A 144,179-nucleotide genomic window follows, 5' to 3' on the forward strand; every position below is an offset into this window, starting at 1 on the left:
AGGACCCCCGTGGTTATCTCCAGTGAGATTCTCATCTCCTCTTCTGCCCCCCGCCTCTGTCACTGGGGGTTTTCAGGGCCCTGGACTTGGCCGGCGGAACTTGTGATGACACTAGAATCCAAGCTGCCCACGTGCCAACTCGCCCCTACTTAAAAACAAACCAACAAGCCACAGCCGTGCGAATCTCCCGAGGAGAGATCGGGATGAGCAGGGGCCTGGAGACTTGAGAAGAAATTTGATTGAACCCCCCCCGCCCCCCCATAAAATCTTTCTCCATCCTGGCTGTGAATTTCCTAGAATGACTTTTGGGATCCAAAAACCGGAGAGAGAGGCTTTTGTAATAAATTTTGCAAACACCCAGAAAGTGTGGTGGAAAGAGCACAGGCCTGGGAGTCAGGAGGTTGTGGGTTCTAATCCCACTTCTGCCACTTATCTAATGATAATGATAATAATAATGGTATTTGTTAAGCGTTTACTATATGCCAAGCACTGTTCTAAGTGCTGGGGGAGATACAGGGTAATCAGGTTGTCCCACGTGGGGCTCACACTTTTAATTCCCATTTTATAGATGAGGGAACTGAGGCACAGAGAACCTATTTAACTTGCCCAAGGTCCCACAGTGGACAAGTGGCAGAGCCGGGATTAGAACCCACATCCTCTGACTCCGAAGCCCGTGTTCTTTCCTCTAAGCCATGCTGCTTCTCTCCTGTGTGACCTTGGGCAAGTCATTTCACCGTGCCTCCCTTCTCTCATCTTTAAAATGGGGATTGAGACTGTGAGCCTCTTGGGAGACAGGAGCTGTGTCCAACCTGATTAGCTTCTATCTAGCCCAGCACTTAGTAATAATAATAATGATAATAATAATGTTGGCATTTGTTAAGCACTTACTATGTGCAAAGCATTGTTCTAAGTGCTGGGGAGGATACAAGGTGATCAGGTTGGGCTCACAGTCTTCAACCCCATTTTACAGGTGAGTTAACTGTGGCACAGAGAAGTGACGTGACTTGCCCAAAATCACAGAGCTGACAAGCAGCGGAGCGGAGATTCGAACCCATGATCTCTGGCTCCCCAGCCCGGGCTCCTTCCACTGAGCCACACTGCTTCTCTAGTAGAATGCCTGGCACAGAGTAGGTGCTGAACCAATACCTGAATTATTATTATTTCCAGTTGGTAGGAGCTCCCGCTGCCTGTTTTTAAAAATCTGACCCTCGGGCCCCAGAAAATGAAGGGGGACGAACAGAGAAGCAAATCAAGCATCGTTGCTCAGCGGAAAGAGCCCGGGCTTGGGAGTCAGAGGTGATGGGTTCGAATTCCACCTCTGCCACTTCTCAACTGTGTGACTTTGGGCAAGTCACTTCACTTCTCTGTGCCCCAGTGACCTCATCTGTAAAATGGGGATTAATACTGTGAGTCCCACGTGGGACAACCTGATTACCCTGTATCTCCCCCAGCGCTTAGAACAGTGCTCGGCACCTAGTAAGCGCTTAACAAATACCAACATTATTATTATTATTAAATCGACTTTCACCACATCAGCCCTGGAATGAGACTGGCTGTCCGGTTGCTTTGCGTAAACCCTTTAATCCTTGAACTCTCCGGGAAGTAGGTTAGTGGAATTTGCCATTTAATTCTTTGACCAGAAAGTCCCGGTCCCTTCAAAATAGATGAGGCAAAAAGCAGAAATATCCAGTAAGTTTCAAGACTGTACATCCCCTTGATTCTATTTATTGCTGTTGTTTTTGTCCATCCGTCTCCCCCGATTAGACTGCGAGCCCGTCAATGGGCAGCGATGGTCTCTATCTGTAGCCAAATTGTCCATTCCAAGCGCTTAGTACAGTGCTCTGCACATAGTAAGCGCTCAATAAATACTACTAGAGAATACTAATAAAGAAGCAGCGTGGCTCAGTGGAAAGAGCATGGGCTTGAGAGTCAGAGGTCATGGGTTCGAATCCCGACTCTGCCACTTGTCAGCTGTGTGACTGTGGGCAAGTCACTTCACTTCTCTGCGCCTCAGTTCCCTCATCTGTAAAATGGGGATTAACTGTGAGCCTCACATGGGGCAACCTGATGACCCTGTATCTCCCCCAGAGCTTAGAACAGTGCTCTGCACATAGTAAGCGCTTAACAAATACCAACTACCGAATGAATGAAAGACTGGATCGCCCCCAATGCAACAATACAAAGAAGCAAACGGGACACAAACGGTAACACAATAAAACTGTATTACATTTGTGCTTCAGATATTACAATACATCATATGTACAATAGTCCAAAATAAACATCTCATGCTAGTGACACACCAACAAAACCAAAACAAAGGGCAAGCAAAAAAATACAGCGATATGTACATCCCCTTTTCGGGTTTTTTGTTGTTTTGTTTTTCATAATAAACATTCAAGTCGGAAGTGGATGGAACTGATTACATATTGACGCCCTTCGCCTCTCATTTCCTTTGACCATCCGGCCTTCTAGAGCTATGCTATGTGGTGGTTACCAGGGTCAATTCCTATGTACATGGAGAGCGAAGAGAGATAAAAAGATGGAGCGTTTCGTCTTCCGGGAGTCTTCGGGATTCAACGCACTTGAGGCCCGTATCCTTCTTTCATTAATCCTTCCTCATAGTCTGTCTGGCAAAGGATCATGTTGTTTTTGAGGAAAAATTTGTCTCCCACACAAAATCTGTAAATACAAAAGGAAAAACCAAAAGTCAAGGTGACATTCCGGCACAGGAAGCGGGTGGCTGATCGCAACGGCCCGAGGTTGCGTCCGAGATGTTTCTCCTTTCGGTCAATCGAGAGCCTGCTGGGTGCCGAACACTGTACTGAGCGCTTTCCACCTCAGAATCCTGCCAGAGTGGAGAAAACCTGTATCCGACCCCTCTTCTTCATCCGCCTACCAAGGCGGCCGGTGAGCGGTTTGGGAGAAGGGCTAGAGGGGTCCTGAGCCTAATAATAATTATGGTATTTGTTAAGTGCTTACTATTCATTCATTCAATAGTATTTATTGAGCGCTTACTATGTGCAGAGCACTGTACTAAGCACCCGGAATGGACAAATCGGTAACAGATAGAGACAGTCCCTGCCCTTTGACGGGCGCACGGTCTAATCGGGGGAGACGGACAGACAAGAACAATGGCAATAAATAGAATCAGTACTATGTACCGAGCTCTGTCCTGAGCGCTGGGGTAGATACAGGGAAATCAGATTGTCCCGTGTGGGGGCTCATGTTTTTTAATCCCCTTTTTTACAGATGAGGGAACTGAAGGCCAGAGAAGTTAAGTGACTTGCTCAAGGTCACACAGCAGACAAGTGGGGGAACCGGGATTAGAACCCATGACCTTTGACTCCCAAGCCCGGGCTCTTGCCACTAAGCCACGCTGCTTCTCTGGACTGTGAGCTCCTTGTGGGCAGGAGCGTATCTGTGAAATTGTTGTGTTGTGCTGTCCTAAGCGCTTAGTACCGTGTCCTGCATACAGTAAACACTCAATAAATACGATAGATTGATTCCTATCCCCCAGGGACTCAGATAATAATAATAATAATAATAATAATGATAAAATGATTATGCTACTTGTTAAGTGCTTACCATGTGCCACGCACTGTTCTAAGCGCTGAGGTAGATGCAAGTGAATCAAGTTGGACACAGTCCCTGTCCCCCTTGGGGCTCACAGTCTTCATCCCCACTGTACAGATGAGGCCCAGAGAAATATTAAAGATGGTATTGGTTAAGCATTTACTATTCATTCATTCAATAGTATTTATTGAGCGCTTACTATGTGCAGAGCACTGTACTAAGCACTTGGAACGAACAAGTCGGCAACAGATAGAGACGGTCCCTGCCGTTTGACGGGCTCACGGTCCAATCGGGGGAGACGGGCGGACGAGAACGACGGCGATGGATAGAGTCGAGGGGAAGGACGTCTCGTAAAAACGATGGCGACTGAATAGAATCGAGGCGATGTACATTTCATTAACAAAATAAATAGGGTGATGAAAATATATCGGTCGAGCGGACGGGTACGGTGCCGAGGGGATGGGAAGGGAGAGAGGGGGAAGAGCGGAGGGAGACGGGGGAAAAGAGGGTTAAACCGCGGAGAGGTGAAGGGGGGGCGGTGGAGGGAGTAGAGGGAGAAGGGGAGCTCAGTGTGGGAAGGCCTCTCGGAGGAGGTGAGTTTTAAGGAGGGTTTTGAAGAGGGGAAGAGAATCAGTTTGGCGGAGGTGAGGAGGGAGGGCGTTCCGGGACCGCGGGAGGACGTGGCCCGGGGGTTGACGGCGGCCCGAGGGACGATAATAATAATAATAATGTTGGCATTTGTTAAGCGCTTACTATGTGCCGAGCACTGTTCTAAGCGCTGGGGTAGACATAGGGGAATGAGGTTGCCCCACGTGGGGCTCACAGTCTTAATCCCCATTTTACAGATGAGGGAACTGAGGCCCAGAGAAGTGAAGTGACTCGCCCACAGTCACACAGCCGACAAGTGGCAGAGCTGGGATTCAAACTCATGAGCCCCGACTCCAAAGACCGTGCTCTTTCCACTGAGCCACGCTGCTCGAGCGGCGGAGTGGAGCGTGCGGGGTGGGCAGTTTACTATGTACCAAGCACTGTTCTAAGCGCCGGATGAAGTGGCTTGCCTAGGGTCACATGCCCCGGGACATCTGGCGGCGTCATCCGGGCCCTTCCCACAGAACCAAGCTGCTTCAATCCACCAATCAGTTGTATTTAATTGAGCGCTTACTGTGGGCCGAGCAGTGAGGCAGCTTGGAGAAGCGGCGTGGCTCAGTGGAAAGAGGCCGGGCTTGGGAGTCAGAGGTCGTGGGTTCTAATCCCGCCTCCGTCACTTGTCAGCTGGGTGACTTTGGGCAAGTCACTTCACTTCTCCGGGCCTCAGTTCCCTCATCTGTCAAGTGGGGATGAAGACTGGGAGCCTCATGTAGGACAACCTGATGACCTTGTATCCACCCAGCATTTGGAACAGTGCTTTGCACATAGTAAGCGCTAAACAGATATCATCATCAGTATACTAAGATCTTGGGAGCATTTACTCCAGCGCTTAGAACAGTGCCTTAACTTAAGCACTTAAAGACTGTGCGCCCGTCAAAGGGCAGGGACTGTCTCTATCTGTCACCGATTTGTACATTCCAAGCGCTTAGTACAGTGCTCTGCACGTAGTAGGCGCTCAATAAATACTATTGAATGAATGAATGAATGAATGAAATACCATCCTTATTATTGATGAATTTAGTTGAGTCACACCTGACAGAACTTTCCTTAGAAGCCAGTTAGAAAAGCATCTTTGGCGAGCTCTTTCTGTGCTAATGGCAAAACTTTTAAACCAAGTGGAGTCTTGATCTAGGGTGGGGAATGATGAGGTGTTAAACTCCTTCAGTGGTATTTATTGAGCGCTCTCTATGTGCAGAGCACCGTACTAAGCGCTTGGAATGGACAATTCGGCAACAGATAGAGACCATCCCTGCCCAATAATGGGCTCACTGATAACAGTCATAATAGTAATTTAAATTATAATAACAGCATTGTTATTAACGCTGGTATTTGTTAAGCACTTACTATGGGCCAGGAACCATACTAAATGCCGGGGTGGATACTAGCAGCGTGGCTCAGTGGAAAGAGCCCGGGCTTGGGAGTGAGAGGTCATGGGTTCTAATCCCGCCTCCACCACTTATCTGCTTTGTGACCTTGGGCAAGCCACTTCACTTCTCTGTTTCTCAGTTACTTCATCTGTAAAATGGGGACTAAAAGTGTGAGCCCCACGTGGGACAAACCTGATTACCTTTTATCTACTCCAGCGCTTAGAACAGTGCTTGGCACATAGTAAACACTTAACTAATACCATTCTTAGAAGCGGCCTGGCTCAATGGAACGAGCCCGGGCTTGGGAGTCAGAGGTGATGGGTTCGAATCCTGACTCTGCCACTTGTCAGCTGTGTGACTTCGGGCAAGTCACTTCACTTCTTTGGGCTTCAGTTCCCTCATCTGTAAAATGGGGATGAAGACTGCGAGCCCCGCGTGGGACAATCTGATCACCCTGTATTCCCCAGCGCTTAGAACAGTGTTTTGCACATAGTAAGCGCTTAACAAATACCAGCATTATCATCATTATTATTACTATTAATAAGAAGAAATAAATCAGCAGGCTTCAGATTTACCTGTAAGCACACGCCTTTCTTTTTGGCCCCAAGTATAAAAACGTGGGACAAAGCGCGGCCTTGGGGAAAGAGCGCGGGGCTGGGGTCGGGCGACTTGGGTTCTAATCCCGGCTCCTCCACGTGCCCGCCGTGTGACCTTGGGTGAGTCACTTAGCTTCGTGCCTCAATTCCTTATCTACCAAATGAGGATCCTTTCTACTTAGTCTTGTGAGCCCCATTAGGATTTGACTAGAAGCGTGCTTGGCAGTAAGTGCTTACCAAATACCATCTTTAATATTGCATTTACCTCAATGCTTAGTCCAGTGCTTGGCCCATAGTAGGCCCTTAACAAATTCCATTGTTATTATTTTCCCGTCTCGGAATATTTCCAATTAAACCGACTAGAGGGGCCTCAGTGATCGCCTTTGCACGGGGGAGATAAATATGACAAAGGGAGAGTCACACGGCTAATTAGGCTTGTTATTTTTACCAAGTTCTGTTTAACGTGGAATGGATTATAGCATCCTTCTGGGGGGTAATTTCCAAACGGTGACAGGAGGGACAAAATTAAGGTCAGAAGCAAACTCTTGTAACGTTTACGGAAGATTTCACCACAGAGTAGCTGTTGGGAAACCTGGGGAAGAATGTAACTGTTACAACTTAAATCGCAAACACCAAAGTGGGCTGTTGGCTTTGGAAAACTCCACGTAATTATACAATCTCACCCACTGACCTATGATTGCCTTCTCTCTTTATCAAGGAGTCAATTTCTCATGATGTCCAAGCTGCTTTTTGGGGGACTGTCACGTAGATTAAATTGTGTCTTGGAAAACCTCCTTTTTATGTTTTGTGAAGTTGGAGATCTCACCGAATGACAGTAGGGCTGATTTACATTTCCAAAGGTTGGAATGCAAGACAGTGATCCCATTTATTTTCCAGATGGGTAGCTTTGGAAATTTATCCTTCTGCTAACTAAGTAGATGGTGGGGGAAGAAGGGGGAATAGTGTAATAAAAAAAGTGGATTGAAAAGAATTATCTTCTCTCTTCAAGGAAAAGTGGTCTGTTTATTTGTGGATTTTTTTTTCTCCCCTTCCAGATTACTTCTGGCGGCGGCTGTTTGAAAATGTCCATAGTACAATGATCCTGAAATCCTGAAGTTCGTTTCGATCCAGTTGAATTTGAAAGCTTTCTCTCTCTCCATAGAGGAACACACCCTCATATGTTTAATAATAATGTTGGTATTTGTTAAGCGTCTACTATGTGCAAAGCACTGTTCTAAGCGCTGGGGGGATACAAGGTGATCAGGTTGTCCCACGTGGGGCTCACAGTCTTCATCCCCATTTTACAGATGAGGTAGCTGAGGCCCAGAGAAGTCAAGTGACTTGCCCAAAGGCACAAAGCTGACATGTAGCGGAGCCAGGATTAGAACCCATGACCTCTGACTCCCAGGCCGGGGCTCTTTCCACTGAGCCACGCTGCTTCTCTATATTTATAATTATATAAATATATGTATTTATATAATATATAATATATATATAATTATATAAATAATTATATAATTATAGTACTTGTTAAGCACTTACTATGTGCCAAGCGCAGTTCTAAACGCTGGGGTAGATTTGAGTTAATCAGTTCAGACACAGTCCCTATCCCATTTTAGAGATGAGGGAACTGAAGCACTGACATACATCTAATAATGACAATTAATAATCATGGTATTTGGTAAGCACTTACTATGTGCCAGGCACTGTTCTAAGCTCTGCGTTGGGTACAAACAAATGGGGTTGGACCCAGTCCCTGTCCCTCCTGGGAAGTCATAATCCCCACATAATCCACAGTCATAATCCCCATTTTACAGATGAGGCACAGAGAAGTGAAGTGACTCGTCCGAGGTCACCCAGCAGACAAGCGGCGGAGCCGGGATTACAATCCACGAGTTTCAGTAACCATTTAATTGATCTGGGATTCCATAGTTGAGGAAGAAATCTCGGCGGGAAAATTCACGTAAGGGTGCATATGTGTGGCTGAAAAGGACAATATGAGAAATTAAAGCCCGGGCGACGCTGATCACACAAAAAAAGTTGTCCCTTGTTGCGTTGTCAGAAAACTTTCTGAGGTTTTTAGTCCCAGGGAAAGATTTCAAAAGACTCTGAAGGGTGGGGTTGAAAGAAACGGGTTTTGATGTTCATGTCCAAAGTTGATTTTTTTTTTTTTTTATGGTGTTTGTTAAACTCTTCCCGTCAGCTGTGTGACTGTGGGCAAGTCACTTAACTTCTCTGTGCCTCAGTGACCTCATCTGGAAAATGGGGATGAAGACTGTGAGCCTCATGTGGGACAACCTGATTCCCCTGAGTCTATCCCAGGGCTTAGAACAGTGCTCTGCACAAAGTAAGCGCCTAACAAATACCAACATTATTATTATAAAAGCAATTAAAAATAATTAATAATAGTTGTGGTATTTGTTAAGTGCTTCCTATCCAGGAGGCACTGGACTAAGCGGTGGGGTGGGGACAAGCAGATTGGGTTGGACGTCGTCCCTGTCCCATCTGGGGCTCACAGACTCAGTCCCCATTTTACAGATGAGATAACTGAGGCACAGAGAAGTGAAGTGACTTGCCCAAGGCCACACAGCAGACAAGTGGCAGAGGCGGGATTAGAACCCATGGCCTTCTGACTCCCAGGCTCGGGCTCTATCCATTACCCCAAGCTGTTTCCCATGCTGCTTCCATGCTGATCAGGTTGGACACGGTTCCTGGCCCACGTAGGGCTCGCGGTCTTAATCTCCATTTTACAAATGAGGGAACTGAGGCAAAGAGAAGTTAAAAGACTCATCCAAGGTCACACAGCAGACCGTTCATTCCTTCAGTCGTATTTATTGAACACTTTCTATGTGCGGAGCACTGTTCTAAGTGCTTGGAATGTACAATTGGGCAACAGATAGAGACAATCCCTGCCCAACGACGGGCTCACAGTCTAAAAAGGGGGGACAGACAACGACACAAAACAAGTGGACAGGCATCGATACCGTCAGAATAGATAAGAGACCACTGATGGGGTCAGGATTAGAACCCAGGTCCTCTGACTCACAGGCCCACGCTCTTTCCATTAGATCCCGCTGCTAAATGTTTATGAAGACTAACTTGGAAAAACTCTGGACTATAAATTCCTCTCCAAGACTGTAAGCTCCGTGTGGGCAAGGAACCTCCCTACCAACTCTGTTAGATCGTACTCTCCCAAGCGCTTAGTACAGTGCTCTGCACACGGTAAGCGCTCAATAAATATGATTGAATTGGATGAATAAATACTACTGATTGATTGAATGATTGACTTGGTCTGAGAGGTGAATCTTCCACTGTTGTCTAGCTTTGTACTGGGATTTTTCTACCCAAATTCATCTCCCCCAACCTCCAAATCTCCAGAATGGGAAGAGGTGGGGTGGGGGGGAAGGGCGGGATTAGGAGGGGAGTAGGAATGTGTGTGCGAGTGCGTTCATCCATTCATTCATTCAGTGGTATTTACTGAGCGCTTACTGTGTGCAGAGCACTGTACTAAGCGCTTGGAAAGTACAATTCGGCAACAGAAGAGACAATCCCTGCCCACACCGGGCTCACAGTCTAGAAGGGGGGAGGCAGACATCAAAATGAGTAAACAGGCATCAATAGCATCGATATCAATAAACAGAATTAGAAATCTAAGCACATCGTTGATATGAATAAATAGACTGAGCCCCAGGTGGGACAACATGAGTACCTTGTATCTACCCCAGCGCTTAGTACAGTGCTTGACACATAGTAAGCGCTTAACAAATACCATCATCATTCTTCTTCTTCTTCTTAATAATTCTTGTGGTTAGGGTTGAGACTTTCTTAGAATCTCTCTTTTATTAAAAAACCCCAGTAATTTTATCTTCTCAACTGGGAGCCCGTTGTTGGGTAGGGATTGTCTCAGATCGTCTCTATCTGTGGCCGAATTGTACTTTCCAAGCACTTAGTACAGTGCTCTGTACACAATAAGCGCTCAATAAATACTATTGAATAAATGTAATATCCATTTGATTTGAAAAGCAAAGTACTCACCAGAAGACTTTGGTTTAAATGTAGCCATTCCCCAGTATCATTTCCTTTTCTGGATTCTCCTTCCTTGTGGCACTAGGGGATTTTCATGCTAAATATTCTTTCCTTCATGGTCTCACTTCAAGGAATTGCTGAAATTCTTACCTGAGCTTCGACACTTCCAATTTTCCCCTCCAGACTGTAAGCTTTCCGTGGGCACGGATCATGTCTACCAACTTTCCCAAAGGTTGGCTCGGTGTTCTGAACACAGTGAGTGCTCAAAAAATGCCATTAATTGATTTATCCTCCTCTCCTGTATTTTGACTGACTTGAATAGAGTGATTAAAACTCACAGTAATTTAGCATTAGATAGTGACGGCTTTCTTTTCAGTCGAGAATGGCAAAACTTTAATCTGGATACCTTCCCTACTGAACAGAACGTGGCCTAGTGGAAAGAGCACTGGCTTAGGAGTCGTACATCCCCTCGATTCTATTTATCGTGATTATGTTGTCTTGTTTTTGTCCGTCCGTCTCCCCCGATTAGACTGTGAGCCCGTGGGCAGGGATGGTCTCTATCTGTGGCCGAATTGTTCATTCCAGGTGCTTAGTACAGTGCTCTGCCCATGGTAAGCGCTCAATAAATACTATTGAACGAATGAATGAATGAGCCAGGGGACATAGATTCTAATCCTGACTTTGCCACCTGTCTGTTGAGAGCTTGGACAATCCTCATCACTTCTCTGGGCCCCAGTTCCCTCATCTGTAAAATGGGGATTAAGACCGTGAACCCCACGTAGGACAACCTGTTTATCTTGTATTTCCCCGAGCCCTTAGAACAGTGTTAGGCACATAGTAAGCACTTAATAAATCCCAACATTATTATTATTGATATTATAAACAGAAGCAGCATGGCCTAGTGGATTGAGCACGGGCCTGGGGGTCAGTAGGACCTGGTTTCTAATTCTGGCCCTGCCACTTGTCGTCTGTGTGACCTTAGGCAAGTCACTTCACTTCTCTGGCCTCGGTTCCTTCATCTAGAAAATGAGGATTAAAACTGTGAGGCCCATTTGGGACAGGGACTAGGTCCAACCTGACTAACTTGTATCTACCCCAGTGCTTAGTACAATGCCTGGAACATTGTAAGAAAACAAAACAAAATAAAACAGCAAACAGGATATCAGGAAGTATGTATTTGGCATATAATAGGTGCTTAACAAATATCATAAAAAGCAAACAACTCCCCAAAATACTTTAAAGCTGAGCAGTAAATTGAAAACCGAACAGAAAAACATGTAATTCAAAATTGCTCAATCCTGGTTCATATTTAGAAGGTGCTTTATCGTAGATAGAAACATAATGATACTTGTTAAGCACTTACTCTGCACCAAACACTGTTCTAAGCACTGGAGTACCTTCACGATAACTAGGTCGGACACAATCCCTATCCCACATGAGGCTCAAAGTCTAAGTGCTTTCCCAAGTGCTTAATACAGTGCTCTGCACACAGTAAGCACTTAATAAATATGATTTAATAAGTAACTATGTTCTGATAGGTCAGATTTTCAATATATTTCTATCAGTTTAGTCAATTTGGGGGACCTTTAATTAGACTATTACTAATGATAACAATGATCATAGTAATAATTGTGATATTTGTTAAGCACTTACTACGTGCCGAGCACCGTACTAAGCACTGGGTCGGATACGAGCCATTTGGGTGGGACACAGACCCTGTCCCAGGTGGAGCTCACAGTCTCAATCTCCATTTTCCAGATGAGGGAAATGAGGCCCAGAGAAGTGAAGAGACTTGCCCAGGGCCACACAGAAGATGAGTAGCGGAGCCGGAATTAGAACTCGTGACCCTCTGACTCCCAGTTCCAGGCTCTCTCCACTGCATCACGCTGCTTCCTTTAATACAAGGGCATTTATTAAACCCTTTGTGCTAAGCAACAGGGTTTTCAGATGGGACACAATCCCTGCCCCTTGGGTCTCACAACTGATCTTATCCCCCCATTTTACAGAAAAGGAAACTGAGGCCCAGAGAGGTTAAATGACTTGTCCGCGGTCTCAAAGCGAGGCATGGAAGAGTTGAAACTAGAACCCATGTTATCTGAGTCCCAGGACTTTTTTCACTTAACTTCACTTGATTTCCAGTGACTCTATTAGACAGTCTTTCCCTTAATACTCTATTTTCAAGGGACCTGGTTAAGAATGCTAAGCAAGGTAGAGGAATCCATAAAAATACACCACCAAAGTCTGGCCTAGTGGATAGAGCCCGGGCCTGGGAGTCAGAAGGTCATGGGTTCTAATTCCGGTTCCAGCACTTGCCTGCTCCGTGACCTTGAATAAGTCACTTCACTTCTCTGTGCCTCAGTGACCTCATCGGTAAAATGGGGATTGAGACTGTGAGGAGCACAAGACCAGGGATCCAATCTGATTTGCTGTATCCACCCCAAGTGGCTTAGTACAGTACCTGGTGCATAGTAAGTGCTTAACAAATATGACAATTATTATTATCATTATTACTTGGAAGTCCCACTGACACCCCAAATTTAACATGCCCCAAAGAGAGCTCCTTATCTTCCCACCAAATTCGTCCTCCCCCTGACTTTCCCATCACTGTGGACGGCACCACCATCCTTCCCGTCTCACAAGCCCGCAACCATGGCGTTATCCTCGACTCCTCTCCCTCATTCAACCCACATCTTCAATCAGTCACCAAATCCCCGTCCATCTCACCTTCACAACATGGCTAAAATCCGCCCTTTCCTCTCCATTCCAACTGTTACCACGTCAGTACAGTCACTCATCCTCTCCTGCCTTGATTACCGTATCAGCCTCCTCGCTGACCTCCCCGCCTCCCGTCTCTCCCCACTCCAGTCCAGACTTCACTCTGCTGCCCGCATCATTCTTCTACAAAAACATTCAGGCCAGGTTTCCCCAGTCCTCGAGAAACTCCATCGGTTGCCCACAGAAATTCCTCACTATTGGCTTCAAAAAAGTCCCCCACCTTGCCCCCTCCTCCCCACCTCCATATCAAACAGAAATTCCTCACTATTGTCTTCAAAAAAGCCCCCCACCCTGCCCCCTCCTCCCCCACCTTGCTTCTCTCCTTCCACAACCCAGCCCAAACTCTTCACAACTCTAATATCAACCTTCTCACTGCTCTTCTTTCTCTTCCATCTCATCGCCGGCCCCTCGCACACATCCTGCCTCTGGCTTGGAAACCCTTCTTCCTCATATCCGACAGACAATTATTTTCCCTTCCTTCAAAGCCATACTGAAGGGCCGTCTGTTCCCAAATTCTTTGAGGTGCTCGTCTACACTGACGTTGCAAGTTCCTCTCCTCCGATTCTCTCCTTGACCCCCTCAATCTGGCTCTCATCCTCTTCACTCCACAGAAACTCCTCTCGCCCACATCCTCGCTGTGGCCTGGAATGGCCCCCCCATTTTCTTATCCAACAGAAAATTATGCTCCCCCTTTCAAAGCCTTATGGAAGGCCTATCTTCCCCCCAAAACCTTCCCTGACTAAGCCCCCCTTTCCTCTTCTCCTACTCTCTTCTGCGTCGCTCTGACTTGCTCCCCTTTTTATCCCCTTCCCAGCCCCACACCGCTTATGTCCATATCTGTTATTTATTCATTTATATTAATGTCTGTGTCCCCTCTCGACTGTAACCTTGTTGCGGGCAGGGAATGTATCTGTTACATTGTTATATTTTATATTTTATTTGTTCAGAACAAAGCACGTTCATTCAATCGTGTTTATTGAGCGCTTACTGTGTGCAGAGCACTGTATTAAGGTTTGGGAGAGGACAGTACAATATTAAACAGACACATTCCCTGCACCCTTATCCTGGATCTGCCACTTGTCAGCTGTGGGACTGTGGGCAAGTCAACTTCACTTCTCTGGGCCTCAGTTCCCTCATCTGGAAAATGGGGATTAACTGTGAGCCTCACGTGGGACAACCTGATTCCCCTGTGTCTACCCCAGCGCTTAGAACAGTGCACTGCACATAGTAAGTGCTTAACAAATACCAACATTATTATTATATGCCAATATTTTCCCTAGGGTATCGTTTTCTCTCAACTCAATAAATTTAAAAGACACAAAGCGGCAAGCCTCAGTGGAAAGAACATGGGAATTAAGAGTCACGGTTCTAGTCTGAACTTTACTCTGGGCCCGATGGTTGACCTGGGGCAAGTCACTTGACCTCTCTGAGCTTTCAGATTCCTCCTCTGCCAAATGGGGATAAGATCCCTTGTTCTCCCTCCCTCTTAGACTTCAAGGCCCTTGTGGGACAAGGACCACGTCCCACGGGTTCTAATCCCAGCTTCGCCACCTGCCTGCTGTGTGACCTTGGGCAAGTCCCTTCACTTCTCGGAGCCTCAGTTCCCTCATCTGTAGAATGGGGTTGAGACTGTGAGCCCCGGGCGGGACAGGAGCTGTGTTCAACCCGATCAGCTTGTATCCAGACCAGCTCTTAGTACAGTGTCTGGCACACTATAAGTGCTGAACAAATACCACAATTATTATTATTACTATCAGCATCCTTATCTCAGATCCTTGAGTGTACCCCACTGCTCAAAACATCGTGAACATCGAATGCTGCCCATTCGTTTCCGATTCAGAGTGACATTATGAATTATCCATAAATTTTTCTAGGAAGTGGTTTACCGATGCCTTCTTCCGCACAGTAAAAACTTAAGTCTCCGCCGTTGTCTTTGATCGACATTTTGATCACCTGATCATCGGCCTTTGACTCCTTCCCACGCCGCTACTGACCAGCTTAGATCTAAGCTTCGGCTTAGATCTCGTCTGACGAGAGAATATCTCTCGATGGCAGAGCCCGTTGTTTGGGCAGGGATTGTCTCTATCTGTTGCCGAATTGTACATTCCAAGCTCTTAGCACAGTGCTCTGCACACAGTAAGTGCTCAATAAATATGACCGATTGAATGAATGAATGATAAAGACCCTTGTAAGGATGATGATGATTTCTCTTCGCCTAAGATGAATCGGAATCTTGGTTTTTGGATCTCTCGATTCCGTGGGCGACTGGAAGCAGCGTGACATAATGGATAGAGCCCGGGCCTGGGAGTCAGAAGGTCATGGGATCTAATCTCGACTCCGATACTTGTCTGCTGGGCAAGTCACTTCACTTCTTTGGGCCTCAGTGACCTCATCTGGAAAATGGGCATGAAGACTGTGAGCCTCACGTGGGACGACCTGATTACCCTGTATCTATCCCAGTGCTTAGAACAGTGCTCTGCACATAGTAAGCGCTTCACAAATACCAACGTTATTATCTATAAAATGGGGATTAAGACTCTACGAGGTTTGTGTGGGACAGGGACTGCATCCAACCTGATTAGCTTGGATCTGCCCATGGTACACAGTAAGAGTTTAACAGCATAAACAAAAAAACCCGTTACTGAGATAATCCCCAGCCAAGTACCCCAGAATCATCATGCCCTAGTGGAAGGAGTCCAAGTTTTGAATGAAAGTCAAGTTTTGAATGAAAGTCCAAGTATTGAATGAAAGTTCGGGACTTGGGTTCTAATCCCGGCTCTGCCACTTGTCCGCTGCGTGACTTTGGAAAAGTCACTTCACTTCTCCGGGCCTCGGTTACCTCATCTGGAAAATGGGGATTCAACATTCCTCCTATGTAGACTGCGAGCCCCACGTGCAACAGGGAGTGTGGCCAACGTGATTTGCTTGTATTCACCCCAGCGCTTAGAACAGGGCTTGACACAGAGTAAGTGCTTAACGATTACCGTTATTGTAATTATTGTTGTTGTTATTATTATAAAGCAATACTGCACATTCAAAGAAGACACCATTGACAGTTAAATCACCAACGTGTGTGTGTCTCTGAGCGGGTCAATGCAGGCCCCACAGTTCCAGCCACATCGGACACACAAACAGGCTGTCCTTTGTTGTTTTGTATTTGATACGTGTAGTGCTATCGGGCACACAAACAGGCTTCTCCTTGTTGTGCTGTTGCATCTGGTGTTTTTAGCGCCTGCCTGTCTTTTCTGCCTCCTACTCTCTATTTCCCTGAGAGAAGCAGCGTGGCTCAGTGGAAAGAACCCGGGCTCGGGAGTCAGAGGCCGTTGGGTTTTAATCCCGGCTCTGCCGCCCATCAGCTGTGTGACTGTGCGCAAGTCACTTAATAATAATAATAATAATAATGTTGGTATTTGTTAAGCACTTACTACGTGCAGAGCACTGTTCTAAGCGCTGGGGCAGATACAGGGTAATCAGTTTGTCCCACGTGAGGCTTACAGATAATCCCCATTTTACAGATGAGGTAACTGAGGCACAGAGAAGTTAAGTGACTCGCCCACAGTCACACAGCTGACAAGTGGCAGAGCCGGGAGTCGAACCCATGACCTCTGATTCCGAAGCCCACGCTCTTTTCACCGAGCCACACTGCTTCTCCTTCTCTGTGCCTCAGTGACCTCATCTGTAAAATGGGAATTAAGATTGTGAGCCCCACCCTGTATCGACCCAGGCGCTTAGAACAGTGCTTGGAACATAGTAAGCACTTAACAAATGGCTTCATTCTTAATATTATTGCTATGGAGGAGGTTTTGGTCAGAAAGAGCGGCTTCCTCCTTGACGGCAGCGGGCCAGGCTTGGCCACCCGCAGTCAGTGGCTCCCGGCATTCAGCTGGGATATGTTTTAGGCTTTGTCTTACCACGTCCTCAGAGGGCTCTTCCTCTGCCCTCCCGGCTTTCGGTTTCTCATTTCGACCGGTCGGGTTACCCACGATCCTTCCCCGCTCCTCAAGAACCTCCATTGGTTGCCCATCCACCTCCACGTCAAATAAAAACTCACCATTGATTTTAAATCCCCTCGCCCCCTCCTACCTCACCTCGCTACTCTCCTACTCTAATCCAGCCCCCACGCTCCGCTCTAATGCCAACCTTCTCACCGTGTCTCGATCGCGTCTATCTCGCCGCCTGCCCACGTCCTGCTGCTGGACACCCTCCCTCCTCAAATCCCACAGACGGTTACTCTACCCGCCTTGAAGGTTTGTATACATTATTTATTACCCTATTTATTTTGCTAATAAGGTGCATAGCTCCTTGATTCGATTTATCTCGATTGATGTTGTAAGCCCGTCAATGGGCAGGGATTGTCCCTATCTGTTGCCGAATTGTACATTCCCAGCGCTTAGTACGGTGCTCTGCACATAGTAAGCACTCAATAAATACTATTGAACGAATGAATGAATGTTGTCTTGTTTTCGTTTTGCTTTGCTGCCTCCCCCATTTAGACTGTGAGCCCGTCATTGGGCAGGGATGGCCTCTCTCTGTTGTCGAAATGTACATTCCAAGCGCTCAGGACAGCGCTCTGCACATAGTAAACGCTCAATAAATGCTACCGAATGAATGAATTGATGGCATATCTCCTCCTCGAGGCCTTCTCTGACTCGGCCATCCTTTACTCTTCCAATTATAATTATAATTGTGGTGTTTGTTAAGCACTTACTATGTGCCGGGCACTGTACTAAACTCTGGGGTGGACACAAATCGTGTTGGACACGATCCCTGTCCCAGATGGGGCTCGCAGTTGTCATCCCAACTGTACAGATGAGGGAACTGATACACAGAGAAGTGAAGTGACTTGCCCAAGGTCACAGAGCAGACAAGTGGCAGAGCTGGGATTAGAACCCAGGTCCTTCTGACTCCCAGGCCCGTGTCTCACCCTGGCTTGCTCCCTTTATTTATCCTTCCTCCCAGCCCCACAGCACTCAAGTCCATATATATCATTTATTCATCTTAACGTCCGTCTCCCCCTCTGGAGTGTAAGCTTGTTGTGGGCAAGGAATACGTCTGTTGTCAGATTGTACTCTCCCAAGCGCTTAGTACAGAGCTCCGCACACAGTACGCGCTCGATTACTAGGATTGAATGAAAGGGGGACAGGAAGTCATCTGAAAAAGCAAAAATCGGGGCTTTTTATCGTTATCGTTGGCGGGTGAAAGAGCATAGGTTGGTCAGGTGAAGCAGATTTTTTCGATCCAACCACAGGTACAAAGGAGTCACCCACCATGAAAACCTTTCGTTTTAGGGTAACAAAAATCATCCGCTGTGCTCGGCTGAGGAAGATTAGCTGGCTTCTTGCATTAAGGAAGTTTATCTTGTACGGGCTCGAGTGACAGGACAATAACGAAGTGCTAATTGTGCATAGCCAACACTAAAGCTCTGCAGTGCCATTTTGGTATGTAATAAATGAAGCGGACAGCAGGAATGTATTAGGTATTTAATAAGAGTGCTTCACGAGCGCTTTTGCAAAAAACTAGGCACGGGTCCGATTTCTGGGTCCGAATTTAGGAGAGCTCGTCTCACTTGACCGAGTTCCAGGGGAAGGGATACAATTAGGAGGACGTCTTTTTATTCCGAGGGCGATGGAAAATCGTGTGCTTCGTAAATAACCTGCACAGTCTGTAATTCCTTTGCATCATAATCTAGCGGAAGCTGGGTTTCACACTTTGCACGGTGTTTTCATTTTCTAGTCAACTATGGACTACTCACCTCCAACTTCACGACCAAAATTACCAAGCCATAAAAGAACGAGAAGTTTAGGGATAAGACCTTCGCCTTTTAGAAGCAAAAAGCGTTCGGCGTTGCCCACGGGGAGGATGGAAAATCAACCAAAATGGTATTTATTGTGGGCTTACTGTGTACAGGGAAGAGTGGTAAGGGCTCAGAGAGAACAAAAGAGTAGCTAGATCCCTGTCCTGAAGGAGCTTACAGTCTGTGCAGAGCGCTGTACTGAGTGTTTGGAAGAGCACGAGAGAATTGGTAAATAGGATCTCTGTCCTCAAGAAGCAGCGGAGCCTAGTGGGTAGAGCATGGGCCTGAGAATCTATTTATTGCTATTGTTCTCGTCCGTCCGTCTCCCCCGATCAGACCGTAAGCCCGTCAAAGGGCGGGGACCGTCTCTATGTGTTACCGATTTGTCCATTCCAAGCGCTTAGTACGGTGCTCTGCACATAGTCGGCGCTCAATAAATACTATTGAATGAAGGAATGAATTAGAAGGACCCGAGTCGAAGCCCTTGTGGACTATGGCTGGTGTCGGCTGTGTGATCTCGGTCAAGGCACTTCACTTCTCTGTGGCTCAGTTTCCTCATCCGTAAAATGGGGATTCATTGCCTGTACTCTCTCCCTCAGACTACGAGCCCCATGTGGGGCAAGGACAGGGTCTGATTATCTTGTATTTATACCTTTGTCAGGGCGGCGGGAGTTGGTGTGGGGGGGTGATGAGTGAAGAGAGCAAGTCAGGGCGACGCAGAAGGGAGTGGGAAAAGAAGGAGTGAGGACTTGGGCGGGGAAGGCTTTTTGGAGGCTTTGAAGGGGGGAGCGTAATTTTTCTGTTGGATAAGAGGTCGGCGACGAGACAGACGAGGTGGAGGCCCAGTGAGTAGTTTGGCATTAGAGGAGCCGCGTGTGCGGGCCGGGTTGGAGAAGGAGAGCAGCGAGGTGAGGTAGGAGGGGGCGAGGGGATGGACGGCTTTAAAGCCGACGGTGACGAGTTTCTGTGCGATGCGAAGATGGATGGGCAACCGCTGGAGGTTGGAGGAAACATGGACTGAATGTTTTTGTAGAAAAATGATCCGGGCAGCGGAGTGAAGTATGGACTGGAGTGGGGAGAGGAGGGAGGTAGGGAGCTCAGCAAAGAGACTGATGCGGTAATCAAGGCGGGAAAGGATAAACGCTTGGATTAACACGGGAGCAGTTTGGACGCAGAGGAAGGGTGGATTTTAGTGATGTTGTGAAGGTGGGGCTGACGGGATTTGGTGACGGATTGAATATGGGGGTCGAATGAGAGAGAGGAGTCAAGGATAACATCGAGGTTATGGGTTTGTGAGACAGGAAGGATGGTGGTGGCGTCTACAGTGAAGGCAGGAAATCTCCTGAGGTACCGCTGGGAAGGACTGTGACTTGTGACTTGAAGCGGCGTGGCTCAGTGGAAAGAGCCCGGGCTTGGGAGTCAGAGGTCATGGGTTCGAATTTTGGCTCTGCCACTTGTCAGCTGTGTGACTGGGCAAGTCACTTCACTTCTCCGTGCCTCAGTTACCTCATCTGGAAAATGGGGATGAAGACTGGGAGCCCCACGTGGGCCAACCCGATGACCCTGTATCTCCCCCAGCGCTTAGAACAGTGCTCTGTACATAGTAAGCGCTTAACAAACACTAACATTATTATGATTATTTGGTCAGCAAGGGAAGGTAGTTAGGGACGCCGGGGTGTCCATAGAGAAGCAGCGTGGCTCAGTGGAAAGAGGCTGGGCTTCGGAGTCAGAGGGCATGAGTTCGACTCCCGGCTCTGCCAACTTGTCAGCTGTGTGACTGTGGGCGAGTCACTTCACTTCTCTGGGCCTCAGTTCCCTCATCTGGAAAATGGGGACTAAGACTGTGAACCCCACGTGGGACAACCCGATTCCCCTGTGTCTACTCCAGCGCTTAGAACAGTGCTCTGCACATAGTAAGCGCTTAACAAATACCAACATTATTATCATTATTAAAATGGGGATTAACTGTGAGCCTCACGTGGGATGACCTGATTACCCTGTATCTCCCCCAGTGCTTAGAACAGTGCTCCGCCCATAGTAAGCGCTTAACAAATACCAACATTATTAAATGCGGCTTGGCGACTTGAGAAAATTGGACGGGGTCAAGAGATCGGAGGGGAGAGGACGGGCAGGCGGGGAGGAGGGGTGTGGGAGAGAAGCAGATGAGGAGGTTGGGGTCGGATAGAGGGATTTCTGAGTCGGTGAGGGGAGAGATTGTGCGGTGGCTAGAGACGGTGAGATGGAGTGGGTGTCCCAGTGGGTGAGTGGGCCAAGTGGGGTGGAGCAGGAGGTCGGCCGAGTCGAAGAGAGATAGAAAGCGGGCGGCGGAAGGATAGTCAGGAACATCTACGTGGGTACCTCATCTGTAAAATGAGGATTAAAACTCTGAGCCCTACGTGGCACGGGGCCTTTGTCCAACCCGATTTGCCTCCTTCCACCCCTGTGCTTAGTATAGTGCCTGGCGCGTAGTAAGCGCTTAACAAATGCCATAATTATCATTATTATTTTTCAAGTCCCCAAGGACCAAATGTAGGGATGGAGAAAGGAAGAAGGAATGTGGGAGAGGGATCAAAATGGTTGGGAAAGTTGGGCGTGGGGCCTGAGAGGGTGGTAGATGGGGTTGACTAGTATCCGGAGGGGGTGGTGGGTGAGGCAGCGTGGCTCAGTGGAAAGAACTCGGGCTTGGGAGGCAGAAGTCACGGGTTCGAGTCCCTGCTATGCCACTTGTCAGCTGTGTGACTGAGGGCAAGTCACTTAACTTCTCTGTGCCTCAGTTACCTCACCTGGAAAATGACGATTAGACCGTGAGCCCGTCACTGGGCAGGGATTGGCTCTATCTGTTCCCAAACTGTACATTCCAAGCGCTTAGTACAGTGCTCTGCACATAGTAAGTGCTCAATAAAGACTATTGAGTGAATGAACTGTGAGCCTCACATGGGACAACCTGATTCCCCTGTATCTCCCCCAGCACTTAGAACAGTGCTCTGCACGTAGTAGGCGCTTAACAAATACCAACATTGTTATTATTATTATTATTATTATTATTATTGTTATTATATGGGCTTCAGTGGAGGGGAAAGAGAGGGGACGGGGGAGGTGGAATGATGTGAAAGCGACATCGGGGAGCGAGAAGGAAGCCGACACCTCCTCCTTTCCCGGTGAGTCTCGGAGAGTGGGAGGAGGAGTCCCCCCGCTGGGGACGGCAGCAGGAGAGACCCTGTCAAGTGCTCTGCACGCGGTAAGCGCTCAACAGATACGATGGAATGAATAATAATGATGACGATGGTGGCATTTGTTAAGTGCTTCTTATGTGCCAAGCACTGTTCTAAGCACTGGGGGAGATACAAGGTAATCAGGGTGTCCCACAAAGGGGCTCACAGACTTCATCCCCCTTTTACAGAGGAGGGAGCTGAGGCCCAGAGAAGTGAAGTGACTTGCCCAAAGCCACACAGCTGACGTGTGCAGAAGCGGGATTAGAACCCACGACCTCTGACTCCCAAGCCCAGGCTCTTTCCACTGAGCCACGCTGCTTCCAGTGAATGAATGAATGAATCTGGGGACAGCCAGGGTTCACAGTGACGAGGAGGAGAAGCGGCAACTTTGTCGGGAAGAGGTCAAGGATGAAGGGCAGCTTTCCCATGATGGAGTAGGGGGAGGGGTTCCACGGGCCATAAATCATCATTATTATTAAAATTATTATTAATAATAATCCCTGAGGGCAGGGATTCTGTTTTCCAACTCTATTCTATTGTATTTTTCCAAGCACTTAGGACAATGCCCAGAATAAGTGCTCAATAAATACCATTACTCGATTGACTGATCATTATTATTCACCGTTCGCCACAAAGGGTGGGGTGGGCTGTGTGGGTGGCCTGTTGTGTGTCCTTGGGCAAGTCACTTCACTTCTCTGCGCCTCAGTTTCCTCACCTGTGAAATGGGGATTCAAACCCCGTTCTCCCTCCTAGAGAAGCAGCGTGGCGCAGTGGAAAGAGCACGGGCTTTGGAGTCAGGGCTCATGAGTTCGAATCCCAGCTCTGCCACCTGTCGGCTGTGTGACTGTGGGCGAGTCACTTAACTTCTCTGGGCCTCAGTTCCCTCATCTGTAAAATGGGGATTAAGACTGTGAGCCCCACGTGGGACAACCTGCTTCCCCTGTGTCTACCCCAGCGCTTAGAACAGTGCTCGGCCCATAGTGAGCGCTTAACAAATACCAACATTATTATTATTATTATTATTCCTACTTAGACCCACGTCGAACAGGGACCGTATCTGACCGGACCATCCTGTAACTACCCAAGCGCTTAGTACAGTAGAGAGGCAGGATAACCTAGTGGATAGAGCACAGGACTGGGAGTCAGAAGGGTCTGGATTCTAATCCCGGCTCTGCCACGTGTCTGCCGTGTGACCTTGGGGAAGTCACTTCACTTCTCTGGGCCTCAGATACCTCATCTGTAAAATGGGGTTTAAGATTGTGAGCCCAGTGTGGGACAGGGACTGTGTCCAACCCGTTTAACTTATATCTTCCCCAGCTCTTAGTAATAATAATAACAATAATTGTGGTATTTGTTTAGCAGTTACTATGTGCTGAGCACTGTACTAAGTGCCAGGGTGGATACAAGCAAATTCATCTATCGTATTTACTGAGGACTTACCGTGCGCAAAACAGTGTACTAAGCGCTTGAATTGAGTTGGACACAGTCCCTGTCCCACATGGAGTTCACAGTCTCACTCCCCATTTTACAGATGAGGGAACTGAGGCCCAGAGAAGTAAAGTGACTTGCCCGAGGTCACACAGCAGACAGGTGGTAGCGTGGCTTACTGGAAAGAGCCCGGGCTTGGGAGTCAGAGGACGTGGGTTCCAATCCCGGCTCCGCCACTTGTCTGCTGTGACCTTGGGCCGGCTTGTTCATTCCAAGCGCTTAGCACAGTGCTCTGCACATAGTAAGCGCTCAATAAATACTATTGAATGAATGAATGAATGACCTTCTCTGTCCCTCAGTTACCTCATCTGAAAAACGAAGATTAAGACCGTAAGCCCCACGTGGGACAACCTGATTACCTTGCATCTACCCCGGCGCTTGGAACAGTAAGTGCTTAACATATACCATCATTATTATTCCGTTTGGAGCTAGGATCAGAACCCATGACCTTCTGACTTCCAGGCCTGCGTTCTATCCACTGTATACCATGTAAGCACTTAACAGAAACCACAGTTATTATTTGGGACAGGAACTGTATCTGACCTGATTATCCTGTAACTACTCCAGTGCTTAGTACAGTCCTTGGCGCGGAATAAGCGTTCAACAAACGCCACGAGCGTTATTATAATCATTCTGTTCCCAGAGCAGAGCCCTGCACAGATTGTGGGGTGGTGGGGGAGTTTTAGGATCCCTCTCCCCCGTCCCCCCCGCTTCAAGGACACCCCGTTTCGCCTACGGAGCGAGCTGAGGGGAGGAGAGATGGAGAGCCGGTCCGATGCGGCCTGCTGCCCTCGGGGAATTTTGTCCGTTTATTCTACTGTCCTCTCCCAAGCGTTTGGTACACCGCTCTGCACACGGTAAGCGCTCAGTAACTACGACCCGACGGATGGCTCCCGACCCGGTGGACGTGAGATCCGGCCCTCCTACCTCTGATTACACAGCTGGCAGGCGAAGCAGTCCAAATGGTAGACGTTATCCTTGGCTCTCATCACCATCTCGAACGCCGGGATCAGCTTGCTACAGGCGGCGCAGTTCCCCGTCACGCCAAATAACCTGCAGCGGGCAGAAAATGCCACACCGAGTCACCGCAGCGTCCCCACCCCACCCCTCAGCGGACCTCCTCCGAGAAGCCTTCCCCGACTTCGCCCTCCTCTCCTCTTCTCCCCCTCCCTTCCGCGTCGCCCCGACTCGCTCCCTTTCTTCATCCCCCCCCCCCCGGCCGCACTCCTCTTATGACCATATACTTTATTATTTATTATTATTTCTTTCTCCTAATGTCCGTCTCGCTGTAAGTTCGTTGTGGGCGGGGAAGGTGTCTGATTAGACTGTGAGTCCATCATTGGGCAGGGACTGGCTCTACCTGTTGCCGAATTCTACATTCCAAACGCTTAGTGCAGTGCTCTGCACATAGTGAGCGCTCAGTAAATACTATTGAATGAAACACTATTAATGCTGGTATTTGTTAAGCGCTTACTATGTGCCGAGCACTGTTCTAAGCGCTGGGGGAGACACAGGGGAATCAGGTTGTCCCACGTGGGGCTCACAGTCTTCATCCCCATTTTACAGATGAGGTCACTGAGGCACAGAGAAGTGAAGTGACTTGCCCACAGTCCCACAACTGACGGAAGCAGCGTGGCTCAGTGGAAAGAGCCCGGGCTTGGGAGTCAGAGGTCACGGGATCGAATCCCGGCTCCGACACTTGTCAGCTGTGTGACTGCGGGCGAGTCACTTAACTTCTCTGGGGTTCGGTGACCTCATCTGGAAAATGGGGATTTACTGTGAGCCCCACGTGGGACAACCCGATTCCCCTGTATCTCCCCCAGCGCTTCGAACAGTGCTCTGCACATAGTAAGCGCTTAGCAAATGCCAACATTATTATATTATATTCTCCCAAGTGCTTAGTAGTCTGCACACAGTAAGTACTCCGCAATACTCTGCTCTGTACTCAGTAAGCACTCAATAAATAGGAATGACTGACCCAGCACTCCTCAGTGTTCCGGAAGAGTCCCGCCTGTAAAGCTGGAAGTTCTTCAGGTTCATCCTCATTCATCCTCATTCCCCTGATCCACGTCCTCCCGCTGTCCCGGGACGTCCTCCCTCTTCACCTTTCATTCAATAGTATTTATTGAGCGCTTGCTATGTGCAGAGCACCGTACTAAGCGCTCGGAATGAACAGGTCGGCAACAGATAGAGACGGTCCCTGCCGTCTGACGGGCTTACGGTCTAATCGGGCCTCCTCCGCCAAACTATCTCTCTTCCCCTCTTCAAAGCCCTACTGAGAGCTCCCCTCCTCCAGGAGGCCTTCCCAGACTGAGCCCTCCCTTTCCCTCTGCCCCTCCTCCCCTCCCCATCATCCCGACTCCCTCCCTCCGCTCATCCCCCTTCCCCTCCCCACAGCACCTGTGCCCATTCGTGCATATTTATTACTCTATTAATGATGCGCATGTATCTATAATTCTATTTATCTATTTTGATGCTACTGTTGCCCGTCTGCTTGTTTTGTTGTGTTGTCTGTCTCTCCCCCTTCTAGACTGTGAGCCCAGCGTTGGGTAGGGATTGTCTCTATCTGTTTCCAAGCGCTCAGCACAGTGCTCTGCACACAGGACGCGCTCAACAAATACGATCGCTCAATAAATACGACTGAACGAATGAATTCACTTCCAGTGGCCCAAAGCACGTTAGCATTTATTCATCAGCCTCCCCTGGTGCTTCCGTCCCGATTCACGCGTACGAATCAAGTCACTTCACTTCTCTGGGCCTCAGTTACCTCACCCGAGTTACCTTACCCTTCTAGACTGTGAGCCCGTTGTTGGGTAGGGACTGCCTCTATCCGTTGCCGAACTGTACTTTCCAAGCGCTTAGTACAGTGCTCTGCACACAGTAAGCGCTCGATGAATACCACTGATCGATCGATTGATCGGTCAAATGGGGATTGAGACGATGAGCCCCACGTGGGGCAGGATCTGTGTCGAATCGGATCTGCTCGTATCCACTCCAGCAATTAGTACAGTGCTGGAGTTTACTGATGCCATAATTATTATTATTACCCTCCTAATGACCACAGCAATTACCCCTCAGCCCCTGCTAGTGCTTCCATATTGATTCACGTGAATCCGCCCAAAATCGCGTCGGCATTTACCCGTCCACCTCCGCTGTCTCTATCTGTTGCCGACTTGTCCATTCCAAGCGCTCAGTCCAGTGCTCTGCACATAGTAAGCGCTCAAGAAATACTACTGAATGAATGAATGGCGTCCCCGTACCTATCCGTGAGAATCCACCCCCCAGCACTGCAGATTGGTAAAATGCTAAGCACTTAGTACAGTGCTTTGCACACAGTAAGCGCTCAATAAATAGGACTGAATGAATGCATGAATGGATCGATCCATCAGGATCCATTCTGGGCATAGCCCTGTACTGGATGGTTGAGGTAGTAGAATGGATTTAGTAATGATAATAATAATAAAAATGCTACCCACCGTGGCCGGAGGAGCGGAGGAGAGCCCTTCCGACTCCCCGATGCTCAGCCTGGCTCAGTGGAAAGAGCCCGGGCTGGGGAGTCCGTGGTCATGGGTTCGAATTCCGCCTCTGCCACTTAGCTGGGGGACTGTGGGCAAGTCACTTCTCTGGGCCTCAGTTCCCTCATCTGTAAGATGGGGATGAAGACTGGGAGCCCCACGTGGGATAACCTGACTGCCCCAGCGCTTAGAACAGTGCTCAGTAAGCGCTTAACAAATACCAACATTATTATTATTATTATTGTTCTCCCCAGCGCTTAGTCCAGTGCTCTGCACCCAGCAGGCGCCCCGTAAATGCGCGCAGCCAATGCATACGGTTGAATCACGGCTCCGCCACTTGTCAGCTGAGTGACTGTGGGCAAGTCACTTCACTTCTCTCTGCCTCGGTTGCTTCCTCTGTGGCTCAGTGGAAAGAGCCCGGGCTATGGAGTCAGAGGTCATGGGTTCGAATCCCGGCTCGGCCACTTGTCAGCTATGTGGCTTTGGGCAAGTCACTTCACTTCTCGGTGCCTCGGTTCCCTCATCTGTAAAATGGGGATTAAGACCGTGAGCCCCACGTGGGACAACCTGATTCCCCTGTGTCTCCCCCAGCGCTCAGAACAGTGCTCGGCACATAGTAAGCGCTTAACAAATACCGACATTATTATTATTATTATTACTACTAATAATTGTGGTATTTGTTAAGTGCTGACTATGAGGTAATTGCGGCATAGAGAAGTGAATGACTTGCCCCAAGGTCCCACAGCAGACAAGTGGCGGAGCCAGGATTAGAACCCAATTCCTGACTCCCACGCCCGGGCCTTTACCTAGTAGTCCATGTTCCTTCTCGATATACTTAATATGCATACTTGATGAACTCCTCTTATCTGAAAATTCTTTTCCTGCACATTTCCCCTGCTAAATTGTAAACTCCTCAAAAGGGAGGATCAGATCTGTTAACTATACCGGACTCTCCTACTGTCCTCGTACAGCGCTCTACGTACAGTAGAGCGGCAGCGTGGCTTAGCGGTTAGAGCGTGGGCCTGAGAGTCAGAAGGTCATGGGTTCTAGTCCCGGCTCTGCCACTTGTCTGCTGTTTGGCCTTGGGCAAGTCGGTTACCTCATCTGTAAAATGGGGATTGAGACTGTGAACCCCATGTGGGACAGGGTGTACAACCCGATTACCCTTGTATCTACCCCAGCGCTTAGTACAGCGCCTGGAACGTAGTAAACGCTTCACACCTACCACAATTATTATTCGTATTACATCTGCCTCCCTGGTTAGAATGCAAGCCTCTTGTGGTCGCGGATTTTGTTACCCTATTTATTTTGTTAATGAAATGTACATCGCCTTGATTCTATTTATTTGCTACTGTTTAAATGAGATGTTCCTCCCCTCGCTTCTATTTATCGCTATTGTTCTCGTCTGTCCGTCTCCCCCGATTAGACCGTGCGCCCGTCAAAGGGCAGGGACTGTCTCTATCTGTTACCGATTTGTCCATTCCAAGCGCTTAATACAGTGCTCTGCACATAGTAAGCGCCCAATAAATACTACTGAATGAATTTTGTCCCTTACTCATGTGGTCTTGGGAAGGCCGAATGACTTAGATGAGCAGATTTTGGACAGATAATTAGGAGGACTGATACTCTGGAGAAGACACTGACGCTAGGAAACGTCCAAGGAAAACGAGGAAGAGGAAAACCGGCAGCTGGATGGAGAGAGACCGTAACGACGATAACGGAAGAACCGTTAGGAAGCTTGCGGATTACGGCAGAGGACGGGACATTGTGGAGAAAGTACATTTATGGAGTCGCTCCGAATCGGAAACGACTCGACCGCACATAATAATAACAACAACTCTGTTGTCAATGCACCGCACCCAGTAAGCACTTAACGAAGACCCCTCCTATTACTGCACGTTTTGGAATTCCATCTCTTCCTAAATATCCGAAAGCTTCCTCATCTGGCTTTTCTTGATGAGAGAAGCCTCTTGTTCGAGCCTCGTAGGCCACGAGAAATAGCTCGCCGTGAGCAGAGAACCTATCCATTCATTGTTCTATTGCACTCTCCCAAGCGCTCAGTACAACGCTCTGCACCCGGTAAGCGCTCAATAAATACCACCGATGATGATGACCGCCCAGCCTGACTCTCCCCCTCGGATCTGTCTTTCAAGAGCCCGTCGAGACCCGGGCTCACGGCTAGCCGTGAAAGCGCGCTTCCGATGCTAAAGAAAAGCATTTGGAAGATTTGACATCCTTTGAATTTTTGACATGTAGTTACTAAAAGCTTTACACTTATTATTAAAAGCACATTTTATGAACAAGTCATTTAAATAGTCAGAAAGCATTAGCGGTCCATATGCACCTTAAAGCCCTATACCCTAGTTACGGTTGCGATTACGTTATTCAGGGAGCGCATTAAAGCAAATGAAGCTGTAAACTTGGTAAAGGCAGGCTGGGTTGGAAGCAGAGTAGAGTGTAGGAACCATTTGAAATGTCTGATATTATATAAAAAGACAACTTTTTTTCCAAATAAAAAAAAATCCAATCTGTTGAAGATTTCTGCAAAGTCTTTGTGTTAGAAAAATAGCATAAATTGAGGGTCTATAGAGTCTCATAGCAGGGAAAAAAAAAACCCTAAGAAAATACTTTAACTCTTGGGGTTGACAATTCTTGAAGCTAAGTCGATTTCAAAGGCTTCTTCGTGGAGAACTGAACCCAACGTTCCCTTCGCGGGTGGTGGCTAACGTCACCTCGAACTAGCGAACGCACCGAGAACAACGCCACAGCTGGCTTTCTTTAGTCCCCGGCGCTAGGCTGGCCAGAAGAAAAAAAGGCTAACGGTCTTCTGAGGAGAAGCAAATTAAAGGCCGCTTCTAAACTAATGAATTCAAAGGTGCCGGGCGGGAAAATACAGCTTTCTATCCAAATGAAGGCAATGTGTAAATCCCATCCTTCCCCTTCTCTGAGTTTCAGGAGTAGGAAGGAAGGGTGCGTAGATTTCTGTTCTTTGTTCTTTCTGGGGACCTTCTGGCTTAGGGGCTCGGCCTCACTGGTCGAGATCAACCGATAGGCTGGTGACCTCGACTAACCGAAGGCCTTCGGAGAGAAGAACGTGTTGAACGTAAGCGCCTGGAGGACGGGAAACTTCGAAACCAGCCGGCTGAATGAGCGGCGATGGTGACTATCCTCCATAAAGCAAATCCTCTTTCTCCACCAGGTTGGCGGGTCAACCTGTTCAGGCTCCCCTGCTTCCTGGCCGATTTGCCCAACGCCCTCTCTTCCGGGGGTCGACCCCTTCCACTCTCCCCTCCCCGTATTCATTCACTCAGTCGTATTTATTGAGCGTTCACCGTGCGCAAAGCACTGGACTAAGAGCTTGGGAAAGTACAATAATACAGCAATAAAGAGAGACAATCCCTGCCTACGACGAGCTCGCTGTCTAGAGAGGGGGGAGACAGGCATCAGTACGTGTAAAAAGACGTCAATATCCCCCGGATCCGAGCCTGACACGGGAGAATCACATCCTTCTGGTCCTCACCTCTACCCCGACGAGACCACCCGCTCCTACCCGGCGGCACCCCCCCCCGCCCAGCCCGAATGGTCTTGAGCAAAGAGGAGCGAGACACTCCCCCTTCATCGAGTCAAGTTTTGTGTCCGGAAGAAGCGGGCTCCATCTTTTGTTTTCGCGCCACCCTCTCCGGAAGAGGGAGATTTACCGTCCGGGCAGTCCTCCGGCCTGCGGGCTGGACTGGACTGCGGGCGGGGAACGTGTCAGTTTATTGTACCGTACTCTCCCAAGCGCTTAGTACAGCGCTCTGCACGCAGTAAGCGCTCCAGGAACGCGACCGAACGAATGAACGAGCGGAGCCAAAACGAAGCAGGCCCGCCCGGCCTTTGCCGCGTAAATCCATCCCGGCGACTACCCGGCGGTGTTCCTAGCGGATCGGTCCGCTTAGAACTTTTCCGCTGGCTAATCCCGTCTCTCCCGGACACGCACACACGCGGGCCGTGCCGTTTTGAAATTCCGGACACAGTTTCCCCACCCTCCTCCCGTAGCCCCCCGATTTCAATTGCTCTGGCTTTCTGAGCATTTATCAGCTACCTGATTAGAATTTGTTTCCACACAAACCATTGATCATCAGCCTATTACTAGGCAAATGACAGTTAATTACCCACTACATTAACCACTGAGACCTGGGACCAGCTTCTCGTGCCATCAATCAACATGATAAATGTGGCAAGTTCGGGAATGCATGACTAACCCTCAGCCGCCGCGGTGTGAACAACCCTCAATCTCACTTCGAGGCCCGGGAAAATCTATGGCAATCTGCATAATTACAAGCTCTGGGTTAATAACAGGCAAATGATTTGTTGCAGCCAAACAGAGTCCTTGGACCGGGCCAGTCGGTCTCCGATGGCCGCCGCTCGCTCCCACAGTCCTCGGCTCCCCGGACAAGGCGCCCGAGGCCCGTCGCCCGGATCCGGGCCTCGCGCTTTGTCGCCCTCCGATTTCTGGATCCCGCGGATGTGATTTTTAATCATTAAAGGACTCTTGAAGCAATATTATCTCAATTATGCTCTGTGGTAACCGGGGAATTGGGGCTTCAGAGAAAATTTTCGTCTTCCGCGCCCTCGCCCTGCCTCACTCAAAGCTCCATCAGTTTCCATCTACACCTGGACTCTGAAATGCTAATGAAGAATTATTACCCCTTCCCCTAAGAGGGCGAACCTTACAAGGAAACGTTTTACTGAACTGTCAGCTCCCAGACTGAGTGCCGAGAGGAGGAAATCGGATTTAATTTACTGCAGGGCCACGGGTTCCTGGGACCCGCTCCGATGCGGGGCGGGGATGGACGAGGCGTCGGGTGACCCCCTTCGAGCCCGGCTTTCCTTAGCTGGTCGTCTTCCGTACCGGAGGACGACACGCGTGGAGGGCAATGTTCGACCACGGGCCCGTGGTTGGTGGCCAGAAAGGCCGATGGGTGGCCCACGGTCCAGGCCCCGTCGGCCCCCCAAGTTGGTATGAGAAACAGCGAGGCCTAATAATAATAATAATGTTGGTATTTGTTAAGCGCTTACTATGTGCAGAGCACTGTTCGAAGCGCTGGGGGAGACACAGGGTCATCAGGTCGTCCCACGTGAGGCTCACGGTTGATCCCCATTTGACAGATGAGGTCACTGAGGCCCAGAGAAGTGAAGTGACCTGCCCACGGTCACACAGCTGACAAGTGGCGGAGCCGGGAGTCGAACCCCTGACCTCTGACTCCCAAGCCCGGGCTCTTTCCACTGAGCCACGCTGCTGGCTTGGAAGTCAGAGGACGAGGGTTCTAATCCCGGCTCCGCCCCTTGTCGGCTGCGTGACCTTGGGCAAGTCGCTTCACTTTTCTGCGCCTCAGTGACCTCAACTGTAAACTGGGGATTAAGACTGTGAGCCCCACGTGGGGCCACCTGATTACCTTGTACTCACCGCAGCGCTGAGAATAGTGCTTGGCACACAGTAAGCGCTTAACAAAGACCAGAATTATTGTTACCGTTATTAACGGTGGCCCCTTGGTTGCCTTTTCAATTTGGATGTCTGTTGCGTGACTCGGACAGGTCGGTTTACTTCTCTGAGCCTCAGTTACCTCATCTGTAAAATGGGGATTAAGACTGTGAGCCTCATGTGGGACAGGGGCTGTGTCCAACCTGATTTCCTAAATCTACCCAGTGCTAGGAACGGTGCAGGGTACATAGTGTTTAACAAATACGAGAATTATTATTATTATCATTATTATTATTATTATTGGCGAGAGACAGAGAGAAAGAGAGAAAGAGAAGGGGGAAGAGAGGAAGGGAGAAAGACAGTAGGGATTTTCCCACTGTTTCACAGAGGAAAAATCTGAGCCCAGAAACTGTATTTCACTCTCCCTAAGACACCCAGCGGACTGGTGGTCGAGTCAGGACTCGAACGCAGAGAAGCAGCGTGGCCCAGTGGAAAGGGCCTGGGCTTGGGAGTCAGAGGTCATGGGTTCAAATCTCGACTCCGCCACTTATCAGCTGTGCGACCTTGGGCAGGTCACTTCACTTCTCTGTGCCTCAGTTACCTCATCTGTAAAATGGGGATTTAGACTATGAGCCCCATGTGGGACAACCTGACGACCTTGTACCCCCCAGCGCTTAGAACAGTGCTTGGCACATAGTAAGCGCTTAACAAATGCCATTATTATTTTTTTAACGCCCGGTCACGTACTCAGTTCCCTAAAACTTGTGGGAGAAAGGGCAGAACGCCAGTATCTTTTGGGGTCTGTTTCTCCGTGTTTTGGTCTGTGTTTCACATTGTATATTCCAAGCGCTTAGTATAGTGTTCTGCACATAGTAAGCGCTCAATAAATACTATTGAATGAATGAACGTCTGACCGTCACGGGTAAGGTCTCTCTATCTGTTTATTTTGGATGCTGGGAGACCTGTGGGTTGGAGAGATTCAATTGCATTTATCGAGCGCTTACTATGTGCAGAGCACTGTACTAAGCGCTTGGGATGGACAATTCGGCAACAGACAGAGACCGCCCCTGCCCAGTGACGGGCTCTCGGTCTAATCGGGGGAGATTAGCCTGGCACAAAGCAGTCTTTCTTTCTTCTCCTCTTTCCTTGAGCAAAGGCTTCCCAAACATCAGGATACCAAGAGGCAGGTTCAGAAAGAGGGAGGAATTTTCTACAGGACTTCTCCGTCAGGACTGGAAGGAGCTAATCCCGAGAGCAAAGTGTGTGGATGAGGGCATCATCGGTCATTTCATCCCCATTTCTAAACGTGGAGGGAATCTAGAGGCAGTGCGGCCTAGGGGAAGGCGCACAGAGCTGGGATTCAGGAGACAAGGGTTCGAATCCCAGCTCTGCCCTTGGTCTGTGCGTGACGGTGGACAAGTCGCTTAACCTCTCTGGTTGTGGGTTCTTTGACTGAGAAGCAGCGTGGCTCAGTGGAAAGAGCCCGGGCTTGGGAGTCAGAGGTCATGGGTTCCAATGCCGACTCTGTCGCTTTAGCTGTGTGACGGTGGGCAAGTCACTTCACTTCTCTGGGCCTCAGTTCCCTCATCTGGAAAATGGGGATGAAGACTGTGAGACTCACATGGGACAATCTGATGACCCTGTATCTACCCCAGCGCTTAGAACAGTGCTCGGCACATAGTGAGCGCTTAACAAATACCAACATTATTATTATTATAATTTACCCTATTCTAACCACACCATTTTTCTAAAAAAACCGTTCAGTTCACATCTCCCCGGCCCTCAAGAACCTCCAGCGGTTGCCCATCCACCCTCTCATTCTCCGTCTCCTCGGCGGGCTCCTCCTCCGCCTCCCACCCCCTCACTGTGGGGGTCCCACGAGGTTCACTTGTGGATCCCCTTCTCTTCTCCCCTCGGAGAACTCATTCTCTCCCACGACTTCAACTACCATTTCTGTGCAGATGATTCCCAAATATCTCCATCTCCAGCCCCGATCTCTCTCCCTCTCTTCGGTCTCTCATTTCCTCCGGCTTTCAGAACATCTCTACCTGGATTTCTCGCCGACGCCTCAAACTTTCCGTGACCTACACAGAACTCATTCATTCATTCATTCAGTAGTATTTATTGAGCGCTCACTATGTGCAGAGCACTGTACTAAGCTCTTGGAATGGACAATTCGGGACCAGATAGAGACCATCCCTGCCCACTGACGGGCTCACAGTCTAATCGGGGGAGACGGACGGACAAAAACAAGACAACTCAATCACGATAAATAGAATCAAGGGGATGGACACCTCATTAACAAAATGAATAGGGTAATAAAAAAAGTCCTCATCTTCCCACCCAAACCCTGTCCTCCCCCTGACTTTCCCCTCACTGAAGACAGCACCACCATCCTCCCTGTTTCTCAAGCCCGTAACCTTGGCGTTATCCTTGACTCATCTCTCTCTCTCATTCAACCCATGTATTCAATCTGCCCTCTAAATCTTGGTTCAAAATTTACAACGTCGCTAAATCTGTCCTTCCCTCTTCATCTCAACTGCTACCGAATGAATCCAAACACTTTTTCCCTCCCACCTCGAGTACCGCATCAGCCTCCCCTCTGACCTCCCCGCCTCCCGTCTCTCCCCACTCCAGTCCATGCTTCACCCTGCTGCCCGGATCATTTTTCTACAGAAACGTTCCGACCGTGTCTCCCCGCTCCTCAAGAACCTGCGGCGGTTGACCACCCACCTCCGCATCAAACAGAAACTTCTCGCCATCGGCTTTAAAGCAGTCAATCCCCTTGCCCCGTCTTACCTCACCTCGCCGCTCTCCTCCTCCAACCCAGCCCGCACACTCTGCTCCTCTATTGCCGACCTTCTCCCTGGGCCTCCATCTCGTCCATCTCGCCGCCAACTTCTCACATCCACGTCCTGCCTCTGTCCTCAGATGTCCTCTGTTTTCCAATCTGATAGGCCATCGCTCTCCGCCACATCAAATCCTTACTGAAGGCCCATCTTCTCCAAGAGGCCTTCAATTTCCTCTTTTCCCACTCCCTTCTGTGTCTCCTCTGCACCTGGATTGGCATCCTTTATTATCTTTTATTCACCCCGCCCTCAGCCCCACAAGCGCTTACTTGCTACTTAGAAGCCGCCTGATTTCGTGGCAAGAACCCATTCATTCATTCATTCAATAGTATTTATTGAGCGCTTACTATGTGCAGAGCACTGTACTAAGCGCTTGGGATGAACAAGTCGGCAACAGATAGAGACAGTCCCTGCCGTTTGACGGGCTTACGGTCTAATCGGGGGAGACGGACAGACGAGAACGATGGCACTAAACAGCGTCAAGGGGAAGAACATCTCATAAAAACAGATGGCGACTAAATAGAATCAAGGCGATGTACAATTCATTAACAAAATAAATAGGGTAACGAAAATATATAGTCGAGCGGACGGGTACGGTGCTGTGGGGATGGGAAGGGAGAGGTGGAGGAGCAGAGGGAAAAGGGGAAAATGAGGCTTTAGCTGCGGAGAGGTAAAGGGGGGATGGCGGAGGGAGTAGAGGGGGAAGAGGAGCTCGGTCTGGGAAGGCCTCTCGGAGGAGGTGATTTTTAAGTAAGGTTTTGAAGAGGGAAAGAGAATCAGTTTGGCGGAGGCGAGGAGGGAGGGCGTTCCGGGACCGCGGGAGGACGTGACCCGGGGGTCGACGGCGGGATAGGCGAGACCGAGGGACGGCGAGGAGGTGGGCGGCAGAGGAGCGGAGCGTGCGGGGTGGGCGGTAGAAAGAGAGAAGGGAGGAGAGGTAGGAAGGGGCAAGGTGATGGAGAGCCTTGAAGCCTAGTGCTTGGAAGTCAGAGGACGTGGGTTCTAATCCCGGCTCCGCCCCTTGTCTGCTCTGTGACCTTCGGGAAGCCACTTAGCTTCTCTGTGCCTCAGTGGCCTCATCTGGAAAGTCGGGATGAAGACTGTGAGCCCCACGTGGGATAACCTGACTACCTTTATCGACTTTTATCTACTTTTCAAGAGAAGCAGCGTGGCTAAGAGAAGCAGCGTGGCTCAGTGGAAAGAGCACGGGCTTGGGAGTCAGAGGTCATGAGTTCGAATCCCGGCTCTGCCACTTGTCAGCTGTGTGACTGTGGGCAAGCCACTTGACTTCTCTGTGCCTCAGTTACCTCATCTGTAAAATGGGGATTAACTGTGAGCCTCACGTGGGACAACCTGATTACCCTGTATCTACCCCAGCGCTTAGAACGGTGCTCCGCACATAGTAAGCGCTTAACAAATACCAACATTATTATTGCTTTTATTAGAGAAGTAGTGTGGCTTAGTGGAAAAAGCCTGGACTTGGGAGTCAGAGGTCGAGGGTTCTAATCCACACTTTGCCCCTAATCGGCTGTGTGACTTTGGGCAAGTCACTTCACTTCTCTGGGCCTCAGTGACCTCATCTGTGAAATGGGGATGAAGACTGGGAGCCCCACGGGGGACCACCTGATTACTCTGTTTCTACCTCAGCGCTTAGAACAGTGCCCGACACATAGTAGGTGCTTAACAAATACCATTATTATTATTATTACTATTATTACCCCAGCTCTTAGAACAGTGCTTGACACATAGTAAGCGCTTCACAAAGAACATCATGATTATTACGAACACACGTATCTGTAATCTATTTCTTTATGTTAACGCCTGTCTCCCGCTTCCCTCTTGATTGTAAGCTCCCTGTGGTCAGGGAACGTGTCTTCCAATTATTCTCCCAAGTGCTTAGTACAGGGTTCTGCACACAGTAAGTGCTCTAGCTCTTCAAAGCCCTACTGAGAGCTCACACCTCCTCCAAGAGGCCTTCCCGGACTGAGCTTCCCCTTTTCCCTCTGCTCCCTCCCTCTTTCCCCCTTCACTTCCCCTCGGCTAAGCCCCCTTTCCCTCTGCTCCGCCCCCTCTCCCTCCCCTCAGCACTCTGCTCATTTGTCTATATTTTTATTACCCTATTTATTTTATTAATGAGGTGTCCATCCCCTTCATTCTATTCACCATGATTAAGTTGTCTTGTTTTTGTCCGTCTGTCTCCCCCGATTAGACTGTGAGCCCGTCGATACGCAGGGATTGTCTCTATCTGTTGCCGAATTGTAAGCGCTTAGAACAGTGCTCTGCACATAGTAAACGCTCAATAAATACTATTGAATGAATGAATGCTCAATAGATACGACTGATGGATTAATAATAAAAATAATGATAATGATGGTATCTGTTAAGCACTTACTACGTACAAAGCACTGTTCTAAGTGCTGGGGGATACAAGGTGATCAGGTTGTCCTACGTGGGGCTCACAATCAATCTCCATTTCCCAGATGAGGTAACTGAGGCACAGAGAAGTGAAGTGACTCGTCCAAAGTCACACGGCTGACAAGCGGCGGAACCGGCATTAGAACCCATCACCTCTGATTCTCAAGCCCGGGCTCTTTCCACTGAGCCATGCTGCTTCTCTACTAATAATAATGGTATTTGTTAAGTGCTTACTATGTACCAAGCACTGTTCTAAGTACTGAGGTAGATAGAAGGTAATCGGGTTGTCCCACATGGGGCTCACAGTCTTCATCCCCCTTTCACAGATGAGGGAACTGAGGCCCACAGAAGATAAGTGACCCGCCCAAAGCCACCCAGCTGACAAGCGGCGCAGCCGGGATTAGAACCCACGACCTCTGACTCCCAAGCCCGGGCTCTTTCCACCGAGCCACGCCGATCGATTCGTCCCCGACTCAAACGCAAACGCGTCACCAGCTTTCTGAGGGACTCAATCAGCTGATTCTTGCCTACTCCGCCTCATCGATCTTCCGCGACGACCCGACCGCGCGCTTTGCCAACCATTCATTCATTCGATAGTATTTATCGAGCGCTTACTATGTGCAGAGCACTGTACTAAGCCCTTGGAATGGACAAGTCGGCAACAGATAGAGACCGTCCCCGCCGTTTGACGGGCTCACGGTCCAATCGGACAACTCTCCGTACGTCAACCGATTAGACCGTGAGCCCGTCAATGGGCGGGGATGGTCTCTATCTGTTGCCGAATTGTCCATTCCAAGCGCCCAGTACAGTGCTCTGCACATAGTAAGCGCTCGATAAATACGATTGAATGAATGAATTATTGGATTCAAAGGCCGCGTCTACTAAAGGACACTTAATCCCGGCACGTAGGTTTCTCCACACCATGGGGTTGATGAGAATGATTATCCCCACGGTTTTCTAAGCTGGATTTATAGACCTGCATATCTTAGGTCTCTAACGGGACCGGAATGTTTCAGTCAAGGCTGAAAAGACCCAAAATAGTGACTTCCTGGCCTTTCGACTCTTTGAAAACGGTCTTCTCTCAATCTTTACTCTCCAACACCTCCCCTCTCCCCACCCCCCCCAAAATCTCTGATCTCTTTACTCTCACACTTAAAATGAAAATGAGAAACAGCATAGCTTAGTGGAAAGAGCACAGGCTTGGGAGTCAGAAGGACCCGGGTTCTAATCCGGGTTCAGCCACTTCTCTGTTGTGTGATCTTAGAGAAGCAGCGTGGCCCAGTGGAAAGAGCAAGGGCTTAGAAGTCAGAGGTCAAGGGTTCTAATCCCGGCTCCGCCGCCTGTCAGCTAGGTGACTTGGGGCAAGTCACTTGACTTCTCGGTGCCTCAGTGACCTCATCTGGAAAATGGGGATGAAGACGGTGAGCCCCACGTGGGACAACCTGATGACCCTGTATCTCCCCCGGCTCTTAGAACTGTGCTCTGCACATAGTAAGCGCTGAACAAATACCAACATTATTATCATTATTATCATCTTGGGCAACTTGTGCCTCAGTTCCTTCATCTGTAAAATGGTGATGACGACTGCGAGCCCCACCTGGGACAACCTGTATCCCCTCAACTCTTAGATCAGTGCTTGGCACTTAAGCGCTTAATAAATACCATTATTGTCATTATTATTAGTAGTAAAACTCCATCCTCTCGGTTAATTTTCAGTTCCCTACTCCCTCCCTCTGCTCCGTCCGCTTAGAACAGCGCTTGGCACATAGTATGTGCTTAAATACCATCGTTATTATTGTTAATCTATGGACAAAGAGTCGGTGGTGAGATAGATGAGGTTGAAACAAAGAGGAGAACTCGGCATTAATAATAATAATAATAATGTTGGTTTTTGTTAAGCGCTTACTATGTGCAGAGCACTGTTCTAAGCGCTGGGATGGACACAGGGGAACGAGGTTGTCCCACGTGGGGCTCACAGTCTTAATCCCCATTTTACAGATGAGGGAACTGAAGTGTGAGGCTGGGTCTTAGTAGGGGATCAGCAAGATAAGGTAGGAGTAAATCAGTCCAACGTATCTACTGAGCGCACAGCGTGTGCAGAACACTGTACTAAGCACTTGGGAGAGTACAATATAAGAGACACTCCCAGCCCATATTGAGCTTACGGTCTAGGGGAGGGGAGAGCTGAGCGAGTGCCTTAAAGAGAAGCAGCATGGCTCAGTGGAAAGAGCCCGGGCTTGGGAGTCACGGGTCATGGGTTCGAATCCCGGCTCTGCCTCTTGTCAGCCGTGGGACCGTGGACAAGTCACTTCACTTCTCTGGGCCTCAGTTCCCTCACCTGTAAAACGGGGAATAACAGTGAGCCTCATGTGGGACAACCTGATTACCCTGTATGTACCCCAGCGCTTAGAACAGCGCTCGGCACATAGTAAGCGTTTATCAAATACCAACATTATTAAAGCTGATGATGAGGAGTTTCAGCTTGATACGGAGGTGGATGGGCAACTCCCGGAGGGGCTTGAGGAGGGGGGAGACATGGACTGAAGGTTTTTGTAGAAAAACGATCGGGGCGGCAGAGTGAAGTCTGGACTGGAGTGGGGAGAGACAGGAGGCGGGGAGGTCAGCGAGGAGGCCGATGCCGTCATCCAGGCGGGAGAGGAGAAGTGCTTGGATCTGTATAGCAGTGGTTTGGATGGAGTGGAAAAGGAAGAATCTAAATACGCTGTGAAGGTAGAACCGACAGGATTCGAAAATGGGTCAAGAATCATGCCAAGGTTTCAGGCTTCTGAGAGACGGAGGACGGTGATGTTTTCTACAGTTATTGGAAAGTCTGGAGGAGGATAGGGTTTGGGTGGGAAGATGAGGAGTTCTGTTTTGGACTTCTTAAGGTTGAGGGCCTGGCACGATGCCCGAGTAGAGGTGTCCCGCAAGCAGGAGAAAATGTGAGACTGCAGAGAGGGAGAGAGGTCAGGGCTGGAGATGGAGAGGTGAGAATCCCTATTTTTTTTGTTAACGAGGAGTCCATCCCCTTGATTCTATTTATCGTGATTACGTTGTCTTGTTTTTGTCCGTCCGTCTTCCCCGATTAGACCGCGAGCCCGTCACCGGGCAGGGATCGTCTCTATCTGTTGCCGAATTGTCCATTCCAAGTGCTTAGTACAGTGCTCTGCACATAGTAAGCGCTCAATAAATACTACTGAATGAATGAATGAATCATCCACATAGAGATGGTAGTTGAAGCCACCGGAGCGAATGAGTTCTCCAAGGGAGTGGGTGCAGATGGAGAATAGAAGGGGACCTGGAAGGGACCCTAAAAGATTAGAGGTTTGGAGGCATTCATTCAATCGTTCAATCGTATTTATTGAGCGCGTACTGTTTGCAGAGGAGGAGCCGGCAGAAGGGGTGGTTAGAGAAGCAGCGTGGCTCGGCGGAAAGAGCCCGGGCTTCGGAGTCAGAGGTCATGGGTTCGACTCCCGGCTCTGCCACCTGCCAGCTGTGTGACTGTGGGCAGGTCGCTTCACTTCTCTGTGCCTCGGTGACCTCATCTGGAGAATGGGGATTAACTGTGAGCCTCACGTGGGACGACCTGATTACCTTGTATCTACCCCAGCGCTTAGAACAGTGCTCTGCACATAGTAAGCGCTTAACAAATACCAACATTATTATTATTATTGTTCTTATTAGAGAGAGAGGAGAATCAGGACAAGATGGTGTCAGTGAAGCCAAGATTAGATACTATTCCAAGGAGAAGGGGTGCTCCACAGTGTCAAAAACAACTGAGAGGTCAAGGAGGATTAGGATGGCCTAGTGGCAAGAGCCCAGGCTTGGGAGTCAGAGGTCCTGGGTTCTGATCCCGGCTCTGTCACTTGTCTGCTGTGTGACCTTGAGCAAGACACTTCACTTCTCTGAGCCTCAGTTACCTCATTTGGAAAATGGGGATTAAAACTGTGAGCCCCACGTGGGACAACTTGATTACCTTGTATCTACCTCAGTGCTCGGAACAGTGCTTGGCACATAGTAAGCACTTAACATTATTATTATTATTACTCTGTCAAGAAGGAGATCACTGGTGTCCTTTGAGAGGGCGGTTTCCATGGAGTGAAGAAGGGGGAAAACAGATTTCTGGGTGTTGAAGAGAGAGTTGGTAAAGAGGAAGTAAAGGCAGCCTCTTTCAGAGAAGCACAATGGCGTACGGAGAAGAGCCCAGGGCTGGGAGTCCGAAGGTCACGGATTCTAATCCCGGCTCCGCCGCTTGTCTGCGGTGTGACCTTGGGCAAGTCACTTCACTTCTCTGGGCCTCAGTGACCTCCTCTGTCAAATGGGGATGAGACCGTGAGCCCCATGTGGAGCAGGGACTGGATCCAACCCGATCAGCTTGCATTTACCCCAGGGCCCGGCACGTAGTTGAGGGTTTAACAGACAGCACAATGATTAACGTTAATCTGCCTCATGGTATGCCAGTGTTTGTGGAGTTTGGCTCAAGGAGTCAGGAGAGAGGTACTGGATCTATCTTGAACCCACCCCAGAGCTGGGCATATAGTATTATTATTAACATCATTATTATTATTGTATTGTTTTTGACTAACTGAGTCATTTCACTGCTGTCATGGACAATGAGGACGGGAGTCACAAAGATGGAGAAATAATGTTGCCGGGCAAAGGAGAGGGCAGAATTAAAGCAGGCGAAGATGGCTTAGTGGAAAGATCCCGGTCTTGGGAATCAGAGGACGTGGATTCTGATCCCGACTCCACCCCTTGCCAGCTGTGTGACCTGGGGCAGGCCACTTAACTTCTCTGTGCCTCTGCCAGCTCATCTGTAAAATGCGGATTAAGACCGTGAGCCCTGCGTGGGACAACCTGATTACCTCGTATCCACCCCAGCACTTAGAACAGTGCTTGGCACATAGTAATCGCTTAACAAATACCATCGTCAGCGTGGCTCAGTGGGAAGAGCCTGGGCTTCGGAGCCAGAGGTCATGGATTCGACTCCCGGCTCTGCCACTCGTCAGCTGTGTGACCGTGGGCGACTCACTTCACTTCTCTGTGCCTCAGTGACCTCATCTGGAAAATGGGGATTAACCGCGAGCCTCACGTGGGACGACCCGATGACCCTGTATCTCCCCCAGCGCTTAGAACGGTGCTCTGCACATAGTGAGGGCTTAACAAATACCAACGTTATTATTATTATTGTTACGATGATGATGCTGAGGTGATGGAGGTCAGTCTGAGATCTAGATTTCTGCTAGCACGTGCGCAGCGCGGAAGGAAGCAGACTGGGGAGGTGATCCGGGATTCGAGGAATGAGATGGAAAGAGGATAAGGGAATGAAGGAGTTGGGTTTAAGTGAGTGGGTGGGTGTTGAGGACGCGGATCTGCACTTCAAGAGATGGTTGGGTCAAATGGGGCAGGAAGACTTTGGAAAACTGGACAGGGATGAGAGATCAAGAGGTCTCTGGGGAGACCAGGACAGATTTACGCCGAGTGGGTACGTGGGAGAGAAGACAGGTGAGAAAACTGCGGGTGAAAGAGTGGGATTTCGCAGTCGGTGAGATGAGAGATTGCTCAGTGACTACGGATGATGAGATTGAGCCCATCAACCATTCTATCAATCGACTGTACTTATTGAGCGCTTACTGTGGGGCGAGTCACTTCACTTCTCTGTGCCTCAGTTACCTCATCTGTAAAATGGGGATTAAGACTGTGAGCCTCATGTGGGACAACCTGATTACCCCGTCTCTCCCCCAGCGCTTAGAACAGTGTCCTGCACATACTAAGCGCTTAACAAATACCGACATTATTATTATTACTGAGCGCAGGGCGTGGTATTAAGCGCTTGGGAGAGGACAACACATCAATATAATACTAATAATTTTGGTGTTTGTTAAGCACGTCCTATGTACCAAGCACTGTTCTGGGATAGATACAAGGTAAGCAAGTTGGAGACATTCCCCATCCCACCTGGGGCTCACAGTCTTAATCCCCATTTACAGATGAGGTAACTGAGGCACAAGGAAGTGAAGTGACTTGCCCGAGGTCACACGGCAGACAAGTGGCAGAGCTGGGATTAGAACCCAGGACCTTCTGACTCCCAGACCCGGGCTCTATCCTGCCTCTTGTTCATCCCCTCCCTCTAGCCTGGACCTCTTCCCCACCTAATGATAATAATAACAAGAAGCAAAGCACTGTACTAACCACCATGCGTGGCTCAGTGGAAAAAGCCCGGGCTTGGGAGTCAGAGGTCATGGGTTCTAATCCCGGCTCCGCCGCTTGTCAGCCGGGTGACTTGGGGCAAGTCACTTCACTTCTCGGTGCCCCATTTCCCTCATCTGTAAACAGGGGATGAAGACCGTGAGCCCCACGTGGGACGACCCGATCACCTTGTATCTCCCCCAGCGCTTAGAACGGTGCTTCGCACATAGTAAGCGCTTCACAAATACCACTGGGATGGTTAGAAGCAAATCGGGTTGGACACAGTCCCCGTCCCACGTGGGGCTCACCGTCTCAATCCCCATCTTACCGACGAGGTCACCGAGGCACGGAGAAGTGAAGCCATTTGCCCAAGGTCACCAAGCAGACGAGCGGCGGAGCTGGGATTAGAACCCATGACCTTCTGACTCCCGGGCCCGGGCTCCAGCCACCGCGACCAAGCCGAACCCGGGCCCCTCCCGGCCGACTCCCAGGCCCGCGCTCTTTCCGCTAGGCGACATTTGAGCTCGTAAAACCCGAAACGATTTTTTCCAGGCCACGGTGAGCAATAGAGCTCCTGAATCTCTCCCCGGGCAGACCCACGGAGACCGCTGGAAGAGGGAAATAAATTAGGCTGCGGTTTATTAAATGGTAAACAGCTGTTCTCGCCCGATGCAGCAAATGCTAATTGCCGTTTGCCTGAAACAGTCCTGTAATAAAAGCTTTGAAGAGTTGAGCGGGCGGGGGAAGAGGAGACAAAATACCTGCTGAGGGGAATATTTCCCCAACGGCTTCTTCGGAGGAAACATTCAGGAATCACCGTTCAGTCGGATTTCATCCGATCGTATCTATCGAGCGCTTACTGGGTGCAGAGCACTGTGCTAAACTCTTGGGAGAGGACGATACAACAGTAAACAGACACATTTCCCGCCCCAGAGAAGCTCACGATTCAGAGTCAACGGTCTTGGCTTCCGTCTTGGCGCTTCGGTTCTTTACTGAGTTAGTCGATCGTATTTACTGAGCGCTTCCCGTGTGCAAGGGACTGTACTAACTGCTTGGGGAGATACAACAGCACTGATGTAATAATAATAATGTTGGTATTTGTTAATAACGTTGGTATTTGTTAAGCGCTTACTATGCGCAGAGCACCGTTCTAAGCGCTGGGGTAGATACAGGGGCATCAGGTTGTCCCGCGTGAGGCTCACAGTCAATCCCCATTTTCCAGATGAGGGAACTGAGGCACTGAGAAGTTAAGTGACTCGCCCACAGTCACACAGGTGCCAAGTGGCAGAGCCGGGATTCGAACCCATGACCTCTGACTCCCAAGCCCGGGCTCTTTCCGCTGAGCTACGCTGCTTCTCTAAGCACTTACTACGTTACGCACTTACTATGGGCCAAGCACCGTTCTAAGCGCTGGGAGAGAAACAAGGTGGGTTGTCCCACGTAGGGCTCACGGGCATCACCTCCATTTCCCAGATGAGGTCACTGAGGCCCAGAGAAGTGAAGTGACTTGCCCCAAGGTCACACAGCTGACAAGCAGCGGAGTCAGGATTAGAACCCATGACCTCTGACTCCCAAGCCGGGGCTCTTTCGGCTAAACCACGCCGCTACATATCTGAAATTTATTTCTTTCTACTCGCCTCTGTCTCCCCGTCTAGCCTGAAAGTTTGTTGTGGAATGGGAATGTGTCCGTTTATTATTCCATTATACTCTCCCAATCGTTTAGGGCAGTTCTCTGCATAAGGAAAGCGCTTAATAAATACGACTGATTGAACGAATGACTATAACAATAAAGAGGCACATTCCCGGCCCACGACGAGCTTACGATCCAAAGGGGGAGGCAGACATGGATAGAAATGAATAAATCGATTACGGATATGGACATCGGTCATTGACTAAGCACGTACTCTGGGCTGCGGCAGACGCATGACTGATTAAGCCCTCTTTTCCTCTTTATTATTTGGAAGTGCTCACTATGTGCCAGGCACTGGGGTGGATACAAGCAGATCAGGTTGGATACGGTCCCGTCCCACATGGGGCTCACAGTCTTAACCCCCATTTTACAGTTGAGGTAACTGAGGCCCAGAGAAATGATGTGACTTGCCCGAGGTCACACAGCAGACAAGTGGCGGAGTCGGGATTAGAACCCATGGCCACCTGACTCCCAGGCCTGCGCTCTAGCCACTACACCATGCTTGCTTCCCTTACGTTTCGCCTTCTGTTATACCCCCTTTTTTCACCCCTCTCTCAGCCTCACAGCCCTTATGTCCATATCCATAACTGTGTTATTAATAATAATGATAATAATGATTATTTGTTAAGCGCTTACTATGTGCAAAGCACTGTTTTAAGCGCCGGAGAGGATACAAGGTCACCAGGTCGTCCCACGTGGGGCTCACGGTCTTCATCCCCATTTTACAGATGAGGTACCTGAAGCACAGAGAAGTGAAGTGACTTGCTCAAAGTCACACAGCTGACAAGCGGCTGAGCCGGGATTTGAACCCATGACCTCTGACTCCCAAGCCTGTGCTCTCTCCTCTGAGCCACGCTGCTTCTCTATGTGCCAAGCACTGTTCTAAGCGCCGGGGTAGATACAAGGTCATCAGGTTGTCCCACACTGGGTTCACAGACTTAATCCCCATTTTACAGACGAGGGAACCGAGGCCCAGAGAAGTGAAGTGACTTGCCCAAAGTCACACAGCTGATGTGGCGGAGCCGGGATTAGAACCCACAACCTCTGACTCCCAAGCCCCTGTTCCTCCTGCTAAGCCATTTTTATTCTCAAAATTAATCATAGCATTTAAGACTGTGAGCTCCACGTGGGACAACCTGATTCCCCTGGGTCTACCCCGGCGCTTAGAACGGTGCTCTGCACATAGTAAGCGCTTAACAAATGGCAACATTATTATTTAAGTGCTTACTACGTGCCAGGCACTGTACTAAGCACTGGAGTGGATCCAAGCAAATCGGTTTGGACCCAGTCCCTGTCCCACGTGGGGCTCACAGTCTCCATCCCCATTTTCCAGATGAGGGAACTGAGGCCCAGAGCAGTGAAGTGGCTTGCCCGAGGTCACACAGCAGACAAGAGGCAGAGGCGGGATTAGAACTCACGACATATCCTCAAGACTGTACGCTTGCAGGGGGCAGGTAACGTGTCTACCCGTTCTGCTGTATTGTAACCTCCCAAGTGCTTAGCACAGTGCTCTGTACACAGAAGCAGCAAGGCCTAGTGGTGAGAGCACAGAGCTAGGAGTCAGAAGGACTTGGGTTCTAATCCCAGCTCCGCCACTTGCCTTCTGTGTGACCTCTGGGCAAGTCACTGCACTTCTCTGGGCCTCGGTTCCCTCATCTGTAAAATGGGGATGGAGACTGTGGGTCCCACGTGGGACATGGCCTTTGTCCAACCTGACTGGCTTCCATCCACCCCGGGGTCTAGTACAGTGGCTGGCACATAGTAAGCCCTTAACAAAAAGGATTAAACAAATAAGAGCTCAATAAATGCCATTGATTATTATTATTAATAATAATAATGGTGGTATTTATTCAGCGCTTACTACGTGCCAGGCACTGTAACTAAGCACTAAGCACAGAGAAGCAACGTGGCTCAGTGGAAAGACACCGGGCTTGGGAGTCAGAGGTGATGGATTCTAATCCCGCCTCTGCCACTTATTAGCTGCGTGACTTTGGGCAACTCACTTCACTTCTCTGGGCCTCAGTTCCCTCGTCTGTAAAAGGGGGATTCATAATAAGGTTGGTATTGGTTAAGCGCTTACTATGTGTAGAGCACTGTTCTAAGCGCTGGGGGAGATACAGGGTAAGCGGGTCGTCCCACGTGAAGCTCACAGTCTTCATCCCCATTTTACAGATGAGGGAACTGAGGCACTGAGAAGCAAAGTGACTCGCCCACACTCACACAGCTGACAGGTGGTGGAGCCGGGATTAGAACCCATGACCTCTGACTCCTAAGCCCGGGCTCTTCCGCTGAGCCACGCTGCTTAAATTGTTCCCTGCCCGTAACGAGTTTACAATCTAGACGGGGAGCCAGACATTAATAAAAATAATCAATCAGGAGTATTTACTGAGTGCTTATTATGTGCATTCATTCAAATGTATTTATTGAGCGCTCACTATGTGCAGAGCACTGTACTAAGCGCTTGGGAGAGGAAAGCACAGCAGAATTGGCAGATGCGTTCCCCGCCCACAGCGAGATTCCATTCTAGGCAGATGGGAGAGGATGCTGCCATCAAGCTATTCTAATTGTGGCCACAGTGTTTTGCGCAGATTCGCGGATGAGGCAGCCTCTCTGGAACCCAGGACTTCCGGTGCGGACGACGGGAAGGATTCCAAGAATTCCAACCATCTTGGCTCCGCTGCTCCCACAATCTGCTCTGCTGCTTTTTCAGGAGAAGAAGCCGTGATGAAGCCGTAATTTTTTTTTTTTAATGGCATTTAATAATGATGTTGGTATTTGTTAAGCGCTTACTATGTGCAGAGCACCGTTCCAAGCGCTGGGGTAGATAAAGGGTCATCAGGTCGTCCCACGTGAGACTCACAGTTGATCCCCATTTTCCAGATGAGGGAACTGAGGCCCAGAGAAGTGAAGTGACTCGCCCACAGTCACACAGCTGACAGGCGGCAGAGCCGGGATTCGAACCCATGAACTCTGACTCCCAAGCCCGGGCTCTTTCCACTGAGCCACGCATTTAAGCGCTTCCTATGTGCCAGGCACTGTACTGAATGCTGGGGTGGATACAAGCTAATAATAATAATAATTGTGGTATTCGTTACGCGCTTACTGTATACCAAGCACTGCGTTAAGCCCTGGGGTAGATGCAAGCAAATGGGGTCCCTTTCCCACATGGAGTTCACAGTCTTCATCCCCGTTTTGCAGATGAAGGAACCGAGGCCCAGAGAAGTGAAGGGACTTGTCCAAGGTCACACGGCAGACGTGTGGCGGAGCCGGGATTAGAACCCAGGTCCTTCTGACTCCCAGGGCCAGGCTCCAACCTCTTCGTCAAACTGCTTTCCTACACCGTGTGGGAAAAAATAATAATATTTTCGCTGTACAAAGCACTGAGGTAGATAAAAGATAATCAGATCGGACTCGGCTTTTTCCCACTTGAGGCTCGCAGTCCAAGGGAGGACGAGGAAAGTATTAAATCCCCACTTTGCAACAGAGGAAACTGAGGTACAGAGGAGTAGTGACTAACCCAAGGTCACACAGCAGTCTTCTGATCCGTCCTGTATTCTATTCCTTAGGGCCACCGCGTGTTATCGGACTCTCCTGCATCTATTTAACCCAGTGCTTGGTACTTAATAAACACTAAATATGATGATTAATCAATAATAATAATAATGTTGGTATTGGTTAAGCGCTTACTCTGTGCAGAGCACCGTTCTAAGCGCTGGGGGAGATACAGGGTCATCGGGTCGTCCCACGCGAGGCTCACGGTCCTCATCCCCAGCCACCCAGCTGACAAGTGGCAGAGCCGGGATTCGAACCCATGACCTCGGACTGCCAAGCCCGGGCTCTTTCCACCGAGCCACGCTGCCATCATTGATAACGGGGCTCAAGACCTCCTTTCCATACCGATCGATCAGTTGTATTTCCTGAGCGCTTGCTGTGCGCACAGCACTGTACTAAACGTTTGAAAGGGTACGAAATAACAATAAGCGGACACATTCCCTGCCCCCAGAGAGCTTACAATCTGCTGTTGAACTACTCTTCCCGTCGGTTTACCCACAGAGAACCCTCTGTTGGTTCCTTCAGTCGTATTTATTGAGCGCCTACTCATTCATTCATTCAGTCGTATTTATTGAGCGCTTACCATGTGCAGAGCACTGTACGAAGCGCTCGGAATGGACAATTTGGCATCAGAGCCTACCCCGTTCACGGCACTGTACTAAGCGCCCGAAGCCTTTTCAAGCTTTCGGGGGAGCCTTTCCCCTTGCAATTACGGAGAACCTTTCCGCACGAGGAAAAGAAGTCAATAAAGAAAAGAAATATCCTTCTCCAAAAGATTAAAATATAGATTCGGATCGGTACGAAAACAGTGCGCGGTGTTAGAATTACTGTACCATGTAATGAATAGTTTATTCTAGTTTGAGATTTACCCCGACGAAATTAATTACACCTATCAACACAGATGCTATCTAGTAGAAATGAGGAAGGAACACGGTCGTTCCCGCGACTAACAAACCTGCCCCAAACTTGCAGAAAGACATCGGAATCCAATCGTACGAGGGGCGATTAGGCGAGTACACGCGTATTTAAACGCTCCAGGTGGGTTTTCCCAAATCGGCGAGGAAAAAGAGGATTTTCTCTTTCCGAAAATGGCCTCCCAGGGCAAGCAGCGTGGCTCGGTGGAAAGAGCCCGGGCTTGGGAGTCGGGGGTCACGGGTTCGAATCCCGGCTCCGCCACTTGCCGGCTGGGTGACTTTGGGCGAGTCGCTTCACTTCTCCGGGCCTCATCTGGAAAATGGGGATTGAGTGTGAGCCCCATATGGGACAGTGCTCTGCACACAGTAAGCGCTTAACAAATACCAACATTACTATTATTATTATTAAAACCAGCCACATTTCCTTCGCCGGGACGAGCACGATTCCCTCCTTTAAAGAGATGCGGCCACCGCAGCAATTCCTTCGTCGTGCCGTCTTGCGGCTTTACGATTTGAAGGGCTCCTTTGGAATCTTCGGGCCACGCCGCGGCCAGAATTCGAACGAGCCCTGAAAGACGCTTCTAAAAAGGGGTCGGGGCCTCTGGGAAAGGAGTCGGTGTCAAGGAGCGCGATGCCAATCGGCACTCGGTGGCCCGTTCGGGAAAGGGGACCTCCGCGGCTCCGAAAAGAAGCGGATGGATGTTCCTAAAGTTTCCATCGCCGACCTGCGCTCGGATCGCGAAGCTCCGGGTGAAAGGGGCCAAGAAATAGCCACCGTGAGAGAAGCTCAGAAGGAAACCTTCCCGAAAACTCTCCCTCTTTGGGGATGAAGGAAGAAGAAATGGACGGGGAATGTGTCTCTCAACTCTGTTGGTCAGTGCTGGGCACGCGGTAAGCGCTCGCCAAACAATACCGATCGACTTCTCTCTCTAGACTGTAAACTCGACGCGGGCAGGGCGGGGGCCGACCGACTCTGTTATTTTGTAGGCTGCCGAGTGCTTAGGGCAGCGCTCTGCACGCGGGGAACGCCCGCGTCGCTCGGGGGAAAGAGGCCGGGCTTGGGAGACAGAGGGCATGGGTTCTAATCCCGGCTCCGCCACTTGTCAGCTGTGTGACTGTGGGCAAGTCGCTTCGCTTCTCTGGGCCGCAGCGACCTCATCTGGAAAATGGGGATGAAGACTGGGAGCCTCACGGGGGACAACCTGATTATCCTGTATCTACCCCAGCGCTTAGAACAGTGCTCTGCACATAGTAAGCGCTTAACAAATGCCATCATTGTTCTTCTTAGTGATTGACCGACCTCTGGAGACGGTAAACTCCATTTGGGCAGGACAGGTGTCTACCAGCTTTGCTCTTTAGTCCTCTCCCAAGCGCTTAGTACGGTGTTCTACACACAGTAGCGCCCAAGCACTTAGTACAGTGCTCTGCACATCGTAAGCGCTCAATGAATACGATTGAATAAATATCACTGATTGACTGATCTCTCTAGACTGTCGACTCGTTGCAGGCTGGAGAGGTGACTACGATTCTGCTATTTTGTCCTCTCCCAAGCGCTTAGTACAGTGTTCTACACCCAGTAAGCACTCAATAAGTAGAGAAGCAGCGTGGCTCAGTGGAAAGAGCCCTGGCTTCGGAGTCAGAGGTCGTGGGTTCGAATCCCGACTCTGCCACTCGTCAGCCGTGTGACTGTGGGCAAGTCACTTCACTTCTCTGTGCCTCGGTTACCTCCTCTGTAAAATGGGGATTAACTGTGAGTCTCACGTGGGACGACCTGATGACCTTGTATCTCCCCCAGCGCTTAGAACAGTGCTCTGCACATAGTAAGCGCTTAACAAATACCAACATTATTCTCCCCCGATTAGACTGTCAGCCCGTCAGCGGGCAGGGATTGTCTCTATCCGTTGCCGAATTGTCCATTCCAAGCGCTTAGTCCAGTGCTCTGCACATCGTAAGCGCTCAATAAATACTACTGAATGAATACAAAGTAATCAGGTTGTCCCACATGGGGTTCACAGTCTTAAATCTCATTTTACAGATGAGGCACGGAGAGGTTAAGTGGCTGGCCCAAGGTCACGCCGCGGACAAGTGGCCGGGTCAGGATTCATTCCTTCATTCGCTAGTGTTTATTGAGCGCTTACTCTGTGCAGAGCACTGGACTAAGCGCCTGGAATGAACGAGTCGGCAACAGATAGAGACGGTCCCCGCCGTTCGACGGGCGCACGGTCTGATCGAACCCGTGTCCTCTGACTCCCAAGCCCGCGCTCTTTCCACGGAGCCACGCTGCTTCTCACCATGAGGGAGCACGATGAACAGGAATCAGAGAGGAACAGGGTCACTGAGCCAGCCACCGGCACTAGAATCAATCCCTAGAATTGCGGATCTATCTATAATTCTATTTATCTATTTCGATGGCATCGATGCCTGTCTACTTATTTTCTTTCGTTGTCTGTCTCCCCCTTATAGACCGTGAGCCCGCCGTAGGGCAGGGATCGACTGCGGGCAAGTCACTTCACTTCTCTGTGCCTCAGTTACCTCATCTGGGAAATGGGGAATAACTGTGTGCCTCACGCGGGACGACCCGATCACCGCTGCTGAGATAGCAGCGTGGCTCAGCGGAAAGAGAACGGGCTTTGGGATTCGAACCCGGCTCGGCCGCTTGTCAGCTGGGTGACCGTGGGCGAGTCACTTCACTTCTCTGTGCCTCGGTTCCCTCATCTGGAAAATGGGGATGAAGACCGGGAGCCCCACGTGGGACGACCCGAATCCCCTGCGTCTACCCCAGCGCTTAGAACGGTGCTCGGCACGTAGTAAGCGCTTAACGAATACCAACATTATTACCCTGTATCTCCCCCAGCGCTTAGAACAGTGCTCGGCACATAGTAAGCGCTTAACAAATGCCAACATTATCATCTGTTGCCGAATGGCACAGTCCAAGCGCTTGGCACGGAGCTCCGCACACAGTAAACGCTCAATAAATACGATTATTGGACGAATGAACGAATCGACTCCTCCACGGGGTGGGCCTGGGACGGGGAAGTGTCGCCATCCTGAAATCGCGGAATTTAGGATCGTTTGTCATCCCCAGGGGGAGATTCCATTCCCGAAACATTTTAGAACATGTCCTGGCCATCTCTGCCTCTGATAAGATCTGGAAGCTAACCCGCGACTTTTTGGTTCCGTTGCATTCATAATCTAGAGCAATCCATTCAATCATATTTAATACTGATGATGTTGGCATTTGTTAAGCGCTTACTAGGTGCAGAGCACTGTCCTAAGCGCTGGGGGAGATACGGGGTCAACACGTTGGCCCACGTGGGGCTCCCAGTCTTCTTCCCCATTTTACAGATGAGGGAACTGAGGCGCAGAGAGGTTAGGTGACTTGCCCACGGTCACACAGCTGACGAGTGGCAGAGCCGGGTATTCAGCGCTTGGGAGAGTACGATACAATAAGAGACATAGACTTTATCCGCCCGCAACGAGCTTACGGTCTCGAGGGGGAGGCGGACATTAATATACATGCAGACATAAATAAATAATTCATTCGGTCGTATTTATTGAGCGCTTACTCCGGGCAGAGAACTGTACTGAGCGATTGGAAAGTACCTCAAAAGAGAGAGACGATCCCTGCTATAGATATATACGTAATAATAATAATGATGATGATGGCATCTGTTAAGTGCTTACTGTGTGCAAAGCACTGTTCTAAGCCCTGGGGAGGATACAAGGTGATCAGGTTGTCCCACATGGGGCTCCCGGTCTTCATCCCCATTTTCCAGATGAGGTCACTGAGGCCCGGAGAAGAGAAGTGACTTGCCCACGGTCACACGGCTGACAAGTGGTGGAGCCGGGATTCGAATCCACGACCTCTGACTCCCAAGCCCGGGATTGGATCGTCAGAGGCCTGATTTATCACCCGCTTCTACATATCGACTCTCCTCCTGTATGAGGTTAATATTTCAGTAGAGTAGCAGACACGGGGAGAAGTTGATGAGGGAATCAATCAATCACATCTACCGAGTGCTTACTAGAGGCAGACCTCTGTACTAAGCGCTCGGGAGGGTGCGACACAACAATACAACAGACGCATCCCCTGCCCGCCATGAGCTTACGGTCTAGAGGAGGTGTGTGATCCTAGATGACCCATTCCTACCCGTTTGGGAATATCTTCCCCAGTCCCAGGGAATGTAGGTATAATTGTGGAAGGACAATCCTTGGCTCAGATTCTTCCATCTATAATAACGGTGGTATTGGTTAAGCGCTCACTACGTGCAGAGCACCGTCCTAAGCGCTGGGGGGATACCAGGTGATCAGGCCGTCCCACGTGGGGCTCACAGTTTTTAATCCCCATTTTCCAGATGAGGTAACTGAGGCCCAGAGGAGTGAAGCCACCCGCCCGAAGTCACCCCGCTGGCAAGCCGCGGGGCCGGGATTAATAAACGCTCCGGGGTCCGTCTTCCCTGAAGCTCCTTGTGGCGAGGGACTCTGTCACGCCACTTTAATGTTATTTGTCATGTGGTAATGATAATGACGGTATTTGATAAGCGCCTACTATGCGCTCACCATCTCAATCCCCATTGGAACCGAGGAGGCACAGAGGAGTTACACAACTCGCCCAAAGTCACACGGCGGACCAGTGGCGGAGCCGGGATTAGAACCCACGACCTCTGACTCCCCAGCCCGGGCTCTTGCCCCTAGTCCAGGCTGGGGAGCAATATGATGGGGGAGGGGGGCCTTAAAGCTGATGGAGAGGAGTCTCCCTCTGAGGCAGAGGTGGACGGGCAACCTCTGGAAGTTCCTGAGGAGTGGGGATGCGTGGCCCGAGTGTTTTTTGTAGAAAAAGAATCGGGCAGCGGAGTGAAGTAGGAAGCGGAGTGGAGAGAGTCAGGAGGCGGGGAGGTCAACGAGGAGGCCGATGCAGTCGTCCAGGAGGGAGAGGAGGAGGGGCTGTACTGACGTGTAGTGGTTTGGATGGAGGGGGAAGGGCGGATTTTAATAATCATCATCATCCTTTTGGCATTTGGTAAGCGCTTACTATGTGCCAAGCACTGCGCTAAGCGCTGGGTAGATACAAGGTGATCAGGTTGTCCCACTTTGGGGCTCCCAGTCTTCATCCCCGTTTTCCAGATGAGGGAACTGAGGCGCAGAGAAGTGAAGTGACCTGCCCACAGTCACACAGCTGACAAGTGGCCGAGCCGGGATTCGAACCCATGACCGCCGACTCCAAAGCCCGGGCTCTAGAGAAGCAGCGCGGCTCAGTGGAAAGAGCCCGGGCTTGGGAGTCACAGGTCAGGGATTCGAATCCCGGCTCTGCCACTTGTCAGCCGTGTGACTGTGGGCGAGTCACTTAATAATAATGTTGGCATTTGTTAAGCGCTTACTATGTGCAGAGCACTGTTCTAAGCGCTGGGGGGGGGGGGATATAAGGTGATCAGGTTGCCCCATGCGGGGCTCACAGTCTTCATCCCCATTTTACAGATGAGGTCCCCGAGGGCCAGAGTAGCGACGTGGAGAAGCAGCGTGGCTCAGTGGAAAGAGCACGGGCTTTGGAGTCAGGGCTCATGAGTTCGAATCCCAGCTCTGCCACTTGTCGGCTGTGTGACTGTGGGCGAGTCACTTAACTTCTCTGTGCCTCAGTTCCCTCATCTGTAAAATGGGGATCAAGACTGTGAGCCCCACGTGGGACAACCTGATTCCCCTGTGTCTACGTCAGCGCTTAGAACAGTGCTCGGCACATAGTAAGCGCTTAACAAATACCAACTTGCCCAAGCTCACGCAGCTGACAGGCGGTGGAGCCGGGATTCGAACCCATGACCTCTGACTCCCAAGCCAGAATGAATGGAAGGCAGAAAATCAGCGCGTAACAAATACCGCGATTATTATTATTGCTCTTTGTTCCCGAATTGTACTTTCTAAGTGCTTAGTACAGTGCTCGGCACACAGTAAGCGCTCAATAAACACGACTGAATGAATGAGTTATCCCGTCAATCAATCCATGGTATTTAGGGAGCATTTACCGTGTGGAGAACTCGATACGATGTTTCGGGGAGCGTCTACTACGACAGAGTTGGTAGACAAGCTCCCTGCCCACGATGAGCTTACAGTCTAAGGAATGAGCTTACAGTCTAGACCAAGCGCTTAGTACAGTGCTCTGCACACAGTAAGCGCTCAATAAATACGATTGAACTTTAGAGAAGCAGCGTGGCTCCGTGGCAAGAGCCCGGGCTTGGGAGTCAGAGGTCGTGGGTTCTAATCCTGGCTCTGTCGCTTCTCATCTGCGTGACCGTGAGCCAGTCACTTCACTCCTCTGTGCCTCTGTTACCTCATCTGTAAAATGGGGATGAAGACCGGGGGCCCCCGTGGAACAATCCGATCACCTTGATCTACCCCGGCGCTTAGAACAGTGCTTGGCACATAGGAAGCGCTTAACAAATGCCAACATTATTCATCATTTATTTACTGAACTCTCCCAAGTGCTTAGAACAGTGTTCTAAATGCTTAGAAGAGTGCTTCACATAGAGAGAAGCAGCGCGGCTCAGTGGAAAGAGCCCGGGCTTGAGAGTCAGAAGCCAGGGGTTCGAATCCCGGCTCTGCCACTTGTCAGCTGTGTGACCTCGGGCAAGTCATTCACTTCTCTGGGCCTCGGTTCCCTCCTCTGTAAAATGGGGATGAAGACCGTGAGCCTCACGTGGGACAACGTGATGACCCTGTATACCCCAGCGCTTAGAACAGTGCTCTGCACATAGTAAGCGCTTAACAAATACCTACATCATTAGTATAACTCACCCCAAAATTGCAGAAAGACGACTGGGAGCTCCCTTGGACCGTCAGCTCGTCGTGGGCTGGGAATGCATTCGTCTGTTACTCTACTGGACTCTCCCAAGTGCTAAAGCCGGGGCTCCGCGCACAGTAGGCGCTCAATAAATACGACTGAATGAAACGATTGCAGCCGTCGCTTACAGTCAACCGAAGCCATTTCTTCCACTTTTTAACATATTTTGACACCCCCATCCCAGACCCCCAGCACTTATGTCCGTATCTGTAATTGATTTCTACGAATGTCCGTCTCTCCCTCTAGACTGTAAGCTCACCGTGGGCAGGGAACGTGTCTGTTTATTCTTAAATCGGGACCCTCCCAAGAGCTCAGTAGAGTGCTCTGCAGACGGTAAGCGCTCAATAAATGCGACCGAACGAACACATTTAACACTTTTTAATGCTATTCTACCCAGGAACGGTTGAAACGTTCAGAAGCCTTCCTTCCTCACGTGTTTCTCTTAAATATCTAACCACGGTAGGTGAGTGCAGATTGGAAGCTTCTTCAGAACAGGGATCATGCCTCGTAACTCTCCTGTCCACTCCCAAGCGCTCAGTACAGTGAGAAGCAGCGTGGCTCAGTGGAAAGAACCCGGGCTTGGGAGTCAGAGGTCATGGGTTCGAATCCCGGCTCGGCCACTTGTCAGCTGTGTGACTGGGGGCGAGTCACTTCACTTCTCGGTGCCTCAGTTCCCTCATCTGGAAAATGGGGATTAACTGTGAGCCTCACACGGGACAACCTGATTACCCTGTGTCTACCCCAGGGCTTAGAACAGTGCTCTGCACATAGTAAGCGCTTAACAAATACCAACATTATTATTACAGTGTTCTGCACACCCAGTAAGCATTTACTAAATTCAATTCCAACATGATTTGCTTGTAGCTACCCCAGCGCTTAGTACAGCGCCTGACACACAGTAAGCCCGTGGCTTAGTGGCAAGAGCCCGGGTTTGGGAATCAGAGGTCGTGGGTTCATAATGTTGGTATTTGTTAAGCGCTTACTATGTGCAGAGCACTGTTCTAAGCGCTGGGGTAGACATAGGGGTTCTAATCCCGCCTCTGCCACTCATCAGCTGTGGGACCTCGGTCACTTAACTTCCCTGGACCTCAGTTCTCTCATCTGTAAAATGGGGATTAAGACTGTGAGCCCCACCTGGTTACCTCGTATATGCCCCAGCGCTTCGAACAGTGTCTGGCCTATAGTAAGCAATTAATAAATAACATTATTATAAGGATGGTTATAAATACCACAATTAATTGATTAAAATACCATAAACCCCCCTCCCCTCAAAAAAAATCACAGATTGGGCGTCAGAATGTTTCAACCTCTTTCTCTGTATAAATTTGAAAACCCTCCCGCTATTATAAAGTAATAAAGGGTGTCCTTTTATTTATTTATTTTTTAATAAAGCCTGGCCTTGAGTTCAGGCCCTTAGAATCAGCTCCTTGGCTGAGTGCCCTTGGTGTTAAATTTTCTTCAATTGTATTTCTGTCAGTGTATCATTTTTTTTTTAAGCAATGGACCCTGTAATAGCAAAGCCCTGTGCTGTCTGGAAGTGCATTTTACCAGCATGACACAAGTATTTTTCACTACAGGAGACAAACAATGATATGTATTACATGCAGCAAACATCGCCTTTGGTTCATAGGCCTCTCCTAGCGTTCATCTGTCTAAAAAAAAAATAATAATAAATCGTATCGTGTCCTGGATGGGGGTGGGAGGGAAAAGCTACTTCTTCCAATCCACTGCGCTCTCCCGAGCGTCTAGTACAGTGCTCTGCAAGCGTGGCTTAGCGGATAGAGCGTGGGTCTGAGAGTCGGAAGGACCTGGGTTCTCACTCCAGCTCCGCCACTTGCCCGCTGTGTGATCTTGGACGAATCACCTCGCTTCTCTGGCCCTCAGTTACCTCATCTGTAAAATGGGGATTAAGAATGTGAGGCCCATGTGCTGTAAACCCGGTGTGGGCAGGGATTGTCTCTATTTATTGCTGAATTGTATTTTCCAAGTGCTCAGTACAGTACTCTGCACATAGTAAGCGCTCAAACACGACTGAATGTGGGACAGGGACTGTGTCCAAACTGATTAAGTTATATCTACCTCAGCGATTAGAACGGTGCCTGGTATCCCCGTTCTGCCACTTGTCAGCCGTGTGACTGTGGGCAAGTCACTTAACTTCTCAGTGCCTCAGTTACCTCATCTGTAAAATGGGGCTTAAGATTGTGAGCCTCACGTGGGACAACCTGATTACCTGTATCTCCCCCAGCGCTTAGAACGGTGCTCGGCACCTAGTAAGCGCTTAACAAATACCAACATTATTATTATATAGTAAGTGCTTAACAAGTACTATCATTATTATTATTTTTTACCAAGTAAGTGCTCAGTAAATACCATTCATTGATTGCGAGAGAACAACAGCGGGATACATGATAACTTTCCTGCAGCAAACAATCTTTTGAATTAAAATCTGAGCTGTTTCCTGAATGCCTCTTAGGTAAGAAGCCCCTCTACGGAAGAAGTACAAAACTAAGGTCTCTGGGGAGTTCCATTCATTCATTCAATAGTATTTATTGAGCGCTTACTATGTGCAGAGCACTGTACTAAGCGCTTGGAATGGACGAATCGGTAACAGAGAGAGACAGTCCCTGCCCTTTGACGGGCTTACGGTCTAATCGGGGGAGATGGACAGACAAGAACAGTAGCAATAAATAGAATCAAGATAGCAATAAATAGAATCAAGATAGCAATAAACAGAATCAACATAGAAATAAATAGAATCAAGAATGAGTTCCATTCATTCATTCAATAGTATTTATTGAGCGCTTACTATGTGCAGAGCACTGTACTAAGCGCTTGGAATGGACAAATCGGTACATTGCCAGGCCAGCAAAATCAGGGACTCTTGGCTCTAAGAACTCCAGGTCTTCAATATTTAATATTCAATATTTATTCAGTATTTATCGAGGTCTTACTGTGTGCAGAGCACTCCAAGTGCTTGGGAGAGTGCAATATAATGATAAACAGAGACATTCCCTGCCCACGGTGAGTTTACAGTCTAGGGGGGGGAGAAAGACATCGATATAAGTAAATAAATGACAGCTAAGGACTCAAGTGGCGTGGGGCTGGGCGGGTAGGGGGAGAACAAAGGGATTAAGTCAGGGGGATGCAGGGGGATGGGAGAAGAGGAAAGGGGGGGCTTAGTCAGGGAGGAGATGGGCCTTAAATATGGTTTTGAAAGGTGAAGAGAGGAATTGTCTGTGGGATTTGAGGAGGGAGGGCGTCCCAGGCCGGAGGCTGGACGTGGGCCAGGGGTCGGCGGCGAGCCGGGCGAGCCGGAGGCCCAAGGAGATTGTTAGCGGCGGCAGAGGAGCGGAGCGTGAGGGCCGGGAGGGAGCAGGAGAGAAGGGACGTGAGGGAGGAGGGGGCCGGGGGATGGAGGCCTTTAAAGCTAACGATGAGGAGTTTTTGTTTGATGTGGAGGTGGATGGGCAACCACTGGAATCTTTTCAAGAATCCCGGCTCTGCCACTTGTCAGCCGTGTGACTGTGGCCAAGTCACTTCACTTCTCTGCGCCTCAGTTACCTCATCCTTACAAGGGGGATCAAGAGTGTGAGCCCCCCGTGGGACAATCTGATTCCCCCGTATCTCCCCCAGTTCTTAGAACAGTGCTCTGCACGTAGTAAGCGCTTAACAAATACCAACATTATTATTATTATCATTATTAAGGGGGTGACACGTCCTGAATTTTTTTTGTAGGAAAAAGATCCGGGCAGTAGAGTCAAGTATGGACCGGAGTGGGGAGAGGCAGAAGGCAGGGAGGTCAGCGAGGAGGCCGATGGAGTTATCCAGTTGGGAGAGGATGAGTGACTGGATTAATGTGGTAGCACATGGATGTAGAGGAAAGGGCAGGTTTTACTGTTGTTGTGAAAGTGGGACTGACAGGATTTTATGATGGATTGCATTTATTCATTCAATAGTATTTATTGAGCGCTTACTACGTGCAGAGCACTGTACTAAGCGCTTGGAGTGTACAAATCGGCAACAGATAGAGACGGTCCCTGCCCTTTGGCGGGCTTACGGTCTAATCGGGATGGGTCGATTGAAAGAAAACACGTCACCCTGCTTCAAACACAACTCCAACCATTCCAGCCATCTGAGGAAGACCATGAGAGGTAGGCTTTTCCCATCTAATTCCCAGGAAAATCGTCCAATTAATCGATAGCTTTTATGAGATGCAGCATGGCTTAGTGGAAAGAACCGGGCTTGGGAGTCAGAGGTGGTGAGTTCTAATCCCGGCTCCGCCACTTGACAGCTGTGTGACTTTGGGCAAGTCACTTAATTTATCTGTGCCTCAGTTCCCTCATCTGTAAAATGGAGATTAAGACTGTGAGCCCCATGTGGGACAATCTGATAACCTTGCATCTATCCCAGTGCTTAGAACAGTGCTCGGCACATAGTAAGTGCTTAACAAATACCATTATTATTATTACGGAGCGCTTATTTTTTGAAAGCACTTTTCCAAGAGGCCTTCTGTAACTAAGCCCTCATTTCCTCTTCTCCCATTCCTTTCCGCGTCATTCCCGCTCTTGGATTTGCAAGCTTTATTCACCCCCTCCCTAAGCCCCAAAACTTCTTATGTCCATATCCATCATTTATTATATCTATTGATATTCTATGTATAAAAATAATGATGTATTTGTTAAGCGCTTACTATGTGCCAAGCACTGGTCTAAGCACTAGGGTAGATACAAGGTAATCAGGCTGTCCCACGTGGGACTCACAGTCTTAATTCCCATTTTACAGATGAGGTCACTGAGGCCCAGAGAAGTGAAGTGACTTGCCCAAAGTCACACAGCTGACAAGTGGCGGAGTTGGGATTAGAACCCAAGACCTCTGCCTCCCAAGCCCAGCCTCTTTCCACTATGCCACGCTGCTTCTTCATTCTATTATTCTGTATTATATTCTGTATTTTATTAATATTCTATCCACCATCTAGACTATAAACATGTGCTCGTTGTGGGCAGATAACGCGTCTATCAACTCTATTATAGCGTATTCTCCCAAGCTCTTAGTACGGTGCCCTGCACATAGTAAGTGCTCAATAAATTTGATCGATTTATTGATCGATTACTGGGTGCAGAGCACTGGAATAAACACTTGGAAGAGTCCAGTGAATCGTAGTCAGCAGATACGTTCCGGGCCCAGTGTCGAGCACTTTCACCACCTTCTGCCTCCGGCCCGGAAGGCCCTCCCGCCTCAAATCCCACAGACGATTCCTCTCTCCCACTTCAAAGCCTTATTGAAAGCCCATCTCCTCCAAGAGGCCTTCCCTGACTAAGCCCCCCTCTCCTCTTCTCCCACTCCCTTTTGCGTCACCCCGCTTTGCTCCCTTTATTCATCCCCCCCTCCCAGCCTCACAACACTTATGTCCTTATCCATCATTCATTCATTTGTATTCATGTGTGTCTCCCTCTCTAGACTGTCACTTGTCAGCTGTGTGACTGTGGGCGAGTCACTTCACTTCTCTGTGCCTCAGTTACCTCATCTGTAAAATGGGGATTAAGAATGTGAGCCTCACGTGGGACAACCTGATGACCCTGTATCTACCCCAGTGCTTAGAACAGTGCTCTGCACATAGTAAGCGCTTAACAAATACAAATAATAAGAATATTATTATTAATCTCGTTGTAGGCAGGGAATCTGTCTACTAACTCTTTAATATCGTGCTTCCCAAGTGCTTAGTACAGTGCTCTGCGCACAGTAAGTCCTAAATAAATACAATTGACTACAAATCCATAGAATCCATAGAATCCATTCAGTCGATGGTATTTATTGAGCGCTGACTATGTGCAGAGCACTGTACTAAGCGCTTGGAATGTACAATTCGGCAAAAGATAGAGACAATCCCTGCCCAATAACGGGCTCACAGTCTAAACGGCCTGAACCTAAGAAGACATACACCCAACCAAAAATGAATACTGGCAATAGCGTTAAATGTGATCACGTAATTCTGCTACCTAGGCAGCACACCGATCGGCGATGCGATGATTGATGGGGAAGTGGAAAACCGAATCAAGAAGGCCAGCACATCCTTTAGGATGTGGTAGCAGGCTCCAGACTAGACTACAGGCATCCAGACCTGGAGTGCTGTCCGGCCTTCACCCAGACGCCACGTCCAACTTCTCCCTCCACCGATTCCACCCCAGTCACTGATGGGCCAGATCCACTATTAGACGGTGAGACAAGATGGTGGACGAGGGAGCCTGGGGTATCGTCAGTCTTCCAGCATCGACGCCGCACTTATCTTACACACAGATATAGCGGGCCGGGGCCGGGTGCAGAAGGAGCCACAGCGGGAGGCCCAAACAGCCGCTGGACGGAGCACAAATTGGGAACCTGAAAACATGGCTTTTCACCCGACGTCCCATCCTCCAAGCTCAACGGGGCTTGTTCAAACACCTCCTCAACCCCACCTACTCCAACAAGCCTTCATCATCCCAATTCAGACTAATAACTGTGGTATTTAGTAAACGCTTAGGGTGTGCAAGGCTACTGAACGTTTGGGTGGATACAGGCACATCAGGTTGGACACAATCCCTGTCCCACATGGGGCTCACATTCTCATGCCCCATTTTACAGATAAGGTAACCGAGGTACAGAGAAGTGATTTGTCCAAGGTCACGGAGCAGACAAGTGGAGGAGACAGGATTAGAACCCACGACTTTCTGACTCCCAGGCCCTATCCTCTGCGCCATGTGCTTCATGTCAGCCAGCTTGGAATGCAAACTCCTTTCAGGGAGGGAAATGCGTTTTATACTTCTGCTGTAATAATAATGCTGATAAGAATAATAACAGCATTTAAGTGCTTATTATGTGCAAAGCACTGTCCTCAGTGCTGGGGTAGATACAAGGCAAGCAGGTTTTCCCAAGTGGGGCAAAACCCATTTTACAGATGGGGTAACTGAGGCACAGAGAAGTTAAACAACTGCTAAGTGGCAGAACCGGGATTAAAACCCACAACCTCTGACTCCCAAGCCCGGGCTCTTGCCATTAAGCCATGCTACTACTCATAATGGCATTTATTATTTCTCTATGCTAAACTCTTTCTTCCAATCCTGAGCTGCGACAATGGGAAAACAAAGATTTCTGATCTTCTTGCTGAGTTGCCTCATTATCGGCATTGGGTAAAAGCTCCCAGAGCCTCAATCTCGTGAAATCTGTTTACTACCACGCAGCATCGTAAAACCTGAGTTTAAAAGCCCTTTTCCTCCCTGTCTTTTTTGTTTTCTGTGTGTCCTTCCTCAAGGGCTTATCACCCGTGAGACCCACTTATGACAGGTCTCAAGAAGAACATTTTTAAATGCTCTAACCTGGAAAATTCCAGCTGCCTGCAATAAGCCCCGGCATGTCTAGAACCATTATCTATAATTCGGGGTGAACTAGAATTCCTGAAAAGCTGACCCTTTTCTGGAGCGCATTTGCCTGAAATGTTCCTTTCTCTCGATTTTGCCTCGGCTCTTGTGGAAAGAGCCTGGGGTTGGGGGTCAAAATCCCGGATTCCAGTCCCAGTTCCGCCCTGCCCTGCTGGGTGACTGTGGGCAAATCGCTTAACCTCTCTGAGCCTCCATTACCTCATCTGTAAAGTGGGGACAAGTTGCCTGCTCTCCTTCCCTCTTAGACTGTGAGCGAACGTTGGACAGGGATTGTTTGTGGGCAGAAAATGTGTCTGTATATTATTACACTATATTCTCCCAAACGTTTAGCATATTGTTCTGCACACAGTAAGTGCTCAAGAAATATGATTGAATGAATGACCGCTATACTGTACTTTCCAAGCGCTTAGTACAGTGCTCTGCACCTGGTAAACGCTCAATAAATACAATTGAATGAATGAATAAGCACTCAAATATGAATGAATAATAATAATAATAATAATAATGTTGGTATTTGCTAAGCACTTACTACGTGCAGAGCACTGTTCTAAGTGCTGGAGTAGACACAGGGGAATCAGGTTGTCCCACGTGGGGCTCACAGTCTTAATCCCCATTTTACAGATGAGGCAACTGAGGCACAGAGAAGTGAAGTGACTTGCCCACTGTCACACAGCTGACAAGTGGCAGAGCTGGGATTCGAACCCATGACCTCTGACTCCAAAGCCCGTGCTCTTTCCACTGAGCCACGCTGCTTCTCTGAATGTTATATGTCCTCTCCCAAGCGCTCAGTACAGTGTCCTGCACCAGTAAACACTCAATAAATACAATGAACTGACTGTATAAGATACGACTTCAGTGCTTGCATAGGGTTCTGGGACTTTGGAAGAGCTTAATATAATAATAATGATGACGAGAATAATAAGAGTAATAATTATTACTATTCCATCTCACACTAGAAGGCTCAAACCAGAAGAGTACACCGGCTCAAGCTCCAATACATATGATAGGCACTTAATAGGGTGTTTTGGATGATAATAATAATAATAATGTTGGTATTTGTTAAGCGCTTACTATGTGCAGAGCACTGTTCTAAGCGCTGGGGTAGACACAGGGGAATCGAGTTGTCCCACGAGGGGCTCACAGTCTTAATCCCCATTTTACAGATGAGGTAACTGAGGCCCAGAGAAGTGAAGTGACTTGCCCCCAGTCACACAGCCGACAAGTGGCAGAGCTGGGATTCGAACTCATGACCTCTGACTCCAAAGCCCGTGCTTTTTCCACTGAGCCACGCTGCTTCTCATGAAATAAGGTTTTTGGAGGCATCTGTCGATTGCAAAGTACGCGGATTTTTAATATTCAATCCGCGCTGCTTCAAACTAAAGCCTCGAACGGGCCTGAAAGGAGACTGAAATCGATCCACAGTCACCTCAGAGGAGGCAGCCCGTCTCTAATCTCTTGCCACAAGCCTGTCTTAAAAGGTGGGCCACCTGACTGCCCGCCCCGTCCCAAGGCAGAGGGGCAGGGGGAGGGGTGGAGAGGAAGCCGGGAAAGGAAGGAGCTGGAAAACTATGTGCGGGAGAAGCGGGAGAGAAAGCTTCGTGCCAGGAAAACGTCGCCGACGGTGAGAACTGAAACTGGGTGGGGAGAAACGGATGACTCTGAGCGTGACTTTCTTATTTGAAAGTGCCCTGCCACTTGTCCGCTGTAAGACTTTGGGTATGTCACTTTACTTCCCTGTGCCTCGGTTACCTCAGTTGGGGATTAAGACTGTGAGACCCACGTGGGACAACCTGATTACACTGTATCTACCCCAGTGCTTAGAACAGTCTTCGACACATAAATACCACCATCATCATCCTCATTAAAGAAGCAGCGTGCCATGGTGGGTAGAGCCGAGGCCTGCGAGTCAGAAGGTTATGGGTTCTAATCCCAGCTCCGCCACTTGCCTGTTGTGTGACCTTGGGCGAGTCACTTCCCTTCTCTGGGCCTCAGTGACCTCATCTGTCAAATGGGATTGAAGACTGTGAGCCTCACGTGGGACAGGAAGACAACTCCTCCAAGAGGTCTTTCCAGACTAAGCCCCCCTTCCCTCTCCTCCCACTCCCTTCTGCGTCACCCTGAATTTTTCCTTTTGTTCTTCCCCCATCCCAGTCCCACACCACTTACGTCTGTATCTCTCATTTATTGATTCCTATGCACATCTGTCTCCCCCTCTAGACCATAATCTCGTTGTGGGCCAGAATATATCTGTTTATTGGTCTATTGTATTCTCCTAAGTTAGTAGTACAGTGCTCCGCACACAGTGAGTGCTCAATAAATATAACCAAAGCAGAGTGGCTCAGTGGCAAGAGCCCCGGTTTGTGTATCAGAGGTCGTGGTCTCTAATCCCAACTCCGCCACTTGTCAGCTGTGTGACTTTGGGCAAGTCACTCAACTTCTCTGTGTCTCAGTTACCTCATCTGTAAAATGGAGATCAAGACTGTGAGCCCCATGTGCTTTAGATTAAGCTACATTTTGATATTCCAACTTGACAGGCTTGTGTCTATCCGAGTGCTTAGAACAGTGCTTGGCTCATAGTAAGTGCTTAACGAATGCCGTTATTATTATTATTATTAAAATGGGGATTAAGTCTGAGAGCCCCACATGGGAAAACGTGATTACCTTGCCTCCCCAGAGCTTAGAACAGCGCTTGGCACATAGTAGGTGCTTAAATACCAATATTATTATTATTATTGAGGAAGCAGAGGCAGGAGTGAGAGAGAGCCTTATGCCAAGTTTTGCTCCAGAAAGATGGAGACGGAGAGAGGCTGTTGGATTCATTCATTCAGTAGTGTTTATTGAGCGCTTACTGTGAGCGGAGCACTGTACTAAGCGCTTGATGTGGGGAAGAAGGGCTTCCAGGCCTGAGGAAACCGAGTGAGCAGTGAGAAGGAGAGGAGAGAGCAAGGAACAACCAGAAGCAAAGTCTTTTTGCAGGCGGCCACTTACAGTGGCCACCTTTTTTTTCCTCTCATTTCCTTTTCCAAACCAAAAGAGGAAATCTGAATCAAATCCCAGTGTTTTCCCCTCAGTTATTTTTCTCTCTTTCAATGCAGTTCTCATTTTCACCCATCCCAGGGATTGGGACCAGGAAAAAGTGAAAAGATGAAGATTAAATAGCAACAAACCCCACTCTTCTAAATGTATTACACCCCCAATATTGTTTTTCTTACGGGTTAAAAAAAAAAAAGAAGTGATTTCCCTCTGAATTTTCCTCACTGCATTTAGTTAAAAAGAAAAAAAAAAGGAGCTGGGATCTTCAATGTTGTTCAGCTCCGAAGTACGCAGCATTCATTCCGTGAAATTTTCCAAGCTATTTCCAGCGCCCGTACGTGAAAATTTGACAATTGAATGCAGTGAGACTTTGGTTTTCCTTTCTGCATCTTGAATCCTCTCAAAATAGAGTATTTAATTATTGCTGATTGATCCTTCGGGACCTTTCCTCCCTGTTGCCGGCCAGTGTAGACTCTCAAAGTAACCAAAAGTCAGCTCTTTCTTGGAGTTCTGTGCATCTGTGATGTGCTCAAGAAACAAGTAGAACAGTTGCCATTTGTAAATGCTTCCAGAAGCACTTAATTCTAAATATACTTGCAAAAGCAGAGTTTGATTGCCTGCAAGAGGTATCTACCGCAACCATCTGATGTTCAAAACAGCTCCACAGCCCCAAGGGAAGAAAACTGAAAAGATGCACCTAACAACTCTGTTAACATCGGATTCTCCCAAGCGCTTAGTCCAGTGCCCTGCACACAGTAAGTGCTCAATAAATACCACCGATGGACTGATAAGTACTCTATCTCTCAAAAAGAAATTATATGTCATTTATGACACTAAAGAAAAGAATATGCAGAATTCGACGACTCCTACCTGCAGAAATCCTGCTCTAAGAATTAAGAAAATGTTTAGGGGACAATTGAGAATTCCCTGAGTCGAAGAACCAGGATAGATGCGGCTGTTGATAAGTTAAACTCTAAGACGGGTGATAAAATTATACGTTCGATGGGAAAGATTGCCAGTGAATATTAGAATGGTTCTTTTATTTTTTGGTAAGCTCGAAACACCATTTCCCCCTTCCCCGGCCCACAAAATCCATTTCTGTTTCTCCTAAACATTACGTGAGGAGGTTTTCTTCTCAGATAGATATTCCAAGCTAAGCCTGAATTATATTTTTTTAATCTAATTTATGAAATAGATACCATAGTGTCATTTTCCTTTTTCTAGCAAGTTAAGAGTTGATTTATCCATTCAGAAAATCTCAACTTTATTTCTCTGGTCCTCAGTTTCCTCAACTGTAAAATGGAATACTTAGACTGTGAAGCCCCTGTGGGATAGGGACTGTGTCCATCCCGATTAACTTGTATTAAATTGTATTAACTGATTAACTATATTAGAGAAGCAGCATGGTTTAGTGGAAAGAGCCCAGATTTGGGAGTCAGAGGTCGTGGGTTCTAACCCCGGCTCTGCCACTTGTCAGCTGTGTGACTTTGGGCAAGCTAAATTTCTCTGTGCCTCAGTTACCTCAATTGTAAAATGGGGATTAAGACCGTGAGCCCCACGTGGAACAACCTGATTACCTGTATCTACCCCAGCGCAGAGAACAGTGCCTGGCCCATAGTAAGCGCTTAAATACCATCATTATCATTACTATTATACCTCCTCCAACCATTAGTAATAATAATGTTGGCATTTGTTAAGCGCTTACTATGTGCAGAGCACTGTTTTAAGCGCTGGGGTAGATACAGGGTCAGCAGGTTGTCCCACGTGAGGCTCACAGTTAATCACCATTTTACAGATGAGATAACTGAGGCCCAGAGAAGCGAAGTGACTCGCCCACAGTCACACAGCTGACAGGTGGCAGAGCTGGGAGTCGAACCCATGACCTCTGACTCCGAAGCCCAGGCTCCTTCCACTGAGCCACGCTGCTTCCCATTAAAGGAAATGGGAACAGAAAGTTAACTCAAAGGGATTCACTGCTAAAGATTGTACATTCCAAGGGCTTAGTACAGTGCTCTGCACAGAGTAAGCACTCAATAAATACTATTGAATGAATGAAGAAATGCATTATTACAAACCTATCCCATTAATCTCCTTGTTGAGGTTTTCTTGTACCAAAAAAAAAAAAAAAGTTTTATATGGTTAAGACCCATCAGCTCGAAAACATGGGCGACCTCTAATTTTTTTATTGGAATAAGCTGGGCACGCGAATCAAATCCATAAACAATTTTGCATTTTAAACAGCTCCTTTCTCCGCACCGTCCACTTGGAGAACTCTGAAATGATTTTCACATAAGCCGAATAGTATTCACAACCTCAAACAACTAAAGCCGCAACTTTAAAAGAAAGAAGATCGTATTCGCCAAAACAGACCCATTTCCTTAGCTCGTGGACCCGCATTCCAGGCCAGGTGATGGACAGGGAGGAGCTATTAAAACACAGCGTGTGGATTTATTTGTACCCGGACCCCAATTTCGTTCCGATAGGTGTGAAGGAGAGTGAATTTATAGCCAGCGTCCGGTTGGGTAGGTCATCTTGAAATGAACACTCTAAGCTGGGATCGTAATTATTTCTGCCGTCCCATTTTCCCAGTTACCTTTCCGACTTTCAGGCCGGGGAAAGGAGGCGGGTGGAGGTACGACATGCAGTCGGGCAGAAAGCTTTTACACGGTGCGAGGGGCTACTGAATCTGGAGCCAGGAACGGGGTGTTCTCTTTCTCCACAAGAAAATTATTTCCGCTTCCCTCCGAGGGCTGGTACAGGGGGAACAATTGATTTCGGCCACTCTCCCACCAGATATCCCAGTCCGTTTCCCCGCTATGCGGGGTTTTCTAAGCAACGAATGGCAGTATACAGAGACAGAGTACTAGCTTAATGTTTAGGAACACTCCACGAATGAGAAGTTGGCAGGTTTAAAGAAAACACAATTGCCTGAAAGCGAGTGGCAAAGGCCGATTCTACTCGCTCGTTCCGAGTTGTGTAGCAGAGAGTCTATAGCGCTCTGCTTTAGGGGTCGCTACACAGCACCGGGATATTCACTCCAACCGTCTAATTGACTGTCCGTTAAGTAGGCAGATCCATTTTGACTTCTCAGTGGATTTAACTGAGCAGAATATTCCTATTGAGCAGGAACTCCTCAAACTCCTCACCTCCGCCAAACTAATTCTCTTCCCCTCTTCAAATACCTACTTAGAGCTCACCTCCTCCAAGAGGCCTTCCCACACTGAGCTTCCCCTTTTCCCTCTGCTCCCTCTGCTGCCCCTCTATACCCCCCTTCACCTCCCCTCAGCTAAGCCCTCTTTTCCCCCCTTTCCCTCTGCTCCTCCCCCTCTCCCTTCCCCTCCCCTCAGCACTGTGCTCGTCCGCTCAATTGTATATATTTTTAATACCCTATTTATTTTGTTAATGAGACGTACATCACCTTGATTCCATTTATTGCTATTGTTTTAATGAGTTGTACATCCCCTCGATTCTATTTATTGCTACTGTTTTTGTCTGTCTCCCCCGATTAGACTGTAAGCCCATCAATGGGCAGGGACTGTCTCTATCTGTTGCCGATTTGTACATTCCAAGCGCTTAGTACAGTGCTCTGCACATAGTAAACGCTCAATAAATACGATCGAATGAATGAATGAACTAGGTCCCCTATCAGGGTGGCGCCTGGAGAGTTTCCAATCCTCTACCGGTCTTGACTACGGGAGGGAGAGTGAATCAGAGGCCTGTCCATTCCATTCCTAGATTGGCCAGCGGCTGGCGAGCGGCTGGCCGTCGGCTACAAGCCAAAACTCCCCCGTGCTGGGCAGCAGCGGCCCGGGAGAGAGTCGAGGGCGGAGACTCAAGTTGACTGCACGTAAGGAGGCGATGGTAAACCGCTTCCCGGTTTTTCCCAAGAAAACTCTACGGATCCACCACCAGAACCACTGCAGATGGAGGAGGGGCATTACGGGAGAGATGTGTCCTTGGCGTCGCTACGGGTCAGGCACGGCTCGACGGCAAAAGACGAGAGGAGGAAAGTTACTGATCATAATACCATCAGGGGAAATTAGCGTTTTAAAAAAAAAAAAAATAAGACCCTCCATTTTCGTCCTCCGGACGAAAAGCATTGGTTAGGGTGGAACGGTTGGATGGCAGACCCTGAGAGTGGATAGATTTCATCTGAACACCCGTAATTCCCACAGAACGCTGATAAACGCTGAGAGCCGTCAACTACAGTCATCTGGAAACTCACGCTGAACAGGACGAGGCATGTGTTAGGGATTTTGAGGAGTTAACGTGGAGATGTCAACGCCCGTTGGCTCAGCCTACAAAGTTCTTAAATATACAGCCTGTCGCAATTTCTGTTAAATGCTGGAGGGCCTTGGGAAAGGATGGGGGTGGGGATCCTAGATCCGAAAGAATCTTGTTCTATCAAGCAGTCACTGGGAATTACTGAGCTTTTTCCGAGCGGAGAACGGTCGGTCATGTTTCCTGAGCGCTTTCTGTGTTTTGAGCACTGTATTAAGCGATGGCGCTTAGAACGGTGCTTGGCACATAGTAAGCGCTTAACAAATACCATGATTATTATTTCAATAGAACAATCTAACAGACACATTCTCTGCCCACAAAGAACTTACGGTCCAAAACACTGTACTAAGCACTTGGGAGAGTAAATATAACAGAGTTGGTAGACACATTCTCTGCCCACAGTGAGCTTATTACAGTCTAAAGGGAGAAGGAGCGTGGCTCAGTGGAAAGAGGCCGGGCTTGGGAGTCAGATGTGGATTCTCATCCCGGCTCTGCCACTTGTCTGCTGTGTGACCTTGGGCGAGCCACTTCACTTCTCGGTGCCTCAGTGACCTCATCTGGAAAATGGGGACGAAGACTGTGAGCGCCACGTGGGACAACCTGGTTACCTAGTATTTACCCCAGCGCTTAGAAGAGTGCTTGGCACCTAGTGAGCGCTTGACAAATACCATCATTATAAGCACTTTGTACAGTGCTCGGCAGACAGGAAGTGCTCAGTAAATACGACTGAATGAATAAAGGAATAATTTATGAGTAGGTATGGAACGAAAACCAAATGCCCAAAGGGCTCTTTAAAATGAGGATTAAGATTGTGAGCTCCATGTGAGACAAGGAATGTGTCCATCGTGATTAACCTGTATCTACCCCGGTGCTCAGTACGATGCCTGGCACATAGTAAGTGCTTAAATACCTTCAATAACAAGCAACAGGTATTGCAACCCCATTTTGCAGATGAGGAAACTGGGGTACAGAAAAGTGAAGTGACTTGCCTAAGGTCACACAGCAGACGAGTGGCGGATCCGAGACTAGAACCCAGATCCTTTGACTCCCAGGCCGGGAAGCAGCATAGCTTAGTGGAAAGAGCTCGGGCTTGGGAGTCAGAGGTCGTGGCCACTCATCAGTTGTGTGACTTTGGACAAGTCGCTTCATTTTTCTGTGCCTCAGTTCCCTCATCTGTCAAATGGGGATGAAGACTGTGAGCCCCATGTGGGACAACCTCATGGCCTTGTATCTATCACAGCGCTTAGAGAACAGTGCTTGGCACAGAGTAGGCACTTAAAAACCATCGTTATTATTATTATTACATGCCAGATGCTGTAGCTTAGGTAGTAACTGCTTAATAGATACCACAATTATTATTATTATTACCAAGCACTTATTCTATGTGCTGTGGTAATAATAATAATGGCATTTGTTTCGTGCTTATTACGTGCCAAGCACTGTTCTAAGCACTGGGGGGATAAAGGTAATCGGGTTGTCCCTCGTGGGGTTCACAGTCTTCATCCCCATTTTACAGATGAGGTCACTGGGGCCCAGAGAAGTGAAGTAACTTGCCCAAAGTCACACAGTTGACAAGTGGCGGAGGCAGGATAAGAACTCATGACCTCCGGCTCCCAAGCCCGGGCTCTTTCCACGCTGCTTCTTCCGTGAAACCGCCGCACCGGAAATCGGATTTGCTCTATAAAACCAACACCTTGGTGGGGACGAGGGGGTGGAAGGCCCTCGTCTAATCAACCTGCAACAGTTTTAGGGGGAAATGAGGCCGGGGGAGGGAGAAGGAGAGGAAGCATCCCCGGGGAGACGAGCCCCTACGTCGACTGCAAGAAGGGATGGTGAAATGATCGACCAAACCACGACAGGGCTCGGAAAATCTGGAGGAGCGCCCACCTTGGGCTCAGCGCTGCTTAAGAGTGGCGGTTTGACTTCTTCCTCCTCCTCCTCCTCCGGTGCCCAGTGCCAAGGTAGATTCAAGGTAATCCCTGCGGGGCTCACAGTCTCAATCTCCATTTTCCAGATAAGGGAAATGAGGCCCAGAGAAGTGAAGTGACTGGCCCAAGGTCACACAGCAGACAAGTGGCAGGGCCGCGATTAGAACCCATGTGCCTCCTTGTTTCGTTTTGTTGTCTGTCTCCCCCGTTCTGGATCGTGAGCCCGCTGTGGGTGGGGATTGGCTCTATCTGTTCCTGAATTGTACTTTCCAAGCGCTTAGTAGAGGGCTCTGCACACAGTAAGCGCTCAAGAAATACGATCGAACGAAAGAATGATATGCTGACGCCCAGACCCGAGTTCTATCCACCAGGCCACATTCCCTGCCCATAAGGAGCTTGAGGTCTGGAGGGGGAAAAGAATTCCTCCAGAATTCCTCACCCATCTTGAGTCTGCCACGGGTCTCGTCTGTCACTCAATTATCCAGTCGATGACAGTGGAAGAGGCCCAATTTGAAAGAATGTTCAGATCGACAGGTGCAATGCTGGGGAGAGAACATGTGGACTCTCTATTCGTCATGTATATGTATCTACCTGCACACATACAAGCAGTGTGGCTCAGTGGGAGTCAGAGGTCGTGGGTTCTAATCCCCGCTCCGCCACGTGTCAGTTGTGTGAGCTGGGGCAAGTCACTTTACTTCTCTGGGCCTCGGTTCCCTCATCTGGAAAATGGGGATGAAGACTGTGAGCCCCGCGTGGGCGTGGAATCTACCCCAGATAAACTTGTATCTACCCCAGTGCTTAGAATAGTGCTTGGCACATAGTAAGCGCTTAACAAATACCATCATCATCATCATTAAAGCAGCAGCCTGGCATAATGGGTAGAGCCCGGGCCTGGGAGCCAGAAGGGTTTAATTCCAGTCCCGCCACTTGTCTGCTGTGGCACCTTGGGCGACTCACTTCACTTCTCTGGGCCTCAGGGACCTCATCTGCAAAATGGGGATGAAGACTGTGAGCCCCATGTGGGACAACTCGATAATCTTGTATCTTTCCCAGCACTTAGTACAGTGCTTGGCACATAGTGAGTGCTTAAATACCATCATTATTATTAGAACAAAACACACACACTCACTCTTAGAATTTAGGCACCGCTGATGGAAAAATTCACTCACCTATGAGAAGAGATGTGACTAAAATTCAATTTAGTAACCCCGGTCCTGAGCGCATAATAATGATGTTATCAATAATATGGCAGTATATTTAATATATTTTGAATATTTCAAATAATAATACACACACACAAGAAAAAGTCTATGCTTTGTTGAGATTTAGTGAACGTGAATCTTAAAACCAGAAGTATTGTGTCCTAAAACCAGTTTTCAGCTTGGTTTCCCGGGGCAGAGAAAGGCAGGGAGAATTTACCCCAAAGAAAAATACTGGCAATCCCACTTATGCCTCACCACCCTCATCCCAGTTATTTATAAAGTACAAAGCTCACCTTCTAGTAGAATAATGATAAAAAAAAATCTGTTAATCACGTTCTATGAGTCAGGCACTATTCCCAGCTCTAGGTTAGACACAAGGTAATCAGGTCCCACATGGGGCTCAGTCTTAATCCCCATTTTACAGATGAGGGAACTGAGGCACAGAGAAGTTAGGTAATTACCCAAGGTCACACAGCAGACGAGGAGAGGAGCCAGAATTAGAAACCAGGTCGTCCTGACTGCCAGGCACTTCCCTCTAGGCTGAAAGCTCATTGTGGGCAGGCAGTATGTCAGTTTACTGTTGCACTGTACTCTCCCTAGCAATCAGTACAGTGCTCTGCACAGAGTAAGCGCTCAGTGCTTACAACTGACAGACTGGGAGGCTCCTGAGGGACAAAGACTATGTACCTACCCTAGTGCAAAAAGTACTACTCAATAAATAATAATAATGTTGGTATTTGTTAAGTGCTTACTATGTTCTAAGCGCTGGGGCAGATACAGGGTAATCAGGTTGTCCCACATGAGGCTCAAAGTCTTCATCCCCATTTTACAGATGAGGGAACTGAGGCACAGAGAAGTTAAGTGACTTGCTCAGAGTCACACAGGTGACAAATGGCAGAGCTGGGAATCGAATCCATGACCTCTGACTCCCAAACCCAGGCTCTTTCCATTGAGCCAAACTGCTTCTCTAGCGCTTAATAGACTGCAAATGCTTAGTACAGTGCTCTGCACACAGTAAGCTCTTAATGAATACAATTGAATGAATAATACTAATAATTATAATAATAAAATAGAAGCCCCAAGCTTCCATTTCTAGGACCAGAATAATAATAAAAAAGTGTTTGTGCCCTTTCACATTACCGAGGTCAAATTTTCTCCTCACAACATCTCTGGGAATGTGGAAAGGGAGGTAGAATCATCCCCATTTTGCCTCTGAGGAAACTGAGGTCCAGAGAAGTTAAGGGGTTTAGCCCCACGTGTCTAACCCAATCTGCTTGAATTCACCCCAGCGCTTAGTACAGTGAGTGGAGCATAGTTAAGCGCTTAAATACCGCAATTATTATTTTTAATTATTATGATTAGCCCAAAGCCACACAGAGGGTGAAGTGACCTTCAACTCCGAGATCTGATTTCTCTTGTCTACCCCACGAGGGTTTTCCAGCAAGGATCGCCTGCAGGATTCAAGTTATGAAATGAAAACCCTTCCCTCTCCTGACGACCCAAATCAATCCATGGCATGGATGGATGGAGGGTTTCCCGTGTGCAGAGCCCTGGACTAAGCATTTGGGAAAGTACAACAGAGATGGGAGATGTAATCCCTGCCCCTCAAACACTTACAGTCCACAGAGCTGTTCTGGGCCTGCATCTCAGTTTCCTGTTACAGCTTGTCCTAATATAATCATAATGGTATTGGTTAAGTGCTTACTATGTGCTGAGCACTGTTTTAAGCGCTGGGGTAGATACAGGGTCATCAGATTGTCCCACGAGGGGCCCACAATTTTTTTTTAATCCCCATTTTTACAGATGAAGTTAAGTGACTTGCCCAATGTCACACAGCAGACGCAGGATTAGAATCCATGACCTCTGACTCCCAGGCCCGTGCCCTTTCCACTAAGCCACGCTGCTTCTCTAATGGTTAAAGCCCAGGCCTGGGCATCAGAAGGACCTGGGTTCTAATCCTGACTCCCCCACTTGCCTGCTGTGTGACCTGAGGCAAGTCACTTCTCAGTGCCTCGGTTTCCTCAACTGTAAAATGGGGATTCACAGCTCTTCTCCGTCCGACTGGACTGTGAGTCCCATGAGGGGCAGGGACTGTGCCCCATCTTATTTAACGTCTATTTACGCCCAAAGCAGGCCCTTAAATATCGTAAGAAAATGGGAAAACACTCGGATAAGCACGGAATGGTGGATTCCCTTCATCCTCGCTAAGCTGTGAGAGAAATTTCTCCTCAAGATTTTGCGGTCCATGTAGACGACACCACCATCCTTTCTGTCTCTCAAGCCCGTAATCTTGGCCTTATCCTCGACTCTTCACTCTCATTCAACCCACAAATGCCATCAATCGCGAAATCCTGTCGGTTTCACTTCAGTGCTTAGAACAGTGTTTGGCACCTAGGAAGCACTTATCCGATAGCGTAGTTATTATCTAACCTTCTCAACATTGCTAAAATCCACGCTTTCCTTCTCTGTCCAAATCGCTGCCACATTAATCCAAGCACTCATCCTCTAGGGCCTGGATGACCGCGTCGGCCTCCTCTCCGACCGCCCGGCCTCCTGCCTCTCCCCACGCCAGTCAGTGGGGATTCATTCAGTCGTATTTATTGAGCGCTCACTGTGTGCAGAGCACTGTGCTAAGCGCTTGGGAATGTACAATTCGGCGACGGATAGAGACAATCCCTGCCCAACGACGGGCTCGCAGTCTAGAAGGGGGAGACAGGCAACAAAACAAGTAGACGGGCGTCAAACCCCTCAAAATAAATAGAATCACACTTCACTCTGCTGCCCGGATCATTATTCTACTAAAACGTTCAGTCCACGTTTCCTCACTCCTCAAGAACCTCCGGTGGTTGTGAGAAGCAGCGTGGCTTAGTGGCTTAGGTTCGATCCATTATGCCACGCATTTGTCAGCTGTATTTGTCAGCGCCTAATATAGTGCCTGGCCCATAGTAAGCGCTTAACCAATACCATAATAATGAATTATCAAGTGCTTATTCTGTGCCAGAAACTGCATTCAGGGCTGGGCTGAATACAAGCAAATCGGATTGTACCCACTCCCTGTCCCACGGGGTGCTCACAGGTTTCCACCCCCATTTTCCAGATGAGGTGACTGAGGCCCAGAGAAGCGAAGCGACCTGCCCCAGGTCACCCCGCCGACAAGCGGTGGAGCCGGGATTTGAACCCAGGAGCACCTAACTCCCAGGTCCGGGTTCTACCCAGTAATTATAGTAATGATGGTATTTGTTAAGCGCTAACTATGTGCCAAGCACTGTTCTAAGCGCTGGGGACGGAGGGGGGTGTTGTCCCACGAGGTGTTGTAATCCCCCTTTTTATGATAAATGTAAAAATAATCAATTAATGGTAATTTATATTAATATCTGTCTCCCCTTCTAGACTAAGCTCATTGTGGGCAGGGAATGTGTCTGTTTATTGTTGTATTGTCCTCTAAGCGCTTAGTACAGTTCTCTGAGCAGTCAGAGCGAAACGACCTGCCCCAGGTCACCCCCCTGACAAGCGGGAGACAGAATTAGAACCCAGGACGTCCTAACTCCCAGGCCCGGGCTCTATCAGTGTCTGTTTATTGTTGTATTACCTCTCCTAATAATAATATTAATGTTGGTATTTGTTAAACGCTTACTATGTGCCGAGCACTGTTCTAAGCACTGGGGCAGACACAGGGGAATCAGGTTGTCCCACTTGGGGCTCACAGTCTTAATCCCCATTTTACGGATGAGGTAACTGAGGCACCGAGAAGTGAAGTGACTCGCCCAAAGTCGCACAGCCGACGAGTGGCCGAGCCGGGATTCGCACCCATGACCTCTGACTCCAAAGCCCGCGCTCCTTCCACTGAGCCACGCTGCTTCTCGGCACTTCTCCTAAGCACTCAGTACAGTTCTCCGAGCAGTCGGAGCGAAACGACCTGCGCCAGGTCACCCCGCCGTCAAGCGGGAGGCAGAAATTAGAACCCGGGACGTCCTAACTCCCAGGCCCGGGCTCTACCGACCAGGCCACGCTGCCCCACCAGAGCCGCGCGCGACAACCCCGAGTCCCGGCTTCGGGAAGGGAGCCCCCCGAGGGGGCCCGAGAGGCGTCCTACCTGAGGTAGTCCCGGCGACACAGGATGAGATTGGCTTTGGTGTAGAGAGTGGATCCCACCTCTCCCAGACGGCAGTCACAGCAAGCGCACTTCAGGCAATCCTCATGCCAGTACTTGTCCAAGGCTTTGAGAAGGTAGCGGTCCTTGATTTTCCGGTTGCAGCCAGCACAACCTTTCGGCTTCGTGTCTGGCTGGACCGAGAGCATTTGTATACCTGGAGGAGGGACGATACCCGGAGAGGAGGACGACACAAAAAAAAAGAGAGGAAACGGATGAGAGGGTGAGGTTTGCTGCCGTCGAATGGTACCAGCTAATGAGGATGACCTCACTGTAGCCCCCAGGCCGGGTGGTGGGCCGGGAACATCTCTACCAACTTGTATGATAATGATAACGGCGGAGTTTGTTAAGCGCTTACTATCTGCAAAGCACTGCTGTGCTCTCCCACATGCTTAATAAGAACAATTGCAGTATTTAAGGGCTTAGTCATTCAATCATGCAATCGTATTTATTGAGCGCTTACTATGTGCAGAGCACTGTACTAAGGGTTTGGAATACACAATTCGGCAACAGATAGGGACAATCCCTGCCCAACGACGGGCTCACAGTCTAAACGGGGGAGACAGACAGAGCAGAACCAAACAAAGCAAGTAGTACAGTAGTACTCTGTATGAGGCATTGTATCCACTGGGGTGGATACAAGGAAATCGAGTTGGACGCAGTCCCCGTCGCATGTGGGGCTCACAGTCTCAATCCCCATTTCACGGACGAGGTGACTGAGGCCCGGAGAAGTGAAATGACTCGCCCGAGGTCACGGAGCAGACAAGCGGCAGGATTATCACCCGTGAATTCTGCCTCCCAGGGCTGCGCTCTATCCGCCGATGCTTCCGTTAGGAGAGTGCTTTTCGCACGTAAGCGCTCAATAAATACCAGTCATTCGTCTAACGTGTTTATCGAGCTCTGTCTATGCTCAGAAAACTTTACTAAGTGCTTAGAAGAGGACAATACAACTACAAAAAGACTCATTCCCTGCCCACAACGAGCTTAGTCCAGAGGGGGAGACAGACATTAATAAAATTACCATTAATCGATTGCTTATTTTATGTTTATCCATAACAGTCTTCCCTTTTAGGCTGTAAGCTTGTTGTGGGCAGTGAACCTGTCTAACAACTCGCACTGTGCTCTTTCAGTAGCTTAGTACAGTGCTCTGCGAAAGGAAGCTTTCAAATACCATCGAAATATTGCTTGATTTTTATTTTTTTTAGGTACATCAATATCTGTCTTTTATTCTAGACAGTAAGCTTCTTGTGGGCAAAGACCATATAATAATAATGTTGGTATTTGTTAAGCGCTTACTAAATCTCAATCCCCATTTTACCGATGAGGTCACTGAAGCCCGAGAATAATAATAGTAATGACAATACTGGTATTTGTTAAGCATTTATTATGTGCCAATAATAATAATTATGTTGGTATTTGTTAAGCGCTTACTATGTGCAGAACACTGTTCTAAGCGCTGGGGGAGATACAGGGTCATCAGGTCGTCCCACGTGAGGCTCGCAGTTAATCCCCATTTTACAGATGAGGTCACGGAGGCCCAGAGAAGTGAAGTGACTTGCCCACAGTCACACAGCTGACAAGTGGCAGAGCCGGGATTCAACACCATGACCTCTGACTCCCAAGTCCGGGCTCTTTCCACTGAGCCACGCTGCAAGCACTGCTCTAAGCGCTGGGGTAGATACAAGATAATCAGGCTGTCCCACTTGGGGCTCACAGTCCTCATCCCCATTTTACAGATGAGGGAACTGAGGCACAGAGAAGTTAAGTGATTTGCCCAAGGTCACACAGCTAAGTGACAGAGCTGGGATTATGTGTCTAACAACTGATATTGTCCTCTCCCAAATGGTTAGCGCAATGCTCTGCGTACAATAAGTGCTCAACAGATTCCATCGATTGATTATTTATGTATATCAATGTCAGTCTTCCCTTCTACAATGGAAGCCCCTTGTAGGCAGGTAACATCGACCTGGGTTCTAATCCCGGCTCCTCCACCTGTCTGCTGTGTGACCTTGGGCAAGTCGCTCCACTTCACTGGGCCTCAGGTCCCTCCTGTGGAAAATTGGGATTATGACTGTGAGCCCCATGTGGGATCGGGACCGTGTCCAACCTGATGACCTTGTATCTACCTCAGCTCTTAGAACAGGGCTTGGCACAGAGTAAGCACTTAAAAATAAATATCAGCGTGGCTCAGTGGAAAGAGCCTGGGCTCGGGAGCCAGACGTCATGGGTTCAAATCCCAGCTCTGCCACTTGTCAGCGGTGTGACTGCGGGCAAGTCACTTCACTTCTCTGGGCCTCTGTTCCCTCATCTGTAAAATGGGGATGAAGACTATGAGCCTCATGGGGGACAACCTGATGACCCTGTATCTCCCCCAGCACTTAGAACGGTGTTCTGCACATAGTAAGCGCTTAACAAATACCAACATTATTATTATTATTATTATTATTATTATTGATTCTTCAGGGAAGCAACATCCCAAGAGAGGAAAAAGAGACAAAATCCTATAAGGAAGAAAACAGAGAAAACATAAATATCATGATAAGGAATCACTTAAATAAAAGAGTGAGCAGATGGATACCCAAGACCCATGCGTGGTTATCAGCGTGCACACGGAACAGAAGCCCTGAGGCCTATCAAGACTGAATACTGAGCACCTAACTGGGTACTGAGTGCTTCGAGAAGATTATGATAGCATTAGAAAATGCGATCCTGGAGAGACGAAAAATTCATCACCGCTTCCCTGATCAACAGACGACAAAAGGCCACCCGCCCTACCACACAACTGGATATTCTTCATACTTTCCCGTTTTGCTTTTTTGGGTAGGGCTTTGGAACAGGTTCCCGGAGATGCAGTTAGGCGTGCTAAACATCCGGATTCTCATTCTTCCAGCTCCCTCTGCCCCACCCTGAATACAAAGTGGCGGATACAGGGGTGGGGTCCATAATTAGTGGCCCTCAGCAGGGTAACTTTAGGAAATTTTACAGTATTTCCACTCTGAAGCAAAGTCTTGCCCTTGGGGGAAAAATGGGATTAAGATTCCAACTGTTTTTAAGGAATCTGATGTCATGTACATATATATATGAGAAGCAGCATGGCTCAGTGGAAAGAGCACGGGCTTTGGAATCAGAGGTCATGAGTTCGAATCCCAGCTCTGCCACTTGTCAGCTGTGTGACTGTGGGCAAGTCACTTCACTTCTCTGTGCCTCAGTTACCTCGTCTGTAAAATGGGGATTAAGACTGTGAGCCCCACATGGGACAACCTGATTCCCCTGTGTCTACTCCAGCGCTTAGAACAGTGCTCTGAACATAGTAAGTGCTTAACAAATACCAACATTATTATATATATTCATTCATTCATTTATTCATTCAATAGTATTTATGAGCGCTTACTAGGTGCAGAGCACTGGACTAAGCACTTGGAACGAACAAGTCGGCAACAGATAGAGACGGTCCCTGCCGTTTGATGGGCTTACGGTCTAATTGGGGGAGACAGACGGACGAGAACGATGGCAATAAGTAGAGTCGAGGGGAAGACCGTCTCGTAAGAACAATGGCGACTAAATAGAATCGAGGCGAAGTACAATTCATTAACAAAATAAATAGGGTGATGAAAATATAGACGGTCGAGCGGACGAGTATAGTGCCGAGGGGATGGGAAGGGAGAGGGGGAGGAGGCGAGGGAAATGGGGGGAAAAGAGGGTTAAGCCGCGGAGAGGTGAAGGGGGGGCGGTAGAGGGAGTAGAGGGAGAAGGGGAGCTCGGTCTGGGAAGGCCTCTTGGAGGAGGTGAGTTTTAAGCAGGGTTTTGAAGAGGGGAAGAGAATGAGTCTGGCAGAGGTGAGGAGGGAGGGCGTTCCGGGACCGCCGGAGGACGCGGCCCGGGGGTCGACGGCGGGACGGGCGAGACCGAGGGACGGCGAGGAGGTGGGCGGCGGAGGAGCGGAGCGTGCCGGGTGGGCGGTAGAAAGAGAGAAGGGAGGAGAGGTAGGAAGGGGCGAGGTGACGGAGAGCCTCGAAGCCTAGAGTGAGGAGTTTTTGTTTGGAGCGGAGGTTGATAGGCAACCACTGGAGGTGTTTATACATACACACATATATATATATAAATATACACACACACACATTTATGTATCTTTTGGTCCCGACCTTGCAAGTTAGTTAAAATTAATCGTTTAATGTTTTGGGAGTATGAGAGACAGACGCAGAGACAGACAGAGATAAGGTGGTGGGGAATGAGATAGCGGGGTTATGGAAGGGAGTGGAAGCTTGATCCTGATGGGGAATAGAGGAACGCTAAATTAAGCTTATGTACCCACAGTTGAGTGCAGGAGTGGGGAAGGATGGTAGCTGGATCAAGTAAGCGCTTAACATCAACTAAAAAGGCACAAAGGCTAAAACCGTGATTTCACCAACTGAAAAATACGTTTCGCTATCGCAGACTCACTCCAAACTTTTACTCCGATCACCGGAAGCTGATTATTACTGTTTTTTTTTTTTTAAAAAAAAAAAGAGAGTGAAACCAATCTCGGTGTTCATGTTCAAAGCATTTTTCCAAGCCACGCGGGCATGGAAATCTTAATTCCGTACAGGGTTACTTTCCAGATTAAAATAACTGGTTCTTGATGCAAAGGCTCCAGGGATTTTTTAGTAGCATGGGGTAAGAGTCGAAAAAGAAAGAAAAAAATAAACATTCTTGTGTGTTTTCTCCACCTCATCCAGCTCAAAAGCATACACCACCTCTCGATCCAAATGTCTCCCCAAGCTTCCTCTGGGTTACTACGATTAATGATGATATTTGTTAAGCACTTACTATGTGTCAAGCACTGTTCTGAGCGCTGGGGTAGATACGTGTCGCTGTCCCACATGGGGCTCACAGTCTCCATCCTCATTTTTCCGATGAGGTCACAGAGGCCCAGAGAATAATGGTAATAATGGCATTTATTAAGCGCTTATTATGTGTCAAGCACTGTTCTCGGCACTGGGATAGAAACGAGTCCCTGTCCCACATGGGGCTCACAGTCTTCATCCCCATTTCACCAATGAGGTTACTGAAACTCAGAGAATAATAATAATAATAATGATGGCATTTGTTAAGTGCTTATTATGTGCCAAGCTCCGATTAGACTGTAAGCCCGTCAAAGGGCAGGGACTGTCTCTGTTACCGATTTGTACATTTCAAGTGCTTAGTACAGTGCTCTGCACATAGTAAGCGCTCAATAAATACTATTGAATGAATGTTCTAAGTGGAAAGAGCCTGGGCTTCGGAGTCAGAGGTCGTGAGTTCGACTCCCGGCTCTGCCATTTGTCAGCTGTGTGACTGTGGGCAAGTCACTTAACTTCTCTGTGCCTCAGTTACCTCATCTGTCAAATGGGGATTAACTGTGAGCCTCACGTGGGATGACCTGATGACCCTGTATCTCCCCCAGCGCTTAGAAGAGTGCTCTGCACATAGTAAGCGCTTAACAAATACCAACATTATTGTTATTATTATTATACGAGGTAAACAGATGGCCCCACCTGGGTCTCACTCTTCATTCCCATTTTACAGATGAGGGAACCGAGGCCCAGAGAAGTGAAGTAACTTGCCCACAGTCAGACAGCTGACAAGCGGCGGAGCCGGGATTAGAACCCACAACCTCGGACTCACAAGCCCGGGGTCCTTCCGCTAAGTCACGCTCCTCTGATCGAAACTGCCCACCAAAAGCTGCAAGAGTGGATGGGTTGCCCAGAGAGAAGCAGTGTGGCCTAATGAATACAGCGCAGAGTGATTTTGTTGCTGAAGAGAAGCGGTGTGGCCTAGTGGTTAGAGCACAGAGTAGAGAAGCAGTGTAGCTTTGTGGTTAGAGCGTGGCATGGCTATGTGGAGACATCCTAATCTCTAGTTGAGAGCATCCAGATCTGGGTGTCAGTAGGACCTGGGTTCTAATCCCAGACCGGATCCTAATCTCAGCTCTGCCACCTGCCTGCTGTGTGACCTTGGGCAAGTCACTTGGGCGAGTCATGGGGAAGCAGCGTGGCTCAGTGGAAAGAGCCTGGGCTTCGGAGTCAGAGGTCATGGGTTCGATTCCCGGCTCGGCCGCTTGTCAGCTGAGTGACTGTGGTCAAGTCACTTCACTTCTCTGGGCCTCAGTTCCCTCATCTGTAAAATGGGGATTAACTGTGAGCCTCACGTGGGACAACCTGATTACCCTGTATCTCCCCCAGCGCTTAGAACATAGTAAGCGCTTGATAAATACCAACATTATTATTATTATTATTATTTTTGACTTCTCTGGGCCTCAGTTCTCTCATCTGCAAAATGGGGATTAAGACTGTGAATTTGATGTGGATCAGGGACAGTGTTCAATCTCATTAGTTTGCATCTACCTCAGCAATTAGTACAGTGTCTGGTACAGAATAAATGCTTATCAAATACCATTAAAAACCCCCACAGAACAGCTTATGGGCTCCTCTAGCCCATTAGCTCCTTGTGGACAGGGAAAATCTCTACCAATTTATTGTACTGAAACAGTAATGATAATGGTATTTGTTAAGCACTTACTATGTGCCAGGCACTGTACTAAGTGCTGGCCTAGTGGATATTCATTCAGTCAGTGGTATTTATTGAGCGCTTACTGGGTACAGAGCACCGTACTAAGCGCTTGGGAAGTACAATTTGGCAACAGATAGAGACAATCCCTGCCCAACAACGGGCTCACGGTCTAGAAGCAGCGTGGTTCTAGTGGAAGGAGCCCGGGCTTGGGAGTCAGAGGTTGTGGGTTCTAAACCCGGCTCTACCACTTGTCAGCTTGTGACCTTGGGCAAGTCACTTCACTTCTCTGGGCCTCAGTTCCCTCATCTGTAAAATGGGGATGAAGACTGTGAGCCTTAGGTGGGATGATCTGATTACTTTGTATCTACGCCAGAGCTTAGAACAGTGCTTGGCACATAGTAAGCACTTAACAAATACCGACATTATTATTATTAGAAGGGGGAGACAGGCAATAAAAGGAAAATAGACATCATTACCATCAAAATAGATAAACAGAACCATAGATAAATATCATTACTAAAATAAGTAGAGCAATAGCCATGAGCCTGGGAGCCAGAAGGTCACGGATTCTAATCCAGGCTCTGTCACTTGTCTGCTGTATGACCTGGGGCAAGTCACCTCACTTCTCTGTGCCTCAGTTCCCTCCCCTGTAAAATGGGGGTTGAGACTGTGAGCCCCACATGGGACAGGGACTGTGTCCCACTCGCTTTGCTTGTACCCACCCCAGCGCTCAGTACAGTGACTGGCACATAGTAAGTGCTTAACAAATACTATCATTATTATTACTAAGAACTGGAGGCCTTCTCCCAAGTGTTTAGTAGTCTCGGCCTAAAGTAAGCACTCACTGATCCGCTGAGGGCAAATAAAATGTCTATTTCCTCTATTGTCCTCTCCTAAGCCCTCACTACGGCTCTGTACATAGTAAGCGTCCAGCAAATACCATTCATTTTCACTGGTACCAGGCTACTTGTCAGCTTTCCCTAAGCCCCTCCTTTCCTCTTCTCTCACTCCCTTCTGCGTCGCCCTGACTCGCTCTTTATTCATCCCCTCTCCCAGCCCCACACCCCTTATGTCCGTATCTGTCATTTTATTGTCAGCCTCATTCATTCAATTGGATTTATTGAGTGTTCTCTGTGTGCACAGCACTGTACTAAACACTTCCTCGGCTAGACTGTCAGCTCGTGATGCACTCGAACTGTGTCCACTTATTGTTAAAACTTACTCTCCCCCATGCTTAGAACAGTGCTCTGCACATAGTAAGTGCTCAATAAATAAATCAACGGCACTTGAGTCCCTCACCCTAATTCTCACAAGTGTATTCTCTCCCAGAGGACTGCCCAGCGCTCTGCACATAGTAGGCACTTAATGCTATTATTCCTAATCTTTAAAGGAGGGAAACTAATAATAATAACGAAGGTATTTGTAAAGCGCTCACTTTGTGCGAAACACTGTCCTAAGAGGTAGGGGGTGCTCAGGTTGTCCCACGTAGGGCTCACAGTCTTCACCCCCTATTTTACGGATGAGGGAACTGAGACACAGAGAAGTGAAGTGACTCGCCCCAAGTCACACAGCTGATGAGTGGCGGAGGTGGGATTAGAACCCATGACCTCCGACTCCCAAGCCCAAGCTCCTCCCACTGAGCCACGCTGCTTACTAGACTGCAAGCCCGTTGTGGCCAGGGATTGTCTCTATTGCTGAATTGTATTTTCCAAGCGCTTAGTACAGTGCTCTGCACATAATAAGTGCTCAATAAATACGATTGAATGAATGAAACAGGAAGGTGAAACCTCCAATTTTTCCCACTCGGCAGGGTGGAAGTTCAGCAGCATCCTCAACTCCAAGATCTTTCGTTGCTAGCGCCGGCAGAACGTTAGACTGGGCTCCCCCACCGCCAGATATTTACCTCGTTTGCCTCCACGACAAGTCTTTGTCGCGCTGACATTTTAATTTAGCGATGAGAGGCCAATTAATATTGGAAAACGTTCACCTCTCGGCTCACCTAGGCAGAGAGAGAGTTTGCTGTTCTCTACCACGTTCCAGCAACTTCGAGGGCCACCTCGGTGCGGTGGAAAATGAGCGGACGCGGTGTCCAAATCCGTAGAGGTGGGAAATAGTGCGTGTTTGGGGAGGCGACCTCAACATTTTCCGATAAAGTTGGACTTTCTCCAGCAGCTTGCCCCGATGGCTCAAGACCACAGGCGTAGGGTGGCAAACTCTTAAGGAGAGAGAGACGTGCCCCAAGTTGCTTGTGCCACAGGAGAACCATCCCTAGCGTGTTGGACCTGGCACGCGAATCGTTCTAAGCCCAGTTTTCAGTGCCCTTGAGACACCGATTTTTGGACTTAGTTGTCGGTTAAAGGGGGGAAATATCACCATCTTTTTTCAAGGCAACAAGCCTGTACAATGCACTGTGCCGAAAGAAGTACGAGTCATTTCCCTTCGGCTCTGCTGAGCTTTTAATTGCTCAGCCTGCTCATTGCGGGAACTAAAGGCTTCCATTGTGCTCTCCCTTTCTGCTCTTTTCATCCTTCGCTGGCTCCGCTTCGGTAGTTTGCCCGACCAACTCTAATATGCAAAGGATGGCTAAAAAATGTAATAGAGATAAATCCGGCCCAATAAAGTCCACTTTGGAAACACCTCCTTAGTGTGTTGTCCCCCTCCACCCCTCCTGTCTGGAGGTTAGGTCTAACGTGTGCGTGGCTGCTGGCACAGGGGATGGGCATCGGGACCCAGGAATCCGGGTCCCGCAGTGGGAAAACGCTGACAGATGAGCAGGAATTAGCCCAGGCCGTTCGATCACCATGACGAGACGCCACACAAAAGATTGGGTTTTCTCCTTTCTTTCGCTCTCTCTCCCTCCACCCTGTCTCCAAGTGCGTTCCTCGCAGTGTGAGCGCCCTGATGGGGGTAGGAAGCGGGTTTCGATGGGTCTGCTTGGCCTCCCCCTCGGATCCCTCCAAAGAATTCAGATCTCTGGGGCTGGGGTTTCGCCCGCTCTCGGAACCTTCCCGCTCCTCTCCCATCGCTTTGTGGCTTTTTTTTTTCCCTTTTCGAGCTGGAAACCAATATTCCATTCCCCTTTTTCTCCCATGCAGCTGCGAGGCTCAGAGATACTGACATTTTTCCACTCTTATCAGTTTAATTACAGTTACCATGGTAGCAAAGTGCCAGAGCTAGCAAAGGGCAACAAGAGATTTGCAAGACTGAGTTCAATTTTGAGGCGGCTCACATGCAAAAAAAAAAAAATACACACATATCTACATAAATAAATATAAAATAAAAACAAAAACAAGGTACGCGCCTCTCGTCTGAGTAGGACCCCTCTGGGGAAGAGTTGAGGCCTTTCCGTCAGAGAGAAACAAGGGTAAGACACTCGCTCAAATTAATCGGCTTAAAAAGCAGCCGTCCCTCTGACATCTGTGTCAAGTCTCTTTGGAAAGGCAAGAATACACACAATCACACACGCACAGCCCTCAGGACGCACACGCAGCCACGATAAAAGAGGACAGGGCCTCTCAGGCATTAGAAGTGGCCACGGGGCAATGGAACTAAGATTGCAACCTTACCAAAACTTTTCTCCTTTTTCTGTAGTTGCCTGAAGCGCGTCCAGGAGGTGGATTCTCACGCAACACCATCCGCGAAGAACTCTTCCCGCCTCCCGCACCAACCCACCCGACCGGCTCGGTCGGGAGCCCGGACTCCAGAGGCCACAGGGCGCGGGGAAGAGGATGGAGAGATGGATTCAGGAGAACCCCCCCCCCCCGACTAACTCCGTGACCGGTGGGCGGGATGGAAGGCGGACGCCCACCCAGCAATCCCTCAATCCCAGCGCGCTCTCGGCGCCTCGTGGTGACAGATGGATTTGATCCAACTGTCACACGCGGCGTTAGCGTCGCGCATCGTGTACACCGCCAGAGACGTCATAAATCGAGCTGGACCCAACTAAGACACCCGTTCCCCCTCCCCTCCCCCGGTGAGGGGCCGGTGCGGACCCCGCTTTCTAATCCCAATAATCCCAATTGTGGAATCCGTCAAGCGCTTCTTGGGTGCCGGACACCGTAGTAAGCGCTGGAGTGGATCCCGGCAAGTCGGGTTGGACGCGGCCCCGCGCGGGACTCACGGTCTCCGTCCCCATTTTCCAGAGGAGGGAACTGAGGCTCAGAGAAGTGACTTGCCCAAGGTCACACAGCAGACAAGTGGCAGAGCCGGAATTAGGACTCATGACCTCCCGCTTCCCAGACCTAGGTTCTTTCCACTGCGCCACGCTGTGATTTTCCCACGCAGGGGATGACCCGAAGCCCAACTTTTCACCCCCAGGGAAAACCCGCCCTCCTGTGAACTCGGGTCGGGGGGTCCACCGTGACCGGGTCACCGTCTTCTTTGTGGCCGACCGACGGACGATCCGCGGTGCAGAGGAACTGCGTTGCGACCCTCCCCCAGGGTCTAAGGCCCGGCGGGGGTCGGCGAGAGCGCGTCCACCCACACCATCGCGCGTGACCACACTCACCTTCTCAATTAAGCGATGCAAAGGGTGGGGGGGATGAGGAGGCAGAAATCAACGCAGAAGGCTGCCGTGTCGCTCTTCTCCTTGAGAAAGGTCAGAAAGAGGCATTGTTTGGAGGGAGGTGGGGGAGGAAAAATAAGACCAGAAACCGGTGGGGGGGCTATTCTTGAAGTTGAAAAATAATGAGGTCCTAGAGGATGCCCGCTGTTGGCCTCGCAGCTACAGGTGTGCTCGGAGGGTCCTCGGGTCTGAAAACGCAGGGGTCTCCGGCCTCGCACAATTGCCCCTCCGCCTCGACGCAATCTCTTCCCCCCACCCGAGAGGCGCAGTGGGAAGTGGCGGGAAAAAAAGGTGATCAGCGGCTCTCGGCGACGGCTCGGAGGACCCCCTCCTCTCTTTCCCTCCTTCCCCTGGTCACCCCCTCCCCCATTCTCCCTCTGCGGCTTGGCCAACTCCGGCTCGCTTTCCTAGAGCCGAGCGGCCCCGGAGCCAGGAGGATGGCAATCTCTTGGGGAGGGGGTCCCCCGGGATGCGGGGAGACCACCGCATCCATCCGACCGGCCCAGCCGCCCGCAGGTGGTCATCTCCACGTCCGACGCGGTCCGCGCGCTCTCGCCCGCAAAAAGGAGCATAAAAGGGGATGGGGGAGGGGAGAGCATGGGGGAGGAGAAGTGACCTCTGGTCAATCGGGCGGGGGAAGGGGGAGGAGGGGTCACCCTCTGGTCTCCCTTTCACCGTCCGGGCCTCGGCGGGACGGGGGGAGGGGAACCTCCACCTCCCATCCGATGCTGGATCCCGAAAACCCCGGCTACCAAGAGGGGACACTCAGCACGTATCTGAAGAGACACGAGACCGGCTAATCCGCAGTCCCCCTCCTCCCACCTCGCGTTGCCTCCACTTCATAAATAAAGCACGACGGTATCTGTTGAGTGCTTACTACGTGCCAAGCACTGTTCTAAGCACTGGGGCAGACCCGAGGTAATCGGGTTGTCCCACGCGGGGCTGGCAGTCTTCATCCCCGTTGCACAGATGAGGGAACGGAGGCCCAGGGAAGTGAAGCGGCTTGCCCAGGGTCACCCAGCAGACAAGTTGGCGGGGGGGGGGATTAGAACCCACGTCCTCTGACTCCCAAGCCCGGACTCGTCCTACTGAGCCAGGCTGCTTCTTGCTCTGTCGTTCCTGTTCATAAACTTCCACCACACACTCACCGCCGCCTGGTTCGTCCTCACACACACACTCAGTCCTGGCCTGGGCTTCCTAGATGAGCTCTCTTCCCACCCCCTTCTTTCTGCAGCCCCTTTCTCTCTGCCCTCCATCAGCCACCCTGCAATCAAACCCCCCTGGCCACTTAAGTCCTCTCCCCACAGCCTAAGCCCAGTCACTTGGGGTTGCAAGCGGGAGTGGATCTGGGCCACAAGCTACACTGAGTGACCCGTCCAGCAGCCTGGCTTCCAGGGGGGCACGACACCCGGCTGGACGTCCGTAGCCCCCACTCCGCCAGAAGACAGTTTGGAAGGGGACGCACTGCCATCCCTTATCACAACTTGGACACAGTGGCCTGGAAAAATGCAGTTTTAACCCTGCTTTACACACTAGGGGATAGACACATCCTCTCCCTGTACTTTCCCCATCACAACTCACTATTTGGGTACAACAGCCCGGAAAAAGGCAGTTTTAACACTGCCTTAAACACTAGATTCCAGACCGTCAGCTCACTGTGGGCAGGTAATGCGTATGTTTGTTTTATTGTCCTCTCCCAAGTGCTTAGTAGAGTGCTCTCTGCACAGTCAGCCTTTAATAAATACAATTGACTGACACACACACACACAAACCCCTCTCGCTGTACTTTCTCAATCTATACTTTCACTATCGCATCTCACAACTCTGGCACAACGGGCCGAGAAAGCGGAGCCTAACGTTCATTCCATCGTATTTATTGAGCGCTCACTGTGTGCAGAGCACTCTACTGAGCGCTTGGGAAGTACAATTGGGCAACAAATAGAGACAATCCCTGCCCCCCACGGGCTCACACTCCCAACCGTCTCCCTGTACTTTCCCAGCTCGAACAGGAGCAGATGGGGCACCTCAAATCCTTTTCCCAGCCCTCCGTCTCTCACGCTGTCCTCCTTTAGATCTTCCACCTTGACGAAGGTCAGGTTGAAAAAAAGTCTACCTTCCTTGGGATTGTCGGCAGGTTCCATCCGGACCTTCCGGTTAAGCCAAGAATAAAGTCCAAAGAGGACGTTTCTGACTTGACTGACCAACGATTCCTTGCATAAAAGGTTCAAATCACAAATATTTAGACAGACTTAAAGCACCTCCTAACCCCTTCCCCCCCGCCCCAACAGCAATACATCCCACTTGTAGACAGAGCAACAAGCAAAGAACAGAACATGGAGTTTGTTTTCCCGTCTTTAAACAGCAACAAAAACTCAGAACCAACCTGGAAATTAACAGAGGAGAGCAGAGGCCACCCGGACTTTGATCTAACCCTGGTCAAGTTTTGCTTTTCTCTGGCCTCGTCCTGCTTCTTTTCCCCCTCTCTGTTCCAACCACCCTGAAAACACTGCTCGGTGTATGTGTGTGTGTGTATATATATATGTGTCGCTCCACCAATACACTCTGAGAGGAAGAAAAGAGGGAGGGAGGGAGAAGTATGTGTGGGAAAGGGAGAAATAAAATCAAAACAAATGGTACAGCTAATGAGGACAATTAAATTAATTATGTTCAAGGAGATGAGATTTTTTTTTTCTCCTCCAACTGTATGATCTGCGCTGGCAACTGCTGTTCCGTAATTCATGGCAACTGATTAGTGCATCTATGCAAATCTTTGTTTAAATCATTCAACTAATTAAATGATGGGATTATTCCTCTGCCTACGGTGACATCACTCGCAGTAATTAGTACTCTATTTGGACTGTCTCGATATCAACACCAACCTGCGAAGATATTTAACCACTGTGTCACTTTTTTTTTCTATTTCCTAAGGGACACGCATTCAGATCCCAAAGTCTTCCTCCTCTCTCCCCCAATTCCTCCCCGATTTTACCCCCTGACCATACACACACACCGAAAGACAGGGTAACAGGGAGGCACCCGCAGAGAGCGAGAAAACTTAGTGAATAATATGTCAAACCACATGTGTAAAGGAATAAAATGGAATATTTAACATTCAGTTCCATGGCCATTCATTTCCCCCTAAAATGTAATGATAATTAGATGGGTCATAAAATGCTCTTCTTTTCATTATGACTGATGAAATGCATTAAAGCTGACAGGGTATTACCTGACAGTAATTAGGTTTTGTCATGAATTAAATTATTTGAAAGCAGGCTATCTCCCCAATCATGCAATTTACAGCAAGATTTTTTTTTTTTAAATCTGGGCTACAGAAGAGAGAGAGAGAGAGAGAGAGAGAGAGAGAGAGAGAAAATAGCAGTTTTTCTCTTCATAATCATATGAATTATTCACAGAAAAAAAAATCATCAGAAAAAACCCGTGCAGATGAAGAGCTTTGCCACTTAATGGACTGCACAGATGTGATCATCAGCAGTTGCCGACAGTGAAATATACAAGTGCACAAGGAGTGATCTAGTAAATCTGGGGAGGGGGGGAGGGTAATTATTCTGTACCCACTCTTTGCAAAAACCACCATCAACCCCCAGCAAGCCTCCCCCCACTTCCTCCAACCCAGAGGCAGAAAAAATGTGAAATAAAATAAAGCGAGGGAGAGGAGAATTTGTGTTTTTGTTTACTCAGCCAAGGTAGAGGCAGGCCGGGGCCAGTGGTACGGAGGGTTGAAGTCCATTTGGCAGTTTAATCCCAGGCCCTCAGGAACTGTTGGCTAGACAACAGTCAGGTCTCTGTCCAACTACCCAGTTGTCCGGTCTCCGGCTCCACGGCCTCTCCCTCCTCTGGGGGATGGATCCCCATACCCCTCGACAGCCCCAGGATGTCCTCCCCAAACCCAGCACCTCCATAAAGGAGGTCAGCCAGGGTAACAGTCCACCCCCCGTCCCACACATCCACACACCCACGTCTTACCTTAGCTCCTAAGAAAGCTCCCAGCGGAAAAACAAAAAAAAGGAAACAGGTCTCTGGAACGGAACGAGCGACCAAGTTCCCACCTGGGCCCCCCCTCACAACTTCCAAGATATTTCCAGCAAGTCAGCGAGGCCACTTCCAGGAGAGATTCCAGAAGGGAGAGAGCGTGCGGAGACCCCCACCGGCTTGCTGAAAAGTCCAATTTTTAGACAGCGGTCTCGGCTGAGGGGAAAAATGAAGTTACCGTGACCCTCGTTACCATCACCTTCTCCAAAACCAACTACACAGAGAAAGAAAAATCTCTCTCGCTCTCTCGCTCTCTCTTCCCCACTGCTGCACACCCAACCTGAATAGGCTTGCCCCTCCTCCAGGTTTATAAACTCTTCACTAGGTCCCTAGTTAGTAACGTCTTTCAGCTCATCCAAGAAGCTGACAAGTACTGTTACAGAAGGCACTGCGTGTTGCTCTAATGGACCTCATTAAGTTCTACTTACAGATGTTCTCTTAACATAATTGATCTGCGGTGAGTTGAGAGAGTCTGAAACTTATTCCCCAGCCCCCAATTATGGTTGGGTAATTAGATCCCCAATCTCCAATTTTTCACATTCACCCTTCTAACATTCCAAAATATCAAAGTATCTCTTTCTCACCAAAGCTTTCTTCCCCCACCCGCCCCCCGTTCCTGGATTCCTCTCCTCTCCCCGTATTGACAGTTAGATCTCTTCTAACCTTTGTAGTGATGCCATTTTTAATGGCTCACAGAGACCATTGACAGAGATCTTCCCCCCCCCCCCCAAAACACACACACTTACCCCCTCCCTCCTTTTTAACCCTCAGAAACAAAAGAATAAGAAAAAAAAAAACACCCACCCCCCCCAACTTGTAGAGTTTGTACTTTTGATAAAAAGGTTCCCGTAATGAGCTTTGGCAATGGAGTTTCTCTTCTAATGTCTTTTTATCTGCATTAATTCCTCAGATGAAAACTTTAAGCAACAATGAAGAGGAGAAGGAGAGGGCTCTGAAACGGTGAGGAGGGGGATGAAAAAAAATGACACGGCACACCTGGGACAGATGAAGCCAACAGAGTGCTTTTATAATGCCAATCAGCAGAGCTGTTACTATCTCTCTAATTAGGAAACCAGCCTAAAACAGAGGGCACTGGGGAAATGGTAATGTTATGGTTTTGCACTTAAAAGGAGAGACATTCCTTACACCGTAAGAATGCAGGATTGGAGCTGACAAAGCCCTTTAATTAATGGGTAGGGTTTCCTATGTGTGCATGTTTTAATTCATAAAAAAGTGGACAAAGAGGGCTAGGAGTCAGGGCTGGATGGGGGGGGGGGGGACGAGGCAGGGAGAGGTCCAGCAGGTTGAAGAAGACTGGAGTTCAGAGTCACCAACGTTGTTTTCCCCCCACCCCCTTTCCGCCCCCGCCGGAGAGGATTTATCGGTAGAACGGCAGTGTGCGTTTTGGCAGGAATCTGAACGTTAGGGGGAAAGAACACAAGGCCACTGAGGCTGGTCTGAAGTTTGAGCAAAATCCACATTTTCAGGGGGAACACTCTTATGTTCTACTCATCTCTCCACTGCCATCCTTCCCTCTTGCACTGTGGCTTTATTTGCAAAGATGCACCTGGGACTTTTGAACAGGCCGTGGAGACTCAGAAGACGCTACGTCGTATGATGGCAGCGTGGCTCAGTGGAAAGAGCCCGGGCTTGGGAGTCAGAGGTCACGGGTTTGAATGCTGGCTCTGCCACTTGCCAGCTGTGTGACTGTGGGCAAGTCACTTAACTTCTCTGGGCCTCATCTGTGAAATGAGGAATAACGGTGAGCCTCACGTGGGACAACCTGATTACCCTGTATCTACCCCAGCACTTGGAACAGTGCTCTGCACATAGTAAGCGCTTAACATAGACCAACATTATTATTACTGTTATGATGAAGTCCTCTCCCAAGTGCTTAATAAAGGGTTGGGCTCGCACCAAGTGCTCAGTCAATCAATCTTATTTATTGAGCGCTCACTGTGAGCAGAACACCGTACTAACTGCTTGGGAGAGTACAGTGGAACAATAACGGACACATTCCCTGCCCACAAGGAGCGTACGGACTAGAGGGGGAGACAGATATGATTGTAAATATATTACGGAGATGAACATGAGTACGGTGGGGCTGGGTGGAGGGCGAATGCAGAAGGGGGTGGAAAAAAAGGAAACGAGGACTTAATCAGGGAAGGCCTCTTGGAGGAGATGTGCCTTCAATAAGGATTTGAAGGGGGAGAGAGTGATTGACGGTCGGATTTGAGGAGGGAGGCCGTTCCAGGGCAGAGGCCGGACGTGGGCCAGAGGTCAGTGGTGAGATAGACGAAATAAATATCGTTATCTCGCCGCTGAGAAGCAGCGTGGCTTAGTGGCAAGACCCTGGGCTTGGGAGTCAGAAGATGTGGGTTCTAATCCCGCTCTGCCACTTGTCTTCCGTGTGACCTCGGGCAAGCCGCTTAACCTCTCTGTGCCTCGGTTACCTCATCTGTAAAATAGGGATTGAAGCTATGAGCCCCACGTGGGAGAACCTGATTACCCTGCACCTACTCCAGCACTTAGAACAGTGCTTGGCACATAGTGCGTAACAAATACTATCATTATTATTATTAATAAATATGATTGGTTGACATCTCATCAAACAGGAACCCAGGAAATCCACCTACTAAAAGATGCTTGTCTAGTGAAACTTACTCCCCCCTGTGCTTAGCACAGTATTCTGCACACAGACTGATCGCTCAATAAACTGATTGATTCGGACTTCTGGTGCGGTCTCGGGAGGATCAGGGCAAAGTAGCTTTTTTTTTAAATGGTATTTGTTAAACACTTACTTTGTGCCAAGCACTTTTACTAAGCACGGGGGTAGATACAAATTAATCAGTTTGGATGCAGTTTGGACACATGGGGCTCACAGTCTTAATCCCCATATTGAATGAATGAATGAATATTGCTGATGAGGTAACTGAGGCACAGAGAAGTTAAATGACTTGTCCAGGGTCCCACAGCAGACAAGTGGCAGCTCTGGGATTAGAACCCTTATCTTTCTGACTTCTAGGCCCATGCTTTATTTATTAGGCCACATTGCTTTCCTAAAAGATGCTCAAGAAAATTCAAGAAGATACTAGAACAGTGCACCAGTGCTTGGCACATAGTAAGCGCTTAACAAATACCATCATTATCATTATTAGCGCTATTTAACCAGGAAAAACACACACACACCACACACACAAACACAAATAATATATGTATACTAAATACTATATATCATACATATATATATATCGTACATACATATATATATCATACATATATATATACCCTGGAGTGGTGTTCACATCAAAGATCTTAGAGATTTCACCTGATTACAATCACACTATTTTCCTAAAGCAACCCGTGTTGAAATCTTTAGAATTTGGTAGCAAAAATCTGGTGCATTCTGTATTTTTCTGTTAATTGTCATCTCAAATACCCGAGGGTGTAACATAAAAATAGCACAAATACCCAGAGTTGTATTTTTGGGTTTTTTGCTTGTTTTGTTTTTCTCAAAACTTGGATTGATTAGATACATTTATCTCCTATTAGACTGGAGGTTGAATGATGAATTTCTGGAAGCAAAAAAAAAAAAAAAGAATCAGAAAAAGATGTATTGTTCAGGCTCATGATTTTTGTTTAAGAAGCAATCTAGCCATTTTGAAGAAGTCTTTCAAAACGCTTCGTCTATTTTTGAGACACATTTTCAATGCCAGATTCTCCACTGAAACCAAAGCCAGTTTTTTGTACTAGTCACGGTAATTAGTTAGTTCCGGCATTTATTAAAGGGTTGAACATATTGTCTGCTTCTTGAGGGTAAAGATGATGTCTGCTTATTTCTACTGGGTACAACCGAGCGTTTTATGTACAGTGCTCTGCAAACAGTAAAAAGAACTGGCCTTCTCCAAGTGCTTCTAATAATAATAATACTACTAATAATGTTTATGGTACTTGTTAAGCACTGATGTTTTGCCAGCCCCTGTACTGGGCACAGGGGTAGATACAAGTTAATCAGATTGGATACGGTCCCTGTCCCACATGGGGCTCACGGTCTTCATCCCCACTTTACAGATGAGGTCACTGAGGCTCAGAGAAGTGAAGTGACTTTCCCAAGGTCACGGAACAGATGAGTGGAAGATCCGGACCTGGAACTCAACCCAGGCTCTCCCCACTAGGCCACGCTGCTTCCTCCATGTTGCTTTCCGCTGCCGCACATAGAAAGCACACAAAAAATGCTATTGAGTTTTTTCATGGCATTTGTTAAGCGCTTACTATGTGCCAGGCACTGTACTAAGCGCTGGGAAGATTCACAAGTTAGACATCAGCCTAGTTCTGTCCTCCCATTGGTGGGAACAGGCCGCAGTCAACTCCTCTCCAGTTCAGAGAACCAGGAGAGTGAACAGGAGGAGTTCGGTTTTCAAAGCGTCACCGAAATGCACCACGTAAAGATTCATAAAATATTCCCATTTTAGCCAATAAGCTAGTCAGCTCATTGTGGGCGGAGAATGTGCATGTTATATTGTTGTACTGTGCTGTCCCAAGCACTTAGCACAGTGTCCTGCACACAGTAAGTGCTCGAGAAATAATGATGTTCATATTTGTTAAGCACTTGCTATGCGCAGAGCACTGTTCTAAGCGCTGGGGTAATCAGGTTGTCCCACGTGAGGCTCACAGTTAATCCCCATTTTCCAGATGAGGTAACTGAGGCACAGAGAAGTGACTTGCCCACAGTCACACAGCTGACAAGTGGCAGAGCCGGCAGTCGAACTCACGATAAGAAATGCAATTGATTGATTGATTGAGCTAATGAACTTTAAAGCAGTCAATCCCCTGGCCCCCTCCCACCTCCCCTCCCTTCTCTCCTTCTCCATCCCAGCCCGCACGCTCCGCTCCTCTGCTTCCACTGACCTTCTCACTGGGCCTCCATCTCCATCTGTCCCATCTCGCCGCCGACCCCGGCCCACATCCTGCCTCACATCCCACAGCCAATGATCTCCTCACCTTTAAAGCCTTATTGAGCGCCCATCTCCTCCAAAAAGCTTTCCTTGACCAAACCCCCCTTTCCTCTTCTCCCACTCCCTTCTGCGTCACCCTGACTCGCTCCTTTTATTCATCCCCCCTTCCAGTCCCACACCACTGAAGTCCAGCTCTGTCATATATTTATTTATATTAATGCCTGTCTCCTCTCTAGACTGTGACCTCATTGTGGGTAGGAAATATGTCTGTTTATTGTTATATTTTACTCTCCCAATTGCTTAGTACAGAGGTTTGCACACAATAAGAGAAGCAGCGTGGGTCAGTGGAAAGAGCCCGGGCTTGGGAGTCAGAGGTCATGAGTTCGAATCCCAGCTCTGCCACTTGTCAGCTGTGTGACTGTGGGCAAGTCACTTCACTTCTCTGTGCCTCAGTTACCTCATCTGGAAAATGGGGATTGAGACTGTGAGCCCCACGTGGGACAACTTGATTACCTGTATCTACCCCAGCGCTTAGAACAGTGCTCGGCACATAGTGAGCGCTTAACAAACACCAACATTATTATTATGAGCTCTCAATAAATACTATTGAATGAATTGAATGACTGAATCAATAATGAACGTTTTCTATAGATGGATAAAGCTGGATAGAGTCAGGATTTTTCTGAGAAAATAAAAACCAGATCTGTGTAGAGCTAAGCCGCTTCTCTCCACCCATGTCTGTGCAGTCAGCCTATTCAATAATGATAATAATGTTGGTATTTATTAAGCGCTTACTATGCGCAGAGCACCGTTCTAAGCGCTGGGGTAGATGCAGGCTCATCAGGTTGTCCCACGTGAGGCTCACAGTTAATCCGCATTTTCCAGATGAGGTCACTGAGGCCCAGAGAAGTGAAGTGACTCGCCCACAGTCACCCAGCTGCCAAGTGGCAGAGCTGGGAGTCGAGCCCATGACCTCTGACTCCAAAGCCCGGGCTCTTTCCACTGAGCCACGCTGCTTCAAGAAGTAGAACAGCTCCAAAACGTCTACTAACTCAGTTGTCCTCTAGATTGAAGAGCGTAAACTCCTTGAGGGCAGGGAATCATTTGTCGTCATCTTATGCTGTCGTGTCGGATCCATAGCGACGCCAGGGACACATCCCTCCCGGAAGGCCCCGCTCTCCATCTTGCAATCCTTCTGGTGGTGGATCCACAGAGTTTTCTTGGGAAAAATCCGGAAGCAGTCTACCACTGCCTCCTTCCGCCCTGTCAACCTGAACCTCTACCCTGGACTCTCTCCTGGGCCGCTGCTGCCCAACGGAGAGGAGTTTTGACTTGTAGCCGACGGCCTGCGCTCGCTAGCCACTAGCCAAGCTAGGGATGGTACGGACGGGCCTCCGCCCCACTCTCCCTCCCGGAGCCGAGACTGGTGGAGGACAGGAAACTCTCCAGGTGCCACCCTGAGAGAGGCAGGGAATCACAGCATTAACTCAATTGTCCTCTCTCAAGTGCTCAGTACAGTGTTGTGCACACAGCAGAGAAGCATCACGGCCTAGTGGATAGAGCAGGGATCTGGGAGTCAGAAGGACCTGGGTTCTAATCCCAGCTCTGCCATTTGCCTGCTGTGTGACCCTAGGGAGGTCACTTCACTTGTTCTGGGCCTCAGTTACCTCATCTGTAAAATGGGGATTAAGACCGTGAGCTCCAGTGGGACAACCTCATTACCTTGTCCCTACCCCAGCACTTAGAACAGTGCTTGGCACACTTGAGAAGCAGCGTGGCTCAGTGGAAAGAGCACGGGCTTTGGAGTCAGAGGTCATGGGTTCGAATCCCGACTCGGCCACTTGTCAGCTGCGTGACTTTGGCCAAGTCACTTAACTTCTCTGGGCCTCTGTTCCCTCATCTGTAAAATGGGGATTCAGACTGTGAGCCCCACGAGGGACAACTTGATTCCCCTGTGTTTACCCCAGCGCTTAGAACAGTGCTCGGCACATTGTAAGCGCTTAACAAATACAAACATTATTGTTATTATCACATAGTAAACGCTTAACAAATACCATCATTATCATTATTATTCCCTGTTCTCAAAGTGTTGAGAAAGAAATGGTGAAGAACAGATGGAGACTTTTCATCGATGGGGAGAGTTGGAAGAAGAGCAGGGATAGAGCGAGAAACAATAATCAATCCCATCAGGGTAAAAAAGCCAAGCAAATAGTTGAATGTACAGGTACAGAAATAGAGTAAATAATTTCAAATATACCTCCCTACCCACGTATACTAATAAATGACTAATAAATTTACTTTACAATTCAAATCAGACTTTGAAAGAACTTGGCTTGGAGATGAAAGTTAAATTGTGAGCCACATGTGGGACAGGGATTGTGTTCAAGGAAGTATCTTGGATCTACCCCAGTCCTAGGCATGGTGTGAGGAAAAGAAGAAGAAAAAGAAGATGAAGAAGAAAGAGAAGGAGAAGGAGCAGAATGACAAAAAGGAGGAGGAGGGAGAGGAGAAAGATGAGGGAGAGGAGAAAGATGAGGGAGAGGAGAAAGGAGGAAGAGGAGGAGGAGAAGGGTAAGGAAAGGAGGAGGAGAAGGAAGAAGAGGAGGAGGAAACAGAGGAGAAGGAGAAGAAAGAGGGGGAAGAGGAGAAAAAGAAGGAGGAGGAGGAGAAGGAAGAGAAGAAACCACCTCCTGTGATAAAATAGTTTCTGAAAGAAAACATTTAAATGTCACCAATTTTCTAAATGATCTTCTACAGTTATTTGCCAGTTCTTTCCCCTGATAGAGATCAAAATAGACCTACTCTTCTGAAATTACAGTTCCCCAACTGTAATTTTATTATCTGCAAGCAGAATGGTCAATTCCAGCCCCCTCAGCCACACCGCAAGGCCTGGACCAGGACACCGTGTACACCTGCTCAGTTTACAGTTGGCTCATCTAAGACTCCGGTGACAAATGAAAGGCTTCTGGGACCTCCCTCCTGCTCTTCAGATTCTTTTATTTAAACCACTGGATTGTGAGCAACCCCTCCAGCCCCCTCTTCTGAATGATTGAAGGAGGAGAAGGAGAAAAAGGAGGAGGAGGGAGAGGAGGAAGAGGAGGAGGGAGAGGAGGGAGAGGAGGAAGGCGAGGAGAAAGAGGAGGAAGAGGAGGAGGAGGCAGAGGAGGAGGGAGAGGAGGGAGAGGAGGAGGGAGAGGAGAAAGAGGAGGAAGAGGAGGAGGAGGCAGAGGAGGAGGGAGAGGAGAAAGGAGGAAGAGGAGGAAGAGGAGGAGAAGGAGGGAGAGGAGAAAGAAGAGGAGGAGGGGGGGAGAAAGGAGGAAGAGGAGGAGGAGGGAGAGAAGAAAGAGGAGGAAGAAGAGGAGGGAGAGGAGGAAGAGGAGGTGGAGGAAGAGGAGGAGAAGGAGGGAGAGGAGAAAGGAGGAAGAGGAGGAGGGAGGGGAGAAAGGAGGAAGAGGAGGAGGGAGAGAAGAAGGAGGAAGAGGAAGAGGGAGAGGAGGAAGAGGAGGTGGAGGGAGAGAAGGAGGGAGAGGAGAAAGAGGAGGAAGAGGAGGAGGAGGGAGAGGAAGAGGGAGAGGAGAAAGAGGAAGAGGAGGAAGAGGAGGAAGAGGAGGAGAAGGAGGGAGAGAAGAAAGGAGGAAGAGGAGGAGGGAGAGGAGAAAGAGGAGGAGGAGGGAGAGAAGAAGGAGGAGGAAGAGGAGGAAGAGGGAGAGGAGAAAGAGGAAGATGAGGAAGAGGAGGAAGAGGAGGAGAAGGAGGGAGAGCAGAAAGAGGAGGAGGAGGGAGAGGAGAAAGGGGAGGAAGAGGAGGAGGAGGGAGAGGATGAGGGAGAGGAGAAAGAGGAAGATGAGGAAGAGGAGAAGGAGGGAGAGGAGAAAGAGGAGGAGGAGGGAGAGGAGAAAGAGGAGGAGGAGGGAGAGGAGAAAGGAGGAAGAGGAGGAGGAGGAGAGAAGGAAGAGGAGGAGGAGGGAGAGGAGAAAGATGAGGAGGAAGAGGAGGAGGGAGAGGAAAGAGAGGAGGAAGAGGGGGAGGAGGGAGAGGAAAAAGATGAGGAGGAGGAGGGGGGAGAGGAGAAAGAGGAGGAAGAGGAGGAGAAGGAGAAAGGGAAGGAAAGGAGGAAGAGGAGAAGGAGGGGGAAGAGAAAGGATCTGATGGGAGAAGCAGTGTGGCTTAGTGGAAAGAGCAGGGGCTTGGGAGTCAGAGGTCGTGGGTTCTAATCCCTATTCCACCACTTGTCTGCCGTGTGACCTAAGGCAAGACACTTGACTTCTCTGTGCCTCAGTTACCTCATCTGTAAAATGGGGATTAGGATAGTGAGCCCAACAAGGGACAACCTGATTACCATGTATCTACCCCTGTGCTTAGAACAGTGCTTGGTACATAGTAAGCACTTAATAAATACCATGATTTATTAATGGTATAATTAATACCATGATTATTATTATTCTTATTCTTATTGGTGGACAAATCTGCTGGTTGAGTGCTCACCACAATCTGATTGGTGGGAAAATCTGCGGGCTGGGCCGCCTGCACCAGAGACACATCAGTCTTTGGTTGTGAAGATGGGTGGGCCCCTCTGTTTCCCAGATCTTCGAACAGGTGGTGTAGTGGCTAGAGCCCGGGCCTGGGAGTCAAAAGGTCATGGGTTCTAATCCTAGCTCTGCCACTTGTCTGCTGTGCCACCTTGGGGAAGTCTCTTCATTTCCCCAGGCCTCAGGTACCTCAACTGTAAAATAGGGATCGAGACTGTGAGCCTCATGTGGGACAGGGACTGTGTTCAATAGATTTGCCTGTATCCACCCCAGGGTTTAATAATAATAATAATAATGTTGGTATTTGTTAAGCACTTACTATGTGCAGAGCACTGTTCTAGGCGCTGGGGTAGATACAGGGTCATCAGGTCGTCCCACATGAGGCTCACAGTCTTCATCCCCATTTTACAGATGAGGTCACTGAGATGCAGAGAAGTGAAGTGACTTGCCCACAGACACACAGCTGACAAGTGGCAGAGCCGGTATTCGAACCCATGGCCTCTGACTCCCAAGCCGGGGCTCTTCCCACTGAGCCGCGCTGCTTCTCAGCAGTTCTGTTCCGTTTAGTTTAGTAAGCACAGAAGTTGAGTTCTGTGCTTGGCACATAGTAAGCATTTAACAAATACCACAATTATTATTATTTTTATTACCCAACCTGTGCTGTTTCCTGATCTAAAGTGGAGAAACAGCATGGCCTATTGGATAGGGCGTGGCCCTGAGAGAGGAACCTGGGTTCTAATCTTGGCTCTGCCACGTGTCTGCTGTGCGACCTTGAACAAGTCACTTCACTTCTCTGTGCCTCAGTTCCCTCATCCGTAAAATCTGTAAAATTCAGACTGTGAGCGCCTAGGGGGTCAGGGACTGTGTCCAACCTGATTAGCTTGTATCTACCCCAGTGCTTAAGACAAAGTTCGACACATAGTAAGTGCTTAACGAATACCATCATCTTCATTATTATTATTATTAACGACTGCAGGAGCCAGAGGACAGTGGGAAGAGCAGGCTGAACGCCACTGTGGGGGTATCTAAGATGGCTCACGAACCCTTCCATCTGTCATTCATTCGATCGTATTTATTGAGCACTTACTATGTGCCGAGCACCGTACTAATCACTTGCCCAACATCACACAGCAGACGAGCGGCGGAGCCGGGATTAGAACCCAGGTCCTTCTGACTCCCAAGCCCGGGCTCTTGCCACGAGGTTATGCTGCTTCTCTTCTTCATTCAGTAGTATTTATTGAGCGCTTACTATGTGCAGAGCACTGGACTAAGCGCTTGGAATGGACAGATCGGCAACAGAAAGAGACGGTCCCTGCCCTTTGACGGGCTTACAGTCTAATGCACTGGGGAAGATAAAACGTTAGGAATGGCACAGTCCCTGCCCCACACGGATTCATAATCTATCTTATCCCCATTTTACATATATGTAAAATCAGATACTATACATGTCATGCATATGATGCTGCTTTTCTGTATAGTATCTGATTTTACATATATGTAAAATGGGGATAAGATAGATTATGAATCCGTGTGGGGCAGGGACTGTGCCATTCCTAACGTTTTCACGAGCGGCAGAGCCATGCCGCTTCTCTTATATATATATACATGACATGTCATGGTATTTGAGAAGCAGCGTTGCTCAGTGGAAAGAACCCGGGCTGGGGAGTCAGAGGTCATGGGTTCGAATCCCAGCTCTGCCACTTGTCAGCTGGGTGACTGTGGGCAAGTCACTTCACTTCTCTGGGCCTCCGTTACCTCATCCGTAAGATGGGGATTAACTGTGACCCTCACGGGGGACAACCTGATGACCCTGTAACTACCCCAGCGCTTAGAACAGTGCTCTGCACATAGTAAGCACTTAAATACTAACATTATCATTATTATTATATGTGGGAACTAGGGAAGACACGTGGCCCGGTGACTAGAGCACAGGGCTGGGAGTCAGAGGGCCTGAGTTCTAATCCCGGCTCTGCCTCTCGTCTGCTGTGTGATTTCGGGCAAGTCGCTTCGCTTCTCAGGGTCTCGATTCCTTCACCTATGAAATAGGGATGAAGACTGTGAGCCCCACGTGGAACATGGACTGTGTTCGACCTGATTAGTTGGTATCTACCCCAGTGCCTGGCACAGAGTAAGCACCTAACAGATACCATTAAAAAGAAGGCCCAGAGAGGCTAACTGACTTGCCAAGGTCACACAGCAGTTCAGTCTGCTGCCTCCCAATTGCTCGCTCTTTCCACCAGGCCTCTCTGACTCCCATTTATGAGTTTCCATTAAATTGCATATTTTCTTAGGTTGCAAAAAAGCTGTTCTGTTCTTTCCACCTTCCCTTCTTCCCTTTCATTCCCATGTCTCTTTTCACCCCTTTCATTTGGAAAACTAAGAAGAAGCCCTGACACACACAGCCACATTTTTTAGAGGTCTGAAACCAGGTTATTTTTTTTTTCCCAGTTAATAATAATAATAATGATAATGTTGGTATTTGTTAAGCGCTTACTATGTGCCGAGCACTGTTCTAAGCGCTGGGGTAGACACAGGGGAATCAGGTTGTCCCACGTGGGGCTCACAGTCTTAATCCCCATTTTACAGATGAGGTCACTGAGGCACCGAGAAGTTAAGTGACTTGCCCACAGTCACACAGCTGACAAGTGGTAGAGCCGGGGTTCGAACCCATGACCTCTGACTCCAAAGCCCGTGCTCTTTCCAGTGAGCCACGCTGCTTGCTTGGCCAGGAAAAGAAAAGTCCTTTAATAGCTATCGATGGTATTTACTAAGCTCTTACTATGTGCCAAGGATTGTTCTTGCTTCTGGGGTAGCCTCCAAAATCATCAGATTGGAAATTATCCATGTTGCACAAACACAAAGGTCTCAGTGTCCAAGAGTCTTCCAATTCTGTTGTGCTCTCCCCATTCCCTCGTACAGTGCTCTACACTAAGCGCTCAATCAATCAAAGGTATTGAATAAATAATATTGTAACTGTGGTATTTTTTAAGCCCATACTAGGCTCGGTTCTAAAATAATTGGTTTAGACACAGTCTCTGTCCCACGTGAGGCTCACCGTCTTGATCCCCATTTTACAGATGAGGGAAGTGAGGCCCAGGGAAGTGAAGTGACCTACCCAAGGCGACACTGCAGACAATTGGCAGAACCAGGATTAGAACCCAGGTCCTTCTGACTCCCAGGTCGGTGCTCTATCCGCAAGGCCACGCTGCTTCCTGGTATTTATTGAGCACTTACAGTGAGCTCACTGGGGGCAGGGAATGTCACTGTTTATTGCTGTACTGTACTTCTCTGTGCCTCAGTTCCCTTGTTTGTAAAATAGGGATGAAGACTGTGAGCCCCACATGGGACAACCTGATTACCTTGTATCTACCCCAGGGCTTGGCGTCATCGTCACTATTATTATCATTAGAAATAATGGTGGCATTCAGTAATAATAATAATGATGCTGGTATTTGTTAAGCACTTACTGTGTGCCAAGCACTGTTATAAGCACTGGGGCAGATACAGGGTAAATCGGGTTGTCCCTCGTAGGGCTCACAGTCTTCAACCCCATTTCACAGATGAGGTCACTGAAGCACAGAGAAGTTAAGTGACTGACCCAAAGTCACACAACTGACAGGTGGCGGAGCCGGGTTAGAACCCGCGACCTCTGATTCCCAAGCCCGGGCTTTTTCCACTAAGCCACACATTTATTAAGGTCTTACTATGTGCCAAACACTATATTAAGCACTGGGGAAGATTCAAGGTTAGGAATGCTCACAGTCCCAGTCCCATATGGATTCATAATCTATCTTATCCCTATTTTACATATGTGGAAACTAGAGAAGCCATAGTCATTCATTCATTCATTCATTCATTCAGATTTATTGAGCACTTACTGTGTGCAGAGCACTGTATTAACCACTTGGAAGTGGAATTTGACAACGGATTAGTACACTTATCTACAATTGCCATTTAGACTCTGTCATCTATCCTCTTCGACCCTCTTTCATCCTCCTTCAGATACAGAGGATGTCACCATCCTCAACATTTATGTACATCTCCATCTTCAGTGATATATTCCATTATTTTTTCCAGTTTGATCAGCCACCCCCTCCTGACGTATTCACTCTTTGTCTAGTCTTACGCCGTCGTGTCGTCTCCGACCCATAGCGACGCCATGGACACGTCTCCCCCAGAAGGCCCCACCTCCTTCTGCCGTCGTTCTGGTAGCGGATCCACAGACTTTTCTTGGGGAAAAATCCAGAAGTGGTTGACCATCACCACCTTCCGCGCAGTAAACTTGAGTCTCCGCCCCGGACTCTCTCCCGGGCCGCCGCTGCCCAGCACGGGGGAGTTTTGGCTCGTGGCCGATGACCTGCCGCTCGCTAGCCACCGGCCAAGCTCGGAATGGAACGGACGGGCCTCGGCTTCACTCTCCCTCCTGGAGTCGAGACCGGTAGAGGACTGGAAGCTCTCCAGGTGCCACCCTGAGAGGGGGTATTCACTCTGCTATCTCCTCAATCTGTAATCTTCCCCCTGCTAGCATTATTTGTACATATATACTGCTCGTCTCCCTGATTAGATTGTAAGTCTTGCGTGGACAGGGACTGTGTCGGTTACATTTCTGTCGCTGTCACATCGCTGAGATGTTATTTGTTACATTCGGCGACCCCAAGCTGCTCCAGAGATGGGCCGTCTCTCCGTGCGGGCTGCTGTAGGAGGGGTGCCAAGCGCTTAGTACGGTGCTCCGCACACGGTAGCGCTCAATACATACGATTGAATGAATGAATTCTGTTAATGAGATGTACATCACCCTGATTCTATTTATTTGCTATTGTTTGAACGAGATGTTCTTCCTCTCGATTCTATTTATCGCCATCGTTCTTGTCTGTCCGTCTCCCCCGATTAGACCGTGCGCCCGTCAAAGGGCAGGGACTGTCTCTATCTGTTACCGATTTGTCCATTCCAAGCGCTTAGTACAGTGCTCTGCACATAGTAAGCCCTCAATAAATACTATTGAATGAATGAATGAATGAATGAATGGTTCAGAGAGTGTGGATGGCTCAGTGCAAACCCTCCCCACTGTTGAACACACCGCTCCATCACAGGGCCTGTTGGCGATAATAATAGCAATGATAATAATAATGGTATTTGTTAAGCGCTTACTATGTGCCAAGCACTGTTCTAAGCGCAGGAGATAGGACCCGTCTCCCTCCCCACCCCTTTTCTTTTAATGGAATTTGTCAAGCGCTTACTATGTGCCAGGCACTGTACTAAACACTGGAGTAGGTTCAAGCTAATCAGGTTGGACACAGTCTCTGTCCCACCTGGGGCTCACAGTCTTCACCCCCATTTTCCAGATGAAGTAACTGAGGCCCAGGAAAGTGAAGCGACTGGCCCAAGGTCACACGGCGGACAAGTGGAAGAGCCGGGATTAGAACCCAGCAACGAATAGAGTTGTGGGATCGAACACAAATGCAGTTTTTCTTTTACCAGTAATAGAATATTTTGAATTAGGCGCATTATGCATACATATGTAAAAACTTCATTTACTTCATTTTCAAAATGTCATCTTTAGATTCTATTTGGCAAAAGACAACTCTGGCTAACACACTAGAGAGCTGCCATTATGTAATGCTAAATTGAAATGGGCTTTAAAGTCTTTACTCAAGTCAGACAAAATGCTCGAGAAGGTGAGAGGAAAGGGAATGAAGGTGCTTATGCCAAGGGAAACTTTGCAGTGTTATATCAAAGTTAGAGAGAAATATCAGCCTTAAAATTCACTATTGCCCTCATGAAAGAGCATTAAAAGACGTGTATTATAACAGGGGCCTGCTATACGATAAATTCCAAATTTTAATGTCATCTATGGTTACTTAAACGAGAGATAAAATTCCCAAGCAATGAAAATCCATCATCAAATCATTACGATCGCAAATACACATTTATGCAGGATTTCAGGACGGCTTTCCTTTTCTTGTGATTGAATTCAAGGATTTGGAATGCTTCAGCAATAATTTAAACAATGAGGATCCAGAATGAAGTTCTACTCTTGGCATGATTTCAGGGTGTGGGAAAGTTATCTTTGGTGGGGGAAAATGCTGATATTCTAAATTTAAAATGCACATTTGGTAGCATTTCATTATAACGACAAGCAGCAAGGCCTAGTGGAAGGAGCCCGGAGTCTGGTCGTCAGGAGACCTGGGTTCTAATCCTCGTTCTGCCGCTTACCTCCTGTGGGACCTCTGACAAGTCAGTTAACGTCTCCGTACCTCAGTTTCGTTTTCTGTAAAATGGGGATTAATAATAATAATGTTGGTATTTGTTAAGCGCTTTCTATGTGCAGAGCACTGTTCTAAGCGCTGGGGGAGATACAGGGTAATCAGGTCGTCCCACGTGAGGCTCACAGTTAATCCCCATTTTATAGATGAGGGAACTGAGGCACAGAGAAGTGAAGTGGCTCGCCCACAGTCACACAGCTGACAAGCGGCAGAGCCGGGAGTCGAACTCATGACCTCTGACTCCGAAGCCCAGGCTCTTTCCACTGACCCACGCTGCTTCGAGATTTGCTCTTCCTCCCGACTGACCGTGATCGCCATGTGGGAAAGAAACGGTGCCTGAACTGTTTAAATTCTAACTGCCCCAGCACTTAGGGTAGTTTTTGGCACCTAGTAAGCTCCCCTCTCAGGGTCGCGCCTGGAGAGTTTCCAGTCCTCTACCAGTCTCGGCTACGGGAGGGAGAGCGAAGCGGAGGCCCGTCCGTTCCATTCCTAGCTTGCCCAGTGACTGGCGAGTGGCGGGCCATCGGCTACAAGCCAAAACTGCCCCGTGCCGGGCAGCGGCGGCCCGGGAGAGAGTCCGGGGCGGAGACTGGAGCTAACCGCACGGAAGGTGGAACCGTAAACCACTTCTGGATTTTTCCCAAGAAAACTCTGCGGATCCATTACCGGAACGATGGCGGATGGAGAGCGGGCCGTTCTGGGAGAGATGCGTCCGGGCGTCGCTGTGGGTCGGGCAGACGACTCGACGGCATCGGACACGATATGGTGAGCGCTTAACGTATCGCCGAAATAAGTACGTCCCTTTAGACTTTAAAGAAGCTGATTCGCAATTCATCAATCAGCGGATTTTCTTGGTCCTTACTGTGTGCAGAGCACTGTACTAAGCGCTGGGAGAGTACAATGTAACCGAGCTTAGAGAGCTGTTCCATACCCACGTGGAGCTTATGCTCTAAAGGGAATTATATCAGTTTTAAGATCCACAGTACAACGAATGCTGCAGTTGGCTTAAGTAATTACAGACACGTGAGGGACGGTAAGTGAAAATGCCGTCCAACGTATTCACTTGATCCTATAAGGGAAAAAAGTATGCGGGTGTTTTAATTTTTTATACATCTATTTGCATATTCATTTTTCATTCGACTTGTTCATTCCGACAAAGTTGTCTGACTTCTCCTGATATGCTTGTCCTTCTTCTAATTCCACTATTTGCAATTCTTTTTGTCTGACTCTCCAGTTGATCAATCGATCATCAGGGGCCTGGGATTCGGAAGGACCTGGTTTCTGATCCAGGCTCCGTCACTTGTCTGCTAGGCGATCTTGGGCAAGTCACTTCACTTCTCCGAGCCTCAGTTCCCTTGTCTGTAAAATGGGAATTAAGAATGTGAGCCCTATGTGCGACAGGGACGGGGTCCAACTCGATTATCTTGTATCTATCCCAGCGCTTAGAAGAGTGCCTGGCACATAGTATGTGCTTAGCAATTACCACAATTATTATTAATATTAGTATTAGCAGACCTCTCTACTAAGTACCTGGGAGAGTACAAAACAGCAGAATTAACAGACGTTTTCTGCCAATAATAGGCTTACTGTCTTAGAATGTTCACTCCTGAGGACAGGGAATGCATTTCTTGTATCTACAGGACCGACCCACCCTTCCTTCCCTTCCTTCCCTTCCTTCCCTTCCTTCCCTTCCCCCCTTCCTTCCCTCCCCTCCTTCCCTCCCCTCCTTCCCTCCCCTCCTCCCTCCCTCCCTCCCTCCCTCCCTTCCTTCCCTCCCCTCCTTCCCTCCCCTCCTTCCCTCCCCTCCTCCCTCCCTCCCTCCCTCCCTCCCTCCTCCTCCTTCCTTCCTTCCTTCCTTCCTTCCTTCCTTCCTTCCTTCCTTCCTTCCTTCCTTCCTTCCTTCCTTCCTTCCTTCCTTCCGACAATCCCTGCCCAGTAATCAATCAATCAATCAATCAATCAATCAATCAGACTTATTGAATGCTTATTATGTGAAGAGCACTGTACTAAGTGATTTGAAGAGTGCAATATAAAAGAATTAGCAGACCTGTTTCCTGCCCATAATGAGTTTACAATCTAAAGTCTTCAGGAAAGGAGCATGGTGTGGACGGAACACAGGCCAGGGAGTCGGAAGGTCATGGGTTCTAATCCCAGCTCGGCCACTTGTCTGCTGTGTGACCTTGGACAAGTCACTTCACTTCTCTGGGGCTCAATTACCTCCTCTGTAAAATGGGGATTGAGCCCCATGTGGGACAGGGACTGTGTCCAACCTGATTTCCTAGTAACCACCCCAGTGCTTAGTACAGGGCTTGGCACATTGTAAGTGCTTAAAAAATACCTCAATTATAATTATCATTATTCTACCATAACATTATTATTATGATGATATTTGTTATGGTATTTTTAAATACTTACTATGTGTTTAGTACTGTTCTCCTCAATACAAGATAATCAGGTCAGACACTGTCCTTGTCCTCTAGACTGTAAGCCCGTTGTGGGCAGGGATTGTCTCTCTTTCTTGCTGAATTGTACTCTCCAAGCACTTAGGACAGTGCTCTGCACACAGTAAGTGCTCAATAAATACGATGGAATAAATATGGAGCTCACAGTCTGTATAGGAGGGAATAGGATTTAATCCCCAGATAAGGAAACCGAAGTCTAGAGAAGTGAAGTGATTTGCCCAAGGACACCCAACAGACAAATAATAATTGAGAAGCAGCATGGCTCAGTGGAAAGAGCCCGGGCTTGGGAGTCAGAGGTCATGGGTTCTAATCCCGGCTCCACCACTTGTCAGCTGTGTGACTGTGCGCAAGTCACGTCACTTCTCTGGGCCTCAGTTACTTCATCTGTAAAATGGAAATTAACTGTGAGCCTCAGGTGGGACAACCTGATAACCCTGTATCTACCCCAGCACGGTTCTGCACATAGTAAGTGCTTAACAAATACTAACATTATTATTATTATTATTATTATATTTGTTAAGCACTTACTATGTTCCAGGCACTATACTCAGTGCTGGGGTGGAGAGAAACAAATTGGGTTGAACAAAGTTCCCGTCCAACGTGGGGCTCACAGTCTCAATCCCCATTTTGCAGACGAGGAAATTGAGGCCCAGAGAAGTGCAGTGGCTAGCCCAAGGTGTCTCAGCAGACGAGTGGCAGAACCAAGATTAGAACCCATGTCCTTCTCACTCCCTGGCCCGTGTTGGTGGAGCCGGGTTTAGAACTCAAATCCTCAGACGCCCAGTGCCCCGCTCTTTCCATTAGACCAAGCTGCTTCTATAATGCAGGGCAGACAGCTGAATAAATGCTCAATAAATTCCAATTCCTGATTGAAAATGGTAAGCATTACCAATCCTCGAACCTGACCCTTTCGGGCTAAATGTTGGATCTCTTGAAAAATCCTTTCATTTGAAAATTGAAGTCCAGCTCATTAATTGATTGAGAATCAATTGCTGAGCAACTCATTGCTGATTTGTGCCTTCATTTTTAATGCACTCTTTCCTCTTCAAACACTGCCACTCTGTACAAGATGCTTCTTAAACATATCGAGATGGGCAGGAGGACAATCTAGACACGGTACAGCTGAAATCTTGATCGCTAAAGAGATGCCCGAAAAGAAAAGATATAGCTATCTCATCGCCAGGATTGACAGTTTAGAAATTTTAAACACAGTGATAAGAACCCAAGCCGGGGATATTTGTATTTAGAGGATTGTTTGTTTTATTTTATTTTATTTTTTTCCTTGTGGTTAGAATAGACGGCAGGGGCTCAGTAGACTTGGACCTCTAATATGAAATTTACCTGCAGTGTAAATAACTATTCCCAGAACAACTTTAGACCTGGAATTTAATGTCACGTCGTAAGTGCTTCTTCATTATTTTTTGGAGGGCTTGCTATTATTTCCTCATAAGTCGAGCTCAGGTACAGGAAATAAGTTGACTTTATAACGGATCTTGATAGGGGAGCCGAGGATATAAATGCCGATGTCTGTTTGTGAAGGAGCTGATTAAAAAGCCTCGTAGTTCACTAAGCGTGGCGCAGTGGATAGACCCCGGGGCCTGGATGTCGGAAGGTCATGGGTTCTAATCGAGGCTCCGCCACGTAGGATCTTGGGCAAATCACTTGACTTCTCTGGGCCTCAGTTACCTCATCTGGAAAATGGGGATTGAGACCGGGAGCCCCACAGGGAAGAGGGATCGTGTCCAACCCGATTTGCTTGTGTTCACGCCAGCACTTAATACAATGCCTCGCACGTAGTAAGCCCTTAACAAATACCATTCTCATTATTATTATCAATGAACGTGATAATAATAATAATAACGGTATTTGTTAAGCCCTTACTGTGTGTCGAGCACTGTTCTAAGCGCTGGGGTAGATGCAAGGTAAGCAGATTGTCCCACGTGGGGCTTACAGTCTTCATCCCCATTTTACAGATGAGGTAACTGAGGTACAGAGAAGGGAAGTGACTTGCCCAAAGTCACATAGCTGACAAGGGGCGGAGTCGGGATTAGAACCCATGACCTCTGACTCCCAAACCCGGGCTCTTTCCACTAAGCCACACCGCTTCTCACAGCCATGCTGCTTCAGGTGATCATGATAAGGTTTTCAGATGACTATCTGGAGCACAATATTAGAATAATTGTAGGCATAGAGGCCTATTTTGGACTTCAGCTGTTACAAAAGCTGGTTTAAATTTCAATTATTCCGGCTAAATTTCTTTCCAAAATGAGTGGAAGCATGGCAGAAATTACAGCTAATTTTCCTAAAGTTTGAACAGTTTTGGCAGGAAGCAGTTGTGAAGTTTGGGTTTGAATCGTGCTGCCCTTTTTAGCTCAGAACATGAAATCTTCCTCAATCAATCAATAAATCAGTGGTATTTATTGAGCACCCGTACTGAGTGCTTGGGAATAGTAATAATAATGCTGGCATTTGTTAAGCGCTTACTATGTGCAGAGCACTGTTCTAAGCGCTGGGGGAGATACAGGGTCATCAGGTTGTCCCACACGAGGCTCACCGTCTTAATCCCCATTTTACAGATGAAGTAACTGAGGCCCAGAGAAGTGAAGTGACTTGCCCACAGTCCCACAGCTGCCAAGCGGCCGAGCCGGGATTCGAACCCATGACCTCTGACTCCCCAACCCGGCCTCTTTCCACTGAGCCATGCTGCTTACAGTGGAGTTAGTAGATAGAATCCTCGTCTTCAAAGAGCTTACGGTTTCCCAAAAAATCAACCAGTCCATGATCTCCCCACTGTCAGTGCCCTCTTAATAACAATAATAATAATGAGTAAGCGCTCAATAAATATGATGGAATGAATATGGGGCTCACAGTCCAAATAGGAGGGAATAGGATTAGGGCATAGGGAATAGGAATGGGGAATCCCCATGTAAGGAAATCGAGGCTTAGAGAAGTGAAGTGATTCCCCCAAGGACACACAACAAATAATCACGGTGGCATTTGTTAAGCACTGACTATGAACCAGACACTGTTCTAGGCGCCGGACATTGTCCTAAGCGCTGGAAATTACCACCTCCTCCAACATTCATTCATTCATTCATTCAATTATATCTATTGAGTACGTACTGTGTGCAGGGCACACTTGGAAAATACGATTCAGCAACCAGTAGAGACGATCCCCGCCCGCAACGACCTCACAGTCTAGAAGAGGGGAGACAAACATCGAAACAGGTAAATAGGCATCAGTGGCGTCGTTATAAATGACTAGAATTATAGATAACTGAATGGAATTATAGATAATAAATGGAACGAATTCCAAAGTCGCAACAATCTATCAGCCAACTCTAGAATTTTCATAATAATAATAATCACGATGGCATTTGTTAAGCGCTTACTATATGCCAAGCACTATTCTAAGCACTGGGGGTGGGAAGGGGGAGAATAAAAGGTAATCAAGATGTCCCATATGGGGCTCACAGTCTTAATCCCCATTTTACAGATGAGGTAACAGGGGCCCAGAGAAGTTAAATGACTTGCCCAAAGTCACACAGCTGACAACTGGCAGAGCGGGGATTAGAATCTATGATCTCTGCCTCAGTTACCTCGTCTGTAAAATGGGCATTAACTGTGAGCCTCACGTGGGACAACCTATCGTCGGGGTCATCAGGTTGTCCCTGCATCTACCCCAGCCTTTAGAACAGTGCTCTGCACATAGCCAGCGCTTAACAAATACCAACATTATTATTATTATTATTATTATTATTAAGTTAGCAGCTCACACAGCAGACATGTGGCGGAAGCAGGATTAGAACCCATGACCTTCTGACTCCCAGGCCCGTGCTCTATCCGCTAAACCACGCTGTTTCTCCCCCTGGCCTAGAACTCCCTCCCCTTTCTTATACACCAGATCACCGCTCTCCCCACCACCAAAGCCTTTTTAAGGACACACTTCCTCCAAGGAGCCTTCCCCGATTCAGCCACATTTTCCTCACCACCACCCCCGAGTCGGGTACGCTCTTGGACCTGTCTCCAGTGGGCATTTACTCTTCGCCCCACCCTCAGCACCACAGTACTTATGTACGTATATAAAAAAAGAATTACAAATTATTTATCCATATTAATGCCTGCTTCCACCTCTACACTGGAAACTCCATGTCATCAGGGAACGTGTCTACCAACTCTTATGTCCACATTTGTAATTTATTTATTTCTATTGTCTGTCTCCCCCGTTGGACTGTAAGCTTACTGTGGGCAGGGAATGTGTCTGTTATATATATATTTTTATGATATTTGTTAAGCGCTTATAATGTGCCAAGCCCTGTTTTAAGCACTGGGGAAGATACAAGGTAATCAGGTTGTCCCATGTGGGGCTCAGAGTTAATCCCCCTTTTACAGATGAGGTAACTGAGGCACGGAGAAGTGAAGTGGCTTGCCCACAGTCACACAGCTGACAAGGGGCAGTAGCTTTCATGGGTTCTAATCCCGGCTCCGCCGCTTGTCCACTGTGTGACTTGGGCAAGTTACTTCACTTCTCTGGGCCTCAGTTACCTCATCCCCTTTCAGACTGCGAGCCTGCTATTGGGCAGATTGTCTCACTCTGTTGCCGAACTATACATTCCGAGGACTTAATATAGTGCTCTGCACAAAGTAGACGCTCAATGAATACCGTTGAATAAATGAATGAATAAAATGGGGATTGAGACCATGAGCCCCACCTGAGACAGGGGCTGCGTCCAACCCAATTTGCTTGAATCCACCCCAGCGCTTAGTATAGTGCCTGGCACAGAGTAAACGCTTAACAAATACCAGAATTAGTACGTGGGAAAGGGTTCTGTAAACTAGAGAAGCAGCGTGGCTCAGTGGAAAGAGCCCGGGCTTGGGAGTCAGACGTCATGAGTTCGAATCCCGGCTCTGCCACTTAGCTGTGTGACTGTGGGCAAGTCATTTCACTCCTCTGTGCCTCAGGTCCCTCATCTGTAAAATGGGGATTAACTGTGAGCCTCATGGGACAGCCTGATTCCCCTGTATCTCCCCCAGCGCTTAGAACAGTGCTCGGCACCTAGTAAGCGCTTAACAAATACCAACAGTATTATTATTATTATTAGAGAGAAGAGATGGGGACACATTGATTCAACAGTTGCTCGAGTTGGCCAGTCAGTCATATTTATTGAGTGTTTACCGTGTGCAGAGAACTGTATAGAGCACTAGGGAAAAGACAGTAGAACAACGAGCAAATTCCCTGCCCACTGTGAGCTTACCGTCTAAAGGAATGAAGTGTGGGCTGGGCTGTTTATCCTCTCCAATCTGGCTTCCATCCCTTTCACTCCTCAGAAACAGCCCTCTCGAAGGTCACCAGTGTGATCTCCTTCTTGCCAAATCCAACAGCCTCTACTCCATCCCCTCATCCGCCTCCACCTCACAGCTGCCTTTGACCCTGCGGCCCGACCCCCCGCTCCTGGAAATGTTAGCCAGTTTTGGCTTCCCTGACTCAGTCCTCTCCCGGTCCTCCTCCTACCTCTCTGCCTGCTCATTCGCCGTCTCCTCGGCGGGCTCCTCCTCTGCCTCCCACCCCCTCACTGTGGGGGGTCCCTCAAAGTTCAGTTCTGAGTCCCCTTCTATTCTCCATCTACACCCTCCGTGTAGAACTCGTTCACTCCCATGGCTTCGACTCCCATGTCCACGAGGATGATACCCAAATCTCCATCTCCTCCCCTGATCTCTCTCCCTCTCCCCAACCTCTCATCTTCCCCTTCCTTCAAGGCATCTCTAACCGGATGTTTTCCCGTCATCTCAAATTGAACATATCTGAAACAGAGTTCCTTACCTTCCCACCTAAACCCTGCCCTTTCCCTGACTTTCCCATCACTGTAGACGGCACCACCGTCCTTTCCATCTCACAAGCCATAACCTTGGCGTTATCCTTGACTCCTCTCCCTCACTCAACCCACATATTCCATCCATCATCATATCCTGTCAATTCCATCTTCACGACATTGCTAAAATCCACCCATTCCTCTCCCTAATAATAATGTGGTATTTGTTAAGTGCTTACTATGTACCAAGCGCTGTTCTAAGCGCTGGGGGAGATAAAAGGTAATCAGGTTGTCCCACGTAGGGCTTACAGTCTTCACCCCCATTTTACAGATGAGATAACTGAGGCACAGAGAAGTGAAGTGACTTGCCCAAACCCCTGACCTCTGACTCCCAAGCCCATGTTCTTTCCACTGAACTACGCTGCCTCTCCATCCAAATTGCTACCACATTAATCCAGTCACTCATTCCGTCCCTCCTGGATGACTGCATCGGCCTCCTTGCTGACCTCCCTGCCTCCCTCCTCTCCTCCCTCCAGTCTATACTTCACCCTGCTGCCCGCATCATTTTTCTTCCAAAACGTTCAGGACACGTCACCCTGCTCCTCCAAAATACTCCAGAGTTTGCCCACCCTGCTCCACAGGAGCAGCAGCGTGGCTCAGTGGCGAGAGCCCGGGCTTTGGAGTCAGAGGTCATGGGTTCGAATCCCAGCTCTGCCACTCGTCAGCTGTGTGACTGTGGGCGAGTCACTTCACTTCTCCGGGCCTCAGTGACCTCATCTGTAAAATGGGGATTAAGACCGTGAGCCCCACGTGGGACAACCTCATTCCCCTGTGTCTCCCCCCAGCGCTTAGAACAGTGCTCGGCACAGAGTAAGCGCTTAACAAATACCAACAAATACCACATCAAACAAAAACTCACCACCTTTAGGTTTAAAGCTCTCTACCACAATGTCCCCTCCTACCTCACCTCCCTTCTCTTCTTCTCCATCCCGGCCCGCACACTCCGCTCCTCTAATGCCAACCTTCTCTCGGGGCCTCCGTCTCTCCCGTCTCACTGCCGACCCCTTGCCCATCTCCTGCCTAAGGCCCGGAAGGCCCTCCCGCCTCAGATCCCACAGACAATGACTCTCCCCTACTTCAAAGCCTTATTGAAGGCCCCTCTCCTCCAAGAGGCCTTCCCAAACTAGGCCCCACTTTTCCTCATCTTCCGCTCCCTTCTGTGTCACCCTGACTCGCTCCCTTTCCTCTTCCTCCCCTCCAGCTCCACACCGCTTATATCCAAATCCATCATTTTATTTATTTGTATTGATGTCCGTCTCCCTGCCCCCAGACTCTAAGCTCGCTGTGGGCTGGGAATGCCACTGTTTAGTGTTGTATTGCACTTTCCCAAGCGCTCAGTCCACTCCCCTGCACACAGTAAGCGCTCAGTGATTACGACTGAGTGAATAAATGGGGAGAATGATAATGATGGTGTTTGTTAAGCGTTTAGTATATGCCAGGCACTGTTCTAAGCACTGAGCACCGTTCTAAGGGCTGGGAGAGCTTGAGCCCCATGTGAGACAGGGACTGTGTGCAACCTGATTAACTTGGATCTACCACAGCGCTTAGAACAGTGCCTGGGACATTCTAAGTGCTTAACAAGTACTATAATGGTAATTGTCATTATTATTATTAAATGCAACTGATTTATCAGTTGCTTAACAACAGTACAAAAGAAGAAAATGGAAAGTCGAGCAGCGGCAGTTATTGTGCTCTCTGTATGTTTGGAAATCCAAACATCCTCGAGGATTCATCGCAAACGCCTCAGAATTGCCACCATATTATACCAACAATCACATGGATTAGGAAGAGATTGCTGAGCTATAAAACGGGAATGATCATCAAGGAGTCGCTTAAACCCACAAAGCCGATTCCCAGAGCCGTAGAAGAAGGCAAATTTATATCTACTGTTCAATCATCTCTCCCCAAAACAACCCGCAAAGAAAAAAGTCGCCCGGACACGATTTTTTTAAAAATGGTATTTGTTAAGCGCGTACTATGTACTAAGTGCTGGGGTAGATACAAGTTAATCAGGCTGGACACAGTCCATGTCCCACATGGGGTGCACAGTCTTCTTCCCCATTTTACAGATGAGGTAAATGAGTCCCACAGAAGTGAAGTAATAATGTTGGTATTTGTTAAGCACTTACTACGTGCAGAGCACTGTTCTAAGCGCTGGGGTAGATACAGGGTAATCAGGTCGTCCCACGTGAGGCTCACAGTTAATCCCCATTTTACAGATGAGGTAACTGAGGCACAGAGAAGTGAAGCGACTTGCCCGCAGTCACACAGCTGACAAGTGGCAGTGACTTGTCCAAAGTCACACAGCAGACAAGTGGCGGAGCCAAAATTAGAACCCAAGACCTCTGGCTCCCAAGCACGGGCTCTTTTCACTAAGCCACACTGCACGCTGTACTGTCGACGCGTTCCCTGTCCATAACGAGCTTACAGTCTAGAGGGGGAGAGAGACGTTTATATGAATAAAGAAGTCATTTATAATATAGAATTTAAAGATATGTACACAAGAACGGTGGGGCGAATATTAAGTGTCCAAAGGTCACAGGTCAAAGTACAAAGATGACGCAAGGGAGAAAGAATCGGGGAAAAAGAGGGCTAAATCAGGGAAGGCCTCTTGGAGGAGATGTGACTTTAATCATGCTTTGAGGGTGGGGAGAGTGGTGGCTTTTTGTCTACGGAAGTTCGCTGTGGGCAGGGAATGTGTCTGTTTATTGTTCTGCTGTACTGTCCCAGGAGCTCAGTACAGTGTTCGGCACACAGTAAGCACTCAATAAATATGATTGAAAGAATGAATGAATGACTATGGAGGGCGAGGGCATTCCAAGCTGGGGAGAGGGGAGAGGGAGGATGTGGGTAAGGGGTCCGTGGAGAGATGATAGAGGAGGTTGAAACAAAAAGAATAAGTTGGCAGAATAATAGGAATTGAGAAGCGGCATGGTGTAGTGGACAGAGCCGGGGCCTGGGACTCAGAAAGTCACGGGTTCTAATCCCGGCTCCGCCACTTGTCAGCTGCGTGACCTTCGCGAGTCACTTCACCTCTCTGGGCCTCAGTTCCCTCATCTGGAAAAAACGGAGATGGGGACTGTGAGCCCCACAGGAGACAGGGACTGTGACCACCCTAATTTCCTTGTATCCGCCCCAGCGCTTGGAACAGTGCCTGACCCATAGTAGGGGCTTAACAGTCATAGTTGTTATTATTATTAGAGACGTTCTTGGTCCTCAGACACCCCTGCCGACGGTGAGACGGCCTCCTCGGAGCGGGTATCTCTGAGGACGAATCCCTGGCCCGCTGGCATATCGTTACAAACGGAGCCCGGCCGGTCACCTGGTCTGCCCTCTGGACATTTGGGCAAGCTCTGCTCGCGCACTGATGGTGAAGAGGATGAAGGTCTGCCCTACTGCCAGAAGCTTGATCTGTGTGTGCAGCAGTGGGGAGAGTTTGCACTGAATCTTCCACACTCTCTGGTCCGGGCCCCCGCGCCTAGCAGGATCTGTGCCGGAGCTGTGTGTGAAGCAGCGGGGAGGGTTTGCACCGAACCATTCACACTCCCTGGCTCCGTTCCCCCTCTGTGGCCAGCAGGCCCTGTGCCGGAGCTGCGTGTGAAGCAGTGGGGAGGGTCTGCATCGAGCCATCCCCACTCCCCGGCTCAGTCCCCCCACGCCCAGCAGCAGAAGAAGCAGGAGAAGCAGCGTGGCTCAGTGGAAAGAGCCCGGGCTTTGGAGTCAGAGGTCATGGGTTCTAATTCAGGCTCGGCCGCTTGTCAGCTGTGTGACTTTGGGCGAGTCACTTAACTTCTCGGTGCCTCAGTTACCTCAACTGTAAAATGAGGATTAAGACTGTGAGCCCCTCGTGGGACAACCTGATTCCCCTGTGTCTACCCCAGCGCTTAGAACAGTGCTCGGCACATAGTAAGCGCTTAACAAATACCTACATCTAATCAGACAGGACGAGTCGGCAGGCAGGGGACCTTGACAGAAGCGACAGCCAACACCACCTAGGCACATTTGCGCACACACACAAGTCCACCTATGTATAGTAAAAGAAACAAACTTTCTAGTTGAAACATTCCCTTGGACCTGTTTGAAGAGAACCAAAAACTCTAAAAATCTCATTCAGGGACGGTCCTAATCAAGGCTTTTTCTCCCGCCCGTCCTAGGATATCAGCGACATGATGAAGGATCCATTTTGTCGATCGTCCCCATTAAGGCTGATGGGAGCCAAGACCCGGCATTTAGGGGCGACGAGGGTCCTCGAGAGATGATGAGTATATTAAATGCCGCTCGGGCTCGAGCCTTTGACATGCCTAGTCTGGGACGAGTCACCGTCTGCACCCATCTTCACCCGACGATCCGGCACGCTCAGCCCATCAGTCGTGTTTCTTGAACACTTCATAATAACAATCACCATAATTATGGTATTTGTTAAGCACTTACTATGTGCCAACCACTGTTCTGGGCACTGGGATAGTTGCAAGGTGATCGGGTTGTCCCTTGTGGGGCTCACGGTCTTAATCCCCATTTTACCGATGTGGTAACTGAGGCACAGAGAAGTTAAGTGACTTGGCCAAGGACACACAGCAGACAAGTGGCGGAGGCGGGATTAGAACCCACGACCTCTGACGTCCAAGGCCGTGCTCCTACCACTAGGCCAGGCTGCTTCATGTGCGCAGAGCCCTGGACTAAATGCTCAGGAGAGTACGATATGAGAGTTGGTAGACAACGTTGTCTGCCCACGATGAGTTTATATCAATAGATCAATCGATTGACCAATCGTACTGATTGAGCGCTTGCCAGGTGCAGAACAATGTCCTAAGCACTCGGAGGGTACGATATAATAATAGTAATGTTGGTATTTGTTAAGCGCTTACTACGTGCAGAGCACTGTTCTAAGCGCTGGGGGAGATACAGGGGAATCAGGTTGTCCCACTTGAGGCTCACAGTCTTCATCCCCATTTTCCAGATGAGGGAACTGAGGCCCAGAGAAGTGAAGTGACTCGCCCACAGTCACACAGCTGACATGCGGCAGAGCTGGGATTCAAACCCGGGCTCTGACTCCCAAGCCCGGGCTCTTTCCACTGAGCCACGCTGCTTCTCTATCACATTCACATTTACTGAGTGCTTACTATGTGAACAGTGTACTAAGCACTTGGGAGAGTTCAATACGACATTAAACAGACCTAATCCCTGTCCACAATAAGCTTCTCTCTTTACCTGCATCTCTCCTGTCCCGGCGCCGACCTCTGGCCCACGTCCTGCCCCTGGCCCGGAACGCCCTCCCTCCTCATGTCCGACAGACGATGACTCTCCCCCCCGTGAAGCCCAGCTAAAAAAGATCCCACCAACCGATCAAACAATCAGTGGTATTCACTGAGTCCTCGCCATGTGCAGGACACTGTACTAAGCACTTGGAGGAGTACAATAGAACAGAGTTGGTAGACACACTCCCTGCCCACAGTGAGCTTACAGTCCAAAGGAGGAGAGAGGCATTAAATAAAGAAATTATAGATATGGACATAAGTTCCGTGGGGCTGAGGGAGGAGTGATGAGGCTCGGCCCAGTGGCTAGAGCCCGGGCCTGGGAGTCAGAAGGACCTGGGTTCTAATCCCGCTCCTCCACGTGCCTGCTGTGTGACCTTGGGCTAGTCACTGCACTTCTCTCGCCTCAGTTCTCTGCTCGGTAAAATGGGGATGAAGACGGTGAGGCCCCTAGAGAAGCAGCGTGACTCAGTGGAAAGAGCCCGGGCTTGAGAGTCAGGGGTCGTGGGTTCGAATCCCGGCTCCGCCACTTGTCAGCTGTGTGACTGTGGGCGAGTCACTTCACTTCTCTGGGCCTCAGTGACCTCATCTGTAAAATGGGGATTAACTGTGAGCCTCACGTGGGACAACCTGATGACCCTGTATCTCCCCCAGGGCTTAGAACGGTGCTCTGCACATAGTAAGCGCTTAACAAATACCAACATTATTATTATTATTATTATTCTCTCGCCTCAGTTCTCTGCTCTTTAAAATGGGGATGAAGACCGTGAGGCCTATGTGGGACAGGGACTGTCTCCAACCTGACTAGCTTGTATCTACTCCAGCGCTCAATACAGCGACTGGCACGTAGTAAGAACTTAACGAATACCATAAAAAAAAGGGGGGAAAAAAAAGATACGAAGGGGGAGGGAGTTCTCTTCCCTTAGGTCACCATAAGATACTCATCTGCTAAATCTCCAAGCCACTCTGGCCTGGAGAATTTCCCTTTTAATTTGCAACCAAGATTGGCTCTCAGAGCTAAACTGCATCAGAGCCAATGTACCTCTTGCTACATAATGTGCAGAGAGAGATTTTTGCCAAGATCTGATGAGCGTGGCAATAATAGCAAATAAAAATCTAAATTAAGAAGGAGAGAGTAAATAAATTTTTAATCACATGGAATTTAATACTTATGTTAAGGAAGAGAATATTAAAAGTCATTTTATATAGAGCGAATTTATACCGGAGCCGGTTTTAAACTTGTGCGGCTTTGAGTGATATGATAATCATGGCTTTTTTTTTTTTTCTTTTCCCCTCAGTTGTACAAGGGGATTGAAATTTATACACTCAATAACTAGAAAAGAATCATAAAGGCTCAGACTGGAGGAATCTGTCTCACTCCATTTTTTTTCTGTCACTCCCATGGTGATTTTAATATTTTTCCTATGTCTTTGCTTATTCCTGGTGGCAAACATTGCTTTCAAAAGCAGTCTGTAGTGAAATGAGCAGTGTAAGCTACATGCTTCTGAGCAATACACACGTTTGCCAAGTTCTACAGTCAAATCTTGAACTCCGACGCATTTGAAAATGGAACGGTAAAGGTACCCGTTCGTCCAACCCAACGTGCTGGGAAACTTAAAATCGAGCGCCATTTTTTCTATCCTTTGACTCGGGCGTTTAATCTCTCCGGCATGTGAAGAGAAAGTGACTTTCAAAGCTTAAACTAACATCCAAGTAACCGGTCACCCTTTTCTTCTTTGGCTCATGTCTTGGGCCAGAGCAAAGGAGGCCCCGATCCATTTTTAGGCATGTCACACTTTTCAAACCTCGACCGGAGAGTTAGGACGGGGTCTACGGTTTTTCCTCGGAGCGGTGGCCGGAAACGGTTTTAATTTACCGGATTCAATGAGGAGAGTGATGGATGCGAAGCCGCTTCGGCGCATTGTAAAACGCTTTCGATATCCCGCACCAAAGCAAAACGACATAGGAGAGAATGTCCGCGTTCTTTCTGGGATCGCATCTGAGGGGAGAAATGTCTCTTCTCATTAAACGATCTAATTGAAAATGAAACATTATGGGGCGTTCCTTAGCAGTATCGGCTTGTATTTCACCCTCCTAAAAAACTTCCATTAATTTTAGGCTTCTTTCAAACTTGCCTGCTTTGAAATCCATTCTGGGTCTGCACTTCAGGCTAGGAGCAAATCATTTCTTAAATGTAAAAAAAAAAAAAATTGGAAGACATCTGCAGAAAAGGTGGAAGTTCTGGAGTTATCGGCTGGCACCCTTCAGCTACGTCCAAGGTGACATTGGGATTAGCGTTTGTTGAGCTGTCCATTCCAAGTGCTTAGTCCAGTGCTCTGCACATAGTAAGCGCTCAGTAAATACCATTGAATGAATGGATGCTTACCGTGGACGTTCAAAACGAGCCTGTTTGAACACTGCAATGTGTGTTTGAACACTTGTTTTAACTCCATTACCTGGCTAGGGCACGGCAAAGGGATAGGGAATAATGTTGGCATTTGTTAAGCGCTTACTATGTGCAGAGCACTGTTCTAAGCCCTGGAATAGTGGTGCCACAGTCCCAGTCTGCCCCGGTAGAACACATGTGTGCGCAGCACAGTTTGGAGAAGACACGGTGGAGGGACAGGGGTAGTTGGTTCATTCATTCATTGATTCATTCACTCATTCAATCGTATTTATAGAGCGCTTACTGTGCGCGGAGCACTGTACTAAGCTCTTGGAAAGTACAATTTGGCAGCAAATAGAGAAAATCCCTACCCAACAACGGGTTCACAGTTCTCCCTACAGCACTGATCTACCCTGGTAGAACACTTTCGCACTACGCCGTTTGCGAAGAACATGCTGAGTGATGGGGGATGTTCTCCCTACAGCACCAGTTTGCCCCAGAAGACCACGTGTTTGTGCAACACGGTTTGAACAAACCATCTTATTAATACTAATAACTGTAGTATTTGTTAAGTGATTACTATGTGCCAGGCCACTGTACTAAGCACTGGGGTGGATACAAGCAAATCTGGTTGGTCTGATTCCCTGTCCCGCATGGGGCTCAAAGTCTTCATCCCCATTTTGCAGATGAAGGTAACTGAGGCGCAGAGAAATGAAGTGACTTGCCCAAGACCACAAAGCTGACAAGTTGCAGAGGCGGGATTAGAACCCATGACCTTCTGACTCCCCGGCCCATGCTCTAGAGACTAAGCCATGCTGCAGAAGGAATTTCCCATCCTCACAGGACATCGATTAGAACATTAGATCATCTAATCCTGTCTCTGCCATTTGTTTGCTGTGTGATGTAGGGCAAGTCACTTCACTTCTCTGTAGAGGAAAAGGAGGAGGAGGAGAAGGAGGAGGAAGAGGAGGAGCAGGAGGAGAAGAAGGAAGAGGAGAAGAACTAAGGGGAGGAGAAGAAAGAGGAAAGAGGAGAAAGAGGAGGAGGAAAAAGGGAAGAGGATGAGGAGGAGAAGAAAAAGGAAGAGGAGAAGGAGGAGAAGGACAAGGAGGAGGAGAAGAGGAGGAGGAGAAGAAAGAGGAGGAGGAGAAAAAAAGGAAAAGGAAGAGGAGGAGGAGAAGAAAGAGGAGGAGAAGGAGAAGAAGGAAGAGGAGGAGGAGGAGAAGGACAAGGAGGAGGGGAAGAAAGAGGAAGAGGAGAAGGAGGAGGAGAAGGACAAGGACAGGAGAAGGAGAAGGAAGAGGAGGAGGAGAGGAAGAGGAGAAGGAGGAGGAGAAGGACAAGGAGGAGGAGAAGAATGAAGAGGAGGAAAAGGAAGAGGAGGAGGAGAAGAAGGAAGAGGAGGAGAACAAGGAGGAGGAGAACGAAGACGAGGAGGAGGATGAAGATGAGGAGGAGGAGAGTATAACAGAATTTGCAGATATGTTCCCTGACCATAACGGGCTTTCATTCATTCGTTCAATCCTATTTACTGAGCATTTACTGTGTGCAGAGCACTGTACTAAGCACTTGGAAAGTACAATTGGGCAACAAATAGAGACAATCAGGCAAGAGGCAGTATGTGGGCCAGGGGTCAACGGCGGGACAGGGGAGAACGAGGCCCGGCGAGAAGGTTAGCGACAGCAGAGGAGCGGAGTGCGTGGGCTGGGATGGAGGAGAGAAGGGAGGGGAGGTAGGAGGGGGAGAGGGGGTGGATGGCTTTGAAGTCAAGAGTGAGGAGCTTTTGCTTGATATGAAGGTTGATAGGCAACCACTGGAGATTTTTGAGGAGGGGGGTGACGTACCCAGAACGGTTCTGTAGAAAGATAATCTGGGCAGCCTAGCGAAGTATGGACTGAAGTGGGGAGAGGCAGTAGGCTGGGAGATCGGAAAGGATGCAGTAATCCAGTCGGGATATGACGAGAGCTTGTACCAACAAGGTAGCGGTTTGGATGGAGAGGAAAATTTCAGCAGATCTTGGCGATGTTGTGAAGGGAAGACCGGCAGGTTTGGGTGACGGATTGCATGCGTGGGGTGAATGAGAGAGCAGAGTCGAGGATGACACCGAGGTTGCGGGCCTGTGAGACGGGAAGGATGGTCGTGCCGTCCACGGTGACGGGGAAGTCAGGGAGAGGACAGGGTTTGGGAGGAAACATAAGGAGCTCAGTCTTGGACATGTTGAGTTTTAGGTGGAGGGCAGACATCCAGGTGGAGACGTCCTGAAGGCAAGAGGAGATGTGAGCCTGGAGGGAGAGAAAATGGGGAGGAGATGTAGATTTGGGTGTCCTCTGCGTAGAGATGATAGTTGAAGCCATGGGAGCGAATGAGTTCTCAAAGGGAGTGAGTTTAGATGGAGAACAGAAGGGGACAAAGAACTGACCCTTGAGGAACCGGGACAGTGAGTGGTTGGGAAGCAGAGGAGGAGCCCGTGAAGGAGATTGAGAATGAATGGCCAGAGAGATAAGGGGCTGATGACGATGATAAGGGTAATTGTTAAGTGCTTACTATGTGCCAAGTACTGTTCTAAGCGCTGGGGTTGGAGTTAGGTTGTCACATGTGGGGCTCAGAGTCTTAATCCCCATTTTACAGACGAGGTAACTGAAGCAGAGTAGTTAAGTCAAGTAGTTAAGTAGTTAAGTCAAGTAGTCAAGTAGTTAAGTCAAGTAGTCGGTAGTTAAGTCAAGGAGTCAAGTAGTTAAGTCTGCTTTTACGAGATGTTCTTCCCCTCGACTCTATTTATCGCCATCGTTCTCGTCCGTCCGTCTCCCCCGATCAGGCCGGGAGCCCGTCAAACGGCAGGGACCGTCTCTATCCGTTTCCGACTTGTTCATTCCAAGCGCTTAGTCCAGTGCTCTGCACATAGTAAGCGCTCAGTAAATACTTTTGAATGAATGAAAAGTCACACAGCTGATAAGTGACGGAGCCGGGATTAGAACCCACAGCTTCTGACTCCCAAATCCGGGCTCCTTCCACTAAGCCATGCTGCTTCTCCAGGAGAGGACGGAGTCGGTGAAGCCAAGGTTGGAAAGCGTGTTGAGGAGACGGGGACGATCAACAGTGTGGAAGGTAGCTGATAGATCGAGGCTTACGGCCCAGAGGAACTTTATTTCTCTGTGCCTCAGTTCCCTCATCTGCAAAAGGGGATTCAATTCCTGTTTTCCTTTCTATTTAGATCGTGAGCTCCATGTGAGACAGGGACTGTGTCCAACCTGATTATTTTGGATCTACGCAAGAGCTTAACAGCATGTCCTAGTGGAAAGGACCTGGTTCTGGGAGTCAGTCCTGGCTCCGCCATGGCTACTCTGTGACCTTGGACAAGTCACAGCGTGGCTCAGTGAAAAGAGCCCGGGCTTGGGAGTCAGAGGCCATGGGTTCTAATCCCGGCTCTGCCACTTTTCAGCTGTGGGACTGTGGGCAAGTCACTTCACTTCTCTGGGCCTCAGTTCCCTCGTCTGTAAAATGGGGATTAAGACTGTGAGCCTCGGGTGGGACAACCTGATTCCCCTGTATCTACTCAGCGCTTAGAACAGTGCTCTGCACACATTAAGCGCTTAGCAAATGCCAACATTATTACATTTCTCTGGGCCTCAGTTCCCTCATCCGCCAAATGTGGATGCTGTAAAATGGAAGTAAAATATCTGTTCTCCTTCCTACTTAGACTGTGAGCTCCCTGTGGGGTAGGGACTGTGTCCATCCTGATCGTCCCATGTCAGCCCCAGTGCTTAGTACAGCGCTTAGGACAGAGGAAGCGCTTAACATAGCATGGCCTAAAAGAAAAAACACGGGCCTGGGATTCAGAGAACCCGTGCTCGAATCCCGGCTCTGCCACTTAATAATGATAATAATGTTGTTATTTGTTAAGCGCTTACTATGTGCAGAGCACTGTTCTAAGCGCTGGGGGAGATACAGGGGAATCAGGTTGTCCCACGTGAGGCTCACAGTTAATCCCCATTTGACAGATGAAGGAACTGAGGCCCAGAGAAGTGAAGTGACTTGCCCACAGTCACACAGCTGACAGGTGGCAGAGCTGGGATTCGAACTCATGACCTCCGACTCCCAAGCCCGTGCTCTTTCCACTGAGCCACGCTGCTTCTCTTCCTTGTCGCGTGGCCTTGGTCAAGTCACTTAACTTGTCTGGGTCTAATTTCCTCCTCTGTAAAATGGGGATTCAATATCTGTCAGAGCAAGGGCCAGGGTATCAGAAGGTAGTGGGTTCTAATCCCAGCTCTGCCACTTTGCCGCTGTGTGACCTTGGGCAAGTCACTTCACTTCTCTGGACCTCAGCGACCTCATCTGAAAAATGGAGATCGAGCCTGGGAGCCCCGTGTGGGACAGGGACTGTGTCCAACCGCATCTGCTTGTATCCACCCCAGTGCTTAGTACAGTGCTTGACACATAGTAAGCCCTTACCAAATAGTGCAATTATTATCACTATTCTTAAGCCGTGAGCCCTATGTGGAACAGAGACTGTTTCTGAACTGATTGTGATGCATCTATCCTAGTGCTTAGCACAGTGCTTGACACCCAGTAAGTGCTTAACAAATGCCACAATTATAGTAATAATAATAATGATGGTATTCATTAAGCGCTTACTATGTGCCAAGCACTGCTTTAAACGCCGGGTTAATAATTAATAATAATAATGTTGGTATTTGTTAAGCGCTTACTACGTGCAGAGCACTGTTCTGAGCGCTGGGGGAGATACAGGGGAATCGGGTTGTCCCACATGAGGCTCACAGTCTTTATACCCATTTTACAGATGAGGGAACTGAGGCACAAAGACGTTAAGTGACTCGCCCACAGTCACACAGCTGCCAAGTGGCCCAGCCGGGATTTGAACCCATGACCTCTGACTCCCAAGCCCAGGCTCTTTCCACTGGGTTAGATACAAGGTCATCAGGTTGTCCCACATGGGGCTCACAGTCTTCATCCCCATTTTCCAGATGAGGGAACTGAGGCACCGAGAAGTGTTTACCCTATTTATTCATTACCCTATTTATTCATTACCCTATTTATTTTGTTAATGAAATGTACATCACCTTGATTCTATTTATTTGCTATTGTTTTAATGAGACGTTCACCCCTTGATTCTATTTATTGCTACTGTTCTTGTCTGTCCGTCTCCCCCGATTAGACCGTAAACCCGTCAAAGGGCAGGGACCGTCTCTATCTGTTACCGATTTGTGCATTCCAAGCGCTTAGTACGGTGCTCCGCCCATAGTAAGCGCCCCCTAAATACTATTGAATGAATGAATGAATGAAGTGAAACGAACTTGCCCAAAGTCACACAGCGGACGAGGGCCGGAAGGGGGATTAGAACCCACGACCTCTGACTCCCAAGCCCGGGCTCTTGCCCCTGAGCCACGCTGCCTCTCCCAAGCCGCGCTGCTTCTGCTTATGGTTATCATCTTAATTCTCTTGGGTAAACGGAGGGTGCGACTCCTCCATTTGCCATCCGAATAGCCGAACGTTGGCTGAGAGTCCATTGCGCCCTGAAAGATGAGGAGTCCACAAAGGGACCGATGGCAATAGAGGCCTTCCCAAACAATTCCCTAAGAAAAACTCTTGTCGATCCCAGCACATTTTACCAAAGAAAAGTTTCCCTTTCAGTTATTTCTTCTTTCCGCTTGGATGACAGACCCACGGGCGGGTGTGAGGCGATGAGAAGTTTTGTACGGGCAAACAAGCGTCAACACAATTCTGGCAACAGAACAGACCCCCTTGACATCATGTAGAGAGGAGAACACTTGGGTGAGCTTGCTAACCAACCAGAGTCGATGATATTGTATTACTCGGCCCATAATAGAGATGAAAAAAGGTGGCCTTCATTTCGATGAAAGCTGCCAAGTAGCTATTGTGCCTGTTTGGTATGGCGAGGCCCAAATGTATTATTTATGGAATTTTTCCCTTTGAAAGACAAACTGAAAGAGAAGATTTCATTTTACAGCATTCAGTCAGAGCCATTGTCTCATGAATGCGAACGTTTCTTCATTTGATCGGCTCAGAATGGAGACGGCTTCTATCCGAGAGCTTCCGAGGAGGGATTTCAAAAGTTTAAAAACTGCTTTTAAAATCAGAAAAACGCTAATGAGCGACCAGATCGTTTATCTCTGCCGAGGAGTGGGACTCACGGACCCCGTGAGAAGCGGCTAACGTGACTCGCGTCCGTTTGCTCGAGGCCAGAGAAGCGGCGTGGTCTGGTGGATCGAGCCCGGGCCGGGGAGTCAGAACAAATACTAATGATGATATTTGTTTAGCGCTTACTCTGTGCCGGACACCGTTTGAAGTGTTGGGGTGGATGCAAGCAAATCAGGTTGGACGCAGTCCCTGTCCCACGTGGGGCTCACAGTCTCAATCCCCATTTTACAGGTAAGGTCACTGAGGCCCAGAGAAGTGAAGTGACTCTCCCGGGGTCACGCAGCCGGGATTAGAACCCATGACCTTCTGACTCCCAGGCCCATGCTCTATCCATTAGGCGATGCTGTTTCCCCACCGTCTAGAGGGGGATATTATGATCGTTATTTTTATTATCATTCTTATCATGGCCTTTACCGGACTTGAGAGTGGGGTGTTCTTTGTTTATCAAATTGATACTCAATCAAGGACCCTCATCTTGACTCTGTTGCGTAACGGCTGTAGAACAGTTATAAGGTTATAAGAGTTAATGAAGTTGAAACCCCTCTCCCCTCCACCCCACAGCACTTGTGTATATATGTACATATTGATAATTATAATTTTATTAATGATGTGCATATATTTCTAATTCTATTTATTTATATTGATGCCGTAGATGCCTGTTTACTTGTTTTGATGTCCATCCCGTCCAGCCCTTCTAGACTGTGAGCCCGTCGTGGGCAGGGATTGTGTCTCTTTATTGTGAATTGTGCATTCTCAGTGCTTAGAACAGTGCTCTTCACACAGTAAGAGCTCAATAAATACGATTGAATGAATCAAGGAATTTGGAGGCTAGGTACAATGAACCATAGTATTTACTGAGCGATAACTGCGGGCAGGGCACTGTACTGGACACCTAAGAGAGAACAACAACATTAGCAGGCATTCTCTCTGTCCTCAAGGAGCTTTAACAACAAGAGCAAAAACAACTACAACAATAATAATGATTGTAATAACGATAAAAATAATAATTGTGCCATTTGGTAAGCACTTAGTTTATATCAAAAACTGCACCAAGCACCGGGATAGCGGAAAGATAATCAGATCAGACGTAGTCCTTGTCCCACATGGGTCTCTCAGGCTATGGGGGGCAGAGAACGTGTCTTTGATCCCCATTTTACAGATGAGGAAACTGAGACCCAGAGAGGTGAAGTGACCAGCACATAGTCACAGCAGAGAAGTAGAAGAGAACAGATCTGATCACATATTCTTTGGACTCGCTTACTTGTGCTCTTTCCACTAGGCTACATTGCTTATAATGGAACGGGGACTCAATTAACGAACCTGTAAGCAGCGTGGCTCAATGGAAAGAGCACGGGCTTTGGGGTCAGAGTTCATGGGTTCGAATCCCGGCTCGGCCACTTGTCAGCTGTGTGACTTTGGGCGAGTCACTTCACTCCTCGGTGCCTCAGTGACCTCATCTGTAAAATGGGGATTAAGACCGTGAGCCCCACGTGGGACAACCTGATTCCCCTGTGTCTACCCCAGCGCTTAGAACGGTGCTCTGCACATAGTAAGCGCTTAACAAATACCAACATTATTATTACTACAGGTAAAGCAGCGTGGCTCAGTGGAAAGAGCCCGGGCTTTGGAGTCAGAGGTCATGGGTTCAAATCCCGGCTCTGCCACTTGTCAGCTGTGTGACCGTGGGCAAATCGCTTAACTTCTCTGTGTCTCAGTTACCTCATCTGGAAAATGGGATTAAGACTGTGAGCCCCAGTTGGGACAACCTGATTCCCCTGTGTCTACCCCAGCGCTTAGAACAGTGCTCTGCACATAGTAAGCGCTTAACAGACAGCAACATTATTACTGAGCACTTCAACTGCGCAGAGAGCACTGTATGAAGCCCTTGGAAAAATAGCAGGCAAGATCCCTGACCTCAAAGAGTTTAGAATCTAGCAGGGGAGACAGACACAATCTATCCAAATATTTCAAATTATTTTATATTTTCTAGTTAAGTGGAATGATGCATACGGAGTATATTTATAATCACAGAAACTAGGAAGAAATTGAGGGCCAGATGGGTTCAGAAAGCAAAAGATTGGTTAAGTCACGGTCAACTGCAAATCCAGAAATAGGCATGAACAGATCCTAGATCTGAAGCCTTTAAAAATAAAATCCTCTGGGGTGCAATTCAATCACTGAGTCAATCAGTGGTATTTATTGAGGGTTTACGGTGTGCAGAGCACTATCGTAAGTCTTTTGGGGAGTCCAACAGAGTTTGTAGACAAGATCCCTGTCCTGAAGGAGCTTACGTTCTAGAAGAGGAGCCAGACATGAACATAAATACATAAATTAAGGGCTGAGCAAATACCACACTTATCATCATTATTATCAATTACACATATGGACATAAAGGCGGTGGGGCTGTGGATGAGGGAAATATCAAGTGCTTAATCCATCCAATCATATTTATTGAGCGCTGAATGGGTACAGATCCAAATCACTCTCTCCCTCTCGCCCACTCCGTCTCCTTCTATTCCTTTCAATTTCCCAACATCTGTCTTACTGTCGTCTAGAGAAACAGCGTGGCTCAATGGAAAGACCCCGGGCTTGGGAGTCAGAGGTCGTGGGTTCTAATCCTGGCTCCGCCACTTGTCGGCTGTATGACCTTGGGCAGGTCACTTAACTTCTCTGTGCCTCAGTTGTCTCATCTGTAAAATGGGGATGAAGACTGCGAGCCCCACGTGGGACAACCTAATTCCCTTGTATCTACCCCAGCTCTTGGCACATAGTAAACACTTAACAAATACCAACATTATTATTATTATTATTATTACTCGCAAGATTGTCCTCACCCAACCACTTAAAGCAGTGCTCTGTCCAGAGTAAGTGCTCAATCAACATGATTGATTGATTCATTTCAGCCAGGATCTGAGCTTGGAGATATTTTGTCCCAGAAATCAATAATCAACTTTATTCAGAGTCGTGGGTTGGGAGAAAGAATACGCTTTCTGCTATCAAACCAATATCAAATGGATATGATTATTAGGGATTGTCAGATATTTCCACCCTCCATCTCCCCTAGCAGAGTTCAGAGCAGCAGCCGTGAACTTTTAATGGCAGCCAAACTGGTTAAACAGTTTCCAGAGTCCAGCGACGGAGACCAATAATAATTATAACCGTGGTATTTGTTAAGCGTTTTCTACGTGCCAGGCACAGTATTGAGCGCTGGAGTAGACACGAGCAAATCACGTTGGACATAGTCCCTAAACCACATGGGATTCACAGTCTTAATCCCCAATTTACAGATGAGGTAACTGAGGCCCAGAGAAGCGAATTGACTTGCCCAAGGTCACACAGCACGGCAGAGCCGGGATAAGGACCCAGGTCCTTCTGATTCCCAGGCCCATAGTCTATCGACTAGGCCATGCTGCTTCTCTAACGGTAGATTATTGATAATGTTCATGATAGGAAGAAAGCAAAATAACACAACCAATCAAGGTCTAGTGGAAAGAGCCCGGGCCTGGGAGTCAGAAAACCTGGATTCTGGTTCTCTTCCTATCTCTCTGGCCCCTCAATCTCAGTCTCTTTCTGTCTCCCAGCAGCGTGGCTCAGTGGAAAGATCCCGGGCTTGGGAGTCGGAGGTCGTGGGTTCTAATCCCAGCTCTGCCACTTGTCGGCTGTGTGACTGTGGGCGAGTCACTTAACTTCTCTGTGCCTCAGTTCCCTCATCTGTAAAATGGGGATTAAGACTGTGAGCCCCACGTGGGACAACCTGATTCCCCTATGTCTACCCCAGCGCTTAGAACAGTGCTCGGCACATAGTAAGCGCTTAACAAATACCAACATTATTATTATTATTAATCCTGGCTCCTCCGCTCGTCAGCTGTGTGACTGTGGGCAAGTCACTTCACTTCTCTGTGCCTCAGTTACCTCACCTGTAAAATGGGGATGAAGACCGTGAGCCTCACGTGGGACAACCTGATTACCCTGTATCTACCCCAGCGCTTAGAACAGTGGTCTGCACATAATAAGCGCTTAACAAATACCAACATTATCATTATTATTATTATTATTAACTGCGGGGGGTCCCTCAAGGATCAGTTCTGGGTCCTCTTCTATTCTCCATCTAACCCACTCCCTTGGAGAACACATTCGCTCTCACGGCTTCAACTCCCACCTTTATGCAGATGATTCCCAGATCTCCATCTCCGGGCCTGATCTTTGCCAACTCGCATTTCCTCCTGCCTTCAAGGCATCTCTACTTGAATATTCCCGTGACACCTCAAACTTAACACATTCCCTAACAGAAGTTCCTATTTTCCCATCCACACTCTGGCCCCTCCCGATTTTACTGTAACTGTAGACAGAACCACCACCCTTCCTGTCTGACAAGCCCGTAACTTTGGTGCTCTCTTTGACTCATCGCTCTCATTCAACCCACACATTCCATCTTTCACTAAATCTTGTCAGTTAGACCTTCACATTATCACTAAAATCCGCCCTTTCCTCTCTCTTCAGACTGCTACCGAGCTACTTTGATTCCGGCATCAGCCTCTTTGCCGAGGTCCCTGTCCCCTCCCTCTCCCCACTCCAGTCCGTACTTCACTCTGCTGCTTGAATCATTCGTCTACAAAAACAGTCAGTCCATGTTTCCCCGCTCTTCAAGTACTTCCAGTGGTTGCCCATCCACCTCCGCATCTACGGAAACTCCTCACTATCGGCTTTAAAGCACCCGAACCTCTCGCCACCCACAATTTGCTCCGCTCCTTCAACCAGCCCACACACTTCAAACCTCTAATGTCAACCTTCTCACTGTACCTCAGTCTCCTCTCTCTCACCGCCAGCATCTCGCCCACGTCCTGCCTCTGGCCTGGAATTCCCTCCCTCTTCTTATCCGACAGTGACTTTCCCTAACTTCAAAGTCTTATGGAAGACCCATCTCCTCCAAGAGGCCTTCCCTGATTAAGCCCTCCTTTCCTTTTCTCCCACGCCCTTCTACTTCACCCTGAGTTGCTCCTTTTATTCGCCCTCCCTCAGCCCCACAGCAATTATGTTTATCTCAATTGATTTATTTGTATCAATGTCTGTCTCCCCTCCTAGACTGTAAGCCTGTTGTGAGTGGGGAATGTGAGCCGCTCTGCACACAGTAAGTTCTCAATAATTACGTTGATTGATTGATTGATTGTTACTATGGGTAATTGGAGCTATAACTGGATTGGTTTAACTTTAGACTGTAAACTCGTAATGGGTAGGAACATGTCTGCTCATTCTGTTGTATTCATTCATTCATTCATTCAATAGTATTTATTGAGCGCTTACTATGTGCAGAGCACTGTACTAAGCCCTTGGAATGAACGAGTCGGCAACAGATAGAGACGGTCCCCGCCGTTTGACGGCCTTACGGTCTAATCGGGGGAGACGGACAGACGAGAACAATGGCGATAAATAGAGTCGAGGGGAAGAACATCTCGTAAAAACAATGGCAACTAAATAGAATCGAGGCGATGTACATTTCATTAACAAAATACTTGTTGTACTCACCCAAGAGCGTAGTATGGAGCTCTGCACACAGAAAGTGCTCAAGAAATACCTTTGAATGATTGATTTGGGGCCATAGATGGTGGATGCCATGGATAGTTGGTACTATGTGGAGTTGCTGTCGTGGGTGGTCGTTGCTATGGGTAACTGTTGCTATGGGAGGTTGATACCGTGGATAGTTGTTATCATGTACGGCTGATGCTATGGGTCTTTGTTGCCATCGGTGATTGATATCACGGTTTGTTGTTACCGTGGGGAGTTGGAGCCGTTGCTGGTTTGTTGCCATTGATGGTGGGGGCCATTCACGATTGATTCCTAGCTCGTCGTGGGCAGGGAATGTGACTCTTCAGTGTTGTATTGTACTCTCCCAAGTGCCCAGTACAGTACAGTGTGCTCTGCACACAGTAAGCGCTCAATATACCTGCCTCTAGCTGAGAACGCCCTCCCTCAAATCCGACAATGACTCTCCCCGGTTTCAAAACCTTACTGAAGGCCCATCTCCTCCAAGAGGCCTTCCCTGACTAAGCCCCACTTTTTCTCACCTTCCCACTTCCTTCTTCATCACTCTGACTTCCTCCCTTTGTTCTTCACTTCTCCCAGCCCCACGCCACTTATTTAAAATCATCTGTAATTTTATTTATTTGTAATGATGTCTGTCTCCCCCACCTAGACTGTAAGCTGGTGTTGATAGAAAAAGTCACTGTTTATTATGGTAGCGTACTCTGCCAAGTGCTTAGTACAGAGCTCTGCACACGGTATGCGCTCAATAAACACGACTGAATGAATAAGGGAGCCGTGGCTGTTGAGAAATCCCTAGACTTCACCATTATCATTCTCCTCCTCCTCCTCATTAACATTCAGGTTCATAGACTTCAAGGGGATACAATAACTGAACACCCGATCGGTCAGTCAATCATTCAGTCATATTTATAATGTTGGTATTTGTTAAGCGCTTACTACGTACAGAGCACTGTTCTAAGCGCTGGGGGAGCTGCAAGGTAATCAGGTTGTCCCACGTGAGGCTCACAGTCTTCATCCCCATTTTACAGATGAGGTCAGTGAGGCCCAGAGAAGTGGAGTGACTTGCCCACAGTCACCCAGCTGACAAGTGGCAGAGCCGGGATTCGAACCCATGACCTCTGGCTCCCAAGCCCATGCTCTTTCCACTGAGTCACGCTGCTTCTCTAGATTAACTACGACTGATTGAAATGCAGAGTACTGTACTAGATGCTTGGGAGAGTAAAATATAACAGAGTTGGTATTGACGCTCCCTGTCAGGAACTGGAGTACAGAATTCAGCACGCAAGAAGTGCTCAATAAATACTATGGATTAGCTCGTTGTGGGCAGGGAATGTGTCGGTTTATTGTTTCATTGTCCTCTCCCAAGAGATTAGTAGAGTGCTCTGCACCCAGTAAGCGCTCAAGAAATACGACCGAATGTTTTGTCTTCAAGGAGCTAACACCTTCTTCTGTATCCCCACCTTGGAATAATAATGAAAATAATGGTTAGTACTGATGTTAATAATAATAATAACTGGTATTTGCTAAGCACTTACTACGTGCCAAGCACTGTAACTAAGCTCTGGGATGGATAAAAGCAAATCAGGTTGGACACAGTCCCTGTCCCACTTGGGGCTCAAAGTCATTCATTCATTCATTCGATCGTATTTATTGAGCGCTTACTGAGCGCAGGGCACTGCTCTAAACGATCGGAAAGTACAATTCGGCAACAGATGGAGACGATCCCTACCCGACATCGAGCTCGCAGTCTAGACAGACCACAGAACAAAACAGATAGACAGGCATCAGTAGCCTCAATATAAATAGAATTACAGATATATGCACATCATTAATAAAATAAATAGAATAATAAATATGTACCTATTAATCCCCATTTTCCAGATGAGGTAACCGAGGCCCAGAGAAGTGAAGTGACTTGCCTAAGGGCACACCGCAGACCTGTGGCTGGGCTGATTAGAACTCTTGACCTTCTGACCCCCGGGCCCATGCTCCACGCCTTATGCCAAATAATAATAATAGTAAACTTGCTAAGCACTTCCTCTGAGCTGAGCACTGTACTAGGTGCTGGGGTTAGAAACGAGCTAATCGGGTCAGTCACGGTCCTCGTCCCACATGGGGCTCACAGTCTAGAGATTTACCAGCCTCTCCCTTCCCCACTTTGCCCCCACCCTCTCCGGCTAATCCGCTTCTTTCTCCCGCTGCAACGGACTATTTTCTGGGCCAGTTCCCACCCTTTCTGCTCCCCGTGGGGCAAGCAAGAGAGAGCCCCAAGTCCACTCTCCTGAACCGACATCCCCCCCTCTCACCGTCATTCTGGGTTTAAGGTTTCCGTGAAATAGCATCAGGCTGCAGCCGTTACATTGTAAAGTGATTTTTCGGCAATCAGAATTTCATTCATTACCCAATTTTCATGTAACTCCCCCGGCATTTGAAATATGTTTCAAGGTAGATTCCCTCAAGGGCTGTTCACGTCCCATAATAACCGATCCGCGGTGCCCTAAGATAGATCTAAATATCTTTGGTGCAAATTGCTTCAGGCCAGAACCCCATGATTCTCTTTCACCTTCATCACATTTCACACCTACGGAACTGATAACAGATTAATATCTGGGCTGAAAATATTTCATCAGCGTCTCCGGCGAAGGCGCTTCGCATTATTTTATCCGGGGTGGGGGGGGGACCGACAGAGGAGGGAGACCGAGGGAGAAGAATTTATTTGCGCTCGGAGAGAAGGGGGGAGAAAAGGAAAAAAAAAAGAAGAAGAATTTCCTTTAGTATTATGAGGAAGGCGACAAAGCAAGTCTTGGCAAAGTTCTCCGCTCTGATTATGTACACACTTTTATTCAATCATTGTATCGCTCTGTGCCTGACATTTGGTCAATAGTGCAATCTGCTGCTGATCAGAGTCAAACAGCAACCCTAGAGCACCTTGGAATTTCATTAGTTTCCTTTCAATGTAGTCTTTATAACTAGATGTTTATTTGGAAACACAAATTTAAAGCTCAATTCTGTGCCTTGTCAATATTACTAGAAAGTCAAGGACCCTAAACATTACTGTAAATTTGATTCTTTTTTTTTTGGTGAGGGGAGGAGACGGAGATCAGAGGTGGGGAAAATCCTTGGCGGATAAACAGCTTTTAAACGTGCATGGATACCTCGCCGTTATTTTTAGAGTCGGAGAGTGGGAAAAGTATCAGGCTTCAGTGGGGGCAAAGCCCATATTATTACGTGACTCATTAGTTGTTAATGTGAACAGAAGTTTGAATAATGACGATGGTATTTGTTAAGCGCTCTTACTATGTGCGAAGCCCAGTTCTAAGCGCTGGGGTAGATACAGGGTGATCAGGTTGTCCCACTTGGGCCTCAGTCTAAATCCCCATTTTACAGATGAGGGAACTGAGGCCTGAGAATTGAAGTGACTTGCCCAAAGTCACACAGCTGGCAAGGGGCCGAGCCGGGATTCGAACCCACGACCTCTGACTCCTAAGACCGGGCTCATCTTGCCAAGCCACACTGCTCCTTCTCTCTTTGAAACAAAGCTTAGTGCAAGGGAATAATTATCAAGTGAGATAAAACCGTTCTGGGAAAATCAATCAGTAGTATTTATTGATCACCTATTGTGTGCAGAGCACTGTACTGACTGCTCGGGGGAGTCCAATAGAGTTAGTATCACCTTGATTCTATTTACTGCTGTTGTTTCAATGAGATGTTCATCCCCTCGATTCTATTTATTGCTATTGTTTTTGTCCGTCTCCCCCGATTAGACCGGAAGCCCGTCAATGGGCAGGGACCGTCTCTATCTGTTGCCGAGTTGTCCATTCCAAGCGCTTAGTCCAGTGCTCTGCACATAGTAAGCGCTCAATAAATACTACTGAATGAATGAATTAGTAGACGGAATCCCTGCTCTCAAGGAGCTTACAGTCTACCGGGTGCAGAGCACTGTCCTAAACACTTGGGATAGAATAACAGATGGTAGAGGCGATCAAGGAATTGACAATCCAGTGTGGGGAAGACAGTAAAATCAATTACAGGTGTGCAGAGCACTGTACTAAGCACTTGGGAGAGAACATTTAGTGTCTTCCTCCCTGCCTGAGCACAATCTCGTTGAGGGCAGGAATTGTGTCTGCTTACCTCTATTGCCCTCGCCCAAATGCTTAGGGCAGTGCTCTGCACTCAGCTCCTTGAAGGCAGGGATCTCGTTGAAGAGATTTTCCGGGATAAAGAAGGAATTGTGGATGTGAATAAGTGCTCCAGGAGAAAGGTTTGCAAGTCAATCTTTATAATGATAATGTTGGTATTTGTGGGTATTTCTTAAGCGCCTATTGTGTGCAGAGCACTGTTCTAAGCGCTGGTAGATACAGGGTCATCAGGTCGTCCCACGTGAGGCTCACAGTTAATCCCCATTTTACAGAGGAGGTAACTGAGGCACAGAGAAGTGAAGTGACTTGCCCCCCGTCACCCAGCGGACAGGTGGCAGAGCCGGGAGTCGAACCCATGACCTCTGACTCCGAAGCCCGGGCTCTTTCCACTGAGCCACGCGCTGAGAGAGATGACTTGAGGATAGAGCCAAGTAGACAGGCTGGTGAAGCAGGAGGGATGGTGGTGCTGTCTACAGTGATGGGAAAGTGAGGGTTTGGGTGGGAAGATAAGGGGTTCTGTTTTGGACATGGGGAGTTGGAGGTTTCGGCAGAACATCCAAGAAGAGCTGCCCCAAGGGCAGGGTGGCCTATTGGATAGACCCCGGGCCCGGGAGTCAGAAGGTCGTGGGTTCTAATCGCGGCTCTCCCACTTGTCTGCCGTGTGACCTTAGGTAGGTCACTTCACTTCTCTGGTTCTCAGTGACCTCTTCTATAAAATGGGGATTGAGACTGAGAGCCCCAACTGGGAGAGTTAAAGAAACATAATGGACCTAGGAAATCTTTGCCTTTTCTGCTCTTTCTTGAGCAGTAATACAGAGGATTCCCTGCCCGTGCGAGTTTACAGATTAGAAGGGGAGACAGAGATTAAAACAGATTACAGATCGGAGAATTGCAAGATATAAAGTTATATACATAAATGTGTGGGACTGAAGGTGTCAAGCTCATTGCGGCCACGGAATGTTTCTCTTTATTGCTGAATTGTACTTTCCAAGCGCTCAGTACAGTGCTCTGCACACCGTAAGCACTCAATAAATATGATCGATTGAGTGAATATCAACCCTTCAGTTAATCGATGGTATTTATTGAGTGCTTACTATTTGCAGAGAACTGTACGACTACTACTAATACTAGTCATATTTGTGGTATTTGTTAAGTGCTTACTGTGTGCCAGACACTGTACTAAGCGCTGGGATGGATACAAGCAAAAAAGGATAGAGATTCAAGTATTTGTTAAGCGCTTATTACGTGCAGAGCACCGTTCTAAGCGCTGGGGGAGATACAGGGTATTCGGGTTGTCCCACGTGAGGCTCACGGTTAATCCCCATTTAACAGATGAGGGAACCGAGGCACAGAGGTGAAGTGACTCGCCCACAGTCACACAGCTGACAAGTGGCGGAGCCGGGAGTCGAACCCATGACCTCTGACTCTGAAGCCCAGGCTCTTTCCACTGAGCTACGCTGCTTCCCAAGAGGAGAAGCACGGCTAGGGATAGAACACGAGCCTGGGAGTCAGAAGAACCACGGTTTTCATCCCGGCCCTGCCACTTGCTTGCTGTGTGACCTTGGACAAGCTTACACCGTACCTGTCAGTGAGTCACTTCACTTCTCGGTGCCTCAGTGACCTCATCTGTAAAATGGGGATTAAGACTGTGACCCTCGCGTGGGACAACCTGATTACGCTGTATCTACCCCAGCGCTTAGAAGAGTGCTCGGCACATAGTAAGCGCTTAACAAACACCAGCATTATTATTATTATCACTGGGGAAGACAGACAGAGAAATAAACGACAGGTAGAAGGATGTAATGGGTGTCAACATACCCAGAGAAGGGCAGGGGAGAAGGTGTGAGTGGCCCTTGTCATTTGATGTCTTGTCTTATGCCGTCGGGTCGTCGCCGACCCGTGGTGACGCCGCGGACGCATCTCTTCCAGAAGGCCCCACCTCCATCTGCACTCGTTCCGGTAGTGGATCCGTAGATTTTTCTTGGGAAAAATCTGGAAGTGGTTTACCACTGCCTCCTTCCGCACAGTCAACTTGAACCTCTGCCCTGGACTCTCTCCCGGGCCGCCGCTGCCCGGCACGGGGGAGTTTTGACCTGTAGCCGACGCCTGCCGCTCGCTAGCCGCCGGCCAAGCTCGGAATGGCACGGACCGGCCTCGGCTTCGCTCTCCCTCCCGCAGTCGTGACGGGTAGAGGACTGGAAACTCTCCAGGTGCCACCCGGAGATGGGGGGGGGGGGTCACTTGATGAGTGCATATAATTAGGAGGAAGAAGCAGTGAGGCCTAGTGGAAATAGCCCAGGCCAAGGAATCAGAGGAAGCGGGTTCTAATCTCGGCTCTGCCACTTGTCGGCTCTGTGACCTTGGGCTTTGCTTCTCTGGGCCTCAGTTCCTTCATCTGTAAAATCACTGTGGGCAGGGAATGCGTCTGTTATATTGGGATATTGTCCTCTTCCAAGTGCTCAGTACAGTTCCGTGCAGAGAGTAAACTCTCAATAAATACGACGGACTGAATGACTTAAATAGGGATGAAGATTATGAGCCCCATGTGGGAGAGGAACTGC

The 144,179-nt window shown here is 48.6% G+C and overlaps 1 protein-coding gene across 8 annotated transcripts; it reads right to left on the bottom strand.

The window, feature by feature from the left end:
- Positions 1-2,204: 2,204 nt before the first annotated feature.
- On the bottom strand, positions 2,205-94,377 carry LMO3 (LIM domain only 3). 8 transcript variants are annotated; one of them, XM_029082691.2, is made up of 5 exons: positions 93,979-94,375; positions 89,938-90,017; positions 78,846-79,059; positions 24,407-24,532; positions 2,205-2,679 (listed from the first exon to the last, which is right to left on the bottom strand). In XM_029082691.2, exons 3-5 carry the CDS (start codon positions 79,049-79,051, stop codon positions 2,574-2,576), a joined length of 438 nt encoding a protein of 145 aa, XP_028938524.1. In that variant the 5' UTR covers positions 79,052-79,059; positions 89,938-90,017; positions 93,979-94,375; the 3' UTR covers positions 2,205-2,573. The 8 variants fall into 8 exon arrangements, with proteins under 8 accessions (XP_028938524.1, XP_028938529.1, XP_028938548.1 ...); XM_029082696.2 differs by lacking the exon at positions 93,979-94,375 and adding an exon at positions 92,378-92,497; XM_029082715.2 differs by lacking the exon at positions 93,979-94,375 and adding an exon at positions 92,108-92,192.
- Positions 94,378-144,179: the final 49,802 nt, after the last annotated feature.

The sequence above is a fragment of the Ornithorhynchus anatinus genome, chromosome 2, assembly GCF_004115215.2.
Source record: "Ornithorhynchus anatinus isolate Pmale09 chromosome 2, mOrnAna1.pri.v4, whole genome shotgun sequence".
Lineage (NCBI taxonomy): Eukaryota > Metazoa > Chordata > Mammalia > Monotremata > Ornithorhynchidae > Ornithorhynchus > Ornithorhynchus anatinus.

Bases quoted from the DNA above. Each gene is read 5' to 3' on its own strand.
- LMO3 (XM_029082726.2), bottom strand. From the start codon at position 79,051: ATGCTCTCGGTCCAGCCAGACACGAAGCCGAAAGGTTGTGCTGGCTGC. The intron at 24,533-78,845 runs GTAGGACGCCTC...TGCCCGCTGCAG, and splicing joins TGTCGCCGGGACTACCTCAG to GTTATTTGGCGTGACGGGGA. The intron at 2,680-24,406 runs GTAGGAGGGCCG...TTGTATTTACAG, and splicing joins TGCCAGCTGTGTAATCAGAG to ATTTTGTGTGGGAGACAAAT.